The 123,697-nt window shown below is 35.9% G+C and overlaps 2 protein-coding genes across 4 annotated transcripts; one reads left to right on the forward strand and one right to left on the reverse strand.

Annotated features, from left to right (window-relative positions):
- The first annotated feature begins 13,191 nt into the window (after window positions 1–13,191).
- Tdh (L-threonine dehydrogenase) lies at window positions 13,192–57,198 on the forward strand. Of its 3 annotated transcripts, none has more exons than XM_081757408.1 (7): window positions 13,192–13,275; window positions 21,703–21,842; window positions 28,812–28,925; window positions 43,757–43,906; window positions 48,582–48,845; window positions 49,948–50,214; window positions 54,800–57,198. In XM_081757408.1, exons 2-7 carry the CDS (start codon window positions 21,713–21,715, stop codon window positions 54,928–54,930), a joined length of 1,056 nt encoding a protein of 351 aa, XP_081613534.1. In that variant the 5' UTR covers window positions 13,192–13,275; window positions 21,703–21,712; the 3' UTR covers window positions 54,931–57,198. The 3 variants fall into 3 exon arrangements, with proteins under 3 accessions (XP_081613534.1, XP_081613530.1, XP_081613541.1); XM_081757404.1 differs by lacking the exon at window positions 13,192–13,275 and adding an exon at window positions 20,561–20,748; XM_081757415.1 differs by lacking the exon at window positions 13,192–13,275 and having other exon boundaries at window positions 21,714–21,842; window positions 28,816–28,925; window positions 54,800–57,197.
- Window positions 57,199–57,305: 107 nt separating this feature from the next.
- LOC145685056 (DNA primase large subunit-like) lies at window positions 57,306–97,363 on the reverse strand. Its single transcript, XM_081757401.1, has 10 exons — window positions 97,207–97,363; window positions 94,228–94,400; window positions 91,943–92,058; window positions 87,353–87,574; window positions 85,757–85,990; window positions 81,864–82,004; window positions 80,005–80,187; window positions 76,023–76,218; window positions 68,861–69,052; window positions 57,306–59,819 (listed from the first exon to the last, which is right to left on the reverse strand). Exons 2-10 carry the CDS (start codon window positions 94,376–94,378, stop codon window positions 59,698–59,700), a joined length of 1,557 nt encoding a protein of 518 aa, XP_081613527.1. The 5' UTR covers window positions 94,379–94,400; window positions 97,207–97,363; the 3' UTR covers window positions 57,306–59,697.
- Window positions 97,364–123,697: the final 26,334 nt, after the last annotated feature.

The following is a 123,697-nucleotide window of genomic DNA, read 5'->3' on the forward strand; positions in this document are numbered from 1 at the left end:
TGCTGTTTTGCCGATTTATTGTTTCACAGGGAAATAATTTTGAAGCCTAATCTTTCTCCTTTCTCACCTGGGGCTGGGCAACAGCTCCTGGTGGGACCAGCAACGGCGGAGCGGATTTTACAAGTCGTAAAATATTATGCAAAAACAAATTTTACAAAATATACAAGTCATTTGTATATCCTAGTAGTGTTATTTGTAATTTACCGTTTTCTATTGTAATTTTATGGTACAGTTGTAAAATATTTGGTTTTTATCAACTCTATACCAGGCCCGAAACCAGCCACAGAGGTTTGGGGGGGGGCATGGATATTTTAGGGGGGCCAAGTCATTAAAACTTCTCTTACAAATATGGGGGCGCGGTGGCTCAGTGGTAGAGCGTTCACCTCCGGTGCTTGGGGAATAGGGGTCCCTGGTTCGATCCCAGCTCGCGACGTGTGGATTTTGTGGTGGACAAACACCGTGCTCCTGGGTTTTCTCGGGGTTTACTCTCCTTTCTCCCACTCCCACATCATTTCACGAATTCTTCCATCATTATCACTTGCCTTAATCATCGTCTCCCTTAGCCTAAAAGGACATAATCTTGAGACATTAAACTGAAAGATTTCAGTTCGTTTCATACTACCAGCAATAATTGAAACCGTCTAAACTGCACTATTTCATTGGATGTTCCTATCCTTTCCACACGAGGAATGGGGCTGTTATTAGAAATTAAAGTTAAATTTATATGGACGTCCATTACTCATCCAAAGACAACTATTGGATGTCCAATGGATCTTCTTGATTGTCGGTTGATTTGAAGTTTAGCATCCCGTTCAGCATCGAGGTTCATATCGTCGTTAGAATAACCAATAAACGTATCTCATGTGTTGCGACGTTGACATCTGTATCTTATGTGATTTTACGAGATATACCGATTGCTCTGTAAAAAATATTCGTCGGGGCCTTCGTTCCTGAGATATCGAGTTGATGAGAAGGCAGAGCAATCGATAGATCGAAGGCAGAGCAATTTCATATAAAATACCAGTGTTAACACAAAATCGCAAATTTTGAGATATGCGTATTGGTTATTCGAAGACAATATGAGACTGGACCTACAGTTTATGTTGGGATCCGAATCAAATGAGCTCCTACTGGGAATTGAATGCAGGTCTCTCGCCCCGAAAACGTTTACGTTAACCATACAGCCACGAAGAAGCTTTCTTTTAAAAAATTAAAAAAAAAAAACCCACCACTGTAGTGATTAGGATGCTTATTGATCAGCAATATTAAACTCTTTATTTATTTTAATCATGGATACTATATTAAACGACTGACTGATCTTGCCATATTCATCGAGTACCGGTATATTATAGAAATGATCACAACGTGGACATCAATGTATTGTAGTATACTATTAGGGTTGCCAACCGTCCGGTATTTTACCGGACAGTTCGGTTTTGGACCTCCTTGTCCGGTGTTCGGTACGACCTCAAAACCAGACGTTAAATGTCCTGGTATTTTTTCCTCGTATTAGTCTTATTCTCTATTCTATTCAGATTATTTTGGAGTGATGAAAGGAATCGTTTATCGATGAACATGGTTAAAGTAGAGCTTTAATATCGACCTGTTGTGCAGGGAATTTCTTGAAGGGATGAAGGCAGGAAAATTTACTGAACTTATCAAAATTTTGCTAAAGGTCAACAAAAGTATCCTTTCAAGAGCGTAGCTAACACAGCTTCATCTTCAGCTACATCTTCCAATTAAATAATGTATCCAGATTCAGTGAAAGTTTTTCAAGTATAATTTGTGCATAACATAATTATATTGCCAACTATAGGGTCTATTTTCTTTTCTGTTTTAAATACGATGTATTATTGATGATAGACTACAAAAATTGCGTGTGCCGACTCAAAAAAAAAAAAAAAAGAAAAAGAAAAGAAAAGAAAGAAAGAAAAGAGATTAATAAATGCTTCAAAAGTAACTAAACTTATTAAATTCGATCTCCGAACCGCTCAATTTTATGTAAAGTAACCATTTTCACATTTTTGACGAGCGACGATGTCATATACCCTAATCTTAAGAGTATACATACCAGGGGCATCGTTTAGGGGGAAGAAGGGGGCAGTTGCACCCCCCACAAGAGTTAGAGGAATACATATATTTTAATCGATTGTCTACGAATATACTATACAAAACGTGGAAGTTATGTCGGTGGTGCTCTTGCTTCCCTCAAGTGAAATCTGAAATGACGCCCCTGATACGTACTTCAGGAGGGTGTCCGGTATTTTCATTTTCAAAGGTTGGCAACCTTATATATCATATAAATGTCACAGTTCATATGCTGCATGAAGAATAAATATTCTATACAAGATTGTGTATAGAGTTCCGCTTGTTTCATTACAGGAGCCATTAAACACTCATTTGTCGTAACTTAACCATTCTCCAACACTTTCATCTATCGTGTAAGAAAGCTCCACTCCAATTTCATTTTCCAAAGAAAAAGTAAAACCAAACAAAAATTGAAGCAGGTATTTTCTTTCACGGTAGTTTCTGTGCTGTGAACACGTTTATGGCTCGTGGCAAAAGTGTTTGTTACAAGCAAGAACGCGTCAAATATAATAACCCAATCTAATGTTTACACTTCACATCTTCAGTGACAAAGGACTACGCAATGCACATCTATTCACGACTTCCTGCGATGGAAGTTTCTGTTTACTTCAACTGAATTTGCCTTCTTTCTTTTTAAATTTTATATTATATTATATAAGACAACACAATTCACAAAAGTAAATGCGAAAACAATATGAAATACGAATAATATTCCATTGTTGTATATACTTAACATTTCATTTCTTTAATAATAATAAGTAAAATGTGAGATACTGTAGAACAAGACAGGAAAACAGAGGCACTCTTTCCGCATCAGTAACTGAAGGATGTGGATCTGTTTCAGATCTACTTTGCGTAGAATTGTAGCTAATGGTCCTGTCAAAATCCAGTGGGGGAAGAACAACTCTTGAAATGAAATGAAATCTTTTATTTTTACATTTCATGGTTATGCCGGGTAGGCTAAAGAAGAAGGTGATGATGAGAAATGAAGGCAATAGTGGAATGAATAAACTGGGAGGAAACGGGATAAACCCGAGAAAACCAAGCACACGGCGTTTGTCCACTACATAGTCCACTTGACGCGAGTTGGGATCGAACCAGGGACTCCACGCACCAGAGGTGAACGCTCTACCACTGAGCCACAGCGGCCCCGGGAAGAACAACTGTTCACTCGTCTATGAAAACTCAGATGGGATCCGATGGTTGTTGCTTCTAGGAATGAGCACTTATATATATATATATATATATATATATATATATATATATATATATATATATATGTATATATAAACTCTTTTTAAATAGTTTTATCCCATCTTTGTTCTTTCCTTTTCGGATGTATGTATACAGTGACAGGCACGTGGATCCCCAGACTTAGCATTGGAGATGCACGGCGGCTTATTGGTAGAGCGCTTACCTCTGGTGCGTGGGGTCCCTGCCTTGATTCCAGCTCGCACCAAGTTGACCTTGCAGTGGACATCCATCATTGCGTGAGTTTTCTCGTGTTCTTTCGTTTCTTCCCACTTTCTCATTCCACCAATTCTTTCATCATCATTCACTTGCTCCAATTGTCATCCTTAGCCTAGAGGGCATATAAACTGAAATATTTAAATAACTTTGGAGTGGGGGAACGTTCTAATGTGTGTATTTCGTTGTCATATATCAAATCAAAGATCTCAGGAAACGTATTTAGATCTTAGAAAGAACCAACGCTATCATTGGCGGGACTTAGCCCCTGTGAGCCCCAAAATCGAGAAAAATTAACTTCCAATCACACGTCACTCTTACCCAAGGCAAATAGTAAACCAGTGCAGCCCCTTGACATTTTGATTCTTCCCCCTCTCGCCACAGAGTGAGTTGAGTTGATTTTGAGTTTAACATCCCTTTCAGTAGCGAGATTATATGAGACGGGACCTACTGATTAACGTGGAATCCGAACCACATGAGCTCCTGCCGGGAATCGAACCCGGGTCTCCCACGCCAAAGGCGCGTACGCTAACCGCTTAGCCAAGAAGGAGCTCTCGCCAAGGACGGAATTACTTCAGGTATAGAAGAAAGCCTAGGTCTGATTCAGTTGATACATTGTTGATATAGCATTTATAGAAGCAGCGTCGGACTGACCTGCCAACCCACTGGTTTGCGTGCCGGTGCGCCCTCTTCAATGAATGGTTACCAGCAACGGATTTTGGGTCGAAGATAGTGAAGTACCACTTGGTCATTTTTCTGAACGTTGAATCCAGAGATAAAGTAACCTATTTCTGTGACTGTATCATATTCAACTATTTAATTTGGAATCCAGGCCCAAATTTGTATATTTTTACATATTTTTTCTATAGCGATGTTCTGCACATTTTAAGTTCGCAGCACTGTTTTCCCGGATGTGTAGACTTAAATCACAAATATTAGTTAAAACATTTCTTTTCAAATGTAAAAGTTATAAAATGCCTTGCTGGCAATTTTGATGATTCGTTACGGCGGTATCTGTGATTCGATAAGTTTCAGCCCTGATAGTTTAGGCCTATTATGGGATTGCTAAGACTTCGCTGCGTTCACTGCATTTTGTTTTGGAAGAAAATTCCCGTTAAAATATTGGGAAAACTATAGTTTCATTTAAGTCCCGATAGTTATAATGACCAAGACTCTTGATTATGTCCAAGCTTGCAAGTTCATTTCCGCTGCACAGGATGCTTTAAATAAAGGAAGGAATAAATGATAAAGTTAGTCTGGTAGCAAAGACTTTTGTAAGCGTACTGTCAGAAAAGATTAGTAATAGAGTAGAAAAGCGTCCTTCACTTAAAGATCTTTGAATTGAAACAGAGCTCCTGTAAAGAAGAGTACCTAAGGTTTAAAAAAAAAAAAAAAAAAAAAAAAAAAAAAAAAAAAAAAGTGAATTGACATCTCATGAAATTATAGGAAATATGGAAGAGGAAAAAGCTTCATATTGTGTGTTTTCAATGTTGTCCTTGACAAAATCAAATTATGACTAACCAGTTTTCGAAACATAAAAACCTTTATCTAGACTTGGCGTGTTTTGATCCAAGGTGGTTTTCTGATTTAAAAGACGAACTACCCTCAAATGTAATGATCAAAATCTATGAGTTAATCCCCAGCATAGATAAAAGGAAACTTATCGAAGAATTAAAATCATTTGCAGAGGTTTGGTCCAAGATATCGCAAGGAGGTGTTCAGAGTGAATATGATAGTGAAGAATTAACTTATGAGTATGAAGAAGAAACAGAGTGGGACGATATTGAACAAACGATACAGGAAATCAAATTAAAGAAACCTTGCAAGTCTTGCCCTACGTTTCGGTTCAAAATTATATATGGATATCGCATGTATTCCTTATGTTATACAGAGCTTTTTAAAATGTTCAAATTCTTCCTTACGATCCCTCTTACACAAGTAAATTGTGAACGAGTGTTTTCCAACTCAAGATTATTAAATCTAGACTAAGGGCGAATCTCGGTCAATACAACCTGGAATCGTTTTTGTTAATGCAGTGTGAAAGTGAAGTAAAGTGAATAATGATGCCATAATTAACAAACTCTATCACGTTAGTGCAGCATTGAAAAGACTCCTGATGTAAGGTAAGAATATCCTTGTTTCTTGTCATGTAAACAGATCAAAGAGATGAAAGTTGAATGCTATGTATGTGTATAATATGGTATTGCTTCAATAGTAATTAAGCTGTCTGAAATCAAAGTGAACTACCGTAACTGCATTTTCGAGCTGTCAACAACTACGTGTAAAACTTTTAAAAAAATGTCAGATGCCACAAAAGGTAGATTACCACATTTTTACATCACTTTTTCTTGTAATTTTATCTTCCATTGTTTCCAAAAATGCTAATTTATGACAAATCGTGAAAAACTTCATAGTTCACTCGTGATTGATAATAACTTGAAAATGCATTTAGTTTACTGATTTCAGACAGTTCAATTGAGGGCCCCTGAATACAAGGATATAAGCTGTTCATGACTACTCCAATAAGGTTTATGTTCAGAAAAGGACTCTCAGAAGCTCAATATGCAAACTAGGAGGCGAACCACATCGTAGTCCACTCGAGGGTCTACCGATGAGTGGATTGCGTCATGGTTCACCTCCCAATTTATATATTTCACTATGGGAAGTCCCTGGGCATAAATGAACTTTATTTCAAAAGTCAATAAAACTCCTTGACCTCCAAGGTCCTCATTTTATGTTTCCTGTAAATGTTTTATTGAGTGTACGTGGCTTTGATACACTTTGAACGTTTAAATGGTCTGCGAGGATATTTTTGTATTAGGACTTCGTATACTACTGTTGATCAGCCAGTTTGTCTGCATAGAATACGCATATATTATAGTATAAACGTCTCTACGTTAGAGGTAGTACACCCTCCTAATGATTTAAGGTATGCGCCCCCGACACCTTCTCAGTCCAACCCTGTTTAGAAGTCTGGGTTCCAAACTTGGCCATCAAATTGTTTGAGGTGTAACTTTCGTCCTACTAATCAGATTTTCACGAAGCTTTGCATCCTTTGTAAACAATGCGGACTGCAGTGCAGAAATGTTGCCAACTAATTAAACAAAAAATGTTATATGTAATTTTGTGCTAAGAAATGTAACAAACCGAAGGGGGTCAACAATGAGATTAAAAATGAAATGGCATGGGCTTGTGATAGGAGAATCAAGAACCATTTTCTCTCGTTTGCATTGGAGTACGCGGGAGTTCTGAAGAGAAAGGGGTTCAATCTTTGAAGTTGTTCTAATTTCAAGTGTGTGTACAAGTATCTCAATATCGTAATTGTTTATTTCTGCATAATATCTTGCTCAAGAATAGTTAAAAACCCGAAACCTCGTTGAGTACGCCATTGCTCTCCTGAATCTTCGAACTACTATGTAAACGTAGACACGCACCAGGAGTAAGAAGGACAAAACGTTAAATTTCTTCTATCAGTGTAAATTACAACTAAAACTTACTATCCCCTCTCCTAACGTTTCCTCTAGCTGCAAATCAATCTAGTGGCCCTACTAGCAGATCTATGGTTGGATGGATGAATTAAAGTTTATCGTTCCTTTCAACAGCAAGGCTCTATGAGATGTGGACCTACAGCCTAACGAGCGATCCGAACTACATGAACTTCCTTCGGAAACCGAACGCGGGTCTCCCACTCGATGAAGCGTACGCGAATCATATAGCCACAAAGGAGTTGAGTTCAGTTTGAGTTTAACGTCCCTTTTCAACAGCGAGGCTATATGAAACGTGGACCTACTGATTAATGTGGAATCCGAACCACATGAGCTCCGCCGGAAATCCAACCCGGGTTTCCTACGCCAAAGGTACGTACGCTAACCGCTTAGCTACGGAGGAGCTCTAGCCACAAAGGAGTTAATTATCAGATCTAGAAACATGTGCAGTTGTACTCACCACTTCCATTCAAAATTGAGCTCTTGAAGGGCCGCGGTGACTCAATGGTTCACTTCTGGCGCATGGAGTCCCTGGTTCGATCCCAGCTCGCATCAAGTGAACTTTGTGATGAACAAACACCGTGTGCGTGGGTTTCCTCGGGATTCTCCCGTTTCCTCTCACTTTATTCGTTCCACCATTTCATTCAGTTCTCATCATCACCGTCTCCTTTAGCCTAGCCGGCATAAAAGTGGGACGTAAAAACTGAAAATTCATTTCATTTCAAAATTGAGCATCTTGAACGTTTCCATTACAGGCGAGCTCGCTAGCGAGTGTTTGGAACAAGCAATTGTTCATTTTTCAAGAACTTGAAAACTACTGAGTTTACTTATATTTATTGAATAAAGAATGTATTATTTTATTTTCTTTGTTACATGTAATAAAATGCCTATAAAATATATTTTGAATCCTCGTGACTTATCCTTTCATTTGATATATAACAGAAAAGTTACGCCATAAACAAATATGTCATGAGAATTTGAGGACTCTATCGACATCTTATTTAACAAATTCCAAGAAACATTTTAGATTCTACATAGAAATAAAGACACATTATTTAACATGCATATAGTACCTACTCTTGATTTCGCTGCAGCCAGAAAAAAAAAAGACACAAAAGTTATGAACATTCCTATCCAATATCATAAAATTCTTAAGTGTTGAAGATTCCTTTGTATATACAATTCGTGAGTGCTGCAACGCATAGTTTTACCATCCAAACCGTGATGGCCGGTTTGTGGAGGTGCTAGAAAAAGACCACCCCAATGTTGTGACTGAGACACGTAGCATATGCGCTCAAGCCTCTCTCTCTTTCTCTCTCTCCGCATACTCTCCTCTTACCTCCTGAGATCATAAGGAACAATTGAAACATGCCATAAAAAAATGTGTAGATGAAATAATTACACCATGATAGTCGTTTAACATATTTGTGCAACAGGTAAGATGAGAAAATAGAACTCATGGTTGTCACATGACTTGACACCAGCTAACAGAGATCATTGTCTGAAAGCTTGAAATTCTATGAGTATACGGAATAAATGAAAAGGTTTCCTGTCTGATATTGTCATTTCTGATGAAAAATAGATCCCTTATGACAATTGTAAAAAATCAGGATCCCCCCCCCCCTTCGGATTTGAGTCAACGTCCAAGATGGATTCCAAAACCATCTTTCCAACCGCAAAATGTTTTGCTGCTACTATTGGAATCTCTACTAGCATAATTTCTTTATTATTTGAAGTGAAGCCATTGCGTATCACTGTGGATCGTTGCAATGTTGAACTCTGCAATGCATTACAAACCTGGATACAAACAACCAGCAAGAATGGTCGACAGACATATTGTTTTAAAGTTAACTTCAATGTACGGTTACATTATCCACTTCAATATACGTTCTCAAACGACGAGGCAGATTGTTAATGATCTCCAGTATGAAACCCGTCTTCACTCACCGTATTCTCCTGACATCTCTCCTACTAATCACATCTTTCGGTATTTCGATCACTTCTTGACAGCGAAGAACTTACGTGAAAACCGGACGGTGCAATGTCCAATTCACTGCTTCCCATCGCAGACTCAAGATTTTTATCGTCATGGAAACTAATCGTCATATCATTACAGAATATTTTATAGCTTCAAAACGGAAACATCGTCAAAACTATTGCTCAGATACTAGTCAATATTTAATATGTATGCTTACAGCTGGCTAAAATAGAAGTCTCGGATTAGATTAAAAAGCTGGTTATAATAATAATAATAATAATAATAATAATAATAATAATAATAATAATAATAATAATAATAATAATAATAATAATAATTAGTAGTAGTAGTAGTACTAGTAGTAGTAGTAGTAGTAGTAGTAGTAGTATCTTTCTTTTACCTCCTTTCTATTGTGTTTCACAGAATATAGGTTCACTTTTTTTCTTCTGTTAGCTTCCCTCTTCGTTTCTTTACATTCAAATTCCAATACAAGATCTCAATGTTCCGTCTCTCAACACTTTTAACCCTCCCCTCATTTAAAAGATTTTGTGGGCTATGTGAAGTTGCTCCCCCCCTCCACACACACACACAACACACACACACATATTCAAAATTTTAAAATTATATAATACCAATAATTACGTCACGATTTGTTCACTGTGTCCCATAATTTGTTCAGATTTATTCATGGAGAAATCGACCAAAACAAGGAGGGGACGGATTCTTCGCACTTGCATAACGAATGTCTTGGAATCAATCCAAATTACAACCAATATTTAGGTCATAATTTATTTCAATTTGTTCACTATACTTAATAATTTGTTCACACTTATTTAAGGAGAGTGGCCATCGCTAATTGGTAGGGCCAACTTCACACCTGTATACTCAATGTCACAGAACCAATCCAAACCACCATCATTAATTATTCCAATTTGTTCAGTATTTCTCATAATTTGTTTAACCTTATATTGGGACATAGCGAACAGTTAAGGGTAAAGCTGACATAAAGACAAAATTTTAATTGCAAAATAAAAATAAAAAAAATATAACTCCTCATTAAATAGTAAGACCATAGTACTATCTAAGTCCACAGTAATAGTTAGTTCACACTTGTATTGGAACATTGCGTACAACAAATCGCAAATTTTAACAAGGACAGAATTTTATATTACAAATGCAAAGAACCACAGGAAACGTCACGAAATAGTTAAATCATAATTTGTTCAAAGTTGTAATCGGAATGCCGTACAATTAAGAGCGAATATAAGACAAGAGCAGAACTTAATGTTGGAAATTCAAGGAACCAGAGGAAATTTCACTAAATAGCTAAATCGTAATTTATTCCAATTTGTTTGCTGTCCTATAATTTGTTCACTCTTATATTGGTACATAAGAAACACTTAAGAGTAACATTACAGCAAAGACAAAATTATATATTGCAAAAAAAAAAAAAAAAAAAAAAGTATGAGATCTTAAATAATATCATAACTTGCTCCAATTTTTTCACTATGCCACATAATTTATTCCTACTTATATTGGGACATAGAGTACATAAATTTAGATGTGCGAAACTGGAAATTGGAATTTATGTAGGAAATTGTTACAAATTGGAAGAACAGCAGGAAACCTCACGAGGCAGTTAGAACCTAATTTGTTCCAATTCACCATTAATGTTAAAGATTTGTTTCAGTGTTATAATCGAGCTACCGTAAATAAAGACAATTGCAGAATTTTATGTTGAAAATTCGGATACCACAGGAAAGATCACTAAATAATAAAGAATGATCAAGGTCACAAAATCAATCCAAACCAGCACCAATAATAAGTCATAATTTGCACCAATTTATTCACTATGTGCCAATTTGTTCACTTTTGTTTATAAAGAGAACGTTCAACACAAGTAAGGTTTGTGAGGTTTTTAAATACTTCACTGAATTTGCAATGTATAGGTAAAATTCCGTCCTTCTTTAAAGTTTACGATCAATATATCTTGTCCCTCCACCTTGGTTGGTCCCTTTCCCCTTAAATAAATGTGAGCAAATTATGGAAAATAGTGAACAAATTGGAAAAAATGTATGATTCAATTATTGATGATGGTTTTGATTGATTGTGTGGCATTGAATATACAAGTGTAAGGTTAGCCTCACCTACTTGTGTAGAAAAGTCTCTCTATAAATAAGTTTGAGCAAATTATGAGACATAATGAACAAATTGTGACCTAATTCTAGATGGTGGTTTTGATTAATTGTGGGTATTGAGTATGCAAACGTGAAATTGGCCCAAACAACTTCTGTTGGACACTCTCTACAAATAAGCGTGAAAAATTATGAGACATAGTGAAGAAATTGAAACAAATGATGAGCTAAGTTATTATGGTGGTTTGTAACATTGTTGATTTTGTAACATTATGTAAATGTGAAGCAGTGGCGAATTTTGAAGAGAGAGCGCCCCGCTCAAGGAAAATATACGGTTTTTTGTTATATTTCCTTAGAATAAAGAAAGTTTTCAAATATATGTTTTCTTAGTATATAGAAAAATAAATTATGGTTCTTACTTAAGAAAGAATGTAATAAAAATTGAAACTATTGTATATATCTGTTAACCAAGGCTTTAAATTTCACCTAAAAGAGCACGATGGCTCAATGGTTGAGTGCTTACCTCTAGTGCGTGGGGCCCCTGGTTCGATCCCCGGACAAGGAAGTTTGTGGTGGACAACATCATGCCCATGAATTTTCTCGGGTCACTTCCGTTTTCTTCCACATTCTCATTCTACCAATTATTCTATCATTACTCACTTGTTTTGATTGTCGTCTCCCGTAGCCTAAAGGGCATAAATGTGGGACGTTAAATAAAGAAAAAGAAAAATTCACCTTATACCTCCTAGCTATGAAAATGTCAATTAAAATGATGATACAAAGTTATTATTCTTATTAAGCGAAAGTTGATAAAAAAAAAAAAAAAAAATAGTTTAGCTCTAGTCTTCCAGGGGACATGTCCTCCAAAAATCTAATGTAGAAGATGACATACGTTAATGCAGAACATGCTTCCCGGGATGAAGTAAATACCGCAGTGGCCGGCGGATAAACACGTCTCATTTCCTGTTTTAATTTTTGAACAAAATGTACTTTCATTGAATAGTGTATTTGAAAATATAAAGTGATATTTTTAGAAAGGAATATGTGTCGTTTAGGAAGACATACTGACATTTACTGAATTCTGCACTCAGCCTCGTAACTTAGATTTTTCTCTTGGAGGGGGAAGCATTAATATATGTATTTGGGCCCCCTAGAAAAATTTGCTTCTCTAATTCTTGGGCCCCCTTTTTCCATCTTTCTCTTACTCTTTATGGACCCCCGGAGCCTGTGGGCCCTCCCGCATGGCAAGGTCTGCGGGGCCGTTAGTTACACCCCTGGATCCGTGCCATGTATGACAAATTAATTAGGGAAAGAATATTGACAAATTTCAAAGCCATACGAATAAATATTATTTGTAGGGCCCCTAATAGTAAACATTTTTTTAAAATTGAAATGGTTCCATGACTCGTTTTTGTTTTACTTACCTTTTGTGAGCCGTTTTGTTTATGTGTTATAGTGAACCTGTTTGATGCTTCATTTATAATTTCATGTTCGTATCGCATGTGGAGTAAGAAAATTTTGTCTTAAAGTGCCCTCCCCCCTCGAACGACGGGGAGCTTTCCTGGGGGTCAGTTTCCCCTCCTTTCCCCCAAGTTACGACCCTGTCTGCCCTATACATAAATGACATGCTGTTGCACACCATAAGGAAGCAAGGAAGATACAAAATAACAAAGAATCCAGAAAACTTACGGAAATTAAAGTATCCAAATCTCTGTACGGGCGTGTAACTTGTACTTTTTCTTTTTTACTTACTTTAAGAGAACAGAAAATACGTTTTACAGGCTGGCAAAGCACATAAATTATAAATAGTTGAATGATAGTTTTCTATGGCATAAATCTACAATAAATTCCACGAATTAAATTTAGAGCAAAGATATATAAGAATAAATTAAATGTAGCGAAATGTTTTGCGAACTTTAGTATATGCATACCTAGACGCCACTACGCAATTTGCAGGTTAGCTCTCCGACATCAATGTACTCTTTCCTATTGGTCACAACGTAACGGAGAAGAAAAAATAAGAAAAATGCTTGAAGAGATCAAGGCCAAATCAAATGGTAATCTTGAATAACATTGCATTGGCTCAATCTTGATTAGGTTTACTATCCGAAGACAAACGCAGGTAAGTATTTACGTTTTTTTAACTGTCAGAATCAGTATATTTCTTAACAGACAGCTTACAGCATTACTTGCATGAATTCGTCACTACCTACAAAAGTATGAGTGAAAAATAATTAAGTCTTATCTTAGTAATTGTTTAAAAATCAAGATTGCGAAGGCACATTGGTTCACTTTGTACGAAATTGCAAATATAATATACTTGAGTGGGCAGTTAGTCTGTGCATCCTTAGTACTTAGGGACCTGAGTTCCATTCCTGGTAGCAGGCATGCTTTTCTCAGTTGATTCATCATCTTGAGACAATTTGAGAACTACTTGAGTTAAGGGTTAACGAACTCCGCCCTAGAAAGCCATAAAGCGAGCAGATGTGTGAACAATCCCTAACCTTTCTGTCTGGCCATGGCTCTTTTTTGTGAATTATGGTACCAAGAAATTTAGTTCGAGTGACAAGTAGGAGCAGCGGTTGCTCAGTGGTAGACCATTTTCCTCTGGTGCATAAGGTCCCTGGATCAAACCCAGCCTGCGCCAACTGAGCTTTGTGGAGAACAAGTATCGCGGATTCTCTCGGGATTTTCCCGTTTTCTACTACTTTCTTTATTCATTCTCGTCAGCATTGCCTCCTACAGCCTAGACGGAGAACGTAAAACTGAAAGATTTGATTTCACTTTGAGTGAAAAGTTCATAAATCCACAAAGCATATAAATTCCGAATATTAAAGAAATGATGAACCTGTGACAAAATAATTGAATTTCCTTAGTTCCATTCAGTGTATTAACTGGTTGATCGAGATGTTGATTTCTACAATTTTCAGTGAGTGACATTAAATGATAGCGCTAAATGTATCTGTTCTTTTATGTTCTAAGAACACAAAGGTGACATGTATAATGAGAAGTATCTAAAAGTGAGTTTCACATAGTGTAGTGATGAAGGATGTTCTATACCGAAGTGTTTGATGTATGGAGAAAAATTAATAAATGAGTGTCATTTAAAATTAAGTAAAAAATTGGTTAAGTAAAACTTCAATTGCGACGTACGACAATTGCGATTAACACGGAAATAGTCTATCATAATCTGGAGTGCACGGTGGCTCAGTGATAAAGCGCTTACTTTTGGTGCGTGGGGTCTCTGGTTCGATCCCCGGCCAAGTAAATTTGTGGTTTGTCAGTGAATTTTCTCGGGTACTCCCGTTTCCTCCCACATTCTCATTCCACTAATTCTTCCATCATCATTCACTTGCTTTAATCATCCTAAGAAGGCATAATGATGGGACGTTAAACTGAAATATTCATTTCATTTTTCATTTCTAGTTACAATTGCGATCAACTGAAAGTGTCAAAATATTAGTTATTGAAACCCTATAATTTGTTTCAAAAAAATAATATTACTCATTCAATTTTCGAGTAGTTTTCTCATTCAACAGTCCGGCTAATTTTTAGCCTCGATATAAAATATTAACCCTCAATTTGATGCAAGCTTATAAGATGTTCAACAACGTGGTCGCAATCGTCACGACTCATCTTTTTCAAATTACTTTTCAAAGAAAGTGATCGCAATTGTCTGATTTTTTCACATAAACGAAGGAGTTGCTGGTCGCAATTGTCATATTTTCGGTTGACAAGTACTGCTGTAGAAAAAAGAGAAGCAAGAAGGCAAACCTACTCAGACAGCGACGCTAGCCACTAGATTTCTCACTTGTAATATGTATACAATAGTCCTCGCAGTTGTATATACCTATACATATATATGACATAAGAGAGAAAAATCAAAACCAAAACAGAGAGAAGAAAGGACCAAGGTAAACCACTCTGTTGCTAGTCCGTGAATGATGGGATCATTCAAGGTCAACCAGTCGATTGCAAATCTTGACAGTTTTACGTGGTTGTTTCTATTCTTTTCCACGTGCAGATTCCTTCTTCCTTGTTTATAGCGATTAGCGATATTCTTTAATTCGGCACCAAGCATAAGCGTTGCCTATTTCCTGTGTTTGAAAGCTTGATTGTTTTGATACTAAATCAATTCTTAAACAGAGGGCGGATGCAGAAATTTCTTGAGAGGTGGCACAGTTCTGAAAACAGAAATTTTCCATATACAATAACCCTACATGGCTACCATAAATGATTTATTCTTACAATGATTCATACAAACATAAGACATATGAGAATAACCGCAAATTCAAGAAATTTGTATTGTTTATTCCAGGTGGCAGCACGAGTTTTGTCCAAAACTCCAAATAGAAGTAAAGCAAGAACACTTTTTTTTTGAGTGTTAGAATACGCGAGATGTTCATCTGTTTCTGTTACAGCAGTGCAGCGCGCTCCAGTTGAGCAAATTTGAAATGTTGAGTCTAACAAAGCGTAATATTCGTCTGCAGGCATTCGATCTTATGTTATTGGTTATCAAACATGGAGTTTGGACTCAAGTACGTCTAAACCTCAATTTCGGTGGAAAATAACTTGAGGACCAAAGATATGCACAACGTGATATGTCATATGCATAGTAACTAAATTCAAACCCAACTCCGATTGCCAATAATTCGGAAATTAAAGATCTACATATATACTATAATATTTCATACTTTGCGCGAATGTGTACAGGCACCAGCAAAAGGATGTCACCACCCTAACTGCTCTAATTCCATTACTTGGGGTCCAAATAATTTGCAGTTTGTAAAACGCCTAGACAGATGCAACCAAACTTACACGAAACTTTTCTCGGCTCTGACAGCAGTTGGTAGCACCGAGTCAGGTCTTTGTGCAAGTAAAATTGTGATTAGATAACGCACAAAACATTTCTCCATTCTGAAATGAATCTCCATGGTGCAGAGCGTGTTTTCCAATGAACACAATATATTAATTTTAATATTGCTGGTATGTAATATACAGTGGCGTATTTAGGGTGGTGGCTTCCGGGCTTAAGCCCCCCCGAAATCTTACTTAGTATAGTTAAGTAAATGGAATATCTTGCAGAATTTTCACATTTCCAGGCAAACCCCCCCCCCGAAAGTTAGCAAAGCCCCTCCGGAAACAAAATCGTAAATATGCCACCGGTAATATATTATTTCATTATATACTGTATGTTCAAAGAAATAAAGCCATAGGCCACGCATGAATCAGAAAATGCTTGAAAGTAGGTGAAAATATCAAATCTAGAACAACTACTGGAAATAAGTTCGTAAATCATTGTTTCCATTGACAGAACTTCCCCAATTCTCCTCATTCCAACATCTTTTTCTTTCTGGAGAGGATATCTTGGTTGTCACACTTAGTATGTATTGAAATTAAAATTGAAACATTTGTAAAAATTTGAACCTAGCTAGGATTTCCTTCTTTAACTCAGAAACAAGTTACATATACCTTCGTCAATGAGGACAATATCACAAAACATTCTTCAAGCTGAGGATACCTCATCGTTTTTAACGATGCTCCCAATTTGCGTTACTATTCTTCCTCACTCTAATTTCTAATTTCCAAAGAAGAAAAGACGGCAGACATTATTTTCTCATTCTTTGAATTGTATCAAACACGTGTAAAAATAGAAAGTTCTATTTGTATCTTTCGTAACTACTAGTTTATTTTCTTATCTTTGTATGAGGAATTTGTGGCAGATCACTGACGATTGTAGGTGAAGCCCATTGGGGTTTGAATCACTCTGAAAAGCAAGGTCGGAATTTTAACTGTCCTCGATATTTCTGTATTCGTGTTCCTGGAATAAGTCCAATTACGTAAACAATATCTTCCACTAGAGCAAACAATAATTGCCACGATGGGATTCGAACCCGGGTCTCTGCCATACGAGTTTAATAGTTTACCACTCTATTACAAATTCCTCATACAAAGATAAGAAAATAAACTAGTACTTACAAAAAATAAAAATAGAACTTTCTATTTCTACACGTGCTGATAGAATTCAAAGAATGAGAAAATAATGTCTGCCGTATTTTCTTCTTGTTGAAATTAGAAGTTGAGGTCAACAAGAATAGTATTGGTAATCGGGACCATCGTTAAAAGCGATAAGGTAGCCTTAACTTTAAGAACGTTTCGTGATATTGTCGTCATTGAGGAAGGTTTTATAACTTGTTTTTGAGTTAAAGATGTGACACTCACATAAGAAACGTCCCCCTATACGAGCACTAGTATCTTGTGTATAGTGTTACATGCAACGACTTTAACTGGCTAATAGTTTGGGTGGAATTTGAAGTGACGTGGTAGGAAATAGGTTAGCGTATTGAACTTCTATTCGACAGACCCGGGTTCAAATCCCGGCCAGGTTCAAACTTTTTTCAAATGTTTCAATGTCAATTTCAATTAATACTGAGTGTTTGAAGCAAGATGATTATCCTCTCCAGAAAGAATAAGATGTTGGAATGAGGAGAATTGCAAAAGGTCTGTCAATGGAGGCAATCATTTGCAAACTTATTTCCAGTAGTTGTTCTAGATTTATATTTTCATCTACTTTCAAGTAGTTTCTGATTCATGCGTGGTCTGTATTTTTGTATTTCTCTGAACATGCAATATATAACGAAGTAATACATTACATACACAGAAATTTTGAGAATAATATATGGTGTTCATTGGACAACACGATCCGAACCATAGAGATTCATCTCAGAATAGAGAAGTGCTTCGTTAGTCATCTAGTTTTGAGCTGAGCGAAGCGAAGCTCTTATACTCGGGTTAGCCGTTTGGTTGTCCGCGAACTCCTCCTAGACCGTTTGGCCGATCTCAACCAAACTTAGCACGCTGATAGAGTATGTCGTGCTGAGTGACAACATAGGTCGAAATCAAAAATCCGATGTACCATCGAGGAATAATCACCGAAAAACGCTTCCTCCTAGACCGTTTGGCCGATCTCAACCAAACTTAGCACGCTGATAGAGTATGTCGTGCTGAGTGACAACATAGGTCGAAATCAAAAATCCGATGTACCATCGAGGAATAATCACCGAAAAACGCTTCCTCCTAGACCGTTTGGCCGATCTCAACCAAACTTAGCACGCTGATAGAGTATGTCGTGCTGAGTGACAACATAGGTCGAAATCAAAAATCCGATGTACCATCGAGGAATAATCACTGAAAAACGCTTCCTCCTAGACCGTTTGGGCGATCTCAACCAAACTTAGCACGCTGATAGAGTATGTCGTGCTGAGTGACAACATAGGTCGAAATCAAAAATCCAATGTACCATCGAGGAATAATCACCGAAAAACGCTTCCTGATTACGTAGTTTAAGCTCGCTCAGCATTTCATTGCAATCGGGTATATCCATTGCATTCCTAGTACAATTTTACCTCCATAAACACCTGGATCAGTGCTACCAACTGCTGTCAGTGCCGGGAAAAGTTTTGTGTAGGTTGAGTCGCATCTGTTCAGGTATTCTCACAACTGCAAATGACCTGGACCCCAAATAATGGAATTAGAGCACTTAGGAGGGAGATACTTTTGCTGGTGGCTGTACAAAGCTCATCAATCTTTATAATCATACCAAGTTTGGTCAAGATCGGAAGGGTTTTTATTGATCGTGTTTTAGTGAAATTTCTTCATTTCACCAACTCCAAACCCAAATTTGGGATCAATAACTCGATAGAACCAATTATCTATATACTATAATATTTCATGTGTATAGTAAGATACATGAGAACTTCTATCATATCAAATTTCGTCAAGATCAGACTGGTATCGTCGATAGCACATCACATGTAATTACCTTTTGCTAAGTTGAACCCCAAATTTGATGGCCAACAACTCAGGAACCAAAACCTTCCATACTAAAATATCACAAACGTGTACCAAGTTCTATCACCATCCCAAGATTGGAAGAGTTCCTTCAATCGCGTACGACATGTACTGTCCTTCTGATATTGATTTTTGTGAAGAAAATATCAAATGAAAGACCATAAATAAATGAACTGCAGTCTTTCTTCAAGGCACACAACCTGAGGGTTCTTCGGATTTGATCAACTTCTCCTCTTTCACCGTTGCTAAGATAAATTAAAATGCGATTTCATGTCACTGACATTTCTTTTTACACACTGGGCATTTTTTTTAGATAAAAATAAAGAAAAGGATACAATCTTTTTGGGACACCCTTAACGAAGAGACTAGTGTCTTATTATTTATTACTTTGTCATTTGAGCACCTGAAACGTTTAAGAAACTATACAATTACCTGGATCTGGTAAAAGTATTTGTCTACATATTAGCTCTAATTAAGTTTCATTCATTACATTTATTTTGAAAGTAATGTGTGTTATTATTAGGTGAAAAAATGAAATGAAATCTTTGAGTTTTACGTCCCACGGTTATGCCGGTTAGGCTAAAGGAGACGGTGATGATGAGTAATGAATGAAATGGTGGAATGAAGAAAGTGGGAGGAAACGGGAGAAGTCCATAAGATATTGCTGTATTGCTCGAAAGGCAGCAGAGGTTATAACAATTGCTTGTTTGTTGAACAAACTTCAACGTGTCTTTCCTTTTTCATAAGTACCGGTATCGAATTATTTGACCACGCCCTGTAACAAAGAGAGAAAGAGAGAGAGGAGGGGGAGTTCTGATAACAGAGCGCTGATAAGAACAAAGGTATATCTAAAAGTCCAGGATTGCTAATTCAGCATCAGTACGAATCCTACCCACATTCTTTTCACTTCTAGCCATTTTATATCCAGCTAGGGCAAAGAAGCAAATGCAGGCAGCATCACGTACATTGTAAATTAAATGCTGTTTATATTTTATAGCTTATATACAACGTAAATGTATTAGGTACTGCTAAGGCAAACAAGTACTAATTTAGGCATTAACCTATTTCTCATTTCTCATAATTTTTAGAAAGCCGCAACCTGTCCTGTTTTCAGCTGAAAATTTTATGGTCACCCTATTAGTTCAGGCTTTGGAACCTTAGTTTCTGATCACTCCTCATATATATTTTAAAAAGTGAGGACATCAATTTATATAACTCTCCGTAGGTGTATGCAATACAGGATTATTGAAAGTGAGACAAAATTTGTAAGAAAAAAGTAAAAAATAATCTATTATTTCTTATATTAGTTTTAAACAATAGGTTATTTTGGCATGTCAGAATGTTGCGTTTTTCTTTTCTTTTCTTTCCTTTTTTTTTTCTAGATCATTGCTTTCGGCAATTCAAAGGTCTGGTCAACGCACCTTAAATTTTTTCTTTCTTTCTTTCTCTTCTTTGGTAGGGAAAGGAATGGGAAGCAATAAATGGAGGGTATAATTAAGAATAACCTTTCTGGGTGTTTCTATCTCCTCAACTAGTTTGGGTGCTCAGAATTCAGAAGGAAGAGTGCAGAATATTTTCTCAAGCGGATCTACCACGTTATTGTATCAAACATCAAGAAAACAGTTTATTTTTTCGTCAGACCTTAGAAGATACGATTTTCTTGTCTTAGCAAATATTATTGCCGTACTAAAACAACTTGTTTAATTAAAAAATTACTGTCAGCACTACCTCAGAAGATTAACAGGTATTTTCCTTGTTTTCTTTTATTAGCAAATGCAATGGTATATTTATAAACATTTATATACCGAGCTATATTCTACTAACACTAGCAAACAATAATATGTAATTCTACTTTAATGTTTAGATTAAAACGTTGATACTGTACAAGTAGCTCATACTTTGAGGAAGAAAACAATTGTGACATAGGTTCACTTGAATGTAAAGCAACATAGCTATTAGCTATTAGCTATGTTAGGGATTTAGAATTTAGATTTTTGGGCTTTCGGCATCTATGACCATTTAGCCCGTCACGTATCAGGGATGACGTCCCTCGGCGAGTACACAATCCGGGGAAAGGGAAGGAAGAAAGGATTGGGGAAGGAAAGAAGCGGCCTGAGACCTATAAGTTAGATACCACCCCGGCATTTGCCTGGTGTGAATGAGGAAAACCCAGGAAAACCTCATTCAGGGTGGCTTGCCTGAAAAAGCTTTTTATACTTTTTCGACCGAGTACCTCTACCGAGAATCGAACCCGGGATCGAATAGTAGGTTATGGATATGCAAGAGACGAGAGTTGGGAGAGATAGTCTCGGCTCTAAAATAAGCCATGAAAGTGATATCTCGTCTCGAAAAATATATGTTTCTATTGTATTCTCTGTGTTATCTCAAAAATTCTGTCCCGTCTCATCTCGTGCATGCTCCAAACATTTCAATGAATTTACATGTCGTTGAAAGTTGTCTCACATTTTTTTTCCTTTCAATCATCACTATACTTCCGTAATTTTTGGTTCTGTTTGACTCATCACAAGTCGTATATTGTACTACATTAATTTAATTTTCTGCGGAACAAGGATGTCCGGTTCGAAAAGCAAGTATAATAGCTGTAACTTAAGTACAATATTTATATGTGTAATATATATGTGAAGAATAGGCTGTAGTTGTTTTATTTATTTTTTGTTTTTAATATTATTTCTTTCAGATTTCAGAAGATGCTAACATGTTCGCTGTTACAAATTGCACGAAAGACATGCTGGAGAAGTCAGTGTATATTTTTAAGTAATTCTGTTCGAAGTATGTCAGGAAGCACGTCCGATGAAGCTCCTAGAATTCTAATTACAGGTCAGTAGATTATTATTTTTATTGCAAAGTTTTGCTTAATGTTATAAAACGAAATTATTACTTAAAATATTCGAGTTTGGAAAAACAAAAACAGACTAAACTAGTTTCTACCACTTTAAAGGGAAAACTTATCTTAAAACTCGAACAGAGTTCGGGAATGGATTATTCATATTCCAAAGTACCACTGTAATAGAATTTTTTAAAAAAATCTTTCTTATATAAAGTTCATTTTGAGCGGCCTCGTGGTCATGTATTTAGCATATGCGTGTTCAGTTCGCGTTCGATTCTCAGTTCGAACTCATGCGATGGAGGTAGGGGTGTCATTTCAAACTTCGCTTGAGGGGCAAGAGTACCACTGACATAAGACTTTCACGTTTTGTACTAGTATAAGAGTAGACAACCTATTAAAGTATATGTATTCCTCAAACTCTTGGGGAGGCAGCAGGTATCCCCTCCTGCCCTACCTAAATGATGCCCCCTGGATGAAGGGTTTGTATCGTCAAGCTACGATGGGGTTTCCAGGTTTCATATTGCCTTCGTACTAAAAAAGATGTTAAACCGTAATCCAACAACAAAATTCATTTTCAAAAACTTAGTTGAAAATAATTTTCTTGAGCGATGTTTTTAAAAAAATTAAGTTAAATTAATTATTTTAAACAATCTTCCAGATACCATCTACAAGACTAATTTACATTTATAGGTATATTTATCAATCAATCAATCAATCAATTAATAATTAATAATAATAATAATAATAATAATAATAATAATAATAATAATAATAATAATAATAATAATAATAATAATAATAATAATAATAATAATAATGTGGAACGTAGTGGATGTCGGCTAGGGCATATTTCAAGGTACCACCTCGGTATTAGCATAGTGGAAACTGAGAAGAAACTAAGTCTCAATGACTAGCCGCGTGACTTGAACCCCGAACCTACAGATTACGAAGCAAGAATGTTAAATACTTGCATACCCTTGCCATTTATCCAATTATTGCTTATAGATTATAATATATTACTATATGCATCTATCATTCTACATGCGTCGCCATACAAACTTAAGCACGCTCTTTAAGTTGCAGAGATTTTTTTTTTAACCACTACTTAAATACCTACTTAAGGAGCTTGATCTACGAAAACTACTTTATAAATTTTCCCTGTCTGTTCGTGCGTCAGTCCAGAAAATAAAAAAGTATCCGTCCATCTATCCGAAAAAGCAGTGGCGGCTCGTGAGTATATAATATGGTAGTGCCAAAACGTACACAATAAATAAGCGCATATCCGTAAAAAAGAGTACATGTAAATTCACGAGTAACATTATTTTATTACAGTCACACACACACACACACACACACACACACATATATATATATATATATATATATATATATATATATATATATATATATATATATATATATATATATATAGAGAGAGAGAGAGAGAGAGAGAGAGAGAGAGAGAGAGAGAGAGACAGAGAGAGAGAGTTATTTAGAATGAAGTTTGTGCCTACAGTAAACTTATTATAAACATAAAGCAGATTTTGTCCAGGTTGCGAACCTCCCCCCCAAACAACACACGGAAACAAAATAAAGGTTTGGCTACATTGCAACCACAAATTCGAACTGTTTTTCAAATATGTTCATGTTAAATTGATGCCATCTCTCCTTATTACGGATCACCTGCTTAAACATACAACTTTAAATTAGGCATTTGCTTTCCTAAATTTCCTGCTTCCAGTTAGTTTGTCGTCATATGATAGGGATGAAAACGGATATTTCACTAAACTTCTTGCAGCATTCATCGTAATGTATTGTTCTAGTTTCACGGAAAATAGTTACAAATATAGAGAAAGAGGAAAACAGCACTACACTTAAGTACTCAGCATCAAAACTTCGCAAAAATATATAACTAACAAGTTACATACACATCCACATTCAACACCACAAACACTCAAGCGCACAATATGTTTATGTTTCAATCAGGGGGGTTATCATACCTGGGTTGACAACACAATAACGAAATAAATTCCAAATCGATTTTTGGGAGGGTCAAATCTAGATGGTCCATATTGGTATGTAATAAGTAACTAGTTTGGAAACACTGCAATAGGAACAAGTGAATCGGGAGTCACGTCTTAGAATTACAGGCGACTTAACTCCAAACCAAAGACCCCTTTCCTAGAGCATCAAAACATAAGACGAAACAAATCTCCCGCTTCGAGCCACCTTTGGTCGTGGCACAAAACGCTAGTTATTTCTCCGTGCTTTCCTCCTGCTTGCCAGCTAACGAGCATGCGCACAAACCATTTTTAGAACAGTCGGGAGAGCACAGGAGAACTTGGCACAACAGAGTAGAGATAGGCCTATGTATTGCTTTGACTGCTAGCGTGCGGGTAATTCTGAGCGCATTCAATCACTGAGCGCGACTCAAACCAGCTTCTCGTGAGCAATGATGACGTTGCAAGTAAGGTATTGTGCATAAAATTAAAAAGTTTGTTATTTAGTAAGATGGAAATATTATTTATATTATTTTTGTATTATTTATGGTAGTGCCACGGCACATTGGCTCCCCTTCAGCGGCCGCCGCTGCGAAAAAGAAATGAAATGAAATCTTTGAGTTTTCCGTCCCTTGATTATGCCGGTTAGGCTATAAGAGACGGTGATGATGACTAATGAATGAAATGGTGGAATGAAGAAAGTGGGAGGAAACGGAAGAACGCCGAGAAAACCCACACACATGGTGTTTGTCCACCACAAAGGTCACTTGGCGGGAGCTGGGATCGAACCCGGGACGCCAAACACCAGAGGTGAACGCTCTACCACTGAGCTACAGCAGCCCCTCCATCTATCCGAGAAACAAAATTAATAATAATAATAATAATAATAATAATAATAATAATAATAATAATAATAATAATAATAATAATAATAATAATAATAGTAATAATAATAATAACTACTTGATGGATCGCCATCAAATTTGGCTAGGATGTGGAGGGTCAAAGGTTAGGAACTTAGTTAATTCATGAAGGTAATATTGAAAGCAGAAGTGTTAGAAAACAGCCGTTTCCGCTTTTAATGTTGACCACTATAGAGCAAAAACGGTAATAGATAGTGAGAAGCGCCTAAGAGTCCCAAATTACATTTTCTCTCCATGCTTAACCCTCTATTAAAACCGGAAGTAATAAAAGTCCACTACAATATCCGGTTTCAATATTGATCGACATACAGTAAAAACAATAAGAGATAGCGATAAACTTTTTTTCGGGGAATTAATTTACCGTTCTAAAGAATAGGCGCCATCTTTTCTCTTAACCCTCTATTCAAATTGAAACCGGAAGTTACAGAAATCAACCTCCTCCGATATTAACGGTGATTGCTATAGAGTATAAGCGTTTTTAAATAACTAAAAAGCTGTTTTCTGCAATCAATGAAGCGTCCCAAGAATATATTCCATCTCCACTCTACTTTTTTTTTCTAAAACCGGAAGTTGCAGAAATATAAAACTTCAGGTTTCAGTATTGAAAATAATATCATGCCACACAAAGGATACTTCACATAATGTGCACGTAACGCTGATACTTGTTAATACTAAAACTGGGCCTTTTTTTCTTTTTTTGAATCCGACTGTTTTTTATAGGCTATATAACTAAAGCCACATCCAGGGCCTGATTAACCCATCTGGAGACCCGGGGCTAGAAAAATGTGTCGCTCCTGCTGACTCCGCCTAATACATTCTGTGAAAATACAGTAGGAAAGTTAACCCGGTGGCACTGGCGCCTGTTAATGTGGCTTGAGCACAGGCGCCTAGTCTTATAGACCCATTTATTAAATTTGGTAGGATTACAATTATTATTTAGTAAAAAGTTCAAAAGTTTCAATATGTTATCACAAGATAATAAATTATGTCCATTGAAAAATAAACTTTTCAATTTGAATCCCAATCAGAGCTAACGGCCAGCTACTGTAATAGTAACAGGATCAAAAGCAAGTGGCACGGGTTTGTGAGACTTGGCGCCAGTATCGCCGGGTTAAGGGAATATGTTTCATAGTTTTGGTCATATGTTATTTCGTGATGGTGATTGTATCTTTATGAATCTTTTTAGAGAGCCACTTGATGTTTTGATCAGAGTGAAGTTCTGGGGCTACAGCCCCCCTTAATCCAGCCCTGGCCACATCCAAACTATTTGTATGTACTTTGTACTTACGTTGCAAAAACAATGACACCAATGAAGAATAATGTTATTTGGTATAGGAGATTTGAATGCTATACAGTGTGACGTCTCTAAAAATGTCTATTTTACTTTTACTTTTTATGATTGATTATACGATAACAAAGAGACTATTTACACCGAGAATCGAACCCAGAATAACGTGCACCAAAGATGAGCGTTCTTATTGTGGTACATCCCTCTGAACGACCATCTTTTTAAGCCACCTATCTCTCATCACGACCGATTTTTAGTGATACAGAATTATGTTCACATAAAAATAATACATCCCGGTCTTCTTTATGACGACATCTTCTCCCGACTGAAGACCACCAATTTTCGTGAGAAAATATTATTGTTACCTTTTTTTAAGACGAACATGTTAACAAACAATAGGCAAGTGATGCTAATAACCTTAGCTGATAGAGGAAGTACGGTGAACCTTATATGAACGGGGACATACACAGGGGACTGAGTCCTGGGCTTCCAACTTGACCCATGATAAACAGACGGAGACCCACCACCTACCATGAACCACTGTGACCTACCAACCACCGTGACCCACTAACCCAGCACCCACTAAAACCCATCGTCATCAACTCTGACGCATGATCTACGCTTTCCTCTTAACTGAATAAACAGTTTACAGTTGAAATAAAACAAGGCTGTGAAATTATCACTAATCAGAGTTTGAACTTCTACGGTCAATCGCTCAACACCGCTCTGTTACAATACCGATGGATCTGGCCTTCACGATATAAAATAATAAAGTGTTTGTCATGAGCCATATTGCCATGAATTTCAATTTAATTATCATATATAATGATTTCCTTATTAAATTATTTGCACTTTCCAGTGGAAAATAGGATACAATTTGAAAATCTCAAATCAAGGTAAAGTATAAAGGTAACCAAGAAAGTTCTGTTGCATTTTTCACCCACCACCTTCGAACATCGATATGTCACCTAAAATGTACCTCGAAGATCAAAAATAGGCCCCATCAGCATCGATGACCTTCTGCCAACGTTCTGGAAGGCCATGGATTCCATCGCGGTAGAATTTGGTGGGCCGTGAAGCGAAGAAGATATCAAGTGCATTTTGCACCTCTAATAGGGATTTGAACTGGCGTCCTCTAAGGTGATTGTCCAGGGAATGGAACAGGTGATAATCGGACGGTGCAATGTCCGGGGAGTATGGCGGATGGAATAGTGTTTCTCATCCAAGGCGTAGAACGGTGTCCCGGGTCATTCTAGACACGTGGGGCTTAGGTTGTCCTGTAATATAAGGACCCCTTTGCGATTCAGAAGTGCTGGCTCCAGAGTTTTGAGTTTTTCTTGAACACGGCTCAACTGCTAACAGTACATAGTAGCATTCATGCTCTAGCCAGCTGGTAGCAGTTCCCGATGCAGGATGCCGCAAGCAGTCCACCAAACACACAGGAGGTCCTTCTTCTGGTGCAGTGCTCGTTTCGGCTGTTTGGAACCGGTTCATGGGATACTAACCAATGATGACGGAGCCGTGGAGCATCATACATGACCCACTTCTCATCACATGTCAACATCTTGTCCGGAAATGGCTTCTTCCTCTAACTAGACAGGAAAGAAACACAGGTGTCTGCTCGCGTTGCCTTCTGGCCCGAAGTCAAATCATGTGGGATCCATCGACCCAACTTGTAGTGCTTCCCAAGTTGATGGAAGAGCTGCCGAATGGTTTCTCCACTCACACTGAATTGTAGTCCCAGTTTTTCACATGTCTGACCACTGTTCGACTCAATTGCTGCCTGAAGATCTTCATTTTGTACATGTGTTGGTCTTCCGGCACTTTGTGCGTCTTCGAGTGTTTCGTCACCGTCCTTAAAGTTTTACTGTTGCACTGCTGCACCGCTGCACTGTCCGCGTAGTCACAACACACTCACCAAAGGCCTCGCATAATTTCTGCCCCGCTGCAGCGGCGTTTAACCCCGGTTTGAACTCATATAGCATCCACACCCTTCTGACGCTCTGTGGAGGTCCCATGTACACTCTGTCCTTACGCAAGTTCACGGTGTAACTGAACTGCCACAACCACGTAGTATGTTGGATATACCCACACCAACAAATGACCTTCGTTTTATCTCCATTTGCATTCCACTCACGGTGTGAGGGCCAATTGAACACAAACCTCCACAAAAACCGAGAGAACTTTCTTGGTTACCCTTATAGGTCAACATAAAAGAAAAACAAATAATACAAAATTCGACAGTGTCTAGAAACCCAAGTTGTAAGTCCTATTACTACTATTGCAATTAAAAATAATATCCAAAAGTCCCTGAAGCTTTTTCTTTCTTTCTTTGTTTTTTTACTTAGATATACTCATCTCAGGATAAATAAAAACAAATTAAAACAAAGAAGAAAAATGGAGACCTTGAAAGTAAATAGTAGACAAATTCACTAGTGTTCAGAAGATGCTGTCTACAATGCGCTGAGCAGAGTGGATTGGTGGGTCATGGTGGGTGGTGGGCCGCAGTGGGTCAAGTCCTGTTGACCCATTGACCCACTCCACCTCTGATCAGCACTATTGCAAGAACAAGCAAGGTAACTTATTTCACACAAGAAATTCATAATTGAGTTGCAATTCCGTATTTATTCATTAAGAAATCTTTTTAAAAAATTAAAATGTAATTAAATAACAATAATAAAAATTTTGTTCAACCGATTTTTACAGGAAACTGTCACAATATAACCATCATTTTGATTTTCGTTTAAGGTAGTTTGGGACAATTGGGAACTGGGCTCGCTAAGCTGCTTAGAGCTAAATATGGACGAAATAATGTTATTATGTCCGACATCATTAAGCCAACCAAAGAAATAGTGGAAAGTGGTAAGTAATGAATTCCTTATCTATTACTTTAAGAGAAATACAGATTTTAACATATAATTTCGTAAACCATATTGACAGTGACTTACCACTATTTTCCTTTTTAACGTCTATTCCACCTCACTCATTTAACCTTTACTACTTTTTTTTGTCATATTACATTTATTTACTGATAGTAATAAAAAATAATGGTAACTTCTTAACAAAACGCACCTTACGTTGTTAATATTACGTTGGACCATTTTTAAAACAGCTTATATTTTTTTTTCAAGTCCAGAGGCATTGTAGAAGACCTTACGTATGGTTTCACACCTTCCTGCGTCGAGACATAGGAGGTGATGACGTCATAATTAAATAAAATATTTTTTTCTTTTATTAAGCCTATGTTCATTATTTTTTGGCGGGTTTATTTTTGCACGTAGAAGATTGAAATTTTGCACAAACATTCAGTCCACCGAGTAGTATTTACCAGATTTTTTTCAGATTTCTGCGTTAGCAGAAGGGGGGGTCCAGGGAAGCAAAAGTTAAAAAAGGGATTTTTTAACGAAAAAAACCTTTTTCACTATTTTTAAGCCTCCGATACATGATGGAGACACGTAAATGGTACCGTCTGAAAGGCAGTTCTATTCTGAAGAGAATGATGTGCAAATCATGATCCTAGGGTAATTAGGGATGTCTCAGAGAATTTTTTTAAAAAATATATCCTTCTGTATACGGGAATATGGGGCATTGTCGGTATATATTTTTTTTGGCGGGCTTACTTTTGCACCTAGAAGCTTGAAATTGTGAATAAACATTCAGCCCACCAAGTAGTATTTATCAGATTTCTTTCAGATCTCTGCGTTAAAACAGAGGGTCCAGAGGGGCAAAAAGTTGGGAAAAAGGAATATATATTAACCCAAAAATCCCTTTCTTCGGGATTTTCCCGCCTCAGATTAGGGATGCATTCGAGTAGAGTCGAGTCGAGATTTAAGCCTGTCTCGACTCGTCTCGAGAAAATGTTGTCTCGACTCGTGTCTCGACTCGAAAATATGTTTTTGTCTCGACTCGTGTCTCGACTCGACAGTCTCTGTCTCGACTCGACTCGAATTCGAGTCGAGACGTCTCGAAATTCGAGTCGAGACAAAATGTACGAGTTAAAATATACGCACACATCAGCCAGACCATCATGACTACCTACCTAATTGTCAGTATGTTGACTTTTGGCATAGATAAAAACGGCGACACGTCTTGGCATACACGCAATGATCCTTGATAGGTCGCTGGAGAGAGCTGGCACCACATGTGCTCACTCAGCTCACCTAATTCCCGTAAATTCCGGGAAGGGGGGGGATGTGTTCTGACGTGACGTTCAATCACATCCCACAAGGGACATCACTCAAATGTCCGGCTCCAATTTCAATGAAACTTTTTGTGCTGATAGAAGGCATGTATGCATCATTACTTGTGATGACAAATTTTTGCCATGGTGCATGTTTTCTATTTTTTTTTTTTTAAATAACTTTTAAGAGTTGTGATGTGGTTATTAGAGATTACTACAGAAGTCCCTTACTACCCTTTGTAAACGGAGCGTTAATGAAGAAAAGTGAAGAAAAACCGTGTGGATACATGTAAGTCCTGGGGGGAAGTCGTATGGTAGATATGACCTTGATGGCAGCCATCTTGAAATCCGCCATTTTGAATTAAGGTCAAGTTTTCAAAATGGGAATAAGGTAATATGATACATAATTTCGGGCTAGAATTTAATTAGAAAAATAATGGTGAGGTTAGTTTTAAGATATACCCATTTGGGGGAAAGTTACAGGCATATTAATTGTTTTTACTTACTGTGTGCGTAAGTCCCTTCTTACTTTCGTCTCAAGACCTGTAAATCGATCGCAACGGCAGAGCCCGGTTTCGTACTAGTGTTTAGAAATCTTTAAACTCACTTGAGGCAATATTTGAGGATTATTGTATTGTATTTTGCCTTTAATTAAATTTGAACCCACTTCATGATCTTGTGTAAAGTATCACTAAAAGAGAATTTCTGTTTTTATGGAGAACGTAAGCATAGCAATTATAAAAGGTGAGTAAGGTGCGTATGTATTTATAAGAAAGTTTATTTTATGAGTCTTTTGTGGTTCCGCCAACCTATTCTTTAGTTGTTTTTTTTTTTCAAAATACTCATATCTCATAAATAAAAGAGCTATTATAAAATCTCTTACCACTATTCTTTAATACTTATAAAATTTTATTTATTGTAAAAGCACTGGCGAGATATTCCTTATCGCCCAATAAAATTATCGTGGAGCTCCTTCGTGGCTAACGGTTAGCATACTTGCCTTTGGCGTGGGAAACCTGGGCTTGATTCTCGGTGGGAGTTCATGTGGTTCGGATTCCACGTTAATCAGTAGGTCCACGTCTCACATAGCCTCGCTGCTGAACGGGGCGTTAAACTCAGAATCAATTCAACTCAAAATTATGGTTTTGACTTTATTATGATGTCATTAGTTTAAACGCCCAACTGCCCAGTAATTATAAACATTGACTACATTATAAAATTGTAATTTGTGACGACTAAAATATCAGAAATTAAAGATTATTCTTTGGGTTTTGGAACATTTTGAAAAACGTGAAAAACTGGTACTGCACCGATACAACACACCTTTTGGATTTGTCATTGTGTAAAGTGATACAAACTAAAGAAAAATTACAACTTTATGAAGTTGTATTAGGACTTATTATTTAGAAATAAACACCAAATAAGTGTAATAGTTCATATCCGTATCAAATACCAAGTTTATGATGAATCAACTACACAAAGTAGGATCCAAAAACGCTCATTGCAATTTGTTCCATCCTTCAGTCGAACCAGGAACTGAAACATAAAGAGTGACATTTTCTTTTTAAAGATATTCCCGGCGGGAGCTCATGTGGTTCGGATTCCACGTTAATCAGTAGGTCCACGTCTCATATAGCCTCGCTGCTGAACGGGACGCTAAACTAAAATCAAATCAAATCTTTTTAAAGATACTTTGTCCAGCTAAGTATTGTGAAGGTTTATGTCAGTAGAAGGAATTGCATTCCATTATACAAGCGCAATTTCAAAACTTTATGTACACATTACTAAATATCGAACACCCTTGTCCATATGATTAGCGTACGCGTCTTTGGTGCGGGAGACCTAGGTTCGATTTCCGATGGGAACTCCTGTGGTTCTAAACCCACGTTAATTTGTAAGTTCACGTCTCATATAGCCTTGATGCTGAAAGGGACACTAAACTCTAATCTAAATACAAATATTTAAAGAAAAATGATGACGCACCAAGATGACGTGAATTTGGCTATCAAATCCATTTTGTGTTTTCAGTTATTTTCTAGTAGTATTTTTTCTAGGCATCCTTTCAAAAGACAGTGATGCAAATTTCGTAACTGCGAATTCCTGTTAGAAGCCATGAAATTATCCGATTAGATGCAAAATTTTCCGTCCACTAAAATAGATACCGTAAATTTACAATATCTAACAATAAATAATTTTGAAACATATCGCTTTCGAGGGAAAAAATGAAGTGAAATCTTTGAGTTTTACGTCCCACGGTTATGCCGGTTAGGCTAAAGGAGAGGGGTGATGATGAGAAATTAGTGAAATCGTGGAATGAAGAAAGTGGGAGGAACGGAAGAACCCCGAGAAAACCCACGCACACGGTGTTTGTCCACCACAAAGTTCACTTGGTGCGAGCTGGGATCGAACCAGGGTCCCCAAGCACCAGAGGTGAACGATCTACCACTGAGCCACCGCGGCCCCGCTTTAGAGGGGCCATGACGTATAGTTGAACTCATTCTCGTAGTATGAAAGGGATTATTTATAATTATGCATGATAGGATCACAAACAAAATTTAAAAATATTATGTGCACTTTCTTTTAACAAACATTATATTGTCTTTTATGGTGTGGAAGGGAATGTTATGTTCGAAAAAAAGTCCTTAACACGATTCTTGTTGCTACACACTGCATGTTCCTAGCCACAGAAAAGATGCAGCGATAGGTAGGCTATTTTTCAATTGCTTTACATTAGCTTGATGTTTCAAGTCTTTTGTGTGTTTCTGAAGTTCACTTTTACCACAAAAGAGCTCAATATTAACATGTCTTACATAGCTTTGGTTCGATTCTCAACACGGACTGCAACTACCCATTAAATTGTGCATCCAAAAGGCACTCTTTGTTAAACCTCGCTTATCACCGCTCATCTTAATAATATATATAACTTCACCGCGAAGCAAATGTTGTATTTCTCTCTTTCATCCTAACACAAAACAAAACTAACCACAGCTGTGACACGAAGGAGCTATTTCGAAAAGAAACAAGCTGTGCTTCATAGAGATGTGTACCAAATGATAGAAGTATAAAGTATTGTTTTCTTTCCTGTTTATTGATATCAGTTGGTGTTCTTAATGAGTTTACTCATTAGTTTAGAAAGAGTATATATGGAATTTGGACATATGTTGTACGTATTCTCCTGAGAAATTGATGAGACCAGAAAAATTATAAGGACAGATGGAATAGGTTTAAGCGCATCTACGTGACTTTATCAAATATTTATTCTCCATAATGGTACCACGCGGAAAACTTGGTATAGGCCTACTTTTATCTTTGCCTCCCTCTGTTAGCTGTTTTGTATCATATATATCGGATGGTTTTGATATTTCTTCTGATCATTAAAACAACAATGGTACCTGTGTGCGTGCAGAAATGCAAAAGCACAAGGTAACTTCCTATTTGTTTTGGAAACAACAAACCCATTTCACGTGTGCGAGAGAAATTGAACACAGCGAGATCGGGTGTTTACTCACGGTCAGTTCGCAGGAGGAGTCCATGGTAAAAGATTTGACTATCTCGAAAACACTCGCAAAACCTTACAAATACAAAAGACTGCGCTTCAAAGAAAGTTTAGACACAGATGTTTCAATTTTCTTTTAGCATCTTTCTTCAGCAAAAGAGTCGGTTCATTGTATTCGAAAAAGGGAAGGGAGAAAGGGTGAATTTATATTTTATGTGGGGGGTAACGTTGTAAGTAGTATAAACAATACATACCGCTTCCGACTCTGTACTGAAGCACTTCCTTTAGCGGTATATCACTAGATCTATCATGACCCTCATCCCACCTCAAGTTGTAAAGTAGAAAGGGACAGAAGTATTCAACATGACTGCGCACTTGAGTTTCAATTCACAATACTAAAACCAGTGAGCAAGTCAACAGTCTTTTGTAGGATCGTGTTTTACTTCTTGAATTTATTTTTGAACATTTATTTTACTATTGAACTAGTGATCTAGTACGTACTTTGGGTAAATAGACACATTCTAGTGATTTTTTTGCATTTTTTTTCTGATGCAGACAAATCACAAGGAAATGGTTCTTAAAATAAAAGGAACAAGTATATTGCAGTTCAAAACAAATATAGAAACTTTAAATTATTTTTTCTTTTCTCTCTGACTGAATGAAACCCCTTCTGTGTAACGACCTTAGGTAAACAACGGCTATCTTTGGACCGCTACCTCCTTTTGTTAGCCGACATGAGATGGGTTACTTTTTTTTTTTTTTTGAAGAAAGTGAAGAAATAATTATCCAGTACATTTACGTTTTGTCAGGCACACAGGCGCAGTCTGTACTTGTTTCCTAACGAATTTTAGCAACATAACATAAATAAAACATGTGTACCAGAAAATAGAGGCAGTACAAACGGACATTTTCATCTGTGACGCATTTGATGAGAAATATAGTTAGATGTCATGTTCAAGCACTCTAAACATGTCCTATCCTTTAATTCTATTTGTATGTTTGTGTAGGTGAGACTGAGAAATCAAGAAACAATAATAACTGGATTTCTTCCAGGGCAAAAATCTAAATGTGTAGGGGTTACACTGGGACTTTAATTGCGTCCTTTGTATAAGATTAACAAGTAATCGCAATTTTACAAGATTAACAAGTAATCGCAATTTTTTAATTTATCTTAGTTCTTGGGGAGAGGATGATGGAAGCAAACCCTCGTAAGGATCTCTGCAAGAAAACATGAATACTATCCACTACTGTTTGTTACATTACACAAAATAGTTATATATATATATAATATTGAGTTTTAGTGAGGGTTTTCATTCTGCAGGAGAGGGGGGATAGTAATACCTGGCGAACATTTTCTATTCTCAGAGTGTTGCAAATGATAGCATTTCCTCCATTATAACTTGGCCAAGCTAGTTGCATTATATATAAGGATTAAGTTAGCCTAAAAAGCTTAAATTTTTATGGCAGTTTTACTCTGTAGCCATGTTTCTCATTTTCGGTCTACGGGACTCTGTGTCCGGAAATTTTCGATGGCTTCCAAGTCAGAAAATAAGTGTATCAAAGGCATATATATTATATGTATGGTTATATGAGGCATGGATCTACAGTTTAAAGTGGGATACCGGTAACAAATTCATGAGCTTCCACCGTAAATCGAACCAGAGTCTCTCTTTGATCGCGAGAGACTCTGGTTCGATTTACGGTATTGTTGAGTTGATTTTGACTTTACCGTCTCTTTCAGCAGCGAGGATTTATGAAATGTAGACCTCTGATTAACGTGGAATCTGAACTACATGAGCTCGCGCCGGGAATTGAACCCGAGTCTTCCACGGCAAAGACGCGTACACTAGCCGCGGAGTTCACACACACACACACAGAATCAGAGTCCTCACACACCAAGGGTGAGAGCTGTGCCACTGAGTCACAGCGGCCACGGGGCTAGGTCGAGTCCACTTTACGTTCATAGTTTCTTAGTACATAAATGTTACGATTATGAAATAGATTTTCCTTAATGAGCTGCATAAAAGCAAAAGCTTTCGAAATGCATTAAACAATTAGCTCGATTTGAAAGTTATATCAGAGTGTAAATACGGATACGCACCAAAGCTCGAAAACTTAATACACTATTTCTCCTATATAGTCAGCATGTATCATGTATCGCTTTCATTTGAGAGGATGGAAATCAAAGGCTCCTGAACAACTATGTTACTAATGTGCATAATGTATTTATCTTATAGTGGACTGCTTTGATGCCAAGTGGCCTAACTCCAAAATTGAAATTTTCCAGGAGTGAAAGTTGAAGTTCAATATCTCATGAACAATCCATATTTCTTTTATGTTGGGAACCAAAACCATAACTACTGTATGTAGTTCATTGTTTTATAACTTAGTGTTTACAAAAATCCTTTTAAAAAATACCTATTCATAGAAGTGAATGGTACTTATCTGTACTAGTTCTTGGCATCCAAGCAGTTCATTTATTGTAATACTAGCTTAATATACCCATTCTTCGCACGGGGGCTGTATTTGGAAGTCAACACCTGTGGAAGTATCACCATTCATTTCAGTGACCGCGAAAACTATGGATTTGACACTAGTATCAATCAATATGGGCTATTTATACATGTCTCGGTATTCCTCACCCGCTGACACCCGGCCCGCATACAGTAGTAGCTGAATTTGCAAGTCATCGCTGATGGAAGTGTCACCATTGATCTCAGCGACTGTGAAAACTATGGATTTGACACTAATGTCGATCAATTTGGATTACTTTTACTACATGTCTCGCTAAACGCCCCCCTGAGACCCCCTGGTTCCAATTTTGACAAAAACGCTTCGCCTTAGACTGGGACCTGGACCAAGGTATCCGTGACCAAAATTTGGTAACTCTCGGTCAACTTGTCTGGTCCCCAGGTAGGTACCAGTAAACGTCCCCCCCCCGAGACCCCCTGGTTCGAAATTTAAAAAAAATCGCTTCGTCTTGATCTGGGGCCTGGACTAAGGTACCCGTGACCAAATTTTGGGAACTCTCGGTCCACTCGTCTGGTCCCCAGGTCGCACACAGACAGACAGACAAACACACAAACAAACTCTTTATTTTATTTATATTAGATAAGATATACTATGTAAAATAGTCTCGTATCATAATATGTGATGTACAACAAATGTTACATTATATATTATCCGTAGCTCGTGATATGCTGCAACATATTAAAGCCTCAGAACAGTTGGGCAGGCGAATAATCCAGAAGTTACGTAACCCTATTGCGTTCATGGGAACGAAAACACAATAATTATAACTATGCTAAATTACTATAGACTACCAACTGCTCATTCAGAGAATTTATGAAGTTCACTTTTTCGCAATAGTTTTATACAAACTAGATTTAGACTACGGATAATAGTTTTATACAAATTAGATAATCAATTATTATTATTATTATCATTATATTTGCAGTACAACCAAATACAACGACATTAACTATTAGTTCTAATTAACTGAATTGAGCTGAAAATTAAATCTTGATCTTTAAAGATTAACTATTAATTTTATGCGTTCTGTACCTTTCTGAAGGAATAAAAGCTGGAATTGGTTTCAAGGCTGTTTCTGAGTGAATACTTTCTTCAAAATAATATTAAAAATTATAGAAAGATTTTCGAGACATTCGAGTCGAGTCGAGATTTTTAAGAGCCGTCTCGACTCGACTCGTGTCTCGACTCGAAAATTCGAGTCGAGAAATACGTTTGTCTCGAATTTTACAAAGTGTGTCTCGACTCGAATTCGAGTCGAGTCGAGTCGAGATTCGAGACATGTCTCGACTCGAGCGCATCCCTACCTCAGATACATGATGGAGACACGTGAGTCATGCCGTCTGAAAGGCAGCTCTATTCTAAAGAGAATGATGGGCGAATCATGACCCTAGGGTAATTAGGGATGTCTCAGGGAATTTTTATCAAAATATACTTCTGTATAGGGAAATATGGGGCATTTTCGGTATATATTTTTTGCGGGCTTATTTTTGCACCTAGAAGATTGAAATTGTGCATAAACATTTAGTCCACCGAGTAGTATTTAACAGATTTTTTTCAGATTTCTGCGCTAAAACAGGGGGTCCAGAGGGGCAAAAAGTTGAAAAAAGGGATATTTTTACCAAAAATCCCTTTCTTCGGGATTTTCCCGCCTTAGATACATAATGGAGACATGTGAATGGAACCGCCTGAAAGGCAGTTCTATTCTGAAGAGAATGATTGGCGGATTATAGTCCTAGGGTAAATAGAGATGTCTCAGGAATTTTTTTACCTGAGATCATGGTCTTTTGCGGTAATTTGGGGCATTGTGGGGATTCTTGATAAAATTTCTCCCGCCCTTACTATTCAAGATAGAAACTTGAAATTTGGCACACACATTCAGTTTACCAAGTACTATTTATCAGATTTTTTGAGATCTCTACGTTCACACAGGGCCGTTCCAGAGGGGCCCAAAGTGTGAAAAATATTTCTCCCCCGAAATTTTCCCTTTGACATGACTTTTCCCTCTCCTGGTATATGGTATGGGCATATAAGTGATACCATTTGAAAACCTCCTCCATTCTGAAGAGAATGAGATATGAATTATGATCCTAGGATATATAGTAACGATGCAGTAGCTGCTTGACTGAAAGTATAAAAAATGCCCCCAAAACCCAAGGAACGGACATGAACGTGTCATCCGGACGAATTTTCCCGATCTCCGTTCACGGAATATGTAGTTTAGTTTCTTTGTGTTACGTTCTACTGGTCGTCTGCATTCTTAATCTTTAAACACCCATTGACGCAACTGCTATATCAGGGCTTTAAACCTCAATGGCTCTGTCCCTAATTAAGGCAGGAAGATGGTTTTGGTACCAATTTATTCCTGAAGAATGCAACTTTCCGCCGGTGTGCATTTTATGTATGTGGGGGTACCAGGTGACGGTAGGAGGAGGGTAAATATCGTGTTTACTTGTTTTTTTCATCAGTTTTTTTGGGGCCATTTTCCCTCTTGGGGGATAGATTCATAAAAATTAGTACGTAGAGCAATGAAGTAGGCCACTACATGGTGATATCGTGTATTTGCACTTGTTGCTTATATGGGAGAGCAGGGAGGGGGTAAAGTTAGCCAATTTTTGGAGTTTCAGTTTTTTGACGTAAATCGCATTTGTTTTTACAACAAACATCAATAGCTCAGCCCCTAATTAAGTTAGAAAGATCATTTGGTACCAAAGTATTCCTGAGGGGTGAAGTTTTCCGCCAGTATGCATGTTATGTATGTAGAGGGTACGTATGTATGGCCGAGAGAGGGAGGATGAAGTTCGTTTTTTAAATTTTTCTTCAAATTTTTTTCATCAGATTTTGGGGGCCATTCCTCCCCCCTTTCTGCTATATCCATAAAAATTGGTATGTAAAGCGATGAAGTAGTCTCCTACATGATAGTAACCTGTGTGTTCTGGCTGTTTATAGAGGAAGAGGGGATCAAATTTGGCTAATTTACATTTATTTTCAGAACGGTTCCATATAAGACAAGATATACTATTTCACTGAAGTGGTCTAGAACCATAATTCTTGTTCGTATACATGATGTGTGCAGGAAAAATGATTTGCATATGGACGTGGTACTATGGTGGGGGAGGGGAGAGAATGTCTAACTCAATGAACGTTTTTCTGTGCATTTTTAAAAATATTTCCTACATAAAATGAATTCGTTACGCAATGGCAACAATGGCTACCATTTCTTATATTATTGTCACAAGTATGTGGCCTACACATTAGCATCATTTTCTCAGCGTAGGATGACTGAAAGGGTTGAAAGGGCCCAACAAAGTCAATATTTTCATATTTTTAATGATTTTTATGTCTGTTCTTTTTCTACGAATACGGCGGGAACTTCACGAATGTTTTTCCGTTGGAATCTGTGGTCTATTAGCTTTCCTACGGTGTATAAATAATGTCTTTGTGATAATTAGAGGAGGCACCAGAGCCCCGAACGTGAGAGTCTACCATCCCTGGCGGGCGTCTAAAGGTTAATTTTGTTGTTATGCCGTAGACACTAGTCATTGTTAGCTATCCATGTTGCAAATAGAGATGTATCTTGAAAACTGTTTAGTTAAAATATATCATTTGCTCCTTGTAGGCTAGTCACTGCTCTTTTCTATGAGTTGTATTGTATTTGTCAGAGTATTTCTTCTAGTTTATGATGTGAGAACTGTTCATTATTACGGAAGTAATAGTGACCAAAAAATACTCAAGTTTTGAATTTGTAAATTTGGATCTTAGAATAGTGTATAGTATGTTTAACTTCCGTTATTCTTGGAAATAAGAAATGCTCAAATACTTAACTTGAATTTCTGTTGGATTAGTTACACGCACATTGATGTGCAGAATTTCGTTCAGTAATTGCTATTACAATAAGGATATAACTCTGCTTGTAATTTACTTCATGCACAAATCCTGTAGAGGATGGGTTGTTCGTTAGAAAATTAAATTAGCTTCTTCAATCTGATATTTTAGTTGTTTTAAACATGTTCAACCAGCATCGAAAAAAAAAAAAACACGTTTAAAACAATTTGTTTAAAACGTTTAAAATAAACTGAATAAAACAACAGCCCTCGTTTTAAACATTTTGTTTTAAACATATCAACCCTGACTTTGACTAGCATCAAAATCTGATGTTCTTTGTGTTTGATGTTCCGCCACAGTTCGCTGCCTGTCCTGTTTTACCAGTCTGCCCAGCCTACAACGTCCGACATCTGTAATGAGGTGGGGGGCGCCCAATCCCTCGACGTTTGGACATCCTTTCCCCATGATTTCGCCACTTGTTGAAGACACGACAGCACCCCTCGAACACCCGACAAGTTCTGCAGTTTCCGAAATTCTCGTGCCGAGTCTCCGGGCCATTACGACCTGCCCTGGGTCAAACTCACTTGTCAGATAAATCGAGCACCTTCCTCATTCTACACACGACCAACACTCTGATACTACATGCACCGTATGTGTGTCTGACTAGCAGGCATTCCTCGGCAGGTGACGCTGCTATCGCCTGGAGGGGTTTATATCGATAGTAGGTAGGTGGTCATAACGTTCTGGCTGATCGGTGTATAATAAATAAATTTAAAATGACAACATTCTAATTAACTTGCAGGAAACTTCACAAATTATAACAAAAAGCAACTGACTTGGACAAGATAACGGATAGTTAATGAGGCAATCTTTTTTTCTGGTTTTTGAGGTGTGCGGCTTTGACGTCAACAAATATTTCATGCCTTGTGAAATTTTGATGTTTGGTGCTCATCAGTCACGCTTCCATTTTTTTCTAATTTTTCCAGAATTAACAATACATTGCGCAGTTCGAATACATGTTCACTTTGTTCACTTTTTCATTCAATCCAACTCAAGCCGCTTCAGATACTACATAGTTGAGTTTGTTTACGAAGAATATTAATTGCATACATATACTTCAAAATAATATTAAAAATTATAGAAAGATTTTCGAGACATTCGAGTCGAGTCGAGATTTTTATGAGCAGTCTCGACTCGAAAATTCGAGTCGAGAAATACGTTTGTCTCGACTCGACTCGAATTTTACAAAGTGTGTCTCGACTCGAATTCGAGTCGGGATTTGAGACATGTCTCGACTCGTGTGCATCTCTAGTCCCAAAGGCGGTAGTCCAGCGTGGAGATCCTGGCTTCCATAAGGCCAATCCAGCGGCTATGCATGGGGAACATTGTTGGCTAACCACTGCTGGTTCATCTTCGCCTTATGTGCTGGAGCGGAGTCTTGCTGGAATGCCCATTCTGTGCCAAAAAATAGAGCGTGATTCAATGGTTTCACTACCTTCTGCAAAACATCGTTTGGTAGTTTGCTGCTTTGGTCTTGACTCCCTGTTTGCAAAAGTGCAGCTGAGCAACACTGTCCTAAGACACGCCCCACCGAATCGTCATGGAAGCCGAGTGGTGGCCTCTTTGGACCCTAGGAATTAGTTCAGCAGCTTCCCAAGAACTTTGGGCATAAATTCTGTCATTTTGCTGGTTGATTTTTTCTTGAACGGTGAATATTTTTTCGTCGATGAACAGGATTTGTCTGTGTTTCCCGTTCGCTTACCGCTGAGTAACCTATTGGTTCTTGTGACTCGTATCTTCTTTAAAATAGGTGTCAACAGTTTTCCTGTGGTTCTTCTGTAAGCTCCAAGTTTAAGGTCCTCTTCGGTGATGCGGACATCGTTCTCTTCGGTATATCTCATTGAGATATCTCAATGGTATATCCATCTCCCGTGCCATGATTTACAGTTTTCGAACAAGGAGATGTCATTAAAACGTTTGATGCACCGATACACAATTTTTTGCGTAATTTGCAAAGGCTTTAGAAGATTAAAAATCTCTCTACCGGCGACTTGTTGCAGTTGTGCAACGCGATCACAGCGATACGATTCTCTTTGATGCCCCACTTCATGTTAACTGGACAAGTAAATGACACAAACTGGGGACTGGTTTGCACTACAGGTTCGGCACGATATTGCGTAAACAAAGTAGTTGCCAACGTCAGTCGAATTGGCCGTGTGGAACTATGGCAAGACTGGGTGTATATATATATATATATATATATATATATATATATATATATATATATATATATATATATATATATATATATATATATATATATATATATATATATATATATAGTGTTTCAAAACAACACCGACAACGTTTGGGAGGTGATTCCTGACACCAAGATAAGACAAAAAGTATAGACCAACCTGGTTGCACAAATGCTTCCTTTCGGAGTTATAGGCTGCCGAAGATATGAAAAAATGAACTTTAAGGGCCCATAGCTCCAAAACTATGGGACCTACCTTAGTCGGGTCAAGACTTCACTTAGGAACTAGTATGGGCTCTATCCAAATATCCAAGTTTCAGAATCCTAAGTGAAGTATTGGCCCGACTAAGGTAGGTATCATAGTTTTGGAGCTATGGGCCCTTATAGTTCATTTTTTTCATATCTTCGGTAGCCTATAACTCCGAAAGGAAGCATTTGTGCACCCAGCTTGGTCTATACTTTTTGTCTTATCTTGGTGTCAGGAATCACCTCCCAAACGTTGTCGGTGTTGTTTTGAAACACTCTATATATATGGCCGGATCCAGGACCGTCTGAGAGGGTGTACCAATAACTGCCAAAATAGCCAATCACACTGAAACTCTTCAAAGTGATATGTGCCAATATTCTCTACCCTGACAGCGCTGATGCATAGAAAGGAGCAAAGTATTTTAAAGTAGGTCGCAAATGTTATGCAGGAAAAAAAAATTCTCTCCTCCTGGCTTCTGTTTTCTTCCGTACCTGACAAATATTATATTGTTTTGCTTGGTGAATCCTTTTCCTTCAACTTTCTGAAAATCAACTTAAACTATTGCTTTTGCAAAGCTCTGCTTTCTTTCAAACCCCAAACGGAAACATGATGGTAGAAAGTTTCGGAGAGTGTTGCTATATTCACTGCTATATTCTCATTTTAGATAGTATATATTTACAACGAAGGGAGAGGATTCTATACTATATATAATACTTGAAGTACTTATGACTTCCACCAAATCACTACAGGTGGCCCAAAAGTAGGTATACACCCCTGCATTGACCAAGCATAACATTCTAGCTTTGGATTTATTTGCTTCGGCTGTTCCGAGCTTAAGGTATAAGTAAAAAGGCTTTAAGAACAAAAAATAAAGGAACTGATGGAATTCAATAAGAAATAATATGAAATATAGTGAGCTGATCTGTACGGAACTGTATACCTACTTTTGGGCCACCGTAAAGTCATCCAATGTATTCACCACTGGTCTAAACGAATAAAAATTTGTTATTTTCCAAGATCAAGACATAATAATAATAATAATAATAATAATAATAATAATAATAATAATAATAATAATAATAATAATAATAATAATAATAATAATGTGGAATACACGTTCATTTGCTAATTCAAACATTTTCTTCTTCCATTTTCCTAGGTCCGTATATCTTCGCAGATATTCTGGATTTTAAGTGTCTCCAGGAGGTAGTTGTAACCTACCGCATTGACTGGCTTGTCCATTTTAGTGCACTTCTCAGTGCTGTAGGAGAACAGAATGTTCCATTAGCAATTCGCGTTAATATTGAAGGTAATGTTCAAGGTTTTAATTAAGATTAAAAATTCACTTTCCTTAAATTCGTCGGAATAATGTGTGTTGTGTGTAGCATATAAATTTACCAATCTATCTATCTGTATCTATATATATATATATATCTGTACACCTGTATACCTGTATTAAAATGCTAGGTTTATATGTTTGTCTCCAAAGAAACTTTACATAGGACCTATTTGTCTCCAATTCTTTCGACAATGAGATCTCGAAAACCACACGTGCTAGAAATGTGCTGTTTTCGCTGGTCGATTCTAAATTTTGTGTAGATTGTCCACTTTTAATTGAATATTTAAAAAAACGTGGCCATTATTTTTTATTACATTTCTTAGGGGTACATTGGAAGTGTTGAAATTTTTAAAAAGTAAAGCACCATATCCTATGAGTTATACATTCCAACACAACATGGCTGTATATAGGGGCTATATATCTCTCAGGCGTTTGTTTCATGGCCAAATGATAATGAAAAACGTAGGATAACCATTTATTCAGGCTAAGATGGATCTTTATTGTTTGGAGTGTTTTGATCAAAGAATACCATATATCACTGACATTATAATTAATTGTGTATGTAACGTATTTCCTTATTACATATTGCATACAAGAAGAAAGAAAACACGGATCATACATGAATTAGAAACTCCAAGTAAAAGTTGGTTAATCTTGCAAATGATCCGAGATATTTAAAAAATCTCCCCTAATGGTACCCTTTGCCGATTTTTATCAAGACGTCTTTCACTTGTATCTGTAAAGAGACATGTACAGATGTTGTGAGGAACGACAAGGAGATTTATGCTCATATGTGAATGATGCCTTGTGTAGCGCAGGCTCAGCTATATAAATTAAAAATGGAAGTGACTATGTTTTGTTTGTGACTTACTAACTCTTGAACCACTAGACCGATCTTGATCAAACTTTCAACATAGATGAGGTTCGGGCCAGGGATGGTTTTAATCATTTCACTTTGAAGATTCAATTTAGAGGAGGAGGGGGAGGGGATATATATATATATATATATATATATATATATATATATATATATATATATATATATATATATATATATATATATATATATATATATATATGAGAAACCGGGGTATTCGTGAACATTGAGGTAATGTCGAACACCCAAGTTTACGCCCAAGAAAGCTTGTTAGAAAACAGGCGATTTTGCTGTATGTTAGCGGGGAGACCTGGAAAAGTGTAGCATAAATTTGGTGAGAGTCAGTTGAGTGTATTTCCAGGAAGAAGACGTTTTGTTGTTTTTGCCGATTTACTTATAACGCAATTCAACAATCTGGACAATGTAAATTGGTTCTTATCGTATCTATATTGCTACAGATAAGGCCATATATTCCCCTATATTTGAGCATTAGTTCTTTGTAATCTTACTAGCCTGTATGCAGTCATTAATTAGTTTCAACTTTAACAATAAAATGGTGTCTCATGGGGAAATGTCGGACAGAGTGTTCGCCATTACCCCGGAGTGTTCGGGATTGCCCCATGGTGTGAAATAAATTAAGAAAAATGTTTAAATAGTTCTTTTTTATTGAAAAATAAGTAATAAGTTAATGAAATTGTTTTGGTGAATAGATCATATCTTGATAATAAGCATTATTAGCTTTATTAATTAGAATAGTTTGCTACATTTATTATTTAGGCCATTAGTAGCCTCCTTGATTATTCTATAATCAGTAACCTTATTTTAGATATCTGATCCTTGATCATAGGCTGCAGTTTTCTGTGTGTGTATGATTCACAAAGTGTTTTATAAATTTATTTAGCCTACTAGCGTCCATTAGCAGTTAGCCAATTTTGTTCAGCCTATTAACCGCATTTGAACATTGCACTAGTAAAGAATACTGTCTTTGGAAGCAAAACATTAATGCGTAGATCTGTGATTTCTACAATTCCAAATAATGTTTTCACTTTAATGAACACTTTACTTAATACACTGTTATTTCTGAATTTGTTTCGGAAGAGTGCATTTTGTTTAGCCTATTATCTATTAGCTTTCATTTGTAATAATTTCAAAGATGATGAGATCTGGTCATGTTTGTCATTAAATTGAGTTATGTTTGTAATTATAATTCTTATTAAAGATTTAACCCTTTCGGCCCTGGCGGTAACATACCAGTATGTGTACATCATATTTTAAGATTAATATAATTAATCTGGAGGATTCAAAATTGCTGGGTTTTCATGTCAGTATTCTTTCAATTTCTCTAAATCATTTTTCGCTATTTCTCTGGCGCTTTCATCATTCGTCAGGTAACTACGCACATTTCTTGTAGAGTACTTGCAGGGGCTATCACAATGGACGAAGCTCAGCCACGTAGGCTGTTTTATCCTTGACGAAACAAACTATTTACAATAAATCCTCCTGCTTTAGTGATGTGTTTTGAGTTTCTAAACTGTATAGATCACAATGATGTGTTCGATTAATACCATTTTGTATTTTATATACGTATTTCAACCCTATTGCACGCAAATTTTACGTCCGTCATATTTAATTCTCTAAATATGACATCTGCATACAAAATCACGGTTGTATTTCATTTGTTAAGTCAAAAAGAATAAGACAAAATAAAAATAAAATCGGTGAGCACACAAAAAATCAGGTCTGAAAGGGTTAAATACTAAATTACGGTACAATTTTAATGTATTTCGCTTCTTTCGTAAAGGAAAGTTTAAAGTAAACAGTATGTTCGGGATTACCCGACTACTGGGGCAATCCTGAACACAGGAACATTTTTAAAACATCTCATTGATTTGTTGAAACATGCTATTTTTGACTTTGCTCTGCATTTTAGTAAACAGGAGAAACTCCAAGCTTTTTATCCAACAAATTCAAGAAATCTTAATTGTATCTCTAAAAACAAAAGACTTATTTATAATCAAAGCTTAAGTGTTCGTGAATACCCCAGTCTCCCCTATACAGTATATATATATATATATATATATATATATATATATATATATATATATATATATATATATATATATATATATATATTGAAAATGAACGATATCAAGGAACGCTTCAATAATATATAATAAAAAGTGATTGACTAACGGAACACATTACTATTTTTTCTTTTTTTTTATCCTAGAGAAGCGGTTGCTACAAGGGTGATTCTTTATTTTGCTATTTTGTAACCTTTCTCCGCGCCCTTCCGAGAAGTTCTTCTAGGAGCACACATGGCTAGTACGTATACTACACTCGGATCAAAACTACAAACGAACCGAGTTCAAAACCACGTTTGTGTTGAAAAGTGAAACTACGTCACAGGGTTATTAAGATCACTGAGAGAGCTACAATCATAAACGTCGTTGTTGTAGTTAGAAGTAGAGGGTTTCTATAGAAAGAAACAAGAACATTACAATGTTGACGCCTTATAGAACCTTTTCAGAAGTGTTTGTCAATCGAAGTAGAGAGAGCACAGAGAGGCCTTAGCGGAATACTTGGAAACAGGTCAACACATGCTCCTACAAATGTCAATTTGTTTTTTATTTTGATCAGAGTATACTAGTCGGCATTAGAATATCAGTAATATAGTTTCTTAAGCTGGCACTGAAATTCCAGCGAACGATTAAGTTCCAGAGTTGGTGCAAGCATTGGGATTTTACTTATCTTGGCTGTAAGGCATTGCAATCCGTAACACAAACATCTCGCCTAGAGAAAAGAGCATGTTAAAAACTTCTTGTGTGAGAGAGGATAATGTCCACAGACCTGAACAATACCCGTTTGTAGGCTTGAAAGCACATGATGTGTTGTAAATTAGCTTATTTCGGAGGCCACCCACCGTGCCTTCTCTACCTGCTAATGCCCAAAAGTAACTTTCTCACATTAAGAAATTGGTCATGAACCTGGATATTTTAGGCCTTATAGAATCGTTTTGACGTATGATTACCGTCGTACTAAAGGTCTGACTACTGCAGGGAACATATGTTAGTCGAACTATTTAGTATGGCACTAATCACACGTCAGAACGACTCTGCTTAAGACCCTTTGTTGTAATCCTTGTTTTATTTTATTTCAAGTACAATTGTTGTCTAAACAGTAATTTCTGCATCGTCATGAAAGTATGTGAAACTAGTAAGTGATTTGAGATTACGGAAATCGCAATATATATATACTAAACGTCATAGTGTACGTTATTGATTTTTTACAATCATGAAATGCCATCAGTTTGTTCCAAACTGAAGATTAAATCCAATAGAAGAGAAGTTCATTGTAGCAAAATAACAATAGTGATGTTTTTGTAAAGTTTTGAGTTTTATCTTCCGTCACATTAAATGCCGCAAAGAGTAATACGAAAGTTAATATTGATATGAATATCTTGTAAAGTAAAAATCGGTGCAGCGTTAGGAGTACGAGAACAGTGCAATAGACGGTAGCACACAGTGCATTTGGATAAAGTGGCCTAATACCTGGTATATAGTTACACAACACGTGCTGCTGTTATTTTCTGTTACATAATAGCATGCTTTCTGAAGTGTGGCTGCGAACCTATACATAAAATAATCCATTTATTTGTGTTGATTTTTAAGAACGCAACGGCTCTCGCCGTAGACGGCAAATCAGAAAATGCATGTGTATAACAACCCTAATTATATGCCTGACTAATTTGAAATATTTTCTCTTTAGGAATGCATAATGTAATGGAACTTGCTAAGCAATACCAGCTGAAGATATTTGTCCCTAGTACGATAGGAGCATTTGGCCCGGACTCACCGAGATGTCCAACACCAAATGTTACTGTCCAGCGTCCTCGAACAATTTATGGAGTATCCAAAGTCCATGGAGAACTTCTAGGAGAATATTACCACCACCGCTTTGGGCTCGATTTTCGTTGTTTACGATTTCCTGGGGTGATATCAAGTGATACAAATCCAGGTGGTGGTACAACAGGTAAGTAAATCTTATAGGATAAGTTTAAATATAGCGCGTCTTAGCTGATCAAATTTGAGCTAGTAAATATTGTCTTAGGAGCTTACTAAAGTTGCCGTCTTACTTACTACATTTTCAAAAACCTGAGAACACTTGTACTGTAAGGATAGACAATTTAATGCAATTCTTCTCTCTTAGTTATTCGAATAAAATTCTTACATTCCTGGAAAATGCATTGATTACAATAAACTTGGTTACAGAACACCGAGAAACCAAAATTGAGCAGCGAAAGAAGTTATTGTCTAAAAATTAAACCGAACAATCTTTATTATCGTATAACGATTATATGTCATTCTATTCTATGTAGGAGTAGCAATGCTCGCCCTCACGTATTATTATTATTATTATTATTATTATAAGATTAGACATTAAATTTGTTTGGTTTGATACAGACTTCAGTTGTTTTTAGATAATAATAACGAATTATTGTTTTGCTTTATAGAGCTTTTTAAAAGTCGATTAATATTTTTAAAAGCTTTTATTCACCACTTCCTTTAGTATAAATGCCATAATATTTCTGGTCTACATTAAGTTCTTGATAGAAGAAAATAACTGCAACTATAAATGAAAAAGAATTGAACATTGCCGTAGAGTATGATACAGATTCAATTATTCATTAGTGAGGCACGTGTACGGTAAATGAAGAATAAAATAAATAAAATGTAAACATAATTTGAATGTACTTGTGACTAATGGTATAACATAACTATTGTACAATGAAACCATGGTTTTAGCCTTAGTTCTGGCAAAAATCTATAGCATTTTTTCAAAATTAATCAAGTAAATAAATAATAATTATTATTAGCAAGAGTCAGTTTCATCTTTACTCATATTATTATTATATTCTTCCTGTTCTAAGTAACAATGAATTGACCAAAATGCTAATAAAAAATTTCAGTTTCAAGTTATGAGATTTTCTTGTGCATGTTGCTGGAGTAAATTAAACAATGAACAATAATGCAACTTATACCTACGTTGATTGTGAAGTCATTTGTGATTTAGATCATACGCGGGTAAACGAATTATCCAGGAAACGGTAACTTCACTTTCGCTTTATTTTCAGATTATGCTGTGCAAGTATTCCATGACGCGGTCCGAACTAAGAAGTTCACCTGCTACTTACGCCCAAATACTCGTTTGCCAATGATGTACATAGACGACTGTCTGCGGGCATTATGGGAAATAATGGTAACTCCTCAAGAAAAGCTGAACCGAAGAACATACAACGTTACAGCCATGAGTTTTACGCCAGAAGAACTAATAGATGAGATAAAGAAACATATTCCAGACCTAAGTGTGACATACAAACCTGACAGTAGACAATACATAGGTAAGACATTATCTGCTTTATTATTATATTTCAAATTACGCATTATCATCGATAGCTTCATCCTGATTCAAAATGCAACTAAATGATTAATATAAATTTGAATATTTTAGGACCACACTGGTTTGTTTTCTAATTTTAATACGCGCACTCAGCTCACAGCTGCATCTGTTCAATTATTTATTTTATTCCCAATTCAATATTAAAAGCTTCTCCAAGTGGTTTCTCTTCTATTTAACCTATTTCACTACTATCTCATTTCCTGTTTTCTTTGATGCCCAACTTTAGTGTCTCCAGCGGCAAGCCAGAACGGTCCAACAGCATGACTTTTTGATTTCCTATGAACAGTTGACCGATTAGAATAAAAATTGTAATGACGTTAATTGATAGCTGCTCTATTGAGTTTTTATTGAATCTCAATAATAATCTGCAAATACAGAAACTATAACAGACCTGACATTAAATTATGAATGGATTTCAGGAATAAAATTTAAATTACGTATGAACTACAAGAGGAAAGATCGGAAGCTACAACTAAGCGACCATTACCGAAGGAAACTTGGAAGCACCCAGCGTGAAACGCATAGTACTTCTTCCTGCACTTGTTCAATTTAGAAAACTTATTTCCACTTTAAGAACTTCCTATAAAATATTGGATCAATTTCCATCTAGTTTCCTTTACATACATATCCTTGCATCGTAATCGTTCAAAATTAGTCTTTCTATACAGGGTGAGTCAAAAGACTTTGGATGCCCTTTTATTTTGAAACCTGAGAAGAAAATGTGAAATTTCTTAATGGGAGATTGCATTAGGCGGGAGGACGTAAGTTGTAGGGTACATCTTGAATGCAAGTTCAAAATTTTAAAATGGAAAGGGACATGCCGCATATCATGTAAGACCAGCATGAACTGAGAAATCCAAAGATGTAATTGTTTCTTTCACATGATGTACGATTTGCACATTATCAACTCTGAAGATTTAAGAAATCTCAATGATACTGGCAGAATATCTTATTTGATCTAACATGCCTCTGACAAAGAAACAGAAGATTGGAATCCTTGTATCCGGATAACGCAGTTCCAGAGACATTGCAACAGATGATACCCAAGCAGGTATCCGGTATCGCACAGCACCGTCACGCATATAATTACCAAACTCTAAGAAATTAACCCTGTGAAAGATTGGACACATATGGAGATCAAACACTGCCTCCAAATGAGACGGTAACGACGGTTCTAATATCATTTATGAAGAGTCCCAAACGCAATACTTTGTTTCTCATTGGAAATTCCCATCAGCCAGTCCTCCATTGTCCAAATATTGCATACCAATCCCTGCATCCTTATAAACAGCACATTCTATATAAACTAAATGAGGATGACTCAGATCGACGAGTAGAATTCTACACGTAGGCTACGAACCAACGCAAACTAGATCGCTCTTTACATGTGGCATGTTCAGCGATGAAGCTTCTTTTTGTTTGAATAGGGAGGTCGATCTGCTCAATTGTGGATACTCAATACAGTAGTCAGAACAGTATTGATCAGAGTAAGGAACACAGTTTTTTAAAGGTTACGTTGTGGTGTTACATATGGGACACCAGATCATTGGTCGTTTTCAGACACTACAAAATTCCTTCCCTTCTGCAACTAGAGGCAACGTTTCTTATTTTCAACACAATGGAGCCTTTCCTCATTATGATGGTGTGCGCCAATGGCTTGATGCACAACTCCCAAGAGTAGTTGATTGGTCGCCACGGTCCCGTGGAATGGCCCTCCAGATCACCTGACCTCATACCCTTTGGTTTGTTTATGGAGCCATTTAAACCAGATGGTATACACTGAGGAACCCTGCGATATATGACATCTATAGGAATGTATTCATCACGCATGTGACCACATTTCACCGGACATTCTCCTGTGTGTACAGTTGGAATAGTTACGACAAATACGATTGTGTATTATAAACGGGCTGGCTACCACTTAGAACACGTGATATGCCGTTAATAGATTATTTTCAAACTTTTAGTGTTCATAACGTGCACACCATACAATATATGAAAGAAACAATTACTCTATGACCACATTTCACCGGCCATTCTCCTGTGTGTACAGTTGGAATAGTTACGGAAAATACAGTTGTGTATTATAAACGGGCTGGCTACCGTTAATATGTGATTTTCAAACTTTTAGTGTTCATAATGTGCACGTCATACAATATATGAAAGAAACAGTTACTCTTTGGATTTCTGAGCTCACACCGGTGATGCTTTACATGCGACTTGTCCCTTACTCATAAAAAAATCGAACCTGCATTCAAGAGGTTTACATAAATGACAACGCGAATCCACACGGAACTGTCCAAGTAACAGACATTAAAGCGAAGATATAAATCTGGGATTGGCCAACATAATCCCCAGATCCTTATCCCATCGAACATACCTTAGATGCTCTCAAAAGGGAAATTACACAAATTCACCACCCTGGACTCTGTAGATCAAGGATTCTCAAAACTACCCTTAAGAAATAAGACAACACACCTAAGGTCCCTCTGAACACTTTTAACAACAGCATGGTAAAAAGGTATAGGATGCTGTGCCGTCCTGATGTGATCAGAAAGTTCTGCATTCATGGCAGTTTGCATTTCATGTCCTCTCTCCATATTGCTTTACATTTTTCATTTCTCTTCATGGTGGGGAACCCCAGTCATCCTTGGACAATAAAACTCGACTAATCTCTGCATTCATACATATATTGGTCACTTGATGTATTTAGGTCATGTCAAAACGAGTTTCCTAACAATTGTTAAGCAGTATAAGTATAAAGGCTTGCCAATAGATAGATAATAGTACTTTTTCCTGTCTTTATATTACATTACTAGCCTTCGGCTAGTTGGAGACTTTGGCCCCAGATACCCGTGTTTGCTCAGCCTATTGCCTCGCACTACTCACATCTCTAAATATGTATTAATCTAAATCTCAAGGGATTTAGAAATAATGTGATTATCTTATTATAACAACTGCAATCCCACCACTTTCTCTTCCCTTCTAAGCGAAGCTTTAAAAAACGCTGAAACACGTCTTTAATTATTTTAAATGAAAGAACCTAAACATCAATTTTCTTGTCTGTTGTGGTACCCTTCTTTAAGGGAACTGCTAATTCATTTGCATTAAAAAAGTCTGAAAATTAATGTATATTATCAAAAGTATATAAAAGAAAACTCCGGCCGGGTAATTAATTAACATATTCATCTTTTTAAAATCAAATAACCAATTTGTTGATATTCAATTCGGTGTATTTTGTTAATTTGTAAATAATCTATTTTCCCTCTAGCTTCAATTTCCGAAGAAACTCCAAGCCATTTTTTTAAATTTATTTACGGTATTTAACAGCTTGTCTTAGGCGAGGACCATTCCAACGATTCTTGTTTCTACTCGATATTAAAATTTCAAAATACACCTCTGAACACTGCCATCTGTGGTCGTTGGCAAGCGCTCTTATATAATAACTAGACAGATTGTTAGAGGAGAGAAATTTCTCAATTGCCATCTTAAGAGGTAGAAGGTGTTGATTCGGTCCAAGAGGAGTTGAATCTTTGCTGGAATTATTCTTTTTTTCGGATGAAGTGGCGACTGAGAATTAAACAATGCAATAAGAGAGTTGTGTCCGGGGAAATTCAAATATAGTTGCTAGTTTCCCGAATTTCGTATACCTCAGAATCGCATCTCGTCTCAAGTGGGAGAGAGACTAGGGGTACTGAGATGGATAACTGAATTTTGTACCACACAGCAAGAGTTGTGCGAAGGGGAATACGAATGAAGTCGCTGAACCATCTTTTCCTTGATGTAAGAACCAAGTCTCGTCTCAAGAAGTAGAGAGACAGAAGGTTCGAGACCAAGTTGACATCTTATTATCAGTAATAATACCTGATATCCTGTTTTATTAATACGTTAATGTTTCTTTCCAAAGCTTAAAATAAAAAATAAAAAATAAAAAAAAAAATGAAGATTCGTAGCAACATTAATTCTATGTATTCATCTTTACAGATTCTCTCTAAACTGGATTCTGTAGTGTTAATGCTATTTTGGTTTCAATTTCACATTATTTAAGAAGTTTATATATATATATATATTTATTTTGGGGCTCGTGCTTTTATTTATTTATTTTTAATATGCTAATTCCTTCGGAGAGTTCCGCTGATTTCTAATGAGCGTAATTATTCTGTGGACTCAGGTTCGATTCCCGAATTCGTAATTATTTCTGATAAGAAATAAATGATTGAATACGAACTGAAAGAGTAACACACTAAGTTTAAGAAATTTCGAGATAAGACCTGTCTTTACATTGTATTATTTACATGTAGAAAAAGAAAAAACTTTGAAGATGATTGGTGCACTTTTTAATTGTTTATTATTGAGAGTAGGCATTGGAAGCACGTTGCTGAGTGTGGTATAAAATAAAGTGCTCTCAAAAATAAATGCAGCATAATTAAAAAGTGCATGGATTTTCTTGTTTATTGATTCAATTTCTTCGGTAAAAGTTTCCACTCACTTTAAACATACAAATACTCACTGTGTGTTTTTTTCAGCTGATGCTTGGCCACAAGTATTTGATGACACTGAAGCAAGACAAGACTGGGGTTGGAAACACAAATACGGTTTGGAGAAAATGTGCCAAGTAATGATCAAGAGTATACGAGAACAGATCCAGTCTCGATGATCTACGTTAATGTTATCAAGAATACTAGACAAGGAAAAACTGAAACCAAGTGGTCTTTCACGATTGTTAGTACATTAGGACTTGTTTTAAAATTATTTTGGAGAACACAGAAGCAGGGTTAGTAACTCGTCTTTGTGATACAGAATATCAATATATTGTTTTCCACAGAAGCACTAGTTTCACGAAATACGAAACTTTTATTTCTATTTTTACATTTTATAGTTACTATTGTATAACAACTTACAACTGTAAAAAATGTGTCTCGATTATTTGTTATTCATCCATACTTAACTTTATAGATTTTTCGTAGTATAAGTTACCACTGCCAAATTTGCAATGCTTCCCTTTTTGCATCGTTCTATGGCACTGCATAACGGTGCGCTTAAGTGTATAAAAGAGAGAGCTTTTAATCATGGTTCCTGTTCATATTTTCAGTAATATTTATAAAAATTCTTGCTACACAGAATTCATGTATCATACACCAGGATCGTATTCGGAAATGTGAAAAAGGAATTGTGATACAACACTTTTAGTTTTCATAGTATTATTTGATCTTAAACTAAAGAATTTATACAAGTGAATAGTTTGAATCCTTTGAACTATTCCTTTCTTTGTAATCCTGTCCTGCACGATACTCAGTTCTTTGGCGTCGTGTATCTTATCATGTCAAAAGATTTTTAATTCCGTCAAATTTGATCCAAATTAAATTTATTACAAAAAATGTTTATTATATCTTATTTAAAAAAGAAGATTTGAACACATTTTGTTAATAATTTATTGTTATTTGATCACTACGCCTTAAGAGGAATATATCTCTTCTGGCAAGCAGCATTATACTGTATACATCAATACATTTTTAATGTGATTTTACGGTTTAGTTAGTAGTCTTATTTTAATAATGGATATTAATTTGTATTTTACTTTAAGAAAAAAGTAAAACGAGTTTTCCTGACTTATTTTTCTTTTTCTTGCAAATATGGATGCAAAAAATAAGTAGAATAAAATTGTAAGTTGACACTATTATTGTTGAATCAACTTTAATGTCTTTAGAATTATATCCCATAGAAACACTATGAGTAATAATACTATTAAAACCACATTAATGATAACGAAGTTCTTTGATCAAATGTGCCACACGAATTCATCCTTTCTTGCATCCTTACTAGAGTGTATGAACGAAAAATAAGTCGGTAAAATCAACTTTTAACTTCGTCTTAAACTGCGTAATGTATTCAAATATTGTTTTCATAATAGTGATTATTATTTTTATATTTGAAAAACAATTGTATTGTAAATGCTCACTGATATAACCCAATTATAAACTAAAAGATATTATGCTCAATCTGTACAATATATTGATATATTCAAATAAGACGCTGAAACCTGTGATATATTTTTTTTAAAAGAATAAACATACTTTTTTGATATCTAATATTGAAGTCTACAAATAAATATTTATTTTGGCTTTCTACTTCATTCTATTTTTCGCATCTGAATAAACTTGAAAAAGTTTGCCTTACTGAATGGTTAATGGGTGCAGTCTTGAGTCTAATTCCCATTGTGAAACAGAATGCTCGATCCACTATTGTTTATTAGACAAATAGGGAAGCACTTTAATATAAGGTCTAGAAATAATGCAGGGTTCCTACTGATCTGGAGAAATCTATTTCCCTGACTTTTGGCAGTAAATTCCCTGACTTTCATGAGTGTCGGAAGGCGTTGGCACATAAGTAAGGAATATATAACGGTGAATATTTATATATGAGAGCATTTATTCTATAGAGACAAATAATAATCAACTGCTCATACGTACACTCCACGTCCCATACTATGATCATTAATGATTGGCTAAGCTGAAATTGGTGTACAATCAATGTTAGAAAAAATATATTTTATAAAATTTCCAGGTTTTTTCCCCCTGACCTAAACCATCTTCGCTGATTTTTCCCTAACTTTCCTGACCAGTGGGAACCCTGTAATGACGCTGTCTTAAGCCGATGCACTGACTACACATCACTTGGTTGAACGTTCATTATCTGGCTGGCTACAGTCTTCCTGATATATAAAGCCAGGGAGTTGAGTTTGGTGAACTGAACACGTGCTCACACTACACGCAGCAAAGTTTCATCTGTTGTAGAACCAAAAACCGAATATTGAAGTGAAAGACTTGAAAATATGTAGCAAGAGCAACGAACACAAGATCTCTATAAAAAACACTTTATTCATATTTACAAAATACTAATATTAAATATAAAAGTAAAAAATGTACAAATTTCACCGATAACTTTTATCTATACATGTACTAATTCCAGTATTTATAACACTTTTCTTTGAACATAGTAATCGTCTCTACATTAATTTTGTGTTATTGGTACTATATATATATATATATATATATATATATGCGTGTGTGTAAAAGAATGGAAATTTTTCCTGTGATATTAAGCGTTTTAGTCAATACTGTCTCAATAGTGTCTTTCTTCAGTGTTATGATTAATTTTTTACTGTTTTCTTGTAATAATTCATTTTACGCATTTATTCAAAAAGAAGAAAAATTACGTGTATTCATAATGTTAATTTCCTGCTAGGCTTATAGCCTATACTTTATTTACACTAGTAACTCTCACACAAACTACTGAAATACCAAATACAGTGTATTACCACAGTTTAACTGCAACACTAATTTTCTATGAGATACTTATGGAACCCTACTACATTTACTACATCACACCTGAGATATCTAAGAACACATTAAAGTACTTATCACTAAACTCAAGATATTCACAAGTGCCTTCCATACAATAGATGTAATGATATAAGAACATATTTTGTGTCAGTGAAAGACTCATGGTGAAGTCCAACGAGAATGATTGGATCGCTAGTCCAGTTAGAATTATAGCTAAATACCATCGTAACAAACCGTTCTGTAGCCAAACGAGGAAAGCAACAGCTAGAAATGGCTCATACTGATCAACTGTAAGTAGGTGTCAATACAACAATGAATTAAGTCTTTAAGTTCCTGTAATTTCAGCATCTCAGACATCAAGTCAATGCTGCTGACTTATAGAGCACTCACCTCTAGTACGAGCCCCTTGTTCGATCCTCGGCTCACCGAGTTTTTGGTGGACTATGTCCATGAAATTTCTCGGGGTTCTCCGGTTTCATTTCACAATTTCATTCCAACGATTATTTCATGTTCATTTACTTTCATTAACCATCCGTCTCCTTTAGACTAACGGGCATAATTATGGGACGTTAAACTGTAAAATTTCATTTCATTTCATTTCAAGCCTAATCGAATGCGCAAAAACGAAATACAATATCATTAGCCAGAACTTTTGTATCGAAATTTCTTCCTAAATGTTTAAAATTTACATAAAGTTAACCGAATTCGTACATTCTTTTTATATATAACAAAGTCTGTACATGCAAAGATTTCTTTTTCCGAAGTTGAATACGTTCTTCGTGATCTGAAAATATTTTATTTTTGTGCACTAGTTAATGAAGCTTATTCGACTATTTACTTCAAAACTGTTATTGCATGAAACATTTATACTTTTACCTAAAATGCGTAATGAAAACCTTGGTATCTTGATTCATTCACTTTAATTAACACTGACTTTATATTCTAAAACAACAATCTCTATTTCTACTTGTTGGATTCTGTTCCTTTTTGTTAAAATATCCGAACTTTCACTTGGAACTTTTCCTGTTTAAGAACCAGTCTATTTTTATGTAAAGCAGTAAAAATTGCTACACGTTCTAAAATGAACGGATTGTTGATTCGTGTTTTTCATAAATCAACAGAAAATAAAATAGGTAATTATAAATCAATGGTTATTTTCCTAGCTAATATGAGGTGGGACACAAGGAAATATCCTCTCACTGGATGTGCAAAATGCCTCGAAAGCATGGATGGTGCCGAATATGCACAGCTCAACTCAACAATATTATTTTAATAACATTCCAATTCATAAAAAAATATTTCTTCCCTATTATTTAATTAATTTAAACTGATTTTCACTCACGATTAAACGTATTTTAATAACTTAGCGTTATATCTGTTTCGTCAATAAGAACTAATGTGTGCTTTAAAAGTGATATCTTTCTAGCAACATTTTGTCTTATCTTCAATGCTATCTTACGCTACTGAGAGTAGATGAAATACGATTAACATGCTGGCTTTGAAAGAGTACCTTGTAGGATTCATTATTAATGAATATTTTTTATTATTATTATTTTACAACTAGGACCAATAACGATAGAAATTTGAGTGCACGATAATTGTACTTATCATGACATAAAAATTAGAGCCATTTCTCCCACTACTTCCATACTTTATGATATTTTCAAAAAGTACCTAGGCTTATACGACACCTCTTTCATTCTCATAAAACAGTGCATTCTAATAACAATTATAAAACTCACATTACGGCAACAGATAAACGATCCCAGTAATCATAAAAAATATGTTAAAATTTACAGAGAAGACACACAAGTATCATATACAATACCCAATAACAGAAAAGTGAATACATATTATGACACGAATTCCTCCGCACTATACACAAATACACAAACACACGTTAAAAAAGGCACAAGTTTATTTTTACGTTAAAAAAAATAAATAACTCAAAGAGCATTAACTGTAGAGTTAGGTCCCCGCACTATTTGATTGATCCTTAAATATAATTCTGAAAACTGACTGAGATAAACTGATCTAGAAGTTTTACGGCTGAGGCCTCTAAAATCTAATTCTCTTTGATGTTATTTATTCTCATTACCCTGCTCAATGTCTTGGAGGTCAAAGTCATCTGCCCACATTTCATCTTCAATGTTCGTTATTGACGAAGATAGAGAGGGAGTTGAAGACGACTGGGATATTGTTACTGAAAAAATCAATAAACAAAAATACCATTAATATTATTTGTTGATACAGTCATACAACATTCAATTATATTTACAGATACCCAACTCAGTAACCTCTTTATGTTAGTCGATAATGCTTTACGTATATAAAATGTTCTGCTCAAAAATAGAATCTCTAGGACATTTAATCTAACGTATGCTAGTGAAGTCACGAAGACACTACAATGTTTCTTTCCGCTAAGATTAATCCCGGAACGCCAAGATCGGATCAAAATATCCACACACACACACTCAAATAAGTTAATTTTTTGGACTAACTGCTACGCACGTCCCTCCAATTCCATGTGTTCTTCATGCACCTGTCCAGAAGTCTTAATTGTATTCTATTATTATTCGCTTTTCTTTAAAAAAAAAAATTAAATATTATCGAAGTTCAAGTCAATTTTGTACAGTCCAGTCAATTTCGCATATTTTGCAAAATTTAACGAAACCTCAGGGAAAAAAAAAAGTCTCTTCTCACGAGAAATGTAAATGAATTAAAAGGACCAGAACTTCTCGTTTCGTGAATACATACGATTTATAAGAGATACGCATTAAAATGGAAAATGAAATGAAATTTGTAGTTTTACGTCCCACGACAAGCTCTTCAGGCGAACGCTGGAGCGGCTCTATAATGTAGTCACAAAGTCACGTGCCTTCTCAATGCGAAGAAAACCAGAATTAATACGAATAAAAGAATTTTAGTCATTTTAATATGGAGTCTGCAACCTGATTGATGTTCGTGAAAGATTTGGCAGCACAATGTGAATTACGACTTTACGTTTCCCTCTGTTGAGACGCTCCGGTTTGGTTCATTCTCGCTTTCGCCTGCCTCACAGAACAGTCTTTTAAATGCGTGCCCTTTCGTACAATATTATCAAACTTTTAACGTGACTGAAAACAAACACACTTCCTTGTAACGGACGGGAAAGAGGAAATAGGATGAAGCCTTCCATCTCTGAATTTGTTTCGCGCGCTCCTTACGATAAAAGTGGCAGAAAAGACTGACTCATATTGTTTCAAGGCCGTAAAGATTTCGCAAAGATTTTCGATTTTTTATTTGCGACGAAGAGAAAAATACGAGGGGGAGTCAAATGAAAACCATAAAAGTAGAAATAAAAATCCGCATATGGCGCCAGTGAGCTGTAAGTTGGCATGCCTGTTTACGATAGTATGCCGGATGTCTCCTAGGTGGCAGCAGCTGGCAGATGCACAAACACCGGCGCAACAACAGTTCCAAAATGGCCGCCCCACTAGCTACATGCACCAGCGAGAAGCAGCGTTCTGTGATTCGGTTTTTGCGAAGTGAAGGTGTGAAACCGACATATTTAGGCGAATGAAGGTTCAGTATGGAGATGCGTGTTTGTCACAGCCACAAATCTATGAATGGTGCCGGAAATTTGCAAATGGTGTTACGTCTGTGGCTTCAACGGCTGCAATGGTCTCTGGAGTCACTACGCGCCGAGCCTGGCCGGGGCGTGGAGCATCGGCCACAGACGTAACACCATTCATAGATTTGTGGCTGTGACAAACACGCAACTCCATACTGAACCTTCATTCGCCTAAAAATGTCGGTTTCACACCTTCACTTCGCAAAAACCGAAACACAGAACGCTGCTCCTCGCTGGTGCATGTGGCTAGTGGGGCTGCCATTTTGGAACTGTTGTTGCGCCGGTGTTTGTGCATCTGCCAGCTGCTGCCACCTAGGAGACATCCGGCATACTATCGTAAACAGGCATGCCAACTTAAAGCTCACTGGCGCCATATGCGGATTTTTATTTCTACTTTTATGGTTTTCATTTGACTCCCCCTCGTAAAATACTTTTTAAATTTATTTTACAATTAGGAATGATGTATGTTTAAGTGCTTCCTTTCTTTTACAAGAATTCAGGAAACAACTGAATATTCTTGAACTACACTTTAAATTGATTTGCCTCTGTAATGTAATTGTGAAAGCAAGCATGCAAAGCCACAGATAAATACTTAAAGGAGCAGTTCGACTTAGAAATGCATTTTTTACAATTTATTTCCATTTGTAGAGTTGAAAATTCTAAAAGGAATGGTGTTTGATCGCGATACGTTCAGTCGTTAGCGAGTAACAGAGAAAGAAAGATTTTGTGATGACGTCATAGGTGGTCAAGGAGCGAGAGCAGGCTTACATACTACACAGTGCCAAGCATTTCGTTTGTGAGAGGTGCGGTGGTACGTTCTAAGTGCGGTTTTCTTTTCCAGAACTGATTGCAAAGACTTACAAATATCATCTGCATGTAGAAAATGATATCTGATGGTGGGCTGTACAAACGTTTTTATAATATTATAAAACGTATCCTATAAAGCATAAGTTCAGCGCTTAAAAAAAAATCGAAACCAATATTATGTAAATAGATGGCGGACGAGATTGCTGCAACACCTAAGTACGTTTTCTTTAATCATTCTTCCGATTCCCAAACATAAGTATGTTCATTTTCACGTTTTGTTGCAATTTTTAACGCTGACCCTATAATTTTGTGCTTCAAAGTATGTACAGGGGCGCAACATATGAGGCAAAAGTGAAATAACATCTGTAAAGTTTGCCAGAATACGAAAAACATTTCACCGGTTAAATTTCTTTTATTCGCATAGCTGTCCGCGGAACAACTCTCATCACCCGTTTCATCATCATTGTCACATGATACAGAGTAATTAAACGATGAATCAGTGTCTTGAGGAACAGTCATCGTCACTGATTCCTTCTACAAACCGGTATATTTCACTCCCTAATTCACATTGTATAGCTTATTTCTAGAGCAGTATCTTCAGAATCATGAGTGACATCTTCTCTATTACCCTCTAATGCCTCGTCTTGACTACAACCGTCAATTGCGTCTTGTACGATATCTGTACGTTAGTAACTGGACATAGATCGGTGCTTGTTCAATGGCTCGGATTTTATACCTTTCAATAATATACTTGGAACAGCATTCTTTCTCAGTTTGCGTGTAAATAATTCTCCTGTCATTAGCCAGAAGTGGATCTAGACGGTAAAAACTCAGAGGGGGGGAGAGTCAGAACCCAGACTATGATAGGTATATCATGTTTACTAAAAACTTTCAAAAAATCTAAATAATAGCATAAATCAATTTTGTCACTCAAAAACTGGGGGGCCTAGGCCCCCGGCCCCAGCCTAGATCCGCCACTGGCATTAACTTTTCTTTCAGTAAACTTGACTTCTCGAAGGTAGGCTCTTCAAGATGTTTGAAACACGAGTGATTTTATTTGGTACATTTTTTTTTCATTGTTTTTCTTGAGCCATAATTTATATCGATCTGGTGATTTCTCACGACTTGGAAACGTAAAGATAGATACTTTATGTCCTCAGCTTTAATTGCACAAGAATTACAACCGAAAACACAGTAAGTGATAGGCATTTCTACTTCACAGACACAGCACGCGCTGTACTAACACGTGTTTTCTACTTCACACTAGTGTTTCTTTCAGAAAAAAAAATCCGGGTGGGACACTTAGTATTCGGAGAGGCACGTTATTTTTACACAGTACTATTATATTTATTATATTATAGACGTATTGTTTTGGTCTCCTCCGGGGGAATCTCTCAGAGCTAAAAACATGTCTGGAAGAAACACTGTTTCGCACAACAAACGTAATTACTGCTCTCTCTCTCTCTCTCTCTCTCTACTCTTTTTTTATACTAATGCTGTAGGAAAAACAACTAACAAAAACGTCCCTCAAGAATTCAACATAAAGCAAGACTGCTAACAAATCCAAAACATAATCTATTAAATCTAATGCACTATTAAAGGTTTATCAGCTGCGTACAAGGGAGTGGTTGCTGACTCACATTGAGTTTCTCGCGTATCCCACCAGTGACGTCAGCATTTACGATTCATCAAAAATAAATGCCTGTAGAAGCTGAACGAGACGGCCTATTAAGATATAAAAAAATACGGGTCTCCTATTTTTTGTTACTCTTTCTATTGCACCAAACTTGTTTTAAACTCGAACTGCTCCTTTAAGTATCGCACTTGTTAATAATCAAGTCACATACGGAAGGTGTAAAACGGAGGAGTCATGGAGTCAGTTCTGTATGTCCCGCTAGACTGGTGGAATCTCACGCATATTTTGAAGGTCTCTCGTGGACATATAGTTAGCAAACATGCCTTCGGCATAGGATACCAGGGTTCGATTCCCGGTAGAGCGCGTGTAATTTAGATTCTACATTAAACAGTAGCTCTTCATGCTGAAAATGAATGGTCAAATGATTTTCTCGTTTGCTTTAGAAACGATCCAAACTAATGAATTTTTAAATTTTAATGTATCATGAAAATCCCAGTCCTTATGCTGAAGCTAAATAACTTCTCATCGTTACTTAGGTTTCTGTTTTAGTTTCTAATTTACACGGTTAACGAATATGTATGCTAATGGGTGTGTAACCAAATTAGTTTTACAGGATTGGTTGAGAAATTCAAATTGAAGAAAAGGTTTGAGTGGTGTTGGCAGCTTCAATAGTTTTCTACCTCTTGAATAGTCTGTAGACACACTGGGCATATGATAACGCAATGGTAAATTCTTATTTTATCTATAATATCTATACCTCACATTAGAATTTAAAGAATGTCTTCAGTTAAAAACCATCAGAGACTCCAAAGCCGAGGGTTGGTTTTGATGGGTGGGGCTAAAATCAGTTTCGCCGCCATGGGCTAAAGGAAACGGGAAAACCCAGAAAAATCTCCCAGGCATCATATTGTTCACCACAAACTCACTTGACCTTGGTTCGAACCAGGGAACTTCAGCACTAGAGGTGAGCCCTTTACCACTGAGTCACCATGGCCCTCTCTGAGTTAAAAGGGGTAATATGTGAAACATTAAAATCAGGAAACTGTAGTGAAAGGACTAACGAGGTCAGCATGTCTACTGTCTATAGTAATACATTGGAGTGGGGCCCGCAGTACATCAGTGGTAAAGGACTCAACTGTTGCATGGGTCTCTGGTTCGATTCTAGCCCTCACAATGTGAACTTTGTGGTGGACAAACACTATGCGTATGTTTTCTCGGGTTTTTCCGGTTTCCTTCCAATTTTTAATTCCATCATTATAATCAATTCATCATCGTCTACCTTAGACTCGGTGCATAAACGTGGGACGTTAAACCAAAAACACTAGAAGTCAGATTTTGGAACCACACTGCAACCAATCAGGGTTCATACAAAAATATTGAACTTAATTTCCCTGAATTTTCCAGGTTTTCCAGGTATTAATTTTGCAATTTCCAGGTCTAGTGGAAGAAACTAACAGTAAGAGAACACATAAATTTTTAGAATAATATATTTAAATTTTTAAGAATGGCCACCCTTCTTCCCAAGTAACGATCGAAATTAAATATTGAGTCACAAGAAAATAAATAATTAAAATAAATAAAATTTAAAATATCCAAAACTTTAGAACATAGATAATCATCACGGTTTACATTTGCAATCGTTCATGCCATTCCCCTATCCATGCAGTTTTATTTTAACAAAATTCACAATTCTACTGTTTTATTGTCATTAAAAATTTTTAGTTTTAGAATAAACAACGTAATATATAATGTTCTTATACTAAAGTAGTTTTATTCTACAAGTCCTGCATAACCTTACTGATTTCTTTATCTATTTCTTCAGCTTCCAGATTATGAGTTTTCTCCAAACGCTTCTTTTTTTCCCCCTCAAGTCATTTAATTCTTTTAGCTTCCTCTTTTTCATTTCAATTTTCAGATTATTTTCCTTTACTGCACGGCGTTTTCTTTCCAATGCCGTTTCATATCTTGTCCGGGATCCTTTAGCTGCTTTAACTAATTCATGTGAGATCTGAATATTGCTAATGCCACCAGCATATTGAATGCCATCATGTAATTATCTCAGTGCTACAATTGAATCCTGCTGCAAATTTTCAACCAACAGGCTCTTGTTGATAGAAAAACCGGATTCAACTTTCGCATTTCCATGTAATATAAGAACAATTTTGAATACAGCCCAAGTCAGTAAATTTATTGTCTTTCTTAAGCAGACTTGTCCACAATTTGTCAAGATTATCTTTAGTTTCACAAAAGTTCTCAAAGACTTCCAGGTATTCCTCTTTTGTCAACCTACACAAAGTCATATACTGAGCAACTGCTATCTCTGCAATATTTTCGGACAACCGATTGCTGGAATGAAGGATCTGAATACATATTTTCGTTCGCTCCTGAGCCAAAGATAGCGTCTTCACAATAACTTCTGGATCAAGAGATGACACGGCACGAACAAGGTCATCTCTTATTTATATTTTAAAGGCTGTGCTCCAAGATCTTTTTGTTACCACTAGAAACCATTGACATTGCAAAGAAAATTCCGTTTTCTGCCGATCAGAAGCTCCACATTTAGTTAACGCTTTTCTTGTCCCAAATCCCACATCGATATCTTTGTATCTCAACAAAATGTCTTTATTTTCCAAATCCAATTTCTTGACTGATTTACACTTTTCAATAACATCTGCTATCTGCTTTAACACATCGCCTCATCACGCTTTTAACAAGGTTGGTAAGTGTGTCGCACAAGAACGGTACCATAGGTTTGGAAGCTGAAATGCTTTTAAACATTCCTTTAGTTCTGTTGCCAAGGTGTTGAAGAACGCCAATTTTGCTGGCATTAACAAATCAACCCCTTCCCTTTCTGCGCACTGTGCATTTTTTACCCAGCGTACCTGACAAAATTTTGGGGGAAATGTGGAAGTCCCAGAGAATGCAACGTAGTCTCCTTGTTGTGTTGGACTATCTTTAAACAAATAGTAAAGCCCCTTTAAAAATTATTAACATTCCATTTTGCAGTTCCATGACTGTTTGGAATGTCCCATGAACCCATGAAGACTACATTATCCTAAATCTACTAATAACTGTGGATCTGTAGAATCAGTCTGAATTTCTTCTTTTAGATTTGACAGAAATTTTCAGTTAACAGAAGGTCAGTTCATACTGACTTGCAAAATCTTCTTCAGAGGCACTTTTGAAAGTCCTTCCTTAAACTTAGATAAGAGATTTTCACCTGTAGCATGGTTCAAAAAAACTGACGTAAGATATCTCGTGGAAACTTCTTCCTTTGGATCGTTCCAAAACCTCACATGAATGTCCATCTGCTCCTTTTGGGCTACCTTATTTAACGCTTCATCAAAGCACACTACAATGTCCTGACACCCGTTTACTGCATTCACAACACTGTCTTTAAAGTATGGTGTGAGGCCGTAACAAATAACATAACTATGTTTCAAAGGGCCCATGCTTAAATTCTGTTCAATTACACAATCTGGGAACATCTGTTTAAACATTATATTATCATTTTTACAGGAATTGTAAGATTCTCTGTTCACTACAAGTCTCATTGCCCACAATATTCTACAGATGTCACTTCATCTTCTTCAATGAAGCCTTTTATAGATGGTTGTTTTAATTCTTCTGTGACTTTTGTGATGGTTGCTCCTCTTGTTTTTGAATTGGTTTACACATATCCACAACACTTCTTTGATTTTTTACTGTACTATAACTCTCTAGTCTTTGCCTGTGTATTGGTCCTTTTGCATGGCTTTTAATTGCCTGTACTCGCATATTAATGAAAAACTTTTAGAGCATACCCCGCAAAATGCACTATGCACACCCACTTTAACCTCCTTTAACCAAGGCGTCCACTCAGGACGTAATGCTGGATCTAACCACTGACGATTAAACACTGATCTTTGGCCAGACATCTCTATAATTCAAAGTTAATATACCTGTAAAGAGATGAAAATTAAGCAGCGAACTTAAAACACCTAGACAATTCTGCCCTCCAACGCCAAAAGTCATATCCACAGAAAATCTGCTTTTGAGTAAATCGTTATTTACTGTTTACTAATAAGCCAGCATCTTATAGTACAACGTCTATATCAGATACACAATTTATATCATATTTTGCAGATTCAGAGTTTCAGATGATGTATTACGTTGATATGACCTAGCTGACGTCACTAACTCAATTCTGGTCAAAACTGTAGACACGACTTTTTGTCTAGCTGTTTTAAGTTCGCTGCTTAATTTTCACGAGTCATTTTTCAATATAGCAAAAATAATAGGATTTTATGAATCTGCACAAAATGCTAATACATCGAATATATCACAAAAGTCAAAAAGGAAATTTTTGAAGAAAAGGTAGTAGCAAGAATTTGGCAACATCTACGAAATACTTTATTGTCTTACAAAGAGTAGGAGTCAATTCTGGGGTTGCAAGGATGAAATTCTAAAGAACTACTTCTATAGGTCAGTATCGCTTTCAGATAAGGTGGAAAGCTTACTAGTGCTCCCATTATATCAACGAAGGTTCATTTATGAATATTGTACCGAATCGGTTAAAGGGGAAAGATATTAAGTTGAGAAGCCTACTAAGGGAATTAATAAGTAAATACTTTTGTTCCATACTTGAACAAATTCAAAATATAGAAAAATATTGAACTCAATTTCTCTGATATTTCCAGTTTTTTTACTAGATATGATCGATTTCCATGAATTATCCAGGTAGTGTATGAACCCTGAACCATGTGATTCTTTTCTTATTATTTCCCTAGCCCGTAATACGACATAAATGCAATCTATGTATAGCAGTATGTACAGATTGTCTAGTTTTCTTCAACTGAAGGAATTCGTACAATTAACCTCGAGTTACTTGTTTACATTATGGTATGGTATATGACAAAGTTACGGATACCTATTTTATGTTGCGGTGGAGAGATGTACTTATAGTGTACTTAGATATTATTATTATTATTATTATTATTATTATTATTATTATTATTAGTTGCACTTATATTTCATGATTGTACCCTATTAAAGGGGCGATGGGAAATGATATTGACAGTAAAATGATGACAAAATCTCTATGTAGTAAATAAAACTCGAAATCGTTATTAAGACCGAATTATGATTGCCAACCTAGCGCTTCAGACTATTTGACTATGCCAATCGACTACAAAAATGTTTCACTCACCATTTTGTGTCTTTTCTGCTGGTTTTGTTCTCACTGGAGTTTTGCCGGTGATTATATTTTGACTCTCAATGAAATACTGATTTGGATGATTAATTCCAGTATCAAGAACTGTTCCATGAGTAATTTCAAAGTACTTCTGACACGCTAGCTGATAATGTCCACGACTTACATAGTCCATTACTTCTTGAATTGCTGAAAAAATTAAAATTAAAATAAATACATCAATAAATACCAATCGAAATATATTACAATGCATAATAATGACTCAATATTTTTGACATTTTGATCATGAAGAAAACTAATACATTCATTTGTCACACATTTCCTTCCCCATATTGATATTCTGACTCCCTTCCCATTTATATATGTATATATACAGAATGGACCATTTATCTTGATACGTCCACCTAACTTTTCAACTAATGAAAAAAACGCTGGGAAGTTTTTACCATACAAATATCGGCAGGGAAGGCATCGTTTGACATACTCTGCGAAACCACACGGTTAACAGTGTTGCCAACTTAACATAAAATTGTGCTTTTCAAATGGCACTACGTAAGGTTATTACACATTTCTAAGTAGCCTACAGAAGAAAAACATACAAAATAAGGACGCTACAGTATCACAAACATCGGAAAATAACCAAACTTTTGAGAATTCTACAACAGTAATGCTTAGATACTTAGCACAGCAATGCTTAGTACGAAAAATTGCTTAGATAGTTGTCACATAGCACTATTAACATGATTTTCAATAGACATAAAAGTCATAATGCCGTTTACAGCAATTTGATATCTCAAACTATTCGGGATATGAAAAATATGGTAAAATTTGATCTATTGCTTAAAATGGCATATTTGTGGGAACTTTCTAAAACAATTTTTGATTTTTGTGCTTCTACAGTAATACAACAATATTTTTTGGTGGCTTTAATTACAATAAGTTTTCTGAATTATATAATTTTAAGCAGTGTTGCAAACTTTTAACACTTTTTAATGTGCCTCCAGGATGGTTTACGATATCAAATTGTTGTAAAAGGCATTGCGATCTTTATGTCTATTGAAAACTATGTACGTAGTTCGATGTGATATTTATGTACACATTTTTTTTTTCGAAATAAAGTCTTATAAAAGAAGTCAAATTTTCAATTCCTTGCACCTTTGTTTCTTCGAAATATGTCATATGATGATGGTAATATTCGACATTATATTACTTCGGATGTGCATTAACGTCCTTCTCACTTGTATTATTACTGTTGTAGAATCCTCCAGAGTTTGGTTGCTTTTCGATGTCTGTGATACTGTAGAATTCTTAGTTTGCAACACTATGTAATAAGTGTGGTACTGTATGTTTTTTTTTTCTTTTACATGTAGATTTGAAATATCTAATAACCTTACATAGTGCCACTTGAAAAAAAAAAATACAACTTCATGTTAAGTTGGCAACACTCTTAATCTTGTGGTTTCACAGAGTATGTCAAACAATGTCCTATTACCAATATTTGCATGGTACAGAATTTCAGCATTTTTGTCTATTAGTTTCAAAGTTACAAGGGCATATCAAAATAAATAGTCCATCCTATATATACTGGTCCAAGTTATTAGAGCTTCTATAAATCAGATATCCCAGAGATTTACAGAGAGTGGAGCGACAGATGATTGTCCTAGGACAGATCATACACGAAGTGTAAGGCATCAGAGCTTGTGAGAACAGTAGAGATAAAAATCCACCTAATTTCGTCAGGCATCTATCAGTGACGCATTAGGTGAAGATTTAAAACATATCCTAGCCACGTGGGACTGCTGGTGATAAGAGTAGCATACATCAATTAAAATAGATCTGGGTCAAAATAAGTCTCTCCCTGTAACCTTATGCTGAAAATAAATAAAGACCCCACACTGAAAATCCTCTTCATGGATTAAAATATTTGCACTATTGATCAACTGTCAAAATCAAAATAACAAGGTGTATGCACCGAACTCTTGCATTGTTCGTGAGAAAGGCTCGACAATTTAGTGGGTTCAAAATCCTACCTCAGTCAGAGATCTCAACAGCATCATCTCCAATAACAAACAACGGAACTTCCATCAGCGTTCTACGTCAGTCTACAAGGCAAGGATAAGTACAAAGGAATGTATCTGCTTCGCAGCTTCTGATGATTGGTCTTGTGCGAGCCTAGAATTCAACTGTTTGGATTATAGATTATGGTCAATGCTTGATGGAATGGTCTGCACGAAACGAAATAACAGTATTGTCAGCCTGAAGCGCTCATTGGTTTCAGAGGAGAGTGTTTCTCGTTGGAGACCTGAATGCTGTAAAGGTTCGCGAGAATCAGTTGCAAAAATGTATAACAACCTCTAAACGGGCTACAACCAATGAACAACATACGTAGAAATTTCGAGAACCACTACCTGTCAAGGTGAAGGTTTCTTGGAGTGAAAAGTACGTTGCAAACATGCTCTTTTCCTTCTCAATAACACATAATAAGTATATCTTTCTTGTTAATTGCAGCTGAAGGTTTCTAAAGCATGACTACAATTAAAAAAGACACCTGAACTACTAGTACTTATCAACGCTGAGGTTCGATTCCCAAGTACGTTTCATACCGCACATACACTGTAAGATATGATCAATGTAACAAAATGATGCTTTCATGGTCTTCGCATAAACGCGGCTTACTCGTATTTCTGAGCTACCAAGTGTTCATGACTGAATATTGCTGATGTTCACATGACCTTTGAGTATGACCATATATTTCTATTTGTCTCCAAACATACTGCATCGAACTAAATTAGATATAAGGAACCACATCGCCATTTAGATTAGATTAGAGTCAGCAACGAGGCTATACGATACATGGATCTACAGTTTAACGTATGATTCGAACCACATGAGTTCTCATCGGGACTCGAACCCAAACCCATGCATTGCTATTTACAGTCTTAAAGTGGGGTGGCAAATCCTGTCTTGTTGGTAAGGGTGGAGTACTTTCTTAAAAATTTACACACTTGATAAAAATATTGATAAGTGGTGCCTTCCATTTCAATTCAGGCAGAGCATGTACCATCACCATCTCAAATACTGTTGATTTTTTTATAGCAACTAGACATGTTTTTAAGAGAGACATATTTTTTTGTTTTGTCGAAAAAAATTTTCCCGCCAAGAAATGGATCATCAAAGACGGGGAGTACAATTTATGAATTGTAGAAAACAAGGAAAATGATCAACTTCGGAGCCCCACAATTCAGCTATGGAGACAGGTAGAGTTATAATTCGTGTTGTGGTATGGACATAGGGATATAAATAAACTATATTTTATTATAGCTTGGTTTGCGCATGGGTATCTTTTTGTGCATAAATTAAGAAATGAACGTCAGTTTATCTGAAAAATCGAAGTTTGAGAATTTTTTCGAGCGCTTCCGGTTCGAATTTTAAAATTCTGTTTTCACGGTTGGTAAGACCTAGTTAATCGCTTTCCGAAAAATTGTATCGCTTCCGTGTGTAACCATTTTGTCGAAAAAAAAATCGAAAAATTGTAAAATTTTCAAAAATCGCCATTTTTGGGCGTCATTTTCTCGAAAACACCATATTTTAAAAATCTGAAATTTTGTCAGATGGTTTAACTTTAAATGAATAATTAACACACCAAATGTCATTCTCGACTAATGCTTTATGAATTAACTACAGCCTTTTGAAGTTAGCGAGGTTTCGTTAACTTTGATGTCACAGTTGGTAACACTGCAAACAAAGTGAAACGATTTGATGATGTTTGTGGTTCACATTCATTAAATAACGAACAAAAGTTTTTTTCCTGACTGTTTTTTATTATTTTGATCAAAAATCCTCTCTGAAATAGTAAAATGAGCCTCCCCCTACTACTCTGTTTTCTTAAACCGAAGTAATCTGAGGTGGAAATTACGATTACGAAACACACAAATTTTAAGTTTACTTGAAACGGCCATCCAATAAATTCTGATGATCTATAAAAAGCCTGAACTATTACCTGAGTGATGATTTGGAATGCTCCAAAGTCTCAATTAAGTGCGATGTCATTACAGTGGTCGAAAATGGACAAAAAGTTAAAAAATCGAAACGTTTTTTTACGCGTTCCATTAAAGAAATTTACGGACTTTTATAAACAGAACAATCCCAGCATAAGAATGTGTCACTCGAAATTTTATAGTATTCGACCAAAGCGGGTCAGTCCGCAACCTGTGAGGGAAGTGTGTTTGTGTGTGTGTATATTGTGCAAATTTTGTTAGCTGCTACTGCGTTGCAACAAATCAAAGGTGGAGCTGTATTGAAGCTGTCATGAGTGACCTAGTTTCATTAGTAGTATGCTCCGTAGAAAATAACAGCTGTCTTCTTCAAGAATGTGGTGAACGTTCTGGAGTGGAAGGAATAAGTGTGGAGTCTTTAATTACTGATCCTGATGAAAATGAAAGTGTTACGTATGCTATATGGGAAAACTATGATCTCGTTAAAAAAAAAAATGTGCCACTTTCTGTTTTCGTATCGTACGTTGCTGGTTTAACTGTAAGAATTGTAATTCATGACTACATCAAGAAAATCCGAAGACAATTAATTGCTACCGAAAAGCATCGTATAAAATTTTAAGATACAAATTCTATTTTACTTCATGTGGACTTCGTTGAAAACTGGACTGTTATTTTGCATAGTGAAATTCATAGTTATCACCGGAAACACGAGCAAATTTCCATCTTTATGGCAGTGGTATATTATTATGAAACAACTGACAGTTTTGTTGTAATAATCGACGACAAAACACACGATTCGGCTCATGTACTCATAACCATAGACAAGATTCTAAAAATACTCGGAGAAAAACGACAAGTGTCTACAATTTCTCAAACCGTGTCAGTGATTTCTGATAGTGCTGAATTCCACTTTAAAAATCGCTTTTACATATTCAAGATGCAGACAGGTCTGATAAAGCAGTCGGTTTTTCAGTGAAACCGGCTATGTAAGGGTCTCTGTGACGGTATTGGGGGGGTGTAAAGAATGTGGCAACGCGGCATAACCTTAGGCAAAAACAGATACACGGTATTAAAACTGCAGAAGAATTCATGAGTATAGTGTAAGTACAAACTCCGGGTATTACTCTCGTTTTGTTGCCTAGAACTGAATTCGACAATTTCCGGGTAAAAAAATGCAAGAATGGGAAAGTGTGCGACCGGTAACTGGTATTCAACGAAATCACCTTTGGCTTTCGGAAAACGGCAGTTTTCATGGCAGTAACGGGTCACCATGAACTAACTTCACGCTTCCCCCAAAATCGAGTTTCTGCAATTCAAAGTGTAGATTTAAGAAGTCTCCAAAAAGGAAGTTTTGTTACATACATATATGTTAACCAGTGGTGGTAACAGAAATATTATGAATTACGTGAAGTTAAAGTGCTGTTTATGCTTCCACATCGAGCTTCAGCAGGGTACAGGTTTCCAGATCATAAGAGAAGTGAAACTAAGTGTTTTTTGATTATCGACAATGTGCTACGAGTTGTGAGTGCACCAACACCTATTGGAGCATCTGCACGGTTACATGCTGTTAGCCAGAGACAGACACCAAGCAAGCAAATGATTGGTTCATGTGAAAAAATAAAATAAAATAAATAAATAAATAAGTAAATAAAAATCAGTGAAATTTTGTTTCCAAAGATCATTTTAAGTAAGTGAACTTAAAATTTGTGTGTTTCGTAATAGTAATGCTCATCTCAGATTACTTCGGTTTAAGAAAACAGAGTAGTAGGGGGAGGCTCATTTTACTATTTCAGAGAGGATTTTTGATCAAAATAATAAAAAACAGTCGGGAAAAAACTTTTGTTCGTTATTTAATGAATGTGAACCACAATCATCATCAAATTGTTGCACTTTTATTTGCAATGTTGCCAACTGTGACATCAAAGTTAACGAAACTTCACTAACTTCAAAAGGCTGTAGTTAATTCATGAAGCAGTGGTCGAGAATGGTATTTGGTGTGTTTATTATTCATGTAAAGTTAAACCATCTGACAACATTTCAGAATTTTAAAATATGGTGTTTTCAGAATTTCTCCATATTTTAAACTTCAGAATTTTAAAATATGGAGAAAATGACGCCCAAAAATGGCGATTTTTGAAAATTTTACAATTTTTCGATTTTTTTTCGACAAAATGTTTACACACAGAAGCGATACAATTTTTCGGAAAGCGATTAACTAGGTCTTACCAACCGTGAAAACAGAATTTTAAAATTCGAATCGGAAGCGCTCGAAAAAAAAAAAAAAATCGCAAACTTCGACTTTTCAGATAAACTGACGTTCATTTCTTAATTTATGTACAAAACGATACGCATGCGCAAACCAAACTATACTAAAATATAGTTTATTTATATCCCTATGTCCACACCACAAGAATTATAACTACCTGTCTCCATAGCTGAATTGTGGGGCTCCGAAGTTGACCATTTTCCATGTTTTCTACAATTCATAAATTGTACTCCCCGTCTTTGATGGCCCATTCTTGGCGGGATTTTTTTTCCGATAAAAAAAAATGGGTCTCTAAAAACACGGCTAGTTGCTACAAAAAAAAAAAGTTTCAACAATATCTGAGATGGTGATGGTACAATTTTATTTTTATTTATTTATTTTTTGCCTGAGTTGAAATGGAAGACATCAAGTGTAAAGAATTTCCACGATTATTATTTAATTTGAAGTAAATGCTACAGTAGTTTTAGGTGAGTCATCCTGCATATACGTTTCATTATTCGAATTATTAATCTAATGTTTTTATGAGTCGTTATGTATCCACATGCGTAATACAAGCTTTTGTATACCATTTTTTCTCTAACTTATCATTTCCTACGCCCCTATGATAAATAATTCACTATTAGGTCTTAATTAACGATATTTTTTTCTTTATTTGACATACCTGATAGTTCCTGTCTTCAAATAGTTACGGTTACGTTTGTGATGTTATTTTAACAACCTGTTAAGTCTCTATTTCTTGATAAGCTACTTACTTTTCTTTTTAAGTACCCTAAGGAAAGCTACAAAGTCCTTAGACATATAACGAACATAGCATATAGGTACCACTTAACATCATAAAAATCAAGTGTTCATCCATAAAATAGAGTAATCTCACAATTTAATTCGAGCTAATACTCACCAGCTTGTGAAAGACGATATTTCGTAAGCTGTTGTTTCAAAATGTGCATATCATTGTGTTTGAATGGGCATCCATGATGATCACCAGCTCCTACACTTGATGTTATAATCTTCATGCAACTGTATGGCGTATAATTTGCACGTTTTCCTTCTCGTCCATAGTTGTGGCGAATGTTATACGCATACTGCTTCTCAAACTGAAACATAAGTACAGATATCTAAGAGAACAGTAGTTTCACATAGCTTCCTACTACAGGTTAAAATTAGATATGTTACACCCAAGAATACAAGTACTGATTGAAACCAGTTACGTCAATGCTCCATAGTAATATACAAATCCATAAATCACACACTTTTTTAAAGTAGATCTTTATATTTTTAAGTTCAAATGTGTTTTCCTTCGTTTAGTAAATGTATTTAGAAAATACAGTACTGTATTTCATTCAGTATTGTAGACTCAATTGTATTTATTATTTATTTATTCTTGTTTTAGTTTTGTGCTTTTTTTCCATCAATACACATCATACATCGTAAATAAGTGTGTGTTTTATATACAGTGTTTCTTTCAACTGTGTGTCACTGGAGCAACTTGTGATGGAAACTTCTGATTTTGATAACTTAAAATCATTGAACTGTAAGCCTTTTTAAGCATTATACATATGATTTAAATTTAGAAATTATGAAATAAAGATTTCTGTTTCAACCGACTTTTTCGTTATCTGACCAAGGTCCGATCCAATGATGTAAAGATATATGCTTTAGCCTGCTAGAACACTACTTAAAAAAAAACCTTTTGAAATTTTTTTTCGTACGATTTATCACAGCGGGTGGCCAAAAATTAGTGCTCATTATATAAAAGGTGAGAAAATTAAAGATATAAATAGCCGTATGGCCTATGAAACCCATAGTTAAGTGCCGCACTCCCAGAAACTTTCCACTGACTCCTGTCCTTAGCCAAATGGATCCAATTTCTACTTTGTATTCCTTTTTCTGCGAGATCCACCCCAATATTTTCCTTCCATATGCGCGAAGGTCTTCCTAATGGTGTTTCTGCGATTGGGTTTCCTTGTAAAAGATGTTGAAAGCGTTCCTACTTTCTTTTATTCTTGCTACATGACCTGCCTACCTGAGCCTTCGAGACTTACTGACTAACAATGTTAAACAAACGGGTATAAATTATGCAATTCTTCATTATGAAGTTTTCGCCATTACCCATTCCTATCCCTTTTGGTTCCGAATTTTGCCTCAAGATTAATGATAAAACGAAAGTCAAAAATTAGAAAAAAAGATTGTTTATAAAGTTGCCTTCATGTTTACATCATCCATTCAGCTTATAACAATGTAAAAGTAATGTTAAAAACGATTCTTCAAGTTTTACTATCATAACAAAAAATTAGTGATATTAAATGAATAAAACTTAGTGAATGAATAATTATGATTTAATGGAGGCGCGTCAACAGCGACGGTATTTGTCTTCGATTAATTGAGTAAAAAAATATAGTCTTAACAACTTGAAATTTATCTAGCATATCTTTATATAGGAAATCTTGGCCAACACTAAGAATTTCGGAGATTTATCGCTTTCTGTCCTCCGAGCCTTGATATTGAACTAATTACATCCCAAAAATGTCATTTCCCATTAAATCATTGATGATTAACACTGTAGTTCTCTTGTAAATTTCATACTAGTATAAGTTTTTCAACTGCAAAAAAGCAGCCCTTTATTGATTTTTTTTAAAAGCAAATCTTAATTAAAATTGTTATGTGAAAATTTCACCAAGTCCACGCCCCACATTTGAGAGCCCATAACTCGGGAACCAAAGTCTGTACACCACAATATTTCACAAGTTTCTACACCAGATGAAGTTCAAACACCATGCCAAGATTGATCTAGATAAGTTCGGCTGAACTCTACGATATATATATAGTATCCTTGATTTTTTGCCAAAAAATCAATCAAGGAGGAAAATGGATAGACGAAATATACAATTAGTCTGTGCAAGCAAAACGAAATTCTAATGTAGTTTATTATTCCAGTTACATGTCAGCATTTATCACAAACAGGGGGCCACAGTGGCTCGGTGGAAGTGCGCTTATCTCTGGTGTGTGAGATCCCTGGTTCGATCTCCGACCAAGTAAGTTTCTAGTGGACAACATCGTGCTCGTGGGTTCTCTCGGGGTACTCCAGTTTCCTCCCACTTTCTCATTCCACCAATTCTTCCATTATCATTCACTTGGTTTAATCATCGTCTTCCTGAGCATAACGAGCATAATCGTGGGACGTAAAACTCAAATAATACATTTTATTATATCACAAACAACAGCTCCTTATATTAGGACGCGACCCTCCCTCCTAAAAATAAATAAATAAAACTGGAAAGAAAATTAATCTCTTTCGAACTCGAAACTGACGTGATGTTTGTAGTTGTCGGGAATTTACATTGCACAGTCAAACGATGAAACCATAATGACGTCACTATACAGACGGAAACGTCAAACGGAGTAAAAACTAACATCGAAAAGTTTGGTGCGGTGCCATATACACTACTTTTTCTGTCATGTGTTAGTTTCCTCATAAACACTACCTTTGAAGTGGGTTGAGTTTAGCTGTTCAGTAAGCTCAACACCTAGTCAGTAAGGACTTCTGGAATTTATCTTAACGTCGGATTATGTTTATGTGCGAGAGAGAGAAAGAGAGAAGAGGCTGAAGGAAAAAGCGACGTTGTATCTCTTCTTTATTTCTCGTACCTCCACATACTTCTCTCCTTTTTTCAATGTTTGAATCCTTGGCATGCTACAGATGACAAATCTGAGTAAAAATATTTCTTTTTCGGTTTTGTGCATGAATATCACGTTTGTAAAAAGTGTTGCGAGCTCAAGAATTTATCACTAAATAACACGTTCTTAGAAGACCGAAAATTAACATACACGCAAAAAGTTCTGTCAAGTGGACTTTTTTTTTTTTTGGGGGGGGGGCATAGTTTGGAATATATTTACTAAAAAAGAAATTTTCCCAAACCTTTCAGTGCAAGTATATATATCAAAAAGAAAACATTCGAAAAAATATACAACCTGACGGGAGATTCCCTGTGACCGTGCATTATTTTAGGAAATTGTAAAGGAGATTCATTACCTTTAGTTTTGCAGTTATTTGAACTGTAGAAGGTATCAGGATAGTACTGAAATAATTTCTAGTATAATATCCGAAGTACTTGTACCATTTTGTCTTTTTGATCACTTGGAAGTTAGACACGGTAAAAAGGAAATAAATGCCATTTCCATTCAGTACCTTTTCTCACTGAAATTTTATTAGTCATAAAAGACCTTTGAGCTAACTAGGCAATTTTTAAAGATGATCCTATCGTAAGCACTATAAACAAGTAGGAAAATAAACTCAATTTCTTTATGAAGCTTCCCCTGTATGAAGAGACAGATCAAGATAGACGGCTTAAGATATACATGAGCAGTGTTCCTACTTACTTGGCGAGTACGAATTCCCTGACTTTGCCTCGTTTTCCAGTCACACGATTTACAAATTTTCCGGTCTATTAATAATGTAAAAAAGTGTATTTTTTCGACCAGGGAGTTCCTCATATTCTCATATATAGCGGTAGGTACAGAAATTTTATAGAATAAATTTATTTTATAAAATATATCGGCTAAGGCAAAATGAAGAATGGATTCTGAGAATAGAAAACCGGTACTTAAAATTCCCTGACTTTTCCATGTTTTTTTACTTTTCATGCAATCCCCAGGTTCTTCCAGGAATTTTTACAAGCTGAATTCACTGACTTTTCCATATTTTCCAGGATTTCCAGGTTGGTGGGAACCCTGACGAGTAACTGCATGAAGAAATTGTACCACTACGTCGAACGTACGTCATCTGCATGAACCAAGTTATCTGTGGGCTGAGAAGCCATAGTTTTAGTATTATTTTACAATAACAGATTAACTTAATACACTTGTAAACAATATAGGTTTACCTTATCAACTTCCATAATCTTTGTGAATTCTGCTCTCCAAAATTTCATGGCATCTTCCAGACTAAGCCCGATCCCCTTCAAAAACAGGCCATATTGTTGACGTCCACCATGTCGAAGGTGGTGATCTTCCCTGAGTTTTTCATGCAACTGTCGCATACACAACGGAAACGATGTTTGAGCAAGCTGTAAATATCAAATAATGAATACGAATGAACTTGTTACTATAAACATACACAGAATATGGATGCAACTTCCAATGACTTTAGAAAATATAAATTTCAGTACTTGAACTAGGAATTACTTTAAGTGAATATAGAAACCAAAATAGGAATGGTCGGTATTCACGGGCGGTCAAGTATTAAAAATATTACAGCTCCATGTCCGTACTACGTTCATATGTTGTAAAAACTATCACAAATTTTTTATCCTCTTCTGGGATTATATTCACGTCAGACAAATAAAGGTAAAATAACAAAATTAAGAAAATAGACAGAGTTGAGATATCAAGATTTAAAAGGAAATTGAAGAACTTAATTTACTTATTTCAAACCTTCAAATTAAGGGGAAAAATTACTAAAACTTTTTATATATATTTAAAAAAAATTAGGGTGGTTCTTATTTGTAGACTTCAAAGTTCTTTCTGAGTCTCATCCTTTAAAATAGTTCCATATCAGACCAAAGTAATTCATGAGAGGGAAAAAAAAAAAAAAAAAAAAAAAAAACTCAACTGAGCAATACTGAATGGTGCCTCAAACAACCTCAAATTTTCAATGCATTTACAGTGTACAATATGAGGCAAAACTACTTTGTAAGTTTGAAACGGTTAGAGGGAATGACACCATATCTTGGACAGGGGTAATGAAGATATAACCGTATCTATTACAGTATAGTACCACCATGGCGACAATCTTGAAGTTCGCCATCTAGGGTTAAGGTTCAAAATTATCTATAAGGAGGCCCGTGACAGATTTTTACCATAAACCATAAACACACATCTGATGCTATTTCCAATTTATCTCTAATTATTTTACATTATTACCCTCATAATATGTATGTATTAACTTACAATTGTCTTTCCAAACTTACAAGGTACCTCTGTCTCGTATTATATACAAAATATGCATTTAAAACTTCAAGTAGCTTGGGGTACCATTTAATATTACCGGTATTCATTTTTTCATGGGTAACTTTGGTTTGATATTAAATCATTTTAGGGAGTTAGACTCAAAAAATAAGAAACGCCCCATATACTGTGTGTTGTATACCCCTTATGCATTTGATTCTGGATTAATGTGCAGCAGTATACCGACCTGGTGCTCTTCTATAGGCATTTGTATCCTTCATGGTATGTTTGAAACCTGACAAATCTCATGGTGTTCAGTATCCCTCTCACTCCTTTTCAATCATTTATTTGACTCTTTTCAGTGCGTTAATCAACCTGTCTACCTTGACCTTTCGATGTGACGTGAACATGATCTCCGGGGAAACGGCTGTTCAATACTCATTTCTGGTGCGTTGGGATTCCTGGTTCGATCCGAGGTCATGTGAATTTATGGACATCGTGTTTGTGGGTTTTCTTGGGATCTCTCTTTTCCTTCCGCATTCTCATTCCACAATTTTCAACAATCGTTCACTATCATTAGTCATCCGTCTCCCTTAAATTACATGGCATAACCGTAGGACGAGAAATTAAAATTTCCCTTTCATTTCGTTTTCTTACACCTCAAAAGAATTTTTTTCTTAAAAAAAAAAAAAAAATGTGTTGAAGAGTAAATTATGTGAGTTAATCATGGTTAAGTTTTTTTCTGATGTTAATTCAAATGCCTTTGGGTGTATAAACTATATTTATGCTTACTTACATTATTGATATTTTCAACTTGAACTTCAGTCTTCTCCGGATTCTTGGAAAAGTCCTGTCCCGTGTACCTTGTGTCTAAATCTTTTAAAACTGTAAATAATCTTTCGTCTTCCTCCATATTTGGTAGGTTTCGATAAGTCACCTGTATTCAAAATATTATTAAAATTATCTTCAACGCAATGCAAAGGATAAAAAATAGAGCTATTTTAACTGAATGGAATAACTATCACCACTTATAGTAATTAAGATGCAATTTTTCTTGTAAAATGAAAAGTAAAAGAGGAAGCTATGATTGAAGAAAACGTACATTAATAATGTGAATTGTAAGTGTAGACCAAACTTAATGTAAAATCCAGAACATGTTTAACTCTAGCACAGAGTAATTCTCACAGGTGACTAGTTTCATAAAAATTCTTCATACCAACAACTGCTTACTCGTAGGTTGTCTTACAATTAACTACGCAATCAAAGTAAATAAATAAATAAATCTTCTTTAACCTGATAAACGAAAAGCTAAAATTTCACAATAATTTAACCTTATTTTAAGAGTTACTACACAGGGTTCCCACAGATTTTTGTGAACTGTTTTTCCTGACAAAGGTTGATCTATTCCTCTGACAAAAGTTTATAATTTTTTTCACTTTTTTGTAATCCCAGTTTAGTTAAATACTTAAATTAAAGAGCACCAACTTCTTATAAAATGAATCGCCTATAAAACATGTGACCAAATATTTTGTGCTATATAATCGATCTACGCGATGCAGAATTATACGTGAACATATACACGGAATCAGCTGATGAGGACTCCAGACTGTCATTAGATCATGATGACATTTATATGGGATCTGCCACAAAGTATACTCTTCGAAACTAAAAAAATAATAATCAAAATAAGTACATTTGTGGTGAAGTTATGAGTGAGCATGCACACAATGAAACAGGTTAATTATGATATTAACACTATCAAACGTTGAGGAGTTTCATAGTCTAGCTCCGACGACTATCATCAGATCCTAATGAAATGAATATGGAAATACCGCGAGAGCATACTTTTTCAAACAATAAGTAAATCAAGCAATATATAAACAGGTCGCACTGAAAACCTAGTTTTCTTTCTGGTTAAAAAGACGTTATGTATCTTAGCTCAGACGCGCCATACTGTTTACATTAAGGGATTCAAAATGTTGTAGCTCAACTAATTTCAGAGTTAAGAATCTAACCACAAATTATGGTCTTGATATAACCTAATGCATCTGTAACCTACTATTCTATATTATTGTACTGCTTGATCTCAACGTCCCAAACAATATTACTTCTTCAAAGTCGTCTTCCGTAGAACGACTACTTGGTTTCCTGACATTAAAGAAGTTTTCAATAATTTCCCTGACTTTCCGTATCTGTGAGAACCCTGTTAAAATAATAGCGCTTTACAACTCACTCAAATAATCCGCCTACTCTACTAATTGGTATGTTTCTTAGGGTTCTTGTCGGCCCAGTATGGTAGGCGCTAGAATAGCTGTTTTCTTGAGAATCCTATACTAAAAGCAGGGTGGGCAAAAACCATGGTTTTTATTGAAAAAAAGTTTGCTTTTTTGTTTTAAACTTTTTTTTGTTTGTTTGTTTGTTTAAATAATTTGCTCTATGCATTTCTATCACACATGGACAGAAATACGTTTGTTTCAATTTGGTGTTATTATGCAACAACCGTGTTGTGCTGGATGGGGTCACATAAGCTTAAAGCGGGAGTCCAAACCGTTTCTCGACTTACATCCGAAACAAATTGTCCTCCATTTGAACTCGAAACCGGGACTAATTGGCCACAAATGTGATACGTCTGCCGACTCACTCACGAAGGACTCTTGACACGTTGTACTGATCTTTACATACTCTTAACATAATTGTCAAATTGTCAAGAGTCATTTGAGAAGGACAAAAAGATAAACGGTTGCACAAGTGACACCATTATACAGAATTACATATGGACAATTTCAAAATATTGCAGAGTACAGAAGAACTAATTAAGTCCAAGTTAGTTCACTACGACTTTTGTTAGTCCAAGTTAAAGAAATACAACGACTTAATTTGCATATCAGTAAGAAAAGTGAATAAAGATAAGAATTATTTGAGTCCACTTTGGCTCTGACCCATTTACACATAAATAGATACCAAAGAAACTTCTGATTTCAGTAAATGCCTCTCGTGGGGTTTATATGACCCCCGAAAAAAGTTCGGTATTTCGATGTATTTTATCAATAGTAAACATTATTAAAGCGAAACAACATTTAGAATTTTTCTTTGATTGCAATTGCATAACAATAATAACAAACTAAAAAATTCACAAAAGAAACATTCATAAACTTGTAAAAAGAAAAAGTTGCTTTTGTAGTATAATCTCTTTGAGTAATGAATGGGGAATTTAGGTCTGAATATAATACGAGTAATATGCGGGAGTGACACGCGATAACCCACAAATGTATGTTCATCAAGATTTTAAGAACACTTACACTTTTACGAACATTTTTCCTTTTGGGGTTTAAACCTTTTTTTTTTTTTTTAAAAAAAACCAGTTAGTTTAAACCAGCCAACCCTGACTAGAAGCATACACTTCCAAAAGAGACAACGATAAACGAAAGTATTTCCTCATCAGTCAAATATTTCAGGAAACGACGGGGTGGTATAGTGGTTACCGAATCAGACCCAAACTAGAGATTCAAGTTTGAATCTTGGTCTGATTTTTTATTTTGAATTTCATGCTGCCTATATGTCAGTCATTGCTGCGTTGAAAAACATGTACTCACGTGTACATAAAAATAGCTGAGGTGTCAGATGTTCACTCTGAATGATAGTGTTCCACTCCTTAATGACGGTCAAATTGATAATGATGCGTGCGAGCCCGGATTTGACATCCAGTAATGTTCCACACACGCTTAACAGGCCAAACATGTTCAGGCGGAGGGGACTAACGGACTAACTTGAGTTCAGCGTTATTTTCAAACATATTTACCAACGAAGAACTGAAAGTTTCAAAAGAGGGGCTAAAAGTAACACGGAGAGCTACGAGCATGGTATGGGAACGAGCAAAGATATTTCGTTGTTATCTTTTCGAAATAGCTTCCCTGAACACTATTCATGAATGGCAACAGAACCGGTTCGATTACCATTCTGAAGTTAAGTTTCACGTAACAACGAAATATCTTTGCTAACAGTAGCTCTCGGATATGTTTCTCCAAGTTAACAACGAAGAGGTCTTGCTATAATAGAAAATCTCCTTCCCTACACCGAATACCTGTTATAGGACTCGTATGTCGACGACGGACGCAGCTCAGCAAAAAACGTTCACCTGGCCTCATCATTACCCGTATATATCCCACCAGTCCTAAGCAGAAATGACTTTTATATGTGAGTACCCAGTTCAATTTTGCCCTCCAAGGCTTCTAGCACACCACTAGAGATATAATTTACGGAGATAAGGAGTGAACACAAAATACAAGATGTAACACCTGGAACTGAGATTATTATCTAATAAAGATTTCCTACAGTTCATGTTCTGAAGCCTCATGTTGTAACTATTTGAGGCTTTGTTGCAAATGCCCTTCAATAGCTCGCTAGTCATTGTATAAATGCGCAGTTCAGCTCTTTCTATCCAGTGAACAGAGTCGCGCAGTTTGGCTCTTTCTGTCCAGTGAATAGAGTCTTATCCTTTTAAATATAGTATTGAAAGTAAGTAGAATATTTTTACATACATTGTAATTCTTATAGGTTTTCTGTAGAAGACTATCATGAAGTTGATCGAAATTACCGAAAGAGCACTTTAAAAAATTCGAAAAACTTTCCAAGAAAGTTCTTTTCTCTATTTGGCTATATATATATACTACATATATTACTAATACTTACAACTAAAGTTCGTGCCAATTCAGTTCTGAAAATCGATGTTAGAACAGAAACGAAATCCGAATCTGGAATATAAGCGTATCCTGCAGAAACATAAACTCTACGTGACCTTACAAGATCAAGGACATCCGTAAAAGGAACTTTGTAGTAACTTTGTGTTTCAACTTTAGTCCTCAAAACCCACGGAGTAGACTGAAACAGTTTTTCTAGTAGACGATTTTTTTCTTCACTCGGTATCTGTAAATAGATAATGAATAAATTGTCACACAATTCTATAATACGTAAGATATTTTGTCGAAGATCTTTAATTTCTTAGGACTGACATACTATTCTATTTTTCTTCATATATATCCATTCAACACTGAACTTTTTTATTTTTATTTTCCAACTGACTAATGAAATGGACTGTTTACATCACTTTCCATAATCAAGTTTGTCAAGTTAATATCATCCTTTTGCTCTTTGCAAGTGAATATTGATTAATTATAATACTGACAGTGAAGCTATTATTATTATTATTATTATTATTTAAAGAATGTTCGATTAGGAATTATGTACTGGATTTTTCAGGTTTCGGGTGTTTGTTTAGAGATTCTTCAAGGACACTTAAGTCGTGTATAAATGGCATATAATCAAGTTACTTCTACAGAGACTAGGTAGTATTACGAAGTCAAGATTCGGTGGTGAAATGAGTAATGAACAGGAAGTGATAATCGTGAAGTATTCAGTGGGCTACCAATATCAGATTTTTTTTAGGAATTATGTACTGGATTTTTCAGGTTTCGGGTGTTTGTTTAGAGATTCTTCAAGGACACTTAAGTCGTGTATAAATGGCATATAATCAAGTTACTTCTACAGAGACTAGGTAGTATTACGAAGTCAAGATTCGGTGGTGAAATGAGTAATGAACAGGAAGTGATAATCGTGAAGTATTCAGTGGGCTACCAATATCAGATTTTTTTTTTTTTTTCTTCAAAATTAGCATGTTAAAGAGAAGATTGAATTTAGGAGTATTGGGTATTTTGCACTAAAGTGCAGCATTGTGGCAACGCAATTAGCTTTCAAGGAGACAATGGTTGGCTAGGTAAAATTGGATTTTAGAGTGGCAATCAAAGGCGGTGTCCTCCTTCAGAAATTTGAGTAATTCACAGTTTGTGGTGGAGACATTATCGGTGGGACGGACGATAATGGTGGGTCAAAATGTAGCATTGGTACTACTCTCCTTTCGGTAGATGTAATGTTATGATGTGTTTGGAGAATACTTAGAAAAAGTATGCGCAACGTCTTCACTATTACCAAGTATGTAATTCAATATATGTATAAGCAGCAAAATCCAAATATGAAGTAGGATCAAAATTCAGTTCTATGCACCGTATTGTAGTATGATTTTCACCATAATCGTATACTTTACTGAAAAGTAATTTTACATCACATCCTTATGTTAGCCATCTCAAGAAGAGAGAATTTCTAGATTTAAATATCGTATCATATCATAAGTTTATCTCGATTCTCCAACACAAAAAATAGTACTATCCTTCTCTTCACTCCTTTTTCCTCTTACAAAAACCTACTAAGAACGCTACAAAACTGAGAACTTACCGGAGTATAGTTAAGTTTATTTACTTCTAAAAACTCGCGAACTCCTTCAGGCGACAAGCACAGAAATTTTAAACGAAATAGATCTAATTCCATGGATATAAACCATCTTCTAAGATCTTCTGACCTACAGTACACCAACCGAAGAAGAAAGTGCGAAATATGGTCTTTCCTGCGATAAGCAATATCCTGTTCTGATACGTTATTTCCTCTTCCTCCATGACACTGGAAATACAAAGGTAACATTTACTTTTCAATTTCAAAATTCAAACATCCAACAGAACTTTCAACGAAATACAAAGCGAAGAACTTATGTTGTTCATGTGTGAATGTTCTTTTCTCCCGTTAAGGTTAGTTTCTAACAAATCATATACGAGAGCCATGCCGAAAGTTTTTAGCAGCGCAATAATCTAACATCACAGCAACATTTTGTTTATTGCATTCGACACTGATATTTTGTGACTTTCAGCCATCAATGGCAACAATGAGTCTGTAATAGCATGGTCAGAGATAAGAGAGATAAGGAAGCGCGCGTGACCCATTGTCTAGTTAGCCATGGAGTTGTCAAGACGTGACTTCCGCGCTATGATTTTCTACGATTACAACAAGAAGGGCTTAACCGCGGAACAATGCCTTGGAACTTTGGTGAATACTTTTGGGGAATCTGCTCCTTCGCAAGCCAGTGTTGGAAATTGGTTTCGGGAATTTAAAAGGGGACGCACGTCACTTGAATATGAATCTCGTTCCGGACGGCCAAACACTGCAGTGACTCCCGAAAACATCGAAGCTGTGAGGCAAATGGTGAAAGATGATTTCCATGCATCTTTCCTAAAGATCGAAGCGACTCTCAACATTGGGTCAACAGCACAGCAGACAATTATGCATGAACACTTGGGTCTCAGGAAAAGGTGTTCTCGTTGGTCCACCATTTACTCACGGAAAGGGAAAAAGAGGGTAGGGTGGAATGGCGTGAATTTATGCTGAATAAATTCAACCAAGGGGCAAGTCGTGATGTTTACAACATCGTCATGGGTGACGAAACGTGGATTTATCATCATGATCCGCTTACCAAGCAGTAGTCGCAAGTGTGGTGCTTCGAGAATGAAGATCCTCCAACCAAAGTGAAGAGACCTCGGAGTGTTGGAAAGAAAATGATTGCGTCTTTTTTCTCACGGAAGGGACATGTTGCGACTGTTGCACTTGACAATCGGCGTACGGTGAATGCTGAGTGGTACTCAACCGTTTGTCTTCCCACTGTGTTCAAGAAATAGAAGGCCCAACATCCAAGATCAAAATTCGGCCATCTGTTGCATCATGACAATACAAGTGCCCACAATGCAGCAAAAACTGTAGACTTTTTGAACCAGGAAGGAGTCAGAGTGCTGCCACATCCACCCTAGTCGCCGGACTTGGCCTTGTGCGATATTTTTGTGTTTCTCAAAGTGAAGGAATACTTGCGTGGACGTCGCTTTTCATCGGATGATGATGCGATTGGTGCTTATTTGGAGTCTATGGACAATACAGACGAAAGTGTGTGGAATTAACAGTCTTCTAAGCGGTGTGAAAGGATGCAAGTAGAGAGTACTTTGAAAAACTGTAAATGTTGTATTCCAGTTCGATGCTTCTTGTGGTCAGAGCTAAAAACTTTCGGCATGGCCCTCGTATTTACCGGTATTGGATTTATAAGAGAGAACTGAAGCGTTTCTTACAAAAAAAAAAAATAAATAAATAAATAAATAAATAAATAAATCCCCTTTCTACACATTTTACAGAAGAAACAGGAAACTTCCCTCTTTCTTCGAAATTGTAATTTTTCTTTGTCCGTTCAGTCTGCTTTCATTAAATGCTGACTCGACAAGATCTTCTGTTCTCTCTTTTCTTTTCAACAAAGAACATGCCTATATGTGCATTAATGATAGTTTACCTTGATCTAATAAATATACAGTAAATATTAAAAAGCCACTTAAAACTAATATAAAACACGCTTCATGAGTCACAACAATGATTAATTAAGTCAACGTCAGCTTGCAATGATCTGCAACAGTCTTTCTCCTTTCATGATAGGAGTCTCAAATTAAATAATGATTAAAATTGATATTAAATATAAATTATGCCTATCTCAGAGATTTTCAGACCCTGTATGTTCTAGTATTACTATACTGAAAACTTATATAAGAAAGAGAAAGAGCTATATCTTCATCATATAACTGTAATAAACTTAAAACTTTTCAAATACTTTGACATGATACGGGTCGTCTATTAAGCGTACTTGTTATTACTCAATTTTACTTACAATTGGCATTGTTTTGTTTGCAAATTCTACGTGATTTACTAATTGGTACATATTAAAATATTTTGAAGAATATACAGTGAAACCTGTCAACTTGGCCACCTGCTTATCTTGGCCTAGTTCGTCTTGAACCTGCATTTTCCCATAAGACATTCGTTACTACTCTATAAGTTTGCCACCTATCTATCTTGGAAGTTGGCCACACTGAAGCAATGTTTATCCTATGATGATAATGATAAATTTACATGTGTATCTTGGCCACGCAAAATGCAGTTTTGTTATTTTTCTTAACTCTCGAATTCCCATATGAGAGGCAGACGTTCTGTATTTGTGACTGGACACAAAGAAGCATAGTTTCGCACGATTTGTTCTTGGAGGTCAATGGCCAGAACACTACCCTCATAAAGGGGTGGTGAAGGAAGGTGTGAATAAGAAAAAGCACGTACAGGAATTCAGGAAATGGTTGTACGTATTTGTTTAACCTGTCTGTTTTGGTAAAACCATTAGCTATATCAACTCCTCTCATCAGTGGGGAGCTTTAGTAATTCCGCAAAATTCCCAAGGTTAAAACTAACCATCTCAATTGTCAACTATTGGCACCTGTCGGCTTGTCAAAAGATAGCGGAGTTTTTGAGATATGAATTCCCTGAAGATTTTCTCAAATCATCTTTTGCTCCGAGGGAAACAATTCTAGCTCATTAACAAGAGGTAGTTAACTACAATATTAGAATGTGCATATCTGTCAAAAAGAATAAAACAAATACGTCTAGAGTTAACCACCATTCAGTAACAACTGAAAAGAAATAATATAAATTGCATATGAATTTCTCAATTTATAACTTAGCTTTTCTTGTTTTCAATCTGAATAATTCGGTGTGTTATAATATCAATTTCAATAAATTGCGTGCATACGCTTCTATTTCATAGTTGTTTGTGTTATTGTGTTTTCAATCCGAATAATCCAATGTACCAGACTAGTTTTCAGGAAGAGAAAGATATGCACATATGTTAAACATACGTACTATAGTAACATTCTCTAGTACTGTATATTTTTATGATTACTCTATATACATTATTTATAAGTAGCTGTCGTGCCACTGCTTATTAAAATTTTACAATCAAGCAATACTAGAAATCCTATTCTAAAAATACACAAATCACACACAATTTTCTGTAAGTTGGCCACCTGTCTAAGTTGACCACTTTTCGATGGAACCAATGGTGGTCAACATAGACAGGTTTCACTGTATTTAAAAAAATAATTTAAACAATTAGCATTTCATTTGCTGTTTATGCCTACCCATGCTTAATTTCGAACAATGATGGTACTATTGCTGTGTGAAGATTAAATATGTACCTAATGTAAACAACTGTGGTGAAGAAACATGGGAAAATATTGATGCACATACCAAACTATCGATAAAGGTTTGACATTTTATGACACACAGTTGTCACTTATAATGAGTTGTGTCTCTACCATCTCTTGAACACACTAATATGAAAGCCAACTTGTCTTGAGTTCTCTCGAAATCTTTTCATAAGGTTTGTACATAAATGTATTTAAAGATGAATACTGCAAATCGTAGAAATAAAGAAACTAAAAGACAGACAATATCTAATGAGTTATACGCAGTTCTTCAGCTTTTAACAGCCATCACTTCACAAGAAGTAATACACAGAATCTTTTCCATTTGCGGCTTGGTTCACTCAAACAAAACAAACAAACAAAAAAAAAAAAGGTGCAGAAAAGCCTCTTTTCGATTGGTAAACTGACCTGTTGTTGAGTTGACTTGATTTTGAGTTTTACGTCCCTTTCAGCAGCGAGGCTATATAAGATGGGACCTACTGAGTAACGCAGAATCCGAAATACGTGAGCTCTCGCCGGAAATCGAACCCGGGTCTCCCATGCCAAAGGCGCGTATACTAACCGCTTAGCCACGGAGCTCAAAACTGGCATCTTTTATTAAAATAAATGAATATGCAAATTCTAGCACTAAGTATAAAAACACAATACCAATCATAAATGTTCTCTTATTTTGTGATATGCTACTACTTTGTTACAAAATATAACGTAGTTCCCAGTTTGTTTTGCAAAATAATAGAGTGATTTGATACTAATATTAAATTTCATTCCAAATAGAAAAAAGATTTATTTTCAAAATTAGTAATTTTAAAATCAACCTATAAAAGCTTTATGAAATTAAATGAAATTAATACCTTAACATTGAAACAATAGTTTTCAGATATGGTAAAATAATAATAACAGACCTACTTCGCAATATCAATATGACAGATCAACTTACCAGTCTATAAAATGCATTCAATCCTTGACTTTTCATTTCATTGACAATAGCGTTTTTCCAGTCTTCTGAATACTTTGCAATACCTTTAAGATTCACTCGTTCTATAATCCTCAAAACTGTAAAGGAAATAAATAAATAAAACTTCATAGAAACTACTTTTTGAAAAGACTATAAACAAGTTCGGTGACATGAAATCAAGCTATTTTCGAGTTCTGCTTAAAGCAAAAAACATTGACAATTTTAAAGAATTCTTGCCTACTACAACAGTGAATATCAAAATCATGCCTTAAATGGGTATGACACAACTCTCCTTCCACACATGTCAAGGAATATTATCTTACATTAAGATCAGAACACAAACTTTTTAAATGTGATATTCAATAATGTATAATTTCATTCTTTCAAAAATCACGAAACAGATAAAAGATTTCTCTAATAGAGTTTACTTCCTTCTATATATTAAGAGAAACGATCTTTCCCAAAAATGAGTTCTAACCATTTATCATAATTTCTCCTAGGTTGTCCCTGGAGGACGACCTTTAATTATGATCATTTGGTTGCTACTTGAACTATTAAATTAGTACCAATCATTAATTTGCTTCTCGTCTGTGGTCTGGAGTTGCGCGTCGTTAAGACCACGGTGTTCCCAATTGAAAGGATATTCATTTAAACGAATTCATTGGATTGTGTTCCTCGCTTTGTTACACTAACTCACATCGTCACTCGTTCCTGCCTTCCCATTACTGTAGGTTGTAAATCTAACACATTTGTCGGAGTCTTGAACACTTCATACAATCTCTTGAGTGTGCTGGAAATGGTTTCTCATATGTTTTCTGGAACTTTCTACGCAAAGCAACTCAAGATATTAAATGGAATGAAATCTTTGTTTAACGTCCCACGACTATGTGTTAGGCTCAGGGAGACGATGATTAAAGCAAGTGAATGATGGAATTGGTGGATGAAAAACTGGGAGGAAACAGGAGTACCCCGAGAAAACCCACGAGCACTATGATGTCCACCACAAACTTACTTGGCCGGGGATCAAAACAGGGATCCCCGCGCCAGAGGTGAGCGCTCTACCACTGAGTCACCGTGGCCCCACAGCATACACTGTGTCTTTTCCTATATTGTCGTTTTCTTGAGTACGTCATAACCAACGTGTGACTGGGTAGGGTGGCCAGAACAAAACTTTAAACTTTCCTCCTCCTTACGCAAAACTCTTGTATTTAAAAAGGTAACAGTTACAACGTTACTGAGTTTTAGTTTCCTGCAGGATTTATGTACTCTGAAGAATATAATGCACTCTACTACTAATTATTTAAAAATAACAGTGGTTTCAAATTGTCTAACAATTTCTCAAAGTGGAAGTGCACTATGGAGTGCACTGTATTATGCTAACTACCACGAAGGAATTTAAATTCTTCTGTATGAAATTATTGGATGTGTTTCGTGAAAGAGTGAACACTCATAATTTCAAGAGTGTATACTTTTGGAATTCTTTTTCATATGGACCTTATTTTTCACTTTCTTCATTCGTACAAAGTGATGAATGATTTTTATCTATCGGAGCATTATCTCAGGAAGTTAAAGTTTATATTACAAGATATGTGATTGCTGTGGAAGTTTCATCACAATCGGTGATAAAGACACACGTCATCCCTTGCAACAGTGATCCTCTTAAGTTTAAGTTAAGCGCGCTTCCGTTTTATCTAATTCAACAGCACGCATCAGTTTCGTACTCAAACACGTTTTCCTACATATATAGTGATCCCACGGAGTCATGAAGTTTGACCTAGATATACAAATTTCAGTATCCAATAGAACGCAAGCGTTTGTCCCGATCATTCACTCCGAACCATGAAATCTCGTGTCATTTCTCGTGCTAAACGGAGAACATCTCCGGAGGGTAGTGTTGGCGAATTGTCTCCAACTTTCGTTTTGTTTATTTTCGTTTGCGTTCTTTTATATTTTTGCTATTATCATTGTTCCTATGAAATTCAAATAGTTGCTAGTGTTCTTGTTATAGTTCTCTAAAGTTTTTTTTTTTTAACTCGTTCGTCATGTCTTTTAAGTTTGGCAACATTGTTGGTGAACTAATGCTGTTTCACGTTCAATTATGCGTTCGGAAGGCAACTCCACGAATAGTACTGAATTCTTTCGATCCATCACACGTGAGGCAAAGCACTTTTATGATTGGTAATAAAGTCCAAGCTCCACGGGTCGTCGCGATCGCTATAGTAACGTTATATGTATTATTTATTGACTTTTAAAAATTGGAACCTTACCTTTTAACCTTTCCAGAGCGAATTCTTCGAACTCTAACAAAGTAATGTTACATATCGGTGGTATTTTATATAACTGGACATCATGCGAATAAAATTCACTCAATTCTTCCTTCACGGGATTAACTGCTCTTCTACGACGAACGACTTCCATTATACTTTCTTCTTAAAATGGCCTGAAATAGTAGCAAATATATAAACTAAAAAAAGATAATATTCTAAGATAAATCAATATATGATTTAATAATATTTAATACTTTTGGAGATTAGGTTGTTACTTTCGTCTTTATTATAAAACAGGGTTGGCAAAAACTAGTTAAAAATGTTCTTTTTGTATAAGCTTTTGTTTGTTAACCACGTTTTTTGGTTTAAATAGATTTGCTTCATTTATTTAGATTATATATTGATAAAAATTTGGCCTTAACGTCCTTATGCGACAGTGGGATTATGAAGGACGGGACTTACAGCTTTAAATAGGAGTCCGAAACATCAGTCTGTTTGCACCTAGGGAAACTGTCCTCCACCTAGATTCGAACCTGGGGCCCTTGATTACAAAGGTGACAAGTCTACCGACTCATCCAAGGATACCTGACAGAAATACGTCATACTGATCCTGCGTGCTTGTGAATATTTGAATTCACCTCAGAGAGAAAAAAAGATACACAGCTGCTGCTGCACACATGAAATCACTGTGCAGTACATCTAATTTAGTTAGTTCACTTAATTAGAAATACTGCTACTTAATTTAATTTGTATATAAATAAAAGAAGTGAATAACGACACGAATCATTTGAGTTCACTTTAGCTTTGAACCATTCACACGTATACATACGAAGAAAGAGAATACCTTTTATTCCAATAAATTACTTACATTTATTGCGGAGAAATGCAAGGCATTTGAAAACATTGTAATGAGCAAATGTAATGCAAAGGTAGCTTGTAGTAATCACCTGCAACAGATTGGCGCGTGTTTTCCGAACTTATTTTCCTTCATGTGCATACTCACCAACGTTCATTCGCCCGCTTTCTAGGAACGCAACAACGCGAAGGCCTTCAGGTCTGCTCTGCTCTGAATTGGAATAAATGCAATGCTAGCTTGTAGTGACCACCTAGCACTGGTTATATACTCTTCTTACGAGTAACTGTTATAATGGCATGTAACTGTGCTGCCAAAATAGAGCAGAAACAAGGAGGGTAGAGCAAGGTTAGGGAACTTTGGACTCATTTTGTTAAAATTAAGTGTGTAATTTCTCATGTGTTTTTAACAATTTCAACTGAAGAGGATGTTGTAAAGTTCACTTCTTTTAAAAGGACAAATTTAACTTGAGGGTGCTGATTCGATTGTGCTCGTTCTCAACCTCGAGAAGTGACCACACCGTCACAAGAGGTCCAAGATCAGCTATTTTCTCCCTTACAAAGTAAGACGCCATGTTTACTTCCGAAGAACTAATGTGTCTTGCATAAACTGTCACCTGCGTTTTTCAAGTGTCTACCGCCCTGATATCGAATTTTCAGCCTTTCTTCTAACCCTTCCTTTTTGTTGTTTTTGTAGCTTGTTAAATTCGCGCTCGGGGTTAGAATTTTCAAGTGAAACGGTGGTGTCTTGAAAGTATACGGAGACGACACAAAGCCAAAGAAAGAAAGAAAAAAAAAAAAAACTGGTAGTGGAAACATCTGAACTGATTGAAACGTATTCATTCTTGGTACCGTATCAGGTACTTATGCATTAACTGTTTAGGAGAGAACATAGCGTCTCACTCTGAGGGAAAGGAGCTAGTGGACCTTAGATATCAAGTTTGATCAGGTTGCGGTCACTTCTTGTCGTAGAGACCGAGCTCAATCGAATCAACTCAAAACATCTTTACTCTTAAAAAAAGGAGGACACAGCTACTCTATTTTACCCTGTTTGTTCTGTATCCACATTCTGTATGAAATTACGTATTTCAGAACCCCATTAGAAGATATTGCAGCCGGAATGAGTTACAGTAAGCAGATGATTACGATTAGGAATTAGATTTCTAGGTTCCCGGCATCTAAGGCCATTTTAGACCGTCATAATAAGGTATGACGTCCCTCTACCCAGGGAAAGGAGGGACGCTATCTGGGACATTCATGTTAGGTATCATCCGACATTTCTCTGGTCCGAGTGATGAAAACCCAGGAAAAACTTCACTCAGCGTGTCTAATAGTGTCTTTAGAAAGCTCAACATTTAGTTGGCGACAAAAGCAGATATAATACTAATTTCCTTTACATTAGAGGGCATTGCTCGAGCAGACGGTTCTATCAAATTGACACATTTCTTACATTTTCACGTTAGGGTAGAACATTGTATTTCTTTTAGCAGAGCATGCACTAAATCAGGAGCCACATTACTACTTGCAGATTGACTTTAGGAGGGCTCAGTATAAATAATGTGGACGTATGGCATAAAAACTAGAGCATAAAACACGAACCAACTTGTGCTAGATAGCCACTGAAAGGCAAGAATATCTGAGTCAGGGTGGGAGCGCAGCAGGGGACCCAAGCGTCAGCGAGAGGGTGCTTCCCTAAAGAGCAGGTGCGTCAGCGACGGGTGGTATAGGCATAAAGGAGGGTAATGAGAGTACACCTACGCATACAATACTTCCGCTGTCACTCAAAATTCATTCAATATGCTGCGCTAACATGAATTACTTCACACTTTCACTTCTTCACACACACGCACAAAAAAATCACATCGTATTTTATCTGTCTCCTATTTGGTAGAACCGTCTGCTCGAGTGAACCCCGTCAGTGTGTTGTGTGTGAATGTGGATCTTTATTCTAACGTGCTAATAAAACTGACTCTTTAGATGCTTGTTCCGAAATGTTCTAATTTCAAGAATTTCCATTTTCCAGCCTGCATATTTTCATTCCGTAACGAATAACAAATGCTTTGTAAGCCACTAACAGAATTGTACCATAATTAGGAACTTTAAAAGAATATTTCTGATGCTACTAACCTGTATAAAAGTGATTTCCTAAATAAGTTCAATATATTTCCACAAGCTCACATATCACTAAATTATTCACTTATATCGAAAAACTATAAATAAATTTACAACTTAATTTCGTTCGCGCCTTTTATTCAATGTTGCCGCTCAATATCTTTCTCTTCTTCGGTTTCTCCAAAACATACAGTTAATTCGAAGCCTCGAACACAATTCATGTAGGCTACAAGTGTAAAAATAGTGTTATGTGTACCTAACCCCAAGGAGGATTTTTGAAATCAAAGCGAAATCGTTCTAAAGTAAAGGTAACAATTAGGAAAAGTAGTCACAATGAAGCCTGGGGTAAAAGGATTAGCTCGGGAGAGTAATGCTTCCGGAAGTACGAACGAAATACACAGTTCTGATTGGTTGGAGTTATCCATTTCTTGCCATGTAGCATTCAAATAGCAGAAATCAAATGCTTGCGGCCATCGGCTCTCGTGGACGAACGTGCTAGCGCTAGGTGCTAATAAAGAATATCGTTTTTTGGTGTGGGTTCAAACGCGGCCCAAGGATTTTTTAAATTTTCATAACACTTTTTCCTTAAAATAAGATGAAAATAATACTCAAAAAGTGATTTACTTACTTTTGTGCAGATAAGTAGGAGGAGGAGGAGGAGGAGGAGGAGGGGAAGTAATAGTAGTAGTAGTAGGAGGAGGAGGAGGAGGAACAGTAGTAGTAGGAGGAGGAGCAGGAGGAGGAGTAGGAATGGGTTAAGAAGGAGCAGGGCTCGTTTTGTTCCACCTTGACCCCTATTATATAAATTTTATGACCAACTTCAAACAACTGGGTAGAATAGCGCGTAAAATAGCTGGCTAGAGTAGCGCGAGAAAAAAACGTACTTCCGAAAGCATTACTGTCCCGTGTGGGTCATCAGGAAAGAGTGCACTTTATACAGAACAAGTGATTTTGCCATGTTGTTGAAATGACGCAGGGTAGGATCGTGTTTGCTTAGGGTTAGGGAAGTTTGGAACAATTTTGATAAAATGAACAGAGTGTAACTGCTCGTATTGCTCTGTATTATATCGGTTCCGATGAATACTCTTACAAAGCAGGCCTCTGACAGATACATGTGTTGTAAACGAAACGAAATGGAGGGCAGTTCGCCGATGACTGTACTATTCCTTCACACTGTTTGTAAGCAACCAAGTCACTGAGTGCATTGTTACCGGTAGTTGAAGGTTAAATCTGCCAATAGTTATTTCTGTTATGATATAGTAATGTCTGTTTAATAGTTGTTAGGTCAAAATATCAAAAATTTTCTTGTACGCCTTATATCTGAAGAACTATATATAGTATAACCAAACCCAAACTATCACTTAACTCAGTATAATGTGCTTATTCCGTATAAAATACGAAAACTTGGTTTAGGGGACGTTCAAAAATTTTGTGGTTCATGATCCAAAACTAACAATATATTTCAATTAAATACAAAAGAATTCAAAATTATATTACACAAAATATAAACAGGAAGAAATGAAATCGAAACTACTCAAAAGAAATTGGTATTACTTAATGCATATTTAACAAGGAAGTGACATAACTACACTCAGTGGCAGCTCTAGCGGGTAGGCCGGGTAGGCACGGGCCTACCCCCAAAAATTGAAAAATATATAAATGCTAAAAGATACAATAAAGAATAAATATATTTCCACTATTTATATTAATGGTAGATAATTATTTAACAAATAGCATCAACTACTATTGTAAAACTAAATTTCCTACTGTCATTAATCATTCAAATGTATCCATAAGCGAGGGAGGAGGCCTTCCCAAAATTAAAATCCTAAAAAGCCGCCCCTGACTACACTGAGTTTGCATTCACATACAAATTACAGTTTTAAAATATGTAATTATAACGTCAAAAGAAAAATTATTGCACAGGGAGTAATATATATTCTTTGCTATCCTTATTAGAGTACAAACACCTTATCCAGTTCCTTTCCAGGTGGTAAAGAGCCAAGGACCGACGAGACGTTACCACGTGGAATAGAAACAGCTATGCGCTATATTAGGAACGATGTAAAGCGAACTTCGCCGGAAACGCAAGAAATGCGTCCCTATCTTCCTAATGAATTCAAGACTTCTTGCATTCCAAGCACCACTGGTTTCAATAGCAGTTGGGGCGAGAAGGTTGTATTTTCTTTGCTTTTCAGCTTCTCTGCGATTAGCAAGAGCTTCAGTGTTCATTACAGATAGAGGGAGCATATGTATCAGCGCATGTAAAGTGCCATTTAAACATTTTCTCATTATCCATGGAACCATGTCATCCCATTGATTCGCTTTGCATCCGAACGACAGCAACCAGAAGGTTCCCGTGTTGAAGGAATCCCAGCAGTGTTAAGAGGTCGTAGTATTATATCATTAACGGAGAAGTGTTGGGCATATCTACAGCGCTCTTCATGCATGAAAGGACATGCAGGCCACGTTGGTTAACATGATCTGCACAAACTGGACAGCGCTGAGGCTCACAAACAGCTAAACCTGAACGTAAGGCAACAACAATTCGAAAGCTTTCATCTAACAAACGAAAGCCTAAAGGCGGAGAAGATAGGAGCCATCAACAATGCACCCACTGCGGGAGATGAGGCAACGAGGAGCCTGGCTTTATCTTCCGGAACAACAACAGATTGTAACAGATGATTATGTAAGTGAGATACAATTTATGTATACCAAGATGACTGATAACACTTTTTGCTAATTTCTGGGAGGTTTGTATCTGGTACGATTGCCCACCTATTAGAGCCTTCCTGAACTGAACCATCTGGATCCAAACAATAACCCTGTGAAATGAGAACTTCGATTAAACGCAAAGATCCGTGATAAGACGCTAAGGATGTAGGAATCGCCATATCCACAGCTCGTCGAATACCAAGACTGTCCAAGCCAACAAGTAAACATGCTTGCATCCAAGAGTCGTCATTTAAGGAGCAGTTCAGAATTGATTCAAGACCAGTGTTCAGGAGAGTATCATATTTTTCCAGCAAAGAAGTCTCATGCCAACATGAAAAGTATTGTTAAAAAAAAAAAGGTTAAGCGAGGGGTTGATAAAGATGCCCGTAAAAGGAAAACGGTTGAATGGGCTGAAATTGAGGAAAGTCTTGATAAGAACAATTCTAAATTAGATATTTTATTCAAAAGCGCATTAGTGAGTGCTTCTGAGATGAGAACAGCACCTAGAACAGAAGACAAGCATTCTGAATTGTTAGAGGGCATATGCCTGGTGCAGCCTCATTAAATCTTCTGAAGATTTCGTCGAATGTTGTTTCTTCTAATCCAAGACAACCAACCTCTGTTTCAATCAAAAATTTTCTTGTACGCCATCCTAATTGTCTGTCCAATCGCTTATATCAGCTCTGCAATTTTCAATTTGACGTATATCCTTTATAACAAGAGGGTAAAATAGCTGGTAATTGGATATCTGACCTACTGGCTTAGTGAACTCACCTACATAAGTAGACTAGAACCTGCCTTCCGGCAGAAAAGTCGGACAAAAGATTGGAGTAGTGGCGGATCCAGGGGGCGATCACCCCTCCCAGAAGAGGAAACTTTTTTATTTTATATATAAATAAATCCCATCTCAGAGTTTGGAGCTCTTAAAAGTAGCTCTAAGTAGCAGTATTACAAACCACCGCCCCCCCCCAGAAGTCCGTCCTGGATCCGCCCCTGGATTGGAGGGAGAAGTGTACTACAGAATTTTAGTGTAATTTATTCCTAAGCATCTTTTTATAGTCACTGTACATATTCGCAGTTTCGTTCACATTTCATAAATACATGTTCCATTAACAAACCTACAGTGTGGAATAAATAACTTTTCATTAAATAATCCACAAGGGGTAGTTTATTCTTCGAGATGTTTATTCGAACGATTTTCTCCAAAACGACTTAGTGAATTTGCTCATATTTCATTAACAAACCTACAACATAGTATAAATTATTTTTCTCTAAAATATTCACAAGGTTTAGTTTACTCTTGAGGCTGATTTCTTTTCGGATGATTTTCTCAAAAACCAAGGCAGGTTTGTTCATACTTGAGAAATAAATATTCCATTAATTATGGTATAAATCATTTTTCATTAAAAAAAAGTTTTCATGTAGTTTTACGATACGGATCCATAATATAATTAGTAGTAGTAGGGTAGTAGTAGTAATAGTAAGAACGGGTTAGAAGCCCAATATGGGTTTCTGTTCTCGACATAAAATGGGCAAATTAAACACTTCCCCAATTTTATCCGTACATTTTGCAATATGTGGAGCCATATCGTAAAACTCATCTAATTTGTAATTTATAGAAAGAAAGCAAAAATAAATAAGAACGAGTAAAAGGGAAATAATCGGAGAAAAACGCAACTATTCCAAATTAATTTTCATTGCATAGAAAATATTACTTTTCTTAATTAAATCGGCCTTCAGCATTAGCCGGGAAACAGACATGCAGACAGAGCAGAAGATTGAAAAAATTCAACGAAACTACAAACCTAAGATAGAAATGCATTGAGGAGACCTTTCCCATCGCCAGGAAATCGATTTGCTGAGGTATGGACGCTTCACGCTCGAAGAACGCCATACGAAGCTACAAATAGACCAATGATTTGTAACGTTAATCTTTTTGCCTCTAAAACTCTGTCGCGCAAGATCTCGCTGTGCGAGCTCATCCTATTTGCTTACCTACATCACCGAAAAACAAATTTAATATGGGAAGAAGACATCCAATATATAAAAAGACTGTTTTACAATCCTTTGGATCCTTCAGAGTACCTAGAAGATACCTTCGACGTCCTCCCAAAAAGAGGGAAGTCGCCGAAAACATCGCCCTCACAGAAGAGAAGGGAAGAGACTATTGCTAGCCGACTAGGATGCTGGGACCCCGACTTCTTATTGGTCACCGCACAGGATTGATCTTCTAGCAATTTTGATGTCCAATGAATTAGAGGACTTTCCATTCATCTTTATGGACTAAACAAGTGCCGCCGAATAACTTCTACAAACTGTGTAGTAGTGAAGTGTTTGTGTGAGTGTTGGTGCCAATTACGACGAACTGGAATGGAAAACTTTAAGTTCGTAAGTAGTAAGCATTTATTGACATACATCTGAATCTGTTGCAGTTTCTTTACAAATGCCTATAACTCTGCTCTCCCGTCTGAATGTCTGTTTTAGGCTAAGTGTTGTTTTCAGTCCGACACTCATCAAAATTTTCCTAGAAACTAAACCCCAAATTAGATTCATTTCAGAAAACAAAGGTACTCGCATTCATATTCATATTCATATTCATATTTATTTGCCTGTTCATAGCTTACAAATGAGGACAATCCTCAATTAAGCATTACAGTTGTCAGATATGATTTACATTCTCTATATATTATCAGTAAGGTAAGTTTCCACAGAGTAATAGCTTTTTTTAACAATAATTCTAACAGAGTATTTCTAAATATCCGTTTTTCGTTAATGTCCTTATACTTTGTTGGTAATTTGTTATATAATTTTATACAATTCATATACACAGTTTTGCTAAAATTTGCATAATTCTGTTGGATAATATACATATTACAATTCTGCCTAGTATTGTATGAATGAATCGTATTAGCTAAAGTAAATAAATCCTTGTGCTCGATTACATACATAATTGTGCGATATATATATAAACTAGGTAATGTCAATAATTTATATTTTTTAAAAATATTTTTACATGAGGATCGTTCAGGCATGCTAAACATTATTCTAATAATTTTTTTTCTGTATTTGGAATGTACTAGCACTTATTCTCGAATTCCCCCAAAATATAACACCATAGTTTATTATTGAAAAAACTTTGCTATAGTATAAGGACATGACAGCTTCCTTGCACAAACTACCTTGCAACCTACGGAATGCAAAGCAGAGTGAACTGAGTTTAGTATTAATGTATTCAACATGAGTATTCCATGTTAAATCTTCATTAACATATACTCCTAGAAATTTAATAGATGGTGTTTGACATAATTCTACAGTGTCTACAGTTATTGGTACAAGTTCATTTCTTTGGCCCGGGAATCGAAATTTGACAATGTTAGTTTTTCCTAAATTCATAGTTAATTTATTTATGTTTAACCAACTAATAATTTTTGTTAGCGTCTTTGTAGTGAGCCTTTCTGCTTCATTTACTGAGTCTCCACTGACAAGAACATTTATGTCATCAGCATACAATGTTGACTTCACACAGCCTAGACTGTTAACCAAATCATTAATATATACAACAAACAAAAGAGGTCCCAATATTGATCCTTGTGGTACTCCTTTTGTTACTTTCATTAAAGATGATTTAAAAATTTTTCTTCTGCCATTTACCTCTTTACAGATGCCAACAGTTTGACTACGTTCAGATAAATACGACTTTATCCAATTGTTTGCCACACCTCTGATGCCATAAGAATACAATTTTTCTAGCAAAATACCATGGTCTATAGAATCGAACGCCTTAGATAAATCAACAAAAATACCAATTACATACTTTCCTTTATTTATATCCATTGCTACATCAGAGATGAAATTAAAGATTGCAGTGTTGGTTGACTTCTGGCTTTGAAACCCGTGTTGACTTGTGGATATTATATTATTTAAAAGGAAAAAGTTATTTAGTCGCGCTTTCATTGCTAACTCAAATATTTTAGAAAAGCACGACAAAACTGAAATAGGACGATAATTATTTAACTCCAATTTACTTCCCTTTTTATACACAGGTGTAACTCTAGCTTACTTAAGCCGCGTAGGAAAAATTCCTGTCAAAAATGAATGATTTATTATATGACAGAGTTGATGTGCAATAAGAAGAGAACTTTCCTTTACAATCATGGTTGGCACTTCATCCCAACCTGGAGAGCTGGAGCTTTTTAAGCTTTTTATTATTTGTAAGATTTCTTCTGGTGTAGCTGGTTTCAGGAAAAGCGACTTAGTTATTCCGCTCTGTAGCTTAGAGTTATTTTCTTGATGAGCTATTTTAATTGGGTTAAATGTTTCTAAAGTTAAGAAATATTTATTAAAATGATTTGCAATCTTATCTGGGTTATATACTACTTGAGAGTTTATTTTTATTGCATCAATTCCTGTTGTTTTTACCTTATTCATCTTACCATTAATTAACTTCCACATAGCTTTACTTTTGTTTCTTGCTGCTAAGATGTAATTTGTACTCATTGCATTGAGCCTCACACATTACCTTTGCTATTAATGAATGTTTCCTTTTGTTCACAATTTACTCCACGAAATTTGTGTACTCTTTATTTACTCTAATAATCTTCCTCGTATCGTAATAACATGAGGATACGTTCTAGATTTGTAGGTATGGAAAGCTCATCTGGAAAAGAGCGTTTAGTGTGCGCTGTGCCTCCGAGCCCAGGTAAGCCTCAGTAGCATAGCCACACAACGATATAGTAAAACTGCACCAAAGTTTCTCAAGGGGTAGTTTACTCCTTGGATTTTTTACGAAAAATTTTCTCAACGACTCAGACTATTTTGTTCATATTTCATAAATAATTATTTCACGAACAACCCAAAATTGTAATCAGAGGCGGCTTTTGGAGTGGGCGAACCGGGCCGTTGCCCGGGGCCCCGCACAGAAAAGAGCTCCACGCATTAATTAAAGTATATGCAACATCGCGTATTTTAATTGGAAAGAAATATAAGAGAAAATGACAAAGCAAAGAGAAAATGTTTACGTATTTTATACACGTATTTTAGCCAAGTATAAAACATAACAAACTTAATAAGCAAACTCGAAATAATATGTACTAATAATCCTAGGTGGGACTAAAATTTAAGTTGCTACTTTGCATAGCTAAACAAACGGGTCAACTTGTATAGCTTTAGTACTATTGTAAACGTTTACCATGCGAAACGTACGTGCGAGGAGAAAATTAGCAAACGCTGTGTTCTTTGGTAGTATATAATTATCTTTTTCTCCGATCTAAAGGTAAGCAATAATGATGTAAAGTCGGATTACAAGAAGAACTTTTGGTATAATTATTGGTTTAAAAAGTCCGCAGCAGTGGCGTAGGGAAGGGGGGGCCAGAGGTGCCGGGCCCCCCCAAAGAGGTCCGAGAATGTACTTTCGCACTTTGATGTTTGTATTTTTTTTTATATATTTTTATGTTTATATACTTTTTGTTTATAATGTTTCTATATGTACCTACAACATCCTGGCTACGCTACTGGTCCGCAGTGTTTCGGTTTGGATTTTTTAATTGGAGTGTCGCGTGAAGCCTAAAAGTTCGTAGATATTTTAGTTTATTGTGTGGAACTAGTTTAGAAATGACTTCGCGTGACTGGGATGCCGGTAGAAAATATGAATCAGGAAGTACGAAAAGAAAAAATCTGAAAGAAGAAAGGAGCTAGAAGAACAATTTTGTGGATCATTGTTTAAATATTTAACATCAAGTTAAAGAAAAAGTGTTTGCATGTGAATCCGTCGGTAAAACGGAATGTGAACATACAACGGCATTGAAGTAGAAGCGGGACCCAGCAGCAGAGTTGAGGTACAACAGCAAGTCCTGCAGTTTGTGTGGAGTCATTGCGTACGTCGTCATCCGCAATTTCGCACACATCATCTCAGTCAATAACAAATGCAAGTGTTTGTAACGTGTCTAATGGAAATATGGAGAATGACTCAGGGTTATGGTCACAGCAAATGAGTGACAAGGGGCGAACTTTAATAGTGTGTAAGAGCTCTATTTGAGCAAAAGTAGATATTTACTGTGAATGAAAATGGACGACGTTTTCACTATATTAGAATTTTAAGTAATGGCGAGAAGCAAGACAGGAGTTGAATGATTTATTCCAAAGCAAAAGATGCAGTTTACTGTTTTGCATGTAGTTTATTTTCTTGTGTAAGTACAAGTTTTTTTTTTCCTTTAGGGGAATGAGTGATAGGAAGCATCTGGGTGATTATGTGAAATCTCACGAAACGAGCAAGCCCGACAAAGGGTGTATATTGAAATGGTTAGATTTAGAAAAAGGACTTAAACTCGTAACAACTATCGCCGCCATCTTAGACTCAAATTGAAGCAGAAAAGCAGAGTGCTCGCAATCGTGCAATATTTATCATCTCATTTACCATTCAGGGGACACAAAGAAAAACTGGATTTAGATTTCAGTGGTAATTTTTCGGACTTCGCCAAATTGATACTGTGGTGTACTTTTCTTTTGGGGTGTAATATTTAACTCTGTTAGTCATAACGTCATTAGCAAATGTAAACGAATTATCTTGACAAGAGCATTGGCTAACCAAAATGCCTGTCACTGCTAAATAAGATACACCTTTAGTTAAATTATGGAAACATAAATTTAAATGATGTAAAAAGGATTGCTAGTATATTTACAATGATTTATTGAAATATGATATGACAAATTAAATGAAGTTACAAAATTAATAACTAATTAAAAAGTGAAAGCTACTTAATTGAATATTTATGAAAGTGAGAATTAGGTGGGAGACATTTCCTATTACACGGTAAGAATCTTGAACATTTCCTATTGAAACTCACAATTTAACATTTATCCATATTATAGGATAAGTAGAAGGATAGTCACTTACAATACTATTCGGCAGAAGAGACCAGAAGATCCAACCTTTGATGGGCAGGAGAGATCCATCTCTATGTTCCGAACGATGGAGATTTCTTCAAAACAACTGCCTTGTCTCTCCACTGTACCAACTGGACCCCGAAGCAAATATACGGCAGTCTTTTATATGAATCGTGTAACTGTGGTTAAATTCCTCTTAACCTATTTCAGTTGTGACCCACTCACCTACAGAAGTCACGTAGCATAGAACAATATTTAGAATTTTACTCTTAGGTGGAAATTTCTGGTCTCTTCTAACTCAATGAACATAGAGAAATAAATCAATCTCTGGTTTTTCCACCTGTATGAAAAATATTTAAAATATATAACTTTTTTTTCGACTGTGATTTTTTTTTACCACAATATGTAGTTTCATTTGATTCAACCCTGCGAGATCATTTGCGACAAGCGATAAAAAGGACTGTTACCTTGGAAAGAATATCCTAGATGAACTTATACAACTGCTTGCGACTAATATCAAAGATGAAATTGTGAAGAAAGTGCTCAAGAGTAAATACTTTTCAATTATTGTTGACTGTACTAGAGATGTCACTCGTGTTGAAGGGCTTTAACTGATACTGCGTTATATTAACAAAACCACGGGCTTTATAGCTGTTAAGGAAACTAAGCTGAAAGCTTATCATGTCACATTTTCAACGAAATTGAACAACTGGGACTATCATTGCAAAACTGTAGAGGCCAAGACTATGATAATGGCGCAAACATGCGTGGGGAAAAAACGGCGTGCAAAGAAGAATTGTCAATGTAAATCCTCTCGCTTTTTTGTACCGTGCGAAAGTCACAACTGGAACTTGATGTTGGGAGACGCGGCAAGTTCCTGTGCACATACTAAGTCCTTTGGATTTCTACTGCACATGCCTTTTTCTGGCTCAAGTGACATAGGCTATTCTTAAAGAACATGTCCACATTTCTTTGAAACCTCTCTCGGAAACAAGGTGGGAATGCAAAGTAGAATCTATCAAAGCAGTCAGAAACCAGCTTAACAGTGTGTGCGATGCACTTCAAAGTTTGTCTGAAAGAAGTACAGATTATGTATTTGTCAGAGTGCCAGTCACTAGAAGCAGAAATAACAACTTAACGAATTTGTCATCTCGCTTGTAATGTGGTATTAGCTCCTTACAAGATTAATGTCATCGGTAAAGTGTGGCAAGGTGAAAAAATGAACTTAGGTGTGGCAAGGAAGTACTTGGAAGTGTTTCTGAAATGGCTTGAAGACTACCGGGAAAGTGGCTTTTGGACAACTGCTGAGGACGAGGACGGAAAGCTTTTTGCAGAAGACTGCTTCAAAACAGAATACTTCTATGTAATTGTTGATACGATCCGACGAAGATGTGAACTACAATTCGAAGCTCAGAAGAAGCATGAATCACATTTGATTTTCTATACCAGGCTAAAAATTTGATTGACATGAGCGACGAAGACTTTATGAAGTGGCTCAAAAACTTAGAACAAACATTAACTGTCCGAGAAAAAAATGGCATAGATGGACGACTGGAACTGTATGAAGAATTGAAGATGTTCTCACGAGCCTTTGATGGCAAAAATAACCTACTACCAGTGCTTAAATATATAAGTGAAAACAAACTGGAGAAAATGTACCCTAATGTAGACGTTGCTTTACGAATATAATGAACATACCAGTTACCGTTGGATTCGCAGAGAGGAACTTTTCAAGACTAAAACTCATAGAGACATACCTCAGGAGCACCATGTCCCAACAGACACTGACCAGTCTCGCTTCTCCCCATCGAAAACGACGTGGCTTCTTCTTTAGACTATAGTGCTTTGATAGAATAAGAATTCAGTCAACTGAAAAGTCGCAAAGCTGTTTTTAAAGTAAGCATTCTAGTTTCCTGTGTTTCATTTTAAAGCAGTATGTACTTCATCTTACAACAGTTTGTCTTAAACAAAAGATTACAAAGTATGATTGCACGAGTGTCCCCAATCCAAATAGTAGGGCCCCAGAGTGTGAACTCTCCCAGGACCCCACAAAAACAAAAGCCACTTCTGAGTGTAATTCATTAGCCTTGGAAAGTCCACAAGGGAGAATTTACTCTTAGGGGTATTTTCCCCCAGAACTGTTGATTTTATTATTTCGGAAGTAAATACTTTCAGAAAACCCACAAAAGTTTACTTTTGGAGTAGTTCTATATGGACGATTTTCTCAAAGACGACGTAGAGAATTTTGTTCAAATTTCATAAATAAACTTCTTTCTAGCAATCCTACAATATAGCATGGATAATTTCTCATGAAAGAATTCACAAGGACTAATTTGCTCTTGGGGCTGAGTTTACTTCGATACTGAATTTTTTTAAAACGATTGTTATAATTCTGTTCTTATTTCGTAAACAAATATTTCCATAATAACTACAGCACGATATGATTAAATTTAAGAAGAGAAAGTGAGAAAGTTTAGTGTGGTGGTTCGTATGTCTTTTGTTTCTGTACTATTTATCGCTCATTTCAGAAATTAAAGAATGCCTTGAAGGTGAAAAATCACTGGAGGCCTCAAAGCCAGGGAGAAGTCAAAGTAGGTTTAGCTGCCGCCATGCCGATGTAATTTCTCTCTTGTATAACTGGAGCTGCAACTGTGTGCGAGTAGGCATAAATGCTAATGATTCCCATTATTATTATTGTTAAGGAACGCTATGTTATAGTCACTTACAACATATTTTTCCTCAGCAGTTCTGGTTTTTACTTGCCATCAATAATAATGTCAGGTCTTCTCAATGCATCTCTCCTACTTGAAAGGAATATCTCATTCGTCCAATTCTTAGTCCCTTCAAACAACCATCGCTATAGCTCTCATTCCATCCCATCCTCATGTCTCCTTAAAGTCTTTGAACATCTGATAAATCAATGGCTCCAATGGTTTTCGGCAGGGGTGCCCACAAGGGGGAACATGACGCCAATGACGTCATTAAAATGTTGGTGGGGAGATTTTTCACGAAAGAGGAAAATGTTTATGAACGAGCTGGCAATTGATGAAGTAATGACCGGACCTTTAAGAAAAAATAAAGTTAATGTTTACTTTAAAATTCATGACTCAGTGACTGTTCAATTACTAGATCACCTTTCAAGCCAATACATGGCCTTGATGACCCAAATGGCTTTCTTTTCCCATGATGGACTTAACAAACTAATGAAAGTCTCCGGCATTTCTGATTTGTTATCCAAACCAAAAAGTCTTATGATTTTCAAGCAAGACAAGAACAATAGTATGGTAGTAAATTAAACTCAGATGTTCAAGAAAAAACTTTAGATAGAGAAGAAATTAATGAAGAGGAAGACAGTATGGAAGCAACTGTGAAGCTCTGGGTTGAATGAGATTTTATTAAATCATACTCAAGGATCTTATAAAATAGAGGATGTGCCCTTACAACAAAATCTTGAAGCCATACGTTACGGTTTCGCCACCACTACTCTGCCCACTCAGCCCAATATGATCGTAGTGTTTTGAGCCAACAATCATGGCGGAAACGAAAGTATCCAATCAGGCGATGGTAGAAACGAGAGTAGCCAATCAGACGTGCCGATGCTCGGTTGCTTTTTTTTTTTGGCTTCACCGATTTAATAGGATGAAGATACATATGGGCAGATCCTCTATTTATAACATCCTTGGTCATACTGGTGTTTACAGAAGCTCTCGGAATTTCCAAACTTAAATAGACTATACATAATTCTGCTTTTACTCTCTATAAGAAGCTCTTCAGCTGAGAGAACCATGAGTCGAATCAAAATCGTAAAAAATAACCTTACAACAAGCATGGAAGACACGTGGTTAAATAACTTACTAATTTCAAGTAGCGAGACTGAAATTTTAAACGAATTATATGAGGACATTATTGATCAATTTCCCTTAACCAGTAAATAATGACAAAGGTTGTTGTTAAAATGTCAGATTCATTAAGTTCAATGTTTTCGTTGTTCACTTTTAGATGTATTTTTTATAGCTTACAGTTTCTGGAATTATGCATTTTCTTCTGTAACTTTAAGAAAATATGTCTTACTTTTTACCATGTAGCCTTGCTATTTGTTAATGGTTGTCAAAACACAAATAGGCCTATACGTGTAAAAAATAAATAAAAAATACTGATTAAGTGAATATTGAGGTGTATAGGGAATTTTACGTCAGTTAAAATGTAAAATAAAAGTAATTTTTAACTAAGTGTACCGGAGTAAGAGGAATTGCTCTGATAAAAAAAATAAAAGTTTAAAATAAGGGACGAACAACAAAAATTCTTGTTGAGGATAGTCGAGCATCGCAGAAAAGCCTAGCGAACAAAAGACGGGATTATATCATTCAAAGTTGATTAATATAACGTATGTTTTACTTATCATACTACATATTAATCTAAGTGTCTAGTTTATATTATTTTAAATTCGTGATGTTTGGTTTTAAAAATAAAAGCAATTAACATTGAAAAATCGCATCTTTGCCTACTTTTACAAAAATTAACAAAGTGTGCAATCTTTAATTATTAACCAATCTCCTTAAAATTTGTTATATATATATATATATATATATATATATATATATATATATATATATATATATATATATATATATATATATATATATATATATATCGTTGACATCACTGAGACACAGGGCATAAACAAGGTCTGGAAAAATTTTACATTTTATTTTTTGTCTTACAAATTAAATATCCTAAATTGTACAAAGGTTAATTATCAGTTTTACGTTGAAATAAATTACATTTAAATTTATTGTTTGTGGGAACGCAATATGAGTCTTGAGTCCTTATTCTTATCAATGATCTCACGTGTTGTAATAGAAAGAGGTGTAAAATTAAATGCGAGGAAAATATTTTGTTCATTTGGGGGTGGATTGGCGTCATAGCTTTTGGGGGGATTGGCACAGCTGTTTTCGGAATATATTTTTCAAACATCCATATTGCTTTCGAGTTGGTACCAATGTCTATGAGTGTCTCCCTCTTTGTTACTAATTTGTGGCTCGCTTTCTCCCGAACTCGATTTTGTCTATTCTGTCTTTATAGGTCTATTTCATTCCTATGATTGCCATCTCTAATTCTGTCTCTGGCAACAAGAAATTTCATCAAAATACAAATATTCATCTTAGTTCCAACATCTCTTCTGAACGTACATTTCAGCGCCCTTAGCCTTCTCGATCAGAACTTAATTTGAAAATGAAATGAAATCTTTGAGTTTTACGTCCCACGGTTATGCCGGGTAGGCTAAAGGAGACGGTGATTATGAGAAATGAATGAAATGGTGGAATGAAGAAAGTGGGAGGAAACGGGAGAACCCCGAGAAAACCCACGCACACGGAGAACTTAATTTGATTTTACTGTAGTTTAACTCTAGGCAACCTATTATAATGCGACACACTAAGTTGAGGGTTACAGAAATATTTGAATATTTCTCGAGTTTTAGAGGTATTTCAGAGAAAAGCTAGATTTCTTGGACATAAAATAAGTGACAGAATAATATATTCTGTGATAAGAAAAAATTACGGTGGTTGAGCGTCTAAGAGGGCTTAGTAATGATAAGTAGCTTCAAAAACACTTAATTTTTCCAGTTTGTAGTAGTTTTATCCCTGGGATGGCAACACTTGTTAATCTTCTATGACGGAAACGGAAAGCACTGGAAGAAACGGAAAGCACCTAATCCAAGAAATGTGGGAGTTTCTAGGTAAAAGTAAGGAACTATAACCTGAAAGTGAATGGGTCGTAAATAGATTAATATATAGAAATGATGTTTATGAGGATCCTATAGAAAAGCTGAATGATGGCATAAATTGGGTCTGCAAACAGTCAGAAACGGTTTATGTAGATGCAAATGGAAGACTAACAAAATATGAAGCAGCAAATGATGGAATACACCTTAACTGGAGAGGAGGATGTTTCTTAGGACAACAAATCTTGGAAGAATGTGAAAAAATCCTTGAAATAAGAATTATGGAACGGAATTATTGACTGGAAGGGAAAGCAAGATGGAGGAAGGTTGCCAGAAATGAAAAAGTAAATAAAAATAATTCTGTAAATATAAAAATAGGTTGTTTAAATATTCAGGAAGGGGGGAATCAAATAGAAAAATGGAAGGAAATTATTGATAATATGGAGGAATTAAGTATAAACATAATGCTAATTACAGCAACAAACATGAGGGATGAAATTACCTCACCTTTGGAAGATACTGAGTACAAGCGGGAAGGAAGAAACAGGGGCGTCATTTCAGACTTCGCTTGGGGGGGGGGCAAGAGCACCACCGACATAAGACTTTCACGTTTTGTACTATTATATTAGTAGACAATCTATTAAAGTATATGTATTCCTCAAACTCTTGGGGGGCAATTTCCCCCTCCTGCCCCCCCTAAATGACGCCCCTGGGAAGAAATAGAAAGACTGGAGATATTAAAGGAGGAGGAGTTGGAGTTATAATAAATAAAAATATAAGTATCATAGAAAACAAATTAAGATGCAAAACCAAGACCGTAAATGATCATTTATGGATAAAGATAAAACTGGAAAAAAGGAATTTTATGTAGGTGCAATATATTGGAGACCCAAAAAATCTAGAGTGGAACACGGAAATATATAATTGTGTAAATGAAGATTTAAATGAAATAAGAAAAGAAAATGTAGATTATAATGGAAGATTTAAATGCGCCTTTGATAGAAACGGAAGGAGAAGTAAACAAAATTGGGCATTTTTTATACTCACTAGTAGAGGATTTTAATTTAGAAATAATGAGTATAAGACAAACACCAGTTAAGAAGATATACTTCAAAAGAGAGATAGCTACTACTATTGATTACTTTCTTATTACTGAAAAAAGCAGGAAAATGGTTAAAGAATTTGATGTTGATGAAGAGGGAATTTACAGTGTAGGAAGTGATAATAGATTACTAAAAATGGAGCTATTTGATCAGGAGGGCAAGAGAAATTACTCAAAAAAATAAAAAAAATAAAAAAATAAACGAGATCAAAACAAACCTACTATTAGAAGACTGGAAAAAGAAAAGATATCATGAAATATAAAGAGAAGTTAGAAAAAGAATACATAAATGAACAAAGCTATGAATCTCTACAAACGAAAATTAAAAGTGCTGCAGCTAAAGTCACAAATGTGAAGGAACGCAAGAAAGGTTATAGAGAAAGTAGTAAGTTCATTTGGACGAAAGATACAGAAACAAAAATTAATATAAGAAAGGAAAAAAGATGAACCCATAGATTAATACTAAAGAAATTTAGGAAAGGAGAAATTGGGAAAGACGTAATTCAAGCATGGAATGAATATATAAATAGGAAGAAAGATGCACACATAGCTAAAATGAAAGAAATAAGAAATTTCAATGAAGAAATAGCAAGCAGGGAAAAGATTTTGGAGATATGTCAGACAAAAACAAAACGAAACAGAAAAAAACATTCTTAGAAATGAAAAGGGACAAATGCTGAAAGACAGGACGGAAATTGAGACGTACTTAACAAATTGGGCGATGAAGCAAAATTATGAAGAACGGATAAATGAAACAAATAAATTAGCAAAAATAAGTAATAAGAGTGCAGAAGAAGAAAGTGAGGAATCAACATGTGATATTGAAAATATGGAAATAGAGAAGGTTAGGAAAAAGCTAAGAAGAGGAAAAGCAACAGGAACAGATGAGGTGTCAAATGAGATGTTAATAAATCTAGATAATAAATCTTTGGAAAGTTTAAAGGATATCATGAGTAATATACTTGAATCAAGAACCATTCCTCCAAGTTCGAAGCAAGCAAAAATTAAGGAAAAGGAAAATATAAACATGACATAAAAAATTATAGACCAATATCTATTACCAGCTGCGTATATAAGTTCTTCGCAATTATTCTAAGAGACAGGTTAATGAACTGGCTAGAGAAAAACAAAATATTAAGTGAGTTACAAAATGGATTCAGAACAGATAAAAGAACAACAGATAACATCTACATTATAACACAAGTGATAGAAATATGCAGAGAAAGAAAAGAAGATTTCATAGTAGCATTTATTGATATTGAAAAGGTGTATGATACAGTCAAGAGAAATATATTATGGGAAGTAATGGAAAACTTAGGAATATCAAAGAAATTTATTATGCCCCTTAAGGAAATATATAAGGATAACAAATACAGATATGAAATGGGAAACATAAAATCAAAATAGATAGACAGTCACAAAGGTTTGAAACAAGGATGTCCTCTATCATCAGTTCTATTTCTGATATACATACACGAAGTGGAAGAAACAATGAAGTAATAACTTTAACGGATAAAACCAGGAATTTTTACAACAAGCACAAAATCAAATAGGAAGGTTTGCCTAGGAGCAAATAAATTAAGTGCAAATGTAACAATAACAAGAGAGATGGGATGGAGTGGTTTTGAAAAAAGAGAAGTTATGAGTAAAATAAAATACCTTGGAAGATTAAAATTTATGGAAGAAACAAGATTAGTAAAAGTTGTGCATGAGGCCACTATACATATGAGAAAAGGGGAGAACACAAAATGGTTTAGGAGAGTTAGGAAATTAGAAAGAAAATATGATTATACTACCCGCTGGCACAAAGAAGAGAATTATAAAAATTGGGGGAAAAATCACCGAAAAAACAAGCAAAGAGAAAGCGCAGGAAAAGTGGTATGAAGAAGTAATCAAGAAGAACAGTTTGAAAGGAATATATACATATAAAAAGCGTTATGAGAAAATAAATTATATGGACAATGATTTCTGAAGCATTTTACTTTTCAAAGCCAGGTCAGGGATCCTTGAAACAGGGGTAAGATTGAAAAAATTTAAAGAAGTGAACGCAAAATGTCAACTATCTTTTAAAGAAGATGAAACCTAGAACACTTATTGTTAAAATGTGAAGAAACCCATAAAATAAGGGGAACATGGAAATTGAACGATGATATGGAAAAGGAAGGGAATTTGGTTAAATTATCTTGGAGGCTAGGCTTTAATGTAAATGGAAAGGAACGAAGTGAGAAAGAAATTAAACACACACACACACACACACACACACACACATACAAAGAACTTCTTGAATTTTGGTGGAAAAAGAAAATGGAAAATGTTAAATGAAAAAAGAGCAGTACATGTTTTTTCACTATTTTTTAAATTTTTTTTCAGGAACCAAACTTCCGAAAAGAAGGAAAATACCTTGAACTTTGAAAGATTTGTCTGGGGTGAGAAACAAAACATGGTCTTGGAAGAAATTAAGAAAGCTATTTTTGAAGATAAGTCTTCAATGCTTCCCATATTAAATTCGGACTTTCACATATTCTCCGATGTCACTGACAAATCTGCAGCCTAATATTAGCGCAGGAAAATAAGAAGTCTGGTAATTTGGAGCCTGTTACTTTTGGAAGCAAGAAGTTTGATAAATCAACGAAATTATTAAGGGATAATTTTTAGCGCTTTTGTAAGCTATTGTGTTCACTGTCTATTGGAAAAGAATTCTCATTCAAGCCCCTGTATTATTTGTTTACATTGACAAGTCTGTCTGAACTTTAATTATATGAGCAGAAAAAATGCTCTCTTAAATTCAGTTGGTGGATTACAAAATTAATGAAGTTCTTTCTGGTTACTAAACACATATCAGGAAAAAATGAAACGTAATCTTTTAGTTTAACGTCCTACGTTTATGTCTGTTATGCAAAGGGAGACGGTGATTTAGGCTAAGTGAGTGATGGAAGAATCGATTGAATGAGGAAGTGGAAGGAAACGGGAGTACTCCGAGTAAACCCATATCAGAAAAAAAGATCGTATTCGATTACATGTTGAGATTAGAAGAGAAACAATAAACGATGTCGATCTTCGAAGTACCACGGCAGGCCTGCAGTCTGATTTATTGGGAGTGGCAGATGTGAAGATTGAGGGGGCAATGATAGAGACATTAAAGAACACCATAAAATTGAACATTTATTTATTATTTACTCAATCTGTATTTATTTTTGAGTTATCGAAACCGTAAATTTTTGTGTGCTTAATACAAGCTCTTTGCGAGGTACTTCGTTTCATATTAATAATTAAAATTGAAGTATTCATTTTTTTAAACATTAGAACAAGATTATATTACAACAATTTTAGATTATATCAATACAAAATAGAAGTACATGTTTTATTTATAGTTTGCACTGAATTTTCTATCTTCCAAAATAAGCGGGACACTACAGTTTATTAATATTCGCAACTAACATTGTGGACTATGATACTGTTGTTTGGAAGTGCACCTGGTATGCTTGGATGTTTGTCATGGTTGCAGTAATAGGTATGGTTTGAAATTCTTGAAATAGGTAAATGCAATGGAACACGGTGCATCTAGCAAAAAACATGTAATTTTACAGAGCAATGAGTAGAATTCGCAAAATTGATTTTAATTTGGTAAATATAATTGCAAGAATTTCACTGATTTTGACTCAGCTTGAAAATTCACTTTGGCGTTATTTTTGAGAGGGGTCAGTGTCTCCTCTAGCCCCTCCCTGGCTACGGGCCTGTACTTCGGAGAAACAGATAGTAACATTGTCTTTGAAACGGATAACACTCAAAATTTGCCGAAAAATAAAACTAAGTCCTTGGAGGAATTTTATAAAACGAAGCGTAAAAAGCAAAAATAAGTGAGTGTGTTGGCAGCAGTCGTTATATTCCCAGTTGTGATTTGGAAGAGTAGTTTGTCCTTTTTCTTGAAAGTAGTTCACTTTTTAAATATCTATATATCTGTATCTATATATATCTACCTACCTACCTATCTATCTATCTATCTATCTATCTATCTATCTATATATATATATATATATATATATATATATATATATATATATATATATGTAGCCAGTGATACTTTCTTACGTAAGTTCTGGATTCTGGAGGAAATAAAGGAAATAATAAAAACGATAAACTGCACCTTTTTGTGAAACAAAGTTTTATTGGATGTGATGGCTTCTGTAGAAAGGTTCTTAGAAGCAGTCTACTTCGACTCTCGGCAGGAAAAAAAGTCTGGTTCCCGTCATTGAAAATTACTGCGATATTTGCGTGTTACAAAGACACATATAATACTCATCCAGGTTTTCTGAAGACCTTGTATAAACTACATTTTACCTGGATAGGGATTCATAACGACGTTGCATATTACGTGAACTTCTGTATGACTTGTACGAACCCAATAATGTCAAGGAAGAAACACGTATATACGGTCAGCCCTAGTAGATTAATGAACGTCTTACTTGGGCCTTAACGTCAAAACGCTTGAGCGATACATCTTCGTCCTAATTTGTATTGACAGCTTTTCGAAGCAAATCGCTATATGCTCATTACAAAAGTGAACTCAAGGAGGTTGTTGCTTGCATCTTGGATTACTTTTACACTAAACGTCGCACAAATGACAACGCTAGTTTATTTCAGTCAAAGTTGTAGAAATAATTACTGAGCTTACTTAATGTACAGGAGTTGTATAGCATTCCTTGAACTGCGGAAAAAGCGGTAGAAACTCAGGTGGGAAGAGTAAAGCATGCGCTATGAATTTACACTCGGGACTACCGTAAGTGGGCAACTAATCTCCTTACAATTTGCAGTAAGTGAGCAAGTTAACTTTACCATCGTGTTTACTCCTATATTTTCATGTTTGGCGGAAACCTGAGGTCACTCTTCGAACCTCTCGAAAATACTACCCATAGAAAAGACACTTTCAGTTTGTGAAAAATACACAAGCGACTTTACGCTAAGTGTTTTAAAATCACTCACAAAATTCAGTTGAGTTAAATGGCTTCCACGAAAAGAAAATGTAATCGTGGTCGAAAGGAATATTATTTTAAGTTGGCCATATGGTCTTAATTAAAAGCCATTTCAGCCAGAAACTTCAAGGTTTTTGGGGAAATATTTAATGGTCCATGGAAAATTCTGAAACAAACAGCTGGGAACTCTTTCGAATTGGAGAAATCAGTAGAAAAATTAGTCACTGATAACCAATTGTTAGAAATTCCAGAGGACTCTTCGTTTGGTAGACCAGTCGAAGTCTGTCAGCGATATAGTCATCCTGTGAATTCGATACTCGCTTAGAACGAGGAGGTAGTTGTCTTCCCATAGATAAGAAAAACTAGAACCGAATACACAAATTGCAGCTCAAAATGTTATCGGAGTTTAAAGTTGAAACTTTCTTTAGAACGAACCAAAGTAAACATAAGAATAGGAGACAGAAAAAGCCGACCTCTTTATTGAAGAATATAATGTCCTCCTTAGATTGGATCTAAATTGAGGCATGTGGGTTCACATGCATTTCGCCGACATGGAAACTTCTTTACTACAATACCTACAACAGAAGTATTCACATATCTTGCTGAGGCAGCAGAAAGAAATTCAAGTCATGCCGTGGACGAAGACGACAGGAAAACATACAGCAATTGAGTTGGCGAAGAAATTGGAACCAAGACAAACAGGATCGAAGAGGCAAGCCACCGAAAAACATGGGAATTTACAAATCAATGTGTGTAGCTAATTTGAAGTTTTTTTTGTTTGTTTTTGTTTTTTCGAGGAAACTAAAATTTTAATAAATATGTTTAAAACTTTTCGTATGACTATATTTTTATATAGATGTTGAAAATTTAAACCTTTTTGTGTTAATATTTGTTATAAAATCACTGTAAGGTAGCGTGTTTTATGAGATAATTGTTTGTATATACTTTTTGAATATGTTATATTTCTGTATTATTCCATTGTGTACGTTTGTCTTTTCAAATCCTCTAGTTTTATTCATGTTCAAGTAGCAAGCAAGTGACCTCTCTTGTTTGTTTGTTTCTCCCAAGCAGAAGAATCTCTCACACTACCCTTGTTTCACAAGGGTATAAAAAAAGGCTCGGATGAGTCTAAAGGGCTGTTCTGCAAACGCCGGTCACCGGGTAAGTGACCTCTGACCTAGAAGAGGTGCTTTTTCTGAACTGGGTTCGTTCTTGTTTATCTTCCCGGTATTATAAGCCGGAGAGCAAGCTAAAAGCCCCGAGTAGGTGAAATCGTTTGAGTGAGATGGGTTTTACCGAGATTTGAACGTTGTAGCTATTCTTGCATGATTGCATGCGTTGGGTAACGTTTTTGCCTCCAGTATTATAAACAAGTGTAGGTAGACGGGTCCGTTTCAATGAGATGGGCTACGAGTTTTGCTCTATGAGTAGCTATTCTCACTCGATTGACTGAGTTGGGCAGAGTAGTAAAGTACTTCTCTGGTACTATAACCTGAAGAATAAACATGTAGCATAGAAAAGAAAAGCAGTACTCCTTAATTCGTGGTCACGTGGGTAATACTAAAATTCAAAAAAAAAAAAAAAAGAAAAAAAGGATTCCATATGCAGAAGAGCACGCAGGTTTTTCCGGGGGAGGAGGGAGAGAAAGACCGACATAAGCGAAGTGAGCTTAGAAACAATTCAATTGATTACTAGTAATAATAAGGGGAATTTTCTCTATTACTTTATGTGGTGAATTACACACACGTTGATTGACATAATACTTCATGTAGAACAACGACTATTTACGTACATTGTTTAACTACAGTAAATAATTATATTACCGTAGATGCGGGCTACTTGGACCCAATTTTGCAATAAATTCGTTCTTTCGGCCTGTTTTCATCCACGAAAACTCGAAAGTTATTGTCATAACCCATATTAAGTAAAACTACAGGCTTTATTGTACATATCGAGGACAGTTTGTTACATATATTGAAAACAAAGCACAGGCGATTATTGTAAAAAAAAATGGGTCCAAGTAAGACTCGCGTTCGGGCTACTTGAACCCACCCCATATTTTCCTACAGAAAACCATTGAAATCTGCTCTGAGACTAAGTAGGACGTAGGTGTTCCAAGAACAACACTTTTTATTTACTGCAAACCACAAAGAGAACATGTTAAGAGGTACTACCAAATATAATGACTGTAATACCTGATTACGTTTTCTTCTACAGCTGCACGAGCCCTATCTATATTAGCAGCGAATCTAGTCGTTGACTGGAGGTGCAGTTTCTAAAATAAGTTCACCCAATCTCGACTGAGAAGATTGTCTTAGAAAGCAATGACAGTTCTTCCATGTATGGCTAAATAGGACTTCACAATAAATCTGAAATCAAGTTAATTAACGAGCAATCCGAAATCACAAAGTTTATCAAGATGACTAGCGAAGGCTAATTATTCTTCTTCAGTGAACACTTTCGGATGGCCCGGATTCTGCCTTGACCTGTTCTTTAATCTTCTTTCTATGGTGGAACGACTTATCTTGAAGTGAACTTCTGTTTCTTTTTGCGACATTTTCCCCGACTGAATTGCTGGTAAACATTCTTCAAGCTGTTATGAAAAATCAGCACATTTTCAACCTGCATGCAATCTTTTATATTGATGTACTATTTTGTACCGGCATCCTTAAGGAAATAATGAAAAGTCCTTACTTGTGTGACACGTGACAACAGACCTTTATTTTTCATTGATAAGGATAACAAAGGATGGGGTGGGATAAAGATAACAAAAGATGTGGTGGGACAAAATATCCATGTTTTCCAGGTCATATGTACATACTTCATAAATAATGCAATTACGCACACATCTTATTCTACAGTATATGAGAAAGTTTACCATGTCAGTTTCATTAACCTGTATGTAACTACTTATGTGTTTACTTAGCATTGGTTCCACTTCCTTGCAAATAGTGTCCACACATAAAAGTTTGGCGGTCAATAAATACACTCTTTTCGTCAACGACCTTTCTCACCGATGCTGCTCAATCGTAGCCTATCACAGAACTAGTTTCAATGTGTGTACGCCTGCATTGTGATCCCATCTAACGGATCTAGCTCTGAACTCACTCATTATTGCATTGCATATGGGACTTTAAACGAGTTTTTGGTATGGGTCCAAGTAGCCCGCAATTACGGTACAGTAAATCGTAATGTGCGAGTAAGCAAATCTAATATGGTGACACGTGTTTCGAAGATCCGAACGAATTTCTTAAGGGTGGAGGTAATACCCCTTGTTCCTTCTGCGTGCTGATATTACATTATATATATATAGTTTCCTTCGTCAATTTTTGTATGTATTAGCCTATACATTTATTTATCTTTTATTTTTAAAAGAAAAGGGGAAAAGTGGATTTTATTTCCGTAAACATATCTACCTTTAGAAATATTCCTAGATAAAAAGTGAGCACAGTATATGTAGTAATTGTTGTATACAGAATTAGTACATTAGGTAAATTTCCTTCCTCAGTTTTGAGTGATGAAACTAATTTTTACTGATGTGACTGTCCTCATGAACCACCTCTGCAACTCGAACATATGGTGCCTTCGTCTTTTTCCCTTTTAAACGTTTTCTCACTCTTCACTATTCAAATCTCTGTAGCTTTCCTACCGCTACAACAATCGTAATGCTTTTTACTGAGTTTCCACTTTAACATTATATACATCATCTATCATGCATTTTATCCACAATGTGTTGAACTCCCAAACCTGTATCTTTCTTCAACATCTACATACTCCGCCTCAACGTCCCCCATATGTTATTTCCTTCCCGTGTATATATCACAATCATTTATGTAGATTTCTCTTCTTGGCTTCCATATGGCTATATGGTTAGCGTACGCGCCTTTGGCAAGGAAGATCCGGATTCAATTCCAGGTGGCAGCTCATGTGGTTCAGATACCATATTAAGCTCCAGGTTCACGTCTCATAGAGACACGGTGCTAAAAGGAAGCAAACCCATAATCCAAACCAAACTAATTTTCTTCATTTTATAAGTGCGCCTAATTGCTATTAGTATTTATATGATTACCTTGTTATATCTCGACTCCCCTTAGTTACTTTTAATATCCAATCCTCCTCCACTTTATCCCAGCATTTTATCAAAATTTATTGGCTCGTTCTCCTCTACCCTTGAATACTGTGCGTTTGTACTGCGATGGTTCTTGGCAAGCCTTGCATTTAGCATCTGCTTTCTATAACTCCTCTACTCAGTTTCGATCTCTCCAACTATGTCACATTTCTCAGTAGCGATATTATCGAGACATTTCATGCAGTCCTTTCGGACTAGAGATGAGTGATTTATCACTGAGCCACCGTTCCCTTTTTAAGTTCTGGAAGTAGGCTACTGACGCGTTAACAAAATTTTCAGAACAACAGGAACACATTTTAACTGTTCTATTCATTTAATTTATATATATTTGGATAAAGTTTGAATAAGTTTTTCTCCTTTTTTTGTGGGAGGGTCACTTTGGAGAGGAAAATCTTTACAATTCTCTGCCTCTAATTCAAATAAATATTAATCAAAATTTTAAAATGTAGTTCGCATGAAATAAATAAATAAATAAATAAATTAATTAATAACGGATCATTCCAAGAACTATCGCATTCCAACTGTTAGTTTATCTCTGTGAAAATATTGGGAAAGTTTCATCCCATTTCGTTCTTCTACTGGAAAAAATAATTTGCAGTGTATATTGGAATAATTATTAACCCTTTTAAATTTTTTGGCCTGTATACAGGCCATGGCGTCGACCTTCGGAATTTGCTGGATAAATCTAGTAAAGCTTTTCACACTGTTTTTATTTATTTATTCAGGTATGGAAGCATCAAAGAACATGTTTTATGGGCATTTTGCAGTCACGTGTGCGATGTTTGGGGGCAGTGACGTCACAAACAACGAAGGCGGCTTTTAAAAAAGGGCCAATTTTAGAGCTTTTGAAAAAAATCGTGACGCATCCCTATTAATCTTAGAAACATAGTTTGTACCTCGTTGGTTTCGTTACAAAGCAGAGTTTCCAAATGTAGCACTCAAATTTCCCTATTATGTACCAGAAGTGGGAAAATCCCGCCCAAATC

This window comes from Thermobia domestica, chromosome 1 (assembly GCF_964235325.1).
Source record: "Thermobia domestica chromosome 1, izTheDome1.hap1.1, whole genome shotgun sequence".
Lineage (NCBI taxonomy): Eukaryota > Metazoa > Arthropoda > Insecta > Zygentoma > Lepismatidae > Thermobia > Thermobia domestica.

Bases quoted from the DNA above. Each gene is read 5' to 3' on its own strand.
- Tdh (XM_081757408.1), top strand. From the start codon at position 21,713: ATGCTAACATGTTCGCTGTTACAAATTGCACGAAAGACATGCTGGAGA. The intron at 21,843-28,811 runs GTCAGTAGATTA...TTTTCGTTTAAG, and splicing joins TCCTAGAATTCTAATTACAG to GTAGTTTGGGACAATTGGGA. The intron at 28,926-43,756 runs GTAAGTAATGAA...CCATTTTCCTAG, and splicing joins CAAAGAAATAGTGGAAAGTG to GTCCGTATATCTTCGCAGAT.
- LOC145685056 (XM_081757401.1), bottom strand. From the start codon at position 94,378: ATGGAAGTCGTTCGTCGTAGAAGAGCAGTTAATCCCGTGAAGGAAGAA. The intron at 69,053-76,022 runs GTGAGTATTAGC...TAATTTTTTCAG, and splicing joins ATATCGTCTTTCACAAGCTG to CAATTCAAGAAGTAATGGAC. The intron at 59,820-68,860 runs GTGAGTGAAACA...TGATTTTTTCAG, and splicing joins AGCAGAAAAGACACAAAATG to TAACAATATCCCAGTCGTCT.